A 125,847-nucleotide genomic window follows, 5' to 3' on the forward strand; every position below is an offset into this window, starting at 1 on the left:
TCAGTAAGTCAGGCTGGCAAAGTCTGAAGGGTCCAATAGCAGTTGTCAGTGTGGAAACAGGTGCTTTTGTATCATGCTTATGAGACTATAAAGTGTGGCCAGCAGTTTGACAATATTAACCAAATTTGAAATAGACATGCTGGATTGGAGGCATGGCTCAGTGGTGGAAGCACTTGCCTGAAGCACAAGGCCCTGGGTTCAAAGCCCCGCACTGAAGAAAGATTAGATGTGTCTGAACAAGAGAAGGTGGTACAAGCCCGTGAGTCGCAGGGGAAACACTTGAGCCCCAAAGCTGAGGACAGACTGGGCAACCTAGTGAGACCCTGTCTCAACCAACAGAGGCAAAACAAAACCAAGAAACAAACAAACTGCCTTCAACCCGCTAATTCTGATCCTAGGAATTTATCCTATGATTTACTTAACACATATGCAAAGTAACACAAAGAAGCCTACATAGTACAGCATTATTATAATGTTGAATGATTAGAAATGACCTAAATACCCACTAATAGGGGTGAGTTTCAATAGTCCATATGAAGAAGTATTCTGTAGCTTTAAAAGGTGGAGTTCCCAACTACTCCAGAGGCTGAGGCAGGAGAACCGCAAATTCCAGACTAGCCTGGGCAACTCAGCCAGACCCTGTTTCAAAGATTTAAGCCGGGCATGGTGGTACATGCCTGTAATCTCAGGGACTCAGGAGGCTGAGGCAGGAGGATTACAAATTTGAGGTCAGCCTCAGTAATTTAGCCAGGCCCTAAGCAATTTAGTGTGACTCTGTCTCGAAATTAAAAATAAAAAGGGCTGGGGGTGTGGCTCAGTGGCTGAGTACCTTTGGGTTCAATCCTCAGTACCAAAAAGAAAAAGAAAAAGTGAGGTAGATGGGTGTGGGAGTGTGGGTAAACACAGAAGTGAAGACTTCAACGTGTGCTAGTAAGTGATAAAAGCGCCGTGCTGCACAGTGCATACGGTGTGTTCCCCTTTGTGTGAATAAGGAAAGTACACACTCGCACACAGGCAAGGCTCTGCAGTGGCACCAAGGTAGGACAGAGTTTGTAAGGAGTAATAGGAAGGGTGCTTCTTGTATATCTTCTTCATGCCTTTTGAATATTGTAGCTTTTGCACATGTTACCAAGTTTAAAAAAAATATCTGGGTAAAGTAACATCTGTTTAATTTTAAAAGAGGGCAAAAATGTAACCAGTATTCTTTTAAAAATTAATAGAAATCAGGTGGGCATGGAGGTGCACACCTGTAATCCCAGTTAGTTGGGAGGCTGAGGCAGGAGGATCACATGTTTGAGGCCAGTCAGGACAATTTAGTGAACACTGCCTCAAAAGTACAAAGGGCTGGGGATGTAGCTCAGTGGTAGAGCACCCCTGGGGTTCATCCCCAGTTGAAAGGAAAAAAGGAAATGACAAAAATTTGAAGAAATAAATATGTTTAACCTGATTTAAACATTACACCATGGACAAGGCCGTGGGTTTCATGCTAGCAATGCCAAAAAAGAAAAAAGAAAGAAAGAAAACAAAAAAGAAAACCACCCCAAAACATGACACCATGTGTACATACATCATAGCTTCTCATGGTGCCCTATGAACACAGGCAGTTTTTGTGTGCCAGTTAAAAATAAAATTTAAATTTAAAGAGAATTTTGAGCAAAAGCAGAGCCTATAGTTCTTGGAAAACTGAGGCAGGAGGATAAGAAACCCAGGAGTTAGAGAACAGCCTGGGCAACATAGGCCCCCCGACACCCCATTTAAAAAGCAGCTGTGATTCTAAAACCGCAGCGATCACCTCGCACCGTTCTTTCCGTCTTTGCAAGACACACATGCATGTTGGCAGTTGGGAGCTGCGGACAATCATGTTGTTTCCACACCTTCCCGAGTTTTTTGCCCTTATGATAATCAAGTGGCAAAACAATCATTAGTGCTGTCTTCCTTCCCTCGCCAGTTACGATACTAAAGGGAAAAGGTCACTGCAGACATTTCTAGGCAAAATCTCACAGGAGCAAAGTAAGCACATGGATAAACTGCCTGGAATCCACTCTCATCAGATAAGAGAAACACCAGCCTTCGGCATCCTGCAGCCAGCATACCCTGGGGGGTGCTTCCTATTCTTCCTGGCTCCAGTTTCCCTGGCCTCTGCCTGTGGCTAAGAGGACTGGTTGTGGCTGGCCTGCTGGCCAGCCTGGGCTCAGAGCGTGTGTTTTGAGCATTAGTGGAGTCTGTCGATTAGTAGCTTCCTGTTCACTCCGGTATTCGCAGCAAGGGCACAGGCAGAATGGTTGTGGGGAACCCTGAGCAGTGGGCTCGTGGTCTCCGCGACCCTGGGGTGTGTGAAAGACTGGTTTTATTTCAGACTCCGCCGGCCAGTTTCCAGCATTGCTTTTACACGTAGCCTCTCCTTGGACATCCACACCATCTGCTGTGTGGCGTCTACAGACCGAAGGTTATTGAAGGAAGTGTGCTCAGCAAGGATTCCAAGCCTGGTGTGAATGCAGCTGCGGAGCTTACCGGGTGGGGTTCTGAGCCCCTGCCTGCTCCCCCACCCCACCCCCACCAGGAGAAGCAGCATCGACCCATCGAGTGTCATCAGTGATTTATGGCCCTGCAGGGCCCAGCTGTTGGCCAGGACGCAGCAGCTGCTCAAGGTTAAGCAGCCCCAGTGTGAGGGGCTCATCAGGGAATGGCCCCAGTGCAGTTGTCCCCTCTCAGTGTCAAGGAAATGATCATGTGGCTCGTCTAGGAGGCGATGCAAGCTAAGGAGGAATTGTAGGGGACCCCTGCCTCCCAATACACACATTGCTCCCTTCCAGTGCGGCCCAACGCTCTGCTTGCAGCTGAATTCCCCCAGAGTGGCCCGCTAGTCCCAGGCTGGCTGAGCTGATGGGTTGTCTAGGAGTCCTGGCCAGCCTGTGGGATCACGTAGGTTGTCAAAGCTGCTCCCCCATGCCCTGTGGTGCCACCTGATTGTCACCCAACAAAGGACACACATTGGAGCAAGGGCTGAGAGAGGAAGAGAACATCTATCCTTTTTTTTTTTTTAATAGTATTTTAGTTGTCAATGGACCTTTATTTTTATTTATTTGTTTATATGTGGTGCTGAGAATCGAATACATGCTAGGCAAACGCTCTACCACTGAGCTACAGCCCCAGCCCAACATCCAGCTTTCTAACTGGCCCTTACTGGGCCCAGGCTCTGGCCAAATGCTTCACTTGCATTTTCTCATCTACCCTTGCAACAAGCCAGCGAGGTAGATTTTACGAATAGTCTCTTAAGCCTTTTGAAAATGGAAATTCACAGAGGTTAAGAAACTAACCAAGATCTCTGTCTCTGGAGTCAGAGCTTTAAACATTAAAGTGCCTGCTCTGCCAGTATTCCCTCTCCCCATCAGTCCTAAGAGGCCAGCAGGATGTCCCAGTTCGGAGCTGTGGATGCAGGTGTGGGGCCTTTCCTCAGGTCACTCAGGCAAGGAGCCTGTGAGCTGAGCTCCCTCCCCTCCTCAGCTTTCCTCCACTCCCTGCTGCCAGGGGAGACTTCAGCAGGGCCTGAGGCGCACTGTTGCCAAGCAGTAGGAAAGTCTGGGGTAACCCTGTGTCCTGCCTGTGTCCCCTGCTCACTCAGCTGTACTTGACCCCCACCCCCAAACATTATCTCCTCTCAACTTCAGCTGGTCTATAGTTTCCTGGGTTTCTCTTATGCTGCTGGCTGCTTCTCTTGGGGCTCCTTTCCTGAATCTCCCTTCTCTCCCTCCACTGGGGAAGGGCCCCAGAACGGGACCCTGAGTTTCACTCATTCCCACCTGTGGCCTGATAACTTCCAACTCATTTCTCCTGCTGTAGCCTCTCCTCTAAGAGAGACCACTCAACTGTTCCCTTGCCAACTTCACTGAGATTTAATTCACATACCATGCAGTTCACCTACTTACAACCTACAGTGCAGTGGGACTCCATGCCCAGTTCTTTTAAAAGGACTACATCCCAGGGCTGGGGTTGTGGCTGTGGCTCAGGGGTAGAGCACTTGCCTCACATGTGTGAAGCACTGGGTTCCATCCTCAGCACCACATAAAATAAATAAATAAAATGAAGGTATTGTGTCCACCTATAACTAAAAAAAAAAAAAAAAAATTAAAAGAACTACATCCCTGCTTCTTTTAAAACTTTTAATTTTGAGCCCACAGTGGTGGCACACACCTATAATCCCAGCGACCCGGGAGACTGAGACAGGAGGATCACAAATTCCAGACCAACCCCAGTAACTTAAAGAGGACCTAACGACTTGGTGAGATCCTGTCTCAAAATAAAACATTGAAAAAAGGGGCGGGGGAGTTCTGGAGATGTAGCTCTGTAGTTAAGTGACTCTGGGTTCAATCCCCAGTACAAAAAATATATAATATATATATATTATATATAATACATATTTTATATAATATATTTTCTATATAATACATATTTTATATTTATTTATTTACTGTATATATATTTTTATAAATATTATAAATTTATTATATATTATATATATTTTGTATTTATTTTTATTTTGAGACAGGGTTTTGGTAATTGCTGAGGCTGTCCTGGAACTTGCGATATTTCTGTCTCAGCCTTCCAGGTGGCTGGGATGACAGGTTTCATCCTAAAGTTTTCAAGGTTCATCCACCTTGAAATGAAGTACCAGTACTTCATTTCATTTCTCTTGTATATATATACCTACGAGTGTGTTTTAGTCACCTTTTTCACCACTATGACTAAAAGACCAGAACAACTGTAGAGGAGGAAAAGTTTTTAGGGGGTTCACTGTTTCAGGGGTCTCAGTCCATACATAGCCAGCTCCATTCCTCAGGGCTTGAGGTGAGGCCGAACATCATGGTGGAGGAGTGTGGTGGAGGGAAGCGGCTCCCATGATGGCCAGGAAGCCGAGAGGGACTCCCCTCCCCAGATAAAAACTCTATACCCCAAAGCCACGCCACCAATGGGCACCTCCTCCAGCCACAGCCTACTCGCCTGAGTTACCACTCAGTTAACCGGCCAGGGGATTAATTCACTGATTGGGTTAAGCTTCTCATAGCCCAATCATTTCTCCTCTGAACCCAACTGTTGTCTCACACCTGGGACACCTCACATCCAAACCCTAATAGAGTGGAATTATTGTAGCGGAGGTTAACCCCACGTTTAACTTTTGAGGAGCTGCCAAACTGTTTCCCTGGCAGTGTGCCACTGTGCATTCCTACCATTAAAGTTCGAGGGCTCCGCTCTCCTCCAATCTTCTCCAACACTTGCTGCCTGTCTTTGATTACAGCCATCCTAGTGGGTTGCAGTGGTATCTCACTGTGGTTTTGATTTAGAATTCCTTAATGGCCAAGGATGTTGAGAATGATTTCATGTGCTTCTTGTCCATTCATTCATATTCATCTGTCTATCCTGCCTGGCATGCTGCCTGCCTTCCTCCCTTTTCTCTCCTTTTTAAGAAGTTTGAGTTTTTCAGTTTTTTCTTTTATTTCAAGATTGATATGACTGTTCTGGGTAGCTTGCATTTTTATTTAAATATTAAGACCAGCTTGTCAATTTTATTCTAAAAGCCAACTAGGATTTTGATAGAGACCGCATTAAATCTATAAATCAACTGGGTAGATTGCATTTTTTTAATGATCAATGCTTTTTATTACATAATATTTAGTAGTCATGCTCAATCAACAAGGTTAAGAGAAACATGTAAATAGATTGCATTCTTAAAATATTAAGACTTCTATGAACATAGAATTATCTTTTCATTTATTTACATTTTCTTTAGTTTCAGCAATGCTTTATAGTTTGCAGGTAAATCTTACATACCTTAAGTTAAATTTATAGCTAAGTATTTTACTATTTTATTATGTTGTTCTTGGATTAGTTTCTTAATTTCATTTTTGGAATGTTCACTGCTAGCTTATAGAAATACAATTGAATTACATTGCTGGTGGGGTTGCAAATTGGTGCAGCCACTCTGGAAGGCGGTATGGAGATTCCTCAAAAAACTTGGAACGGACCCACCATTTGACCCAGCTATCCAATTCCTCGGTTTATACCCAAAGGGCTTAAAATCAGCATACTACAGCAATGCAGCCACATTAATATTCATAGCTGCTCAACTCACAATAGCTAGATTGTGGAACCAATCTAGATGCCCTTCAGTTGATGAATGGATAAAGAAACTGTGGTATATATATACAATGAAATACTACTCAGCCATAAAGAAGAAGAAAATTATGGCATTTGCTGGTAAATGGGTGAAGTTGGAGAATATCATGCTAAGTGAAATAAAGCCAACCCCAAAAAACCAAAGGTCAAATGTTTTCTCTGATAAGTGGATGATGACACATAAAGTGGGGGTGTGGTGGCGGGGAGAAGAATGGAGGAACTTTGGATGGTGTAGAGGGACATGGAGCAGGAGGTGTTAGGGGATAGGCAAGATACTGAGACAGACAGTATTACCCTATGCACATGTATGATTACACAAATGGTGTGAATCTACATTGTGTACAACCATAGAAATGAAAAGTTGTACCCTATTTGTGTACAATGAATCAAAATGCAGTCTGTAAAAATAAAAATTAAAAAAAAAAAAATACAATTGATTGCCGTGTCCTGAGCGGCCTTCTGTGTCACACCCTCCCCCCATGGTGCTCTGCCTCACCCGGGGCCCAGCATTGGAGTTAGCTGTCTATGGACTGATACCTCTAAAACTATGTGTCTCAAATAAATTTTTCCTCCTCTAAAACAAGAAAAGAAATACAATTGATTTCCTTTATTAATCTCGTATCCTTCCTACAACATGCTGTGAGTAGAGAAGTTTTCTTTTCTCCTCTCTCTTTTTTTTTTTTTTCAAGACAGGGCCTCTCTTAAGTTGCTTGGGCTCTTGCTCAGTTGCCCAGGCCGGCCTCAAACTTGTGATCCTTCTACTTCAGCCTCCCCAGTCACTGGGATTAGAGTCCTGCACCACTGGACCTAGCTGAGATGGTTCTGTTTCTCCCTTCTAACATGGATACCTTGTATTTCTTTTTCTTACCTGATTGCCTTAGCTAGAACAATGTTAAGTAGCAGTGATGATAGAGAACACCCTTGCCTTATTCATGATCTTAGGAAGCCATCATTTAGCTTCACCATTAAGAATGATGTTAATTGTGGGTTTGTCACAGATTCCTGTTATCAGGTTGTGGAGCTTCCCTCCTATTCATACTTTTTTGAATGTTTTATCATGAGTGTGCTGGATTTTGTCACATGCCCTTTTCTGGTACTATTGAGATGATCCTATGGCTTTTATCTTTTATTCTATAAATGTGATATATTACATTAATTGGTTTCCAAATGTGAGGCAACCCTCAGGATTGATGATTCACAAGGAGGACTCCAAGGACTCCGCAGGTAGTCACATTCCCAGCTGAGATTTATCATCATGGAACGATACAAAGAAGGATCAGCCTAGGGAAATGCCACGTGGAGCAAAGTCCGGAGGAAAGCAGGCACAAGCTTCCAAGTGGAGTCAATAGATGGCAAGCCCGATTCCTCCAGCAGCAAGTAGTGACAACACACGCGAAGTGTCGTCTGCCAGAGAGGCTCTCCTGTGACTTGGTGCTTGAGGTTTATTATGGAGCAGGTCGTAGAGGCAGCCTCTGCCTAGCACATACCAAAGTCCCAGACTCCGGAGGAAAGCAGGTATTTAGCATGAACCACATTCTTTGTGCGGTTTGGGTACAGCAAGCACTCTTACCAATCCGTAAATCCATGTTTCCAGATGCCAGCCAAGGATAAGGCTCAAAAGCAGGCATTTCAAAGGATAGCAGTTCCAGCGCTGCCATATTAACTTTCTTCTACAGAAGATGGTAAACCAATTTAGTGTGCCTGAGATAAATCCCACTTATCATGGTCCATAATCCTCCTGCTTTAGTCTCCCCAGTGGCTGGAATTATAGCCATGTGCCACCAGGCTGGACACAATCTTTTAAATATATTGTTGGATTCAGTTTCCAAGTATGTTGTTCAGGATTTTTGTATCTAAGCTAATAAGGCATATTGATCTGTAATTTTCTTTTCTCATGATGCCTTTATCTGATTTTGCTATCAGGTAGTATTGGCCTCATACACTATTTGGAAAGTATACCCTCCTATTTGTTAGAAGTGGGTAAAAGATTAGTATATTCATTTCCTATTGCTGCTGTACAAAAGTTACCACAACCTTAGTGGCTTAAAATAACATAAATTTGGAGGCTGGGGTTATAGATCAGTGGTAGAGCCCTTGCCTGGCATGTGTGAGGCACTGGATTGGATTCTCATCACCACATATAAGTAAATAAAATAAAGGTCTATTGACAACTGAAAAAAAAAAAATTTTTTTTTTAATTTTTTTAATTTTTTAATTTTTTATTTTTTGTGGTGCTGGGGATCAAACCCAGGGCCTTGTGCATGCAAGGCAAGCACTCTACCGACTGAGCTATCTACCCAGCCCCAAAATTTTTTTTAAAGTATCATAAATTTATTCTTTTGCACCTCTGGATATTGAAAGTTCAAAATGAGTCTCTCAGGGATAAAACAAGGTGTCAGCAGGCCTGTTCCCTCTGGAGGTTTCTAGAGGTTGCTCATGGTTCCTGCCTCTATACTCAAAGCAACCCTGAATCGTGACTTTTCTTTTATTTATTTATTTTTTTAATTTTTTTAAATTTTTTTTATTTTTTTTTTGTTTTGTTTTGTTTTGTTTTGTTTTGTGTTTGGTACTAGGGCCTGAACCCAGGGTGCTCAACTATGAGCCACATCTCCAGTCCTTTTTATATTTTATTTGGAGACAGAATCTCACTCTGAGGACCTTACTGAGTTGCTGAGACTGGCCTCAAACTTGCCATCCTCTTGCCTCCGCTTCCCAAGGCGCTGGGATGACAAGTGTGCACCACCACGCCCAACTGAATAGAAGCGTTTTTAGACTCATTCCTTCTGCTTCCTCCGCTTTCTTCTTACAGCCTAAATTCAAGTCTTCCTGCATATAAGGAGCCTTGTAGTTACATCAGGCCCAGCTCCTGTGATCCAGGATGATCTTTGCATTTTGAAATTCTGAATTTAACCCCATTTGCAAAATGCCCCTTTTTCCAGATAAATTAGCATTCATAGGTTCTGTGGATCAGGATGTGGGTATCTTTAGAGAGTTGTCATTCAAATACAAAAAAAAAAAAAAAAAGAAAGGAAGGAAGGAAGGAAGGAAGGAAGGAAGGAAGGAAGGAAGGAAGGAAGGAAAACAAAAAACAAAGAAAAAGAAAAAAGAAAAAAGCAGTCATTATTCAGTAGATCGCAGTTCGTGCTAATTCTTTGACCATTTGGTAGAATTGACCAATGAAGCTCTCTGACCTATGAGAAGTTTTTAATGACTAATTGGATGTCTTTACTTGTTATAGTTCTATTCAGATTTTCAATATCTTTTTGAGTTAGTTTTGGCAATTTGTTCTTTTCTAGAATTTGTCCATTTCTTCTAAATTATCTAATATTTAGTACAGTTATAGTATTCTCTTATAATTTTTTATATTTCCATAAGTTTATGTCTTAGCGCATTTTCTGTTGCTATAACAAACTACTCGAGACCAGATCCTTTATTGGTAGGGGGAATGGTACTCAGGATTGAACCCAGGGGGGTTCTGTATTACTGAGTTACACCACTGACCCCACCCCCCCCCACTTTTTTTTTTAATTTTGAGTAAGAATCTTGCTAAATTGCCCAGGTTGGCCTTGAACTTGTGATCCTCCCTCCTCAGCCTTTTGTGTCACTGGAATTAAAGGCATTCACCACTGCAAAAAATTATTTTTAACTCATACATAAAGTTGCACATATTAATGGAGTGCCATGTGATGTTTCCATACATGTTTTCATAGTGTAATGTTTAAATCAGTTTACCTCCTCAAACATTTAAAACTTCTTTATGGTGAAAATATTCGAAATTCTTTCTTCTAGCTTCTTTTTAAAAAATTTCCCCTTTCTTTTCATTTCTTTCTTTCTTTTTTTCTTTTTTTTTGAGGGGGTGGGATACTGAAGATTGAACCCAGGAACTTCACTGAGATACACACAAGTTCATTTTCTTTCTTTCTTTCTTTCTTTCTTTCTTTCTTTCTTTCTTTCTTTCTTTCTTTCTTTCTTTCTTTCTTTCTTTCTTTTCTTTTCTTTCTTTCTTCCTTTCTTCCTTTCTTTGTATCAGGGATTGAACCCAGAGGGCACTTAACCACGTAGCCACATCCCCAGCGCTTTTATGTTTTGTTAGGGACAGGGTCTCACTGAGTTGCTTAGGGCCTCACTAAATTGCTGAGGCTGGGTTTGAACTCATAATCCTCCTGCCTCAGCCTCCTGAGTCACTGGAATTACAGGCATGCAACACTGCAACAGGTCTTCAAGTCCTTTTTAAATTTTTATTTTGAGACAAGGTCTCTATAACCTGAGGCTGGCCTTGAACTTGCCGCTCTCCTGCCTAAGCCTTCCAAGTTGCTGTGATTACAGGAGTGCACCATCACATCTGGCTCCTTCTAGCCTCTTGAAATATATAGTAGAGGGGCTGGGGAGATAGCTCAGTTGGTAAAGTGCTTGCCTTACAAGGACAGGGCCTTGGGTTCCGATCCCCAGCACCAAAAAAAAAAAAAAAAAAAAAAAGAGAGAGAGAAAAGAAATATATAGTAAATTATTATTATCTATAGCCTAAGTAAGCCTGAAGTGGACAATCTGAAAATATTAGACCATGAAGAGACCAAGTAACTTATTTATTTTTTTAATTTTTTGGTACCAGGGATTGAACCCAGGGGTGCTTAACTACTGAGCCACATCCCTAGCTGTTTATTTATTTATTTTTTAAATTTAGAGACAGGGTCTCACTGAGGTGCTTAGGGTCTCACTAAGTTACTGAGTCTGACTTTGAACTTGTGATGCCTCGGCCTCAGGCTACCAAAGTCCTGGGATTACAGGCATGCACCACTGCACCCACAAGACCAGGAAATTTATAAAGAATACACAGTTGTTTGGCTGAAGGTTCCGGAGGCTTGGAAGTTTGAGCATGGCACCAGCGTCTGGCGAGGGCGTTCCTGCTGCATCTTAACATGGAGGGCATCACATGGTGAGAGCAACCCTGGTAGCTCAGGTCTCTCTCTGTTCTTATAAGCCACTGATGCTGTCATGGGAGCCCACCCTCAGGACCTCATGTAATCCAAACTACTTCCCGGAACTGGGATTGTGGTTTAGTGCAGCGCACTCGCCTAGTACGAATGAGGCCCTGGGTTTGATCCTCAGCACCACATAAAAATAAAATAAAGGTATTGTGTCCACCTCCAAGCAAAAAAAAAAAAAAAAAAAAAAAGTATATATATATATATATATATATATAATTACTTCCCAATATCTTCACTTCCAAGACTCGTTAACAAATGAGTTTGGGGATTAAGTTTCCAAAACATGAACTTTGTGGGGAACACAGTCAAACCATAGCAGATTGGTCATTATGTCTCATCTTTGATTTCTCTCTCTCTCTTTCTCTCTCTCTTTTTTTTTTTGGCCAGACTGAGGATTGAACCCAGAGACATTCTACCACTGAGCTACTTCCCCAGTTCTTTTAAATATTTTCTTTCGAGACAGTGTCTTACTGAATTGCTGAGGCTGGTCTTGAAGTTGGGATCCTTCTGCATCAGTGAGATTATAGGTGTGTTCCACTATACCTGACACCTTTTGACTTCTGATTTTAGCAATCTGCATCTTTTCTCCTCTTTTGTTAATGAATTTAACCAAAAATTTATCACTTGGTTTGTGTCAATTTTTCATAGAATCAACTGTTGCTTTTGTTGATTTTCTCTGTTCTTCTATTCTTAGTTCATTTATTTCTGATCTAGTCTCTACTGTCTTTTTTTTTTTTTCTTTCTGATATATTACTGGGAATTGAACCCAGGGTGCTTTACCACTGAGCTATATCCCCAACTCTTTTTATTTGCTGTAGGGTCTTACTAAATTTCTCAGACTGACCTTGAACTTGTCATCCTTCTGCCTCAGTCTTCTGAGTAGCTGGGATTACTGAAGTGTGTCACTGCACCCAGCTCTCCTTCCTTCTGTTTGCTTTGGATTTAGTTTGCTTTTGCTTTTTTCTTTCTTTCTTTCTCTCTCTTTCTTTCTTTCTTTCTTTCTTTCTTTTTTTTTTTTTTTTTTTTGGTACTGGGGATTGAGCCAAGGGATGCTTAACCACTGTGCCACATCCTCAGCCTTCTTAAAAAATATTTTATTTAGAGACAGGGTCTCCCTGAGTTGCTTAGGGCCTCACTAAGTTGCTGAAGCTGACTTTGAACTCACAATCCTCCTGCCTCAGCCTCCCAAACTGCTGGGATTACAGGCATGTGCCACTGTGCCCAGTTTAGTTTGCTCTTTTTCATTCTCATTTCTTTGTTTTATTTTGTTTTGCTTTTGTGATGCTTGTGATTAAACTCAGGATCTCATGCATGCTGGGCAAGTGCTCTACTACTGAGATACGCCCCCAGCCCCCTGTTTTCTAACTTCTTTTCTTTTTTTTTCTTCTCTCTCGTTTTAAACTTCAAATGTATTTTAATTGTTATGGACAAGTATTTATAATGGCAAAATAAGAAACAGCTTAAATATTTGAGAATAAGAATGGTTAAAGTGGGGCTGGGTTGTGGCTCAGTGGTAGAGCACTTGCCTAGCATGTGTGAGACCCTGGGTTTGATTCTCAGCACCACATATAAATAAATAAAAGAAAGGTCCATCAACAACTAAAAGGGAAAAAAAAAATGGCTAAAAGTGTGATGGATTGTTATAGCTATTAAAATTTTAGTTCTGAATAATTAGAAAAATGCTCACAACATAATTGAATTACGATATAAAATTATGTGAAAGATAAGTTCAACTAAATTTAAAAATAAATTCACCTATAAGAAATATGCAAAATATTAATAGAGTTCATTTTTAATTTGTTCTTTTTAGTTATACATGACAGTAGAATCCATTTTGATATAATTACAGAAGCAAGGAATATGTATTCTAATTAGGACCCCATTCTTATGGATGTGCAAGATGGAGAGATTCACTGTAGTGTGTTCATATGTGTAATAGAAAAATTATGTCGGATTCATTCACTGTCTTTTTTTTTTTTTTTTTTTTTTTGGTACCTGGGATTGAACTCAGGGGCACTCGACCACTGAGCCACATCCCCAGCCATATTTTGTATTTTATTTAGAGACAGGGTCTCACTGAGCTGCTGAGCACCTCGCTTTTGCTGAGGCTGGCTTTGAACTTGTGATCCTCCTGCCTCAGCCTCCTGAGCCACTGGGATTACAGGCCTGCACCACTGTGCCTGGCTAGTCTTTCATCTTTTTTGATGTAGGCATTTTCAGAAACAAATGCCCCTCTGAGTACTGCTTTAGCTACATTCTATGTGTTTTGGTCCATGACATTGCAGAGGCATGCTTCTGCAGGGATTAAGGCCACAGTTCCTGGAATTCTTGCTCTCTGGGTTGAAATTGAGTTCAGCTATGTATTAGCTTGGCTTCAAGCAAGTGAAACTATGCCTCCTCTGTAAAATGGATATGATAATGACAGCAGACAGTTCACAGAATTCTTGTAAGGGATCTATCTATATTTCACATATATATTCTATTTCATATATGTGTGTGTATATATATATATATATTATATATATTCATTATATATTCATTCTCACTGTGGACATACTCCTGAAGAGAGTGCCAAGTCAGGCACCATGGTGCATTCCTATAATCCCAGTGACTCAGGAGGCTGAAGCAGGAGAATGGCAAGTTCCGGGCCAGCCTCAGCAATTTAGCAAGGCCCTAAGCAACTTAGTGAGACCCTGTCTCAAAATAAAAAATAAAAAGGGCTGGGGACATTTCTCAGTGGTTAAGTGCCCCTGGGTTCAATCCCTGGTACTAAAAAAGAAAGAATGAAAGAGAATTTTTTTTTAAGAAAAACCTTTTTGTGTGAGTTTAGTGTGGCCTGTGTTCAGCATGGGTAATCACAGTGCACAGCAAGCCTAGACTTTCACACTCACCTTTCCCTTGCCGCTCACTCAGAGCAACTTCCAGTCCTGTAAACTCCTTTCTTTTCTTTCTTTTTAGCAATGCTGGAAAGCAGGGTAACCATGTAGCTGTACCACTGAGCTATGTCCCCAGCAGTGGTAACTCCTTTCGCGGTAAGTGTCCTATATAAGTATACCATTTCTTTGCTTTTTTTGTTTGATTTGGTACTGGGGATTGCCAGGGGTGCTTAACCACTGAGCCACATCCCCAGTCCTTTTTATTTTGAGACAGTGTCTCACTAATTTGCTTACAGCCTTGCTAAATTGAGGTGGCTGGCTTTGATCTTGTGATCCTCCTGCCTCAGCCTCATGAGCCACTGGGATTACAGGCGTGGGCCATGGTGCCTGGCTATTTCTTCGCTTTTATACTTTAATTTTTACTATATCTTTTCTATCTTAGATAAGCTTAGATACACAGATGTGACTGTGCTGCAGTTGCCTGCAGTGTTCAGTGGAGTATCGTGCAACACAGGTGTGTAGCCTAGGAGCACAGGCCTTCCCACCTAGCCTTGGTGTGTAGCAGTGTAGCAGGCTGCACCGCCTTGGTCTGGGCAGGTGTGCTCCACGATGATCACACGCGGAGGCATCACCTAACAGCGCAGCCCTAGAAGCAGCCTCAGCACTTTAGCAAGGACTTCTAATCGACATCCTCTCTCCATTTCTGCCCCCACCCCCGCCGCCAACTTGTTGCATAACTTTGAAATGGACACGCATTAACCCACAACAAAAGTAACATCTCCCATCCTCTCCTGCACTAGATATGACTGTGGTCTATGCTTTTGCTGGTGGGATACAAAGAGATGTGTTTTGTCACAGCTGTCTGGAACAAGAAATAAGAGACTGTCATGCACCTTGTGCCTGCTTCTTCTTCATCTCTTTGCCTGAATTTCTTCAGGTATCATCCTGGAGCTGGAGGATAAAGGCTATCCACTGGCACAAGGAGGGCGGACCAGGGAGCTAGAATCTGAGCAGATGGAACTGAGTGGAACAGTTTTTATTCCTGCCCTGGCCTGCGTACCTCTGGTATTTTCTATTCTATTCTACCTCGTTCAAAATAATATTGTTTGTGACACTTCTGATTTCACAACACACTAATAGGTCACAATTGCAGCTTGAAAACTACCCCCGAGCTGCATCTCCAGCAGTGGTAACTCCTTTCATGGTAAGTGTACTGTTTCTATGTTTTTTCTACTGTAATTTTAAAAAAATTTTTTTAGTTGTAGATGGACACAATACCTCTGTTTTGTTTACTTATTTTTATGCAGATGGAACCCAGTGCCTCACACATGCTAGGCAAGGGCTCTGCCACTGCTACAACCCCAGTCCCTTTTTCTGTTTAGATATGTTTAGAAGTACAAATACTTAAAATTGTTCCAATTGCCTATGATATTTGGGCTCCCAAGGCAGATGTGGTGGCTCCTTCCTGTAATCCCAGCAACCCAGGAGGTGGAGGCAAGAGAATCACCTTGATCAGCCTCAGCAATGTAGCGAAGCCCTAAGCAACATAGCAAGACCATCTCAAAATAAAAAATAAAAGGGCTGGGGACCTAGTGGTTAAGCACCCCTGGGTTCAGTCCTTGTGTTGCTGAAAGTTCAATCCATGTCCCTAATGTCAATCCAAGAACGAGAAGATGGTTTTGAGAAAAAGGAAAAAGATCTATTGCTTTGCTAGCAAAGGAGAAATACAGGGGACTCCTGACCCAAAGGCTATGATTTTGCCCATCACAGGGAACAGGGGGTTTTAAAAGAGGTGATTCAGAGAAAGCGAGATTAGGGAGGGGAGATCAGGAAGGAGATCAGGGAGAAGAAGTTTAGGGAAAAGAAGATCAGGGAGGAGAAGTTTAGGGAAAAGAAGATCAGGAAGAAGGTCAGGGAAAAGGTTGGGAAAAAGAAAAAAAGAACATGTAAGTTTCAAAGTGACAAGGAATATAGTCAAACCATTAAGTGAATCCCTGTTACACTTGGTTCCAGGAAGAAAACAAAGTCTTGTAAGAGAAAGACTCAGGTCAAAGTGGCAAAGATAGAAAGGTCACAGTGGCAACTGGTTCCCAATGTAAGTTGCCCAAGAATGTAGAACATGGAGATTTTCAGGGCTGAAAACAAACATCTCTTTGGGTATTGCAAATTTGAGCAATGGACTGGGGGTATAGCTCAGTGGCAGAGGGCATGGTTGATACGTGGGAGGCTGTGGGTTAGATCCCCAGCACAGCAAAAACAACAATAAAAATTTAAGTGGGGAGCGGGGAGTGTAGCTCAGCAGTAGAGTGCTTGCCTAGCATGCGCAAGGCCCTGTGTCATCCTCAGCACAATAAATAAATAAATGTAAACAACTATAAGGAGTGGCTCAGGAGTAAAGTCTTGGCAGAAGAAGAGACTAACTTCTCCCAGAGGCTATGAGCCTGGAGCAAAGATGGCGGGATTAAGGGTGTCACCTTCCCATCCCTGACTCAGAAGCACTGAAGGAGGCTGTCTGCAGGCTCAGCACAGAGTCTCATTTGCAGAAGAATAAAAGCATTTAGTCTTAGAAAGTATGTCTGGGGGTGGGGCAGGGGGTGTACCTCAGTGGTATAGCATGTGGGACCCTGAGTTCCATCCCCAGTACCAGAGACCAAAAAAAAAAAAAGTGTATCTCCAGCTCTTTCCTTGTGGTCATTTGTGCATGAAGCAAATAGTCTGGAAACCTCCTGAATGTTGGAAGGAATTATATTACCGAAGAAACGACTAGCTGGCCTGCGGAAATCTGACTGCTCGATTCCTGAAGCCATTCATCTTCAAAACCTGTACCATCTCTGAAAACTGGGCAGCCCTCCAGTGGCTCTCTCCACTGCCCACCTCTCCCGTCCCTCCAGGAGAATGATGGGAAGGGAGGAACCTCCCAGAGTGCAGAGTGAGAGGCTGGCAGACTGACATAGCCTAGAACTAATTCTACTGCCATAGAGAGGACTCTCCCTGTCTCTGTCCAGAGAACGTCACATTTATTTAGTCATGCTGGAGACAGAAACCAGGGCCTCACGCCTTAGGCAAGTTCTTTACCACTGGGCTACACCCCCAACTCTGATAGTGTGTGTGTGTGTGGACAAAAAGGCTGTCTTTTCTCTTACGTAAATCCTTCAAACCTTTTTTCAGTTAAACACACATAACAAAATTTACCATTTTAACCTTTTACTTTTCAAGGCAGGGTCTTACGTTGACCAGTCTGGCCTCAAATTTGCCATCCTCCTGCTTCAGTGGCTGGAATTACAGCCAGGCACCACCAGGCCAGGCTCCATTTCAATTCCTTTGAGTGGCACCAAGTATCTTCACATTTTTGTGATACCACTCTCACTATCTGTTTCCCAAATCTTTCCATCTCAAATAGAAATTCTGTATTATAAAATAGCAACTCCCCATTCATCTCTCCTCTACATCTGGTCACCATTACTCTACTTTTTGTCTTTCTGAATCTGCATATTCCAGGTCTCTTATATAAGTGAAATCATATATTTGTCTTTTTGTGTCTGGTTCTTTTACTTATCATGTTTTCAGGTGTGTCCATGTTGTAGCCTGTGTTGACAGCTGACTAATATTTCATTGCATGCATAGTCCACATTTCATTAATCTAATCATCTATCACTTAAGACATGGATATTTCCGCCATTCGGCTACTTGAGCAACGCTGCTGTGAACATGGTTGAGCAAGTATTCATTTGAGTACCTACTTTCGGTTTTTATATACTATCGAGGAGTGGAATTGCTGGATCATATGATAAATCTGTATTTAACTTTTTGGAGGAATTGCCAAACTATTTTCTTCTTTTTTCCCTTTTCAACAAATGGAATATAATTGATAATTATTTGAGATAACAGTGTAAACCAGGACTGTCCCAGGCAGATTGGGATGTGTGGTCATTTTCCCTTATATAGATGATATGGGTGGAATGTGCAGAGAACATTGTTTACCAGTGTTAAGTATTCTATTTGTGTTGTAAAATGTTGGTATGCACATGGCCACTCAGAATGAAGTTCCTATATCCTAGGCTGCCTTACAGCAAGGTGTAGCCATGAAACCCAATTCTGACCAATGGGATGAGCAATGGCGGGTAGCTCTGGGGGTCATTCCAAGGAGGGGCTTGCCTCCTCCCTCTCCCTCCTTTCTCTTGGCTGGAAAAGAGAGGTGATGGCCCCTAGATCTTGAAGCTCAAGATACCTTGGGAAGGGAAGATGTACAACACAGAATAAGGGGATAAAAGGAGCCCATGTCCCTGACAGCCAGTTGGGATCCCCGATCCCTGCCCTGGACCACCTACCTCAGGATTTTACTTGAGAAAGAAATTATTGTTTTTGTTTTTCCTGATCTAATTCTTTCATGTATTTCTAGTAGCTAGTTATGGATTTTTTTTCTTTTTCTTTGAGGAAGGGTCTGCTGAGTTGCCTAGCTGGCCTCATACTCCCAAGCAGCTGATATTACAGGCAAGCACCACCATGCCTGGCTTACGCTGATCACTGTGGGTGCTCTAAAGGGGACAGTTTTATGTTACTGTTCTTAGAGTAGGTTCGTGGAAACCCAATGAAGTCTCTGGCCTTCTTTGCTTTGTTGGACCTCAGGCTAGTTTGAGTTCCTTCAGCCTCCACACCTCCTCCTTCCATTTTCCCCTTGGTCGTTTGTTCCCCCATTCCGATGCAAAGCTTCTCAGCCTCAACACTTACTATTTCCTCCACCAATTCTCTCCTCTCTCTCTCACTCACACATATATATACTTTTTTTTCTTTGCTTTTGTAGTGCTGGGGCTCTGACAGGACCCCTTCCTGCTAGGCAAGTTCTCTACCACTGAGTTACATCCCCAGCCCATCCGCCCACTTACTCTCACTGGAACCTGGCTCAACCTGACTGCCCCATAGGAGCCAAGGCTCCTGGCCGCCTCCTTCCCCCTGCCTGGCTCACTCTGCAGCCCGCCTCTTGCTCTTTCCCGTTCCCCTTCAGTCTCCTCTTCTGAGGCTGTGCGCATGTGACATATTGTCCCTGCCATTCCAGCATATGCACCAAGAACCCTAGCAGTGCACCCTCCCACCGGGTAAGTGGTAGAAGGAAAAGGGACCAGGGAGCATGGATTCCAATCTGAACTTTCACTAGTGTCAGGAGGACCTGAGCATCCCCTCAGTTTTAATCTCTACTGTCCTCTCTAGTTTTCACACTTCTCTCAGTCTTTGCATGTCTCTCTGTCTCCCCTGGGTAGTGCTGTTTTCCCTGGGAGGTGCGGTTCCACCCTCACTCTTTTGAACTCTTTATTGTCTCACCAGCCTGGCTGGCACCCCTGGCTCCATCTGTACTCCCAGGCCTTCACCTCCTGCCTCCTCTAGGTCAGGAGTCTGCAAGCTTTTTCTGTAAAGGGCAAGATAGTAAGTCTAGGATGAGGAAACAGATCAGTTTGGGGCTGAACCTAAAGGAGAGGCCAGGAGCCTGTAGAATTTGTTTTTGTTTTTGTTTTTGTTTTGTTTTGTTACTGGGAATTGAACTCAGGGGCACTTAACCACTGAGCAACAACCCCAGCCCCTTTTTTTTTTTTTTTTTTTGGTGCTGGGGATTGAGCCCAGGGTCTTGTGCAAGGCAAGCACTGTACCCACTGAGCTATATCTCCAGTACCCCTTCTTTTTATTTTTCCATTTTGAGACAGGGTTTCATAAGTTGCTTAGGGCCTCACTAAGTTGCTGAGTCTGGTCTCAAACTTGCGATCCTTCAGACAGGAGTTCTTTCTTTGAATAGTTCATGGAGGGTATAACTCTCCACAATATCAGGAACCCTGGACTGTTGGATCCTTTTTCTTTATCTTCATACCCTCCATTTCCAAGATTGCCTCATTGTACAAGATGGCTGCTTGAATTCCAGCCACCGTTTACTACTCAGCTATGGAAGGAAAAGAGGTAGCTATGTTTTTCCTGTGGTAAACAGCTCTATAATGACACCCAGTGATCTCTGCCTCTTGGTATTCACATCTTTGTCTAACTCCCTCTCCCTCAGGATGGCTGGATGTATTGGTTCACTTCCAAGGAACAGAATGCAGAAGTGAGAGTTTGTCAGCCGTCAAGCACCCCTGGGTTTAGTGTTCCCAGTATAGAAAAACAAGAAGTAACAGCTTGTTACCTCCAAGACTAATTCATAAAAAGATGGTGGTTTTTGTCTTGGAGACTTCTCTCACTTTCTCTTGGATTTCACACTTGGGGAATGAGGCCATCCTGGGCTGAGACCTGTGTGAATGAACTGGAAATTAATCTTTCTTTTTTTTTTTTTTTTCGTACAGGGTATTGAACCCGGAGGCACTTAACCACTGAGCCACATTCCTAGCCCTTTTTTATATTTTCTTTTTTTCTTTCTTTCTTTTTTTTTTTTTTCTGGGGAGGGGGAGGGGGAGCTGGATTGAACCCAGGACCTTGTGCATGCTAGCAACTGAGCTATATCCCCAGACCTTAATATTTTCTTTAGAGATGGTCTCCATAAGTTGCTTAGGGCCAGCTGAAGCTGGCTTTGAACTTGCCATTCTCCTGCCTCAGCCTCCTGAGCTACTGGGATTGCATGCGTGTGCCACTGTGCCCAGCAGAGGCCAGACAAGAGTCAAATGAGGGGGCCAGACAAGAGTCAAATGAGGGGGCCCAGAAGCAAATCCTCCCTCTGGTGATGACTGCAGCTTCACAAAAAAGAACCACCCAGCTAAGTCACTCTAGGATCCCAACCTACAGAAAGGATCAAAACCATGTTCATTATTTCCTGCCTCACAGCTTTGGGTAATTTTTATGCAGACAATTGAAACTCCCCTTATAGCTTTTGTCTGCTTGTTTTTGTTTGAGAAGGAATCTTGCTTTGTTGCCTAGGCTGGTCTCCAACTCTTGGGTTCGAGTTATCCTCCCACCTCAGCCCCCAGGGAACTATAGGCATGCATGGACCCATCACCCCTCCCCCAGTGGTGCTGTACACAGAGGGAGGCAAATGCCTAGCTAAAGGTTGAGAGTGGTAAGGAGGAGTGGGTGTTCGGGGTGATGGACAGCCCCTGCCAAGCCTAGACCGATGATGGTGACCTGAGGAGCAATTTGCTGATGAGCTTAAGCCTCAATTCTGGAACCCATTGCTGGTAAGAGGAATGTGTTTCCCATGTTCCCTCAAACTGAACAGGATCAAATACTGGAATCGGGAACAGAGTCAGAGTCCCCGGATTCTTATGGGCCACATGGGGAATCTGTTTTGGTTAGGGGATACACCTGCATAGAACCAGTAAGAAGGAGGAGGGGCAGAAACACCGGGAGGTCCACCCACAGTGGCCTCTGCAGACTGCATATGGGGCAGGGGAGATGATAGACTGGTTTTTTTCCTTTTGGTACTAGGGGTTGAACACAAGGGCACTTTACCACTTTTTAAATTTTGAGACATGGTCTCAGTAGGATGCTAAGGCTGGCCTCAAACTTGCAGTCCTGCCTCAACCTCTGAGGTGCTGGAGTTATAGGTGTATGTCACTGTGCCCGGCTGATGATTGGTTCCCTTACTTTCCACTGTCCCCGTAGGATACAGGCTCTGATGTCACACTTTACCTGACAACTCCCAGATCTTTTTATCCAATCTAGACCCCACCTTGAGGTTGAGACACTTATCCCCCACTGCCATCAAGTGCATGGTCCTCATAGGCCCATCTGTTCTAAGGATGGTATCACATCTGTGTTAACTTGCTCAGGCTGCCATAACAAAATACTGTGGGCTGGGAGGCTTAAACACATCTTTATTTTCTCACGAGGTCCGTGATCAAGCTGTCAGCAGGTTGGTTTCTCCTGTGGTGTCTCTCCTGCACTGGCTGTGGCTGCCCTCTCTGTATCCCCATGTGACCTTTTCTCTGTTCATGTGCTCCTGGTTTCTCCTTCTCTTCCTACTAGAACACCAATCATATGGGATTAGGGCCCCACCCTCAGGCCTTATTTTAGTTTGATCAACTCTTTGAATACCTTACCTCGAATATGGTTGCCTTCTGAGGTACTGGGGGTTAGGAATTCAATAAATGACTTTGAGGGAAACACAGTTCAGCTCATAACATCATCTTTTCCCAGAAACCTTTGCCTTCATTTATTCATTGAGTCATTCAACAAACATTTACTGAGCATATATAGAAATGGCACTTAATGCCAAGCTTGGGGAAGGGCTTGCACACCAAGAGATTGTGGTAACAGAGGTTTAAAAGCACAGCCTTGGGGAACCCAAGATTTTTTTAAATTTTTGAGGTACTGGGGGATCAAACCCAGGGGCACTTAATCACTGAACTATATGCTTCATTACTTTTTTATTTTTTGATTTTTGTTTTTGGTGCTGGGGTTTGAAGCCAGCAGTGCTTTACCACTGAGCTACATCCCAAGCCCTTTTTATTTTTATTTTTTTTTTTATTTTGAGACCAGGTATCACTTAATTGTTTAAATTCTCACTAAGTTTCTGAGGCTGGTCTCAAATGAGATCTTCCTGCCTGAGTCTCCAAAGTTGCTGGGATAACATGTGTGCACCACTGTTCCTGGTTCCTTTTTTTTTTATTTTTTGAGACAGGAGTCTTGCTAAGTTGCCCAGGCTGACCTTGAACTTGGAGAATCCTTCTGCCTCAGCTTCCTGAGTCACTGGAATTATAGGCATGCACCACTGCTCCCTATGAACTACTCGTTTTTGTTTTTTTTTTAACTTTTATTTATTTATTTTGGGCACCAGGGATTAATCCCAGGGTGCTCAACCTCTGATTTTTTGTGTGTGTGGTGCTGGGGATTGAACCCACGACCTTATGCATGCTAACCAAACAAGTACTTTAGCACTGAGCTACTTCCTCAGCCCTGAACACAGCATTTTAAAGCAGAGGGTCCCTCTTGGCACGCGGATTCTCCCTCATTACCCTGTCACATCTTCTCTGGTTCTTTTGCTGACTTCCTCTCTAAGCCCCTCCAAACTCAAGTCCTGCCTCTGCCCCATCAGACTTTCTATCCCTCCTGATGTGAGAGAGGTTCCAGTCCACTTCCCTCCCAGTGTCAGATTCCAGCTGGAATGTCAGTGGAGTCATTGGTTCTTGGTTGTCCTCATGGATTCTGGTGAAGCTGGGGTTGGGAGCTGTCCTCCTCTGGGGCCATGCAATCTTACACGTTTCCTCTTCAGTTCAATCCCTTGCTATCAGCAGTAGCTGTGGCCATTTCCCTTCCCTTTGTTACCAAAGGGCAGGTTCACCTCACCACCACAAAACTAAATTTCTTCCAACTCTCCAGTCATAAAGCATAATTCCCTCCTATTGATAGAATTTTTCCCTGTTCCCTGAAAATGGTGAAGATTCCCTGACCTTCGGTTCCAACAAGGAGCTTGCTTTCCTCTGGAGCTTTTTTCCTTGTACTGGGAATTGAACCCAGTAGCACTTCACACTGAGCCACATCCCCAGCCCGGTTTTAAATATTTTACTTAGAGACAAGGTCTCACTGAGGTGCTTAGGGTCTTACTAAGCTGCTGAGGCTGACTTTGAACTTGCAATCCTCCTTTCTCAGTCTCCTGAGCTGCTGGGATTATAGGCATGCGCCACCATGCCCGGGTGACATTTTTTCCCCCATAAAAACAATGAAATGAAAGTGATTAAATGCCTGCATCTTGAGTGGGTAGGTTATAAACAGCAGAAGATTATCTGGCTCACTGTTCTGGAGCTTGGGAAGTCCCAGATCAAAGGGCTGCACTAGTGAGCATCTTCTTCCTGCTTCATAACATGGTGAAATGCATCACATGGCAAGAGAGAAAGAAAAAGAGGGTAAAAGAAGAGGGGGCTCAGATGCTGTTTTATAACTAAACTGCTCCCACAATAAGGACCTTAATCTATTTATGAGGATGGTGCCCATGACCTAATCCTGCCTCTTGATGGTCCCACCTCTCCTGTCATAATGGGGATTAACTTTCCAACACATTAATTTTTGTATTAATTAATTAGGTATTTATTTGTTTAGTTAGTTATTGAATTCAAGACCTGGCACATTCTAGGCAAATACTCTACCACTGAGCTACGTTCCCAGCCCCTTTTTTAAAATTCTTATTTTTTGAGACAAAATTTGCTCAGCCTGGCCTCAAACTTCTGATCCTCCTGCCTCAGCCTCCAAAGTTGCTGGGATTATAGGCATGTGCCATAATGCCCAGCACCAACATGTGAATTTTGAGGGACACATCCTAACCATAGTGATGATATATTCTGAGCTAGATCTTCTCTGATCCCTAAATTTTCCTCTAATCTGGGTAGAGTTTGGTCATTCTGCCAGACTACTGAAACTGAAAAAAGGAATAGGCATCTAGTCGGTGGGATGTGAATGGATTATTTTCTAATATCTTTGCTCTGTGAGAGAGGAAGCAGGGGAGTCTGGAGGTCAGCATAGAGAAGGCTTGAACTGGTCTTATGGCGAGCAGGAGACAGAGATGTCCACAGGAGACCCACTCACAGCCAAGTTCTCCGCGCTGTCGGGGGCCCTGAGAGATGGTTGACCATGAATTCTAAGCCACACCACCAGTGTTCCTGTAGTCGGGGCACAGCTGCTGGGCACACCCCTGTCTCCTCCTCTGTCTGCCCTGTCTACTGCAGGCACCACTGTCCCCCATGTTGGGAAGCTCAACCTCACATCCAGCCAGTTTCCCACCCCCTACTTTAAAGATTCAACTGCTAAATATTCCTCAAATCCATGCTCTTGCTTTCTTGCACTTTGTAACAAATTCCTCAGTGTCCTCTCTGCCCCTCTTCTCTCTACCCAGCTGTGGACTGGATGTGGGGTGTTAGGTAGAGGGAGGTGTTGAGAAAGAAGTTCTGCCCTTGGAGACTCCCTGATCCCTTGGTCTCCACAGCTCTTCTCTCTTCCCTCCTCCTTGACCATGCCTTCCCAATCTTTCCATGGCCCCACGTTTCACTGCCAGCTCCTTAAACAATGCAATTCTCCAAGGTCCCTGACCCTCTCCCATTCTGACATTATGGACTCTTGCTGGGAAAGCTTATTTATCCTTTAATTTCAAGTCTTAACTATATGTTGACATTATTTTTCGGGACTTCATCTTACATTTTTTAAAACTATTTATTGTGTTCCATATCATTACCTATTGGATTTTTTGTGTTTTGCATTTTTGCCTATTGGATATATTGATCTACATCTCTAAAAGGTAGGTACCTCAAAGGGTGGAGGATGAGAGACATCTTGGTCAAAGGGTAAAAAATTTCAATTAGACAGGAGAAAGAAGTTAAGATCTACTTTACAGTATGGTAACTTGTGGTTAATAACAATGTACTTTATACCTGAAAATTGCTGAAAGTAGATTTTAAATGTTCTCACCATACACAAAAACATAAGTGTGAGTTAATGGATATGTTAATTAGTTTGATTTAACCATTCTGCATGTATACATATGTCAAAACATCATGATGTAGACCTCAGATATTTATATATAAATATGTGTGTGTGTGTGCGTATGTGTATATAATTTCATTTGTCAATTTTTATTTGCATTTATTTATTTATCTACTTATTTGTGGTGCTGGGGATTGAACCCAGGGCCTTATGCATGCTAGGCAACTGCTCTACCACTGAGCTATACTACTAGCCTTCTTTTGTCAAGTCTTTAAAAATATATATACATATGTACATATGTATATGTATTTTTTTTTAGTATTGGAGATTGAAACTTGCATATTGCTAGGCAATTGCTCTGCCACTGAGCTACATCCCCAGTCCCTTTTTTAAGTTTGTGAGGCTGGCCTTGAATTTATGATCCTCCTGCTTTAGCCTCCCAAGTCACTGGGATTATAGGCCTGTACCGCAACACCCAGTTAATTAATTCAAATAATTTTTAAAGTCCCTAAGCTCCTTAAATTTAACATGTCCAAAATGGGATCCATTCTTTGACCCTCAACTATGCCCATTTTCTGTGTGCTTGTTCTCCATGTTTTCATCATCTACCCACATGTTCCTCATTCCACCTTCCTTTCCATTATCCCACCTTTGCTGTGAACCAGCACATTCTATGGTCTTCAACCATGTTTCTTATTCAGCATTCCTGTTCATTTGTATGGCTCCTGATTTATTCTACTCCCTCATTTTCTTTTGCGTGGATTTTAATCACCTGCATGAACCACTCTTCTCTTGCTTTCCCCTGGGGTTCCTGATGTTTAGAATCTGTGTTTACTGAGTCTGCTCTGCACAGGACTGGATGCGAGCTCAGGTGATGTCTCAGGTTCACTCCTTCCTGCCAGGCCTCTGTGTTCTCTCTGCTGCCTCCACTCCTGAGTCCTAGATTCTGTTCTCTTGTGCTGCCATAACCCTAGTATTTCTCATTCAAATCAACAAATTAAAGATGCACAATTGAACCTCAGTGGCTCTGATTGGTCAGATTTGTGTCACGAATCCTATCTTGGATCAAAACTGTGTTCAAGAGCGCAGGGTATTCTTGTTGGCTCAAGTCTAGGTCACAGGCTCCACCCTGGTGTAGGACAGGGAAGAAGTGTCATCACTGAGAATAGAGTAGGGAGGAGTGGCTCCCCAAAACCAAAATCGGGACACCATTATCACATGATGACAGATTTAGTGCTGGGCATCAGTGAGGTGCCTCTTCCTCTACTCTTTTTTTTTTTTTTTCCTTTTTTGGTAGTGCCGGGGATTGAACCCAGGGCCTTGTTCATGCTAGGCAAGCACTCTACCAACTGAACTATATCCCCTGTCCCCTCTATTCTGTGTTGTGCGTGGGTGGCAGGGGTATGGGTATTGAACTCAGAGGCACTTTGACACTGAGCTACATCCCCTTCCCTTTTTATTCATCTGTACTTTTTTAGACAGGATATTGCTAAATTGCCCAGACTGGCTTTGAACTTGGGATCCTCCTACCTCCTTCCTAGTTGCTGGGATTACAGGTGTGGGCCACTATGGCTGGCTTCCCTATATCCTTTTTTTTTTTTTTTTTGTCCAATAGTATTATCTTCAATTTAATCACTTGAAATTATCTTTGTCACACCTCACACATCCAATCAGCTAGCAAATCCCAAGATTTCAACCCATTTTTTCCCGTCCCCAACGACAAGCTGTTCTTGACTACCTGGTGTGTTCATTGGAATCATTCATTCCCTCCAAACTTTAACATTGCTTCCTCCTTCTATGAACCTTGGACTTGGCCATGTGATGTGCTTTGGAGAACTGGATGTGGGTGATTGTGTTCTTTATCACATTCGAGCAGAGTTTGAGATGCTACGGTGTGACTGGATTGGGGCATTTTTGCCTGAACCCTCCATTATGAGGATATGTCCTTGATAGTGGCTGTTGCTTCAGTTTAGATTCCAGAATGGAAAGTGAGGTGCAGCTGAACCAATCTGAGTCTAACAGAATCATGGCGAACATGCAAACCTTGTGTAGCATGAACAAAAAAAAGTATTTGTTGTCATGTGCCATGGGATTTTAAAGTTGTTTGTTATGCTGTACAACTTAAAGCTGATTAGTGCACACACCTCAGTTCAGGTCCTTATCATCTCTGCCTGCACTGTGGCAATCTCCTCCGAGTTATCCTCCTTGACATCTGGCCTTTTCCTGCCCATCCTCCATGTTACAGCTGCGGGGACCTCTTTGAAGGGTACATCTGACCAGAGTTCCTTTCTATCTTTCTTTCTTCCTGCCTTTCTTTCCTTTTTTCCTTCCAGTACTGGGGATGGAACCCAGGGACCCTCTACCACTGAGCTATATACCCAACATTTTTTCATTTATTTTGAGACAGGCTCTCAGTCCAGGCTGGTCTTGAACTTGAGATTCTCTTACCTCAGCCTCCTGAGGTTTTGGGTTTACAGTGAGCCCAGCTAGGGTTTCTACTACCTATTTTTCCAAATCAATCTTTCATGTTGCTGACAGAGTTAACTTCCTATTAACAAGATTTCATCATGTGACTCATCTGCTTAAAAAGCTGTCTTGAGGGGCTGGGGTTATGGCTCAGTAGTAGAGAGCTTGTGTCGAATGTGTGAGGAATTGGATTTAATTCTCAGCACTACATATAAAGAAATGAATAAAAATTTAAGGGCTATCAACATCTAAATTTTTTTTTAATTGTCTTGATTCTCTTTCCTCTTATTTATTACAGTTTAGCTTCATCCATTCCTTTGACTTTAGGTACTTTTCTTTCTTTTGTACTGGGGATTGATTCAAGGAGTGCTTTCCCATTGAGCTACATCCCCAGTCCTTTTTATTTTTCAGTTTTGGTACAGGGTCTTGGTAAGTCTCTGAGTCTCATTAAGTTGCTAAGGCTGGCCCAGAACTTTCAATCCTCTTGCTTCAGCCTCCTGAGTTCCTGGGATTACAGGCATGTACACTGAACCCAGTGGTACTACTTATAATTTGACAATGCCCACATCACTGTTTTCAACTCAGAATTCTCTCTCTGCCCCCCATGTATGTGTGTGTGTGTATACATATATATACAGACATACTTACACAATTAGGTAACAATATATGTTTTATGTATATATATAATTTTTATATGATTCTATAATTTCATAATATGTGTAATTATTTTATAACAATGTTGTATTGATATATACATTAAACAATAAGCATTGTAACTGACTCATATGTCTTCAAGAAACATTAAACTCAAAATTCAAATGCTCATTTTTCCCTTCAAACTTTTTGCCTCTCCTGTGCTTTCTCTTAATGAATAACATCATAAACAACATTATCAATCACTGGGTTTCTCAAACTTCACACCTGGATGTTGCCCTTAGGAGATGGGTTAAGAGCATGAACTTGGTAGCCAGACAAATGGTTTTAATTTCTTCTGTGTCATATGCTAGCTATGTGACCTCAAGCAAGTTCCTTAACCTCCTTAGCCTCCCATCTGCAGACTCTCATTATGGCAGTATCTACCTGCCCGGCTTGCTGAGAGGATTGAGTGACAGAATCATGCCAAGTACTAGACGGGTGCTGCCACCTGATCGTTATTATTGTAGCCATTTTCTCTCCCTCACCCCATCATCTTCTCACTGAGTCTGTAGATTCTACATTCTCAGAACCCCTTAAGTCCATCCCAGCCCTTCTGTTCCCACCGCCACACTCTGAATTCAGGCTCCCATCCCCTCTTGTCTGATGACTGCAGACACTTCCGGTCTTGCTCCTTTCAATTCTTTCTCCACAGTTCTAGCATAACTGTTTCTGAAAACCAAACTTGACTCATGTCAGCTTCCGGCTGAGGGGAGATCTTCCAGTTCCTCAAATGGACAGAGCTCTGCTCTCCTTCACAGATGTCATTTCCTCAGCTGGGGCCTCTCAGCCCTTGAGTCACCTCCGTGGCTCCCTCTTCTTTCTGCTCCCCAGGTAAACTTCCAGCTGTCTGTCCACCTCTTAGATGTCACTGCTGTGCACCAGCTCCCTCCAGAGTGCTTCTGTGTGCCCTGTCACAGTGCCGATCACAGGTCAGGTCTGCACAGTGCTGAACTCTGTGTCTCCTGCCACTAGATGAGGAGCCTCTGAAGGCAAGGTCTCTGTTTTGTTCAGCACTGTACCTCTACAACTTAGCACAGGCTGGGTCCATAATAGGAGCTGAATACCCCCCCCCCCCTTTTTGTGGTAGTGGGAATTAAACCCAGAGCACTCTGCCACTAAGCTACATTTGCAGCCATATTTATCTTTTATTTTGACACAGGGTCTCACTAAGTTGCCCAGGCTGGTCTTGAACACCTTGGGATCCTCCTGCCTCAGCCTTCTAAGTCACTGGGATTGTAAGCATGTGCCATGACACATGAAGCTCATACTTTAAAATTTTAATTTTAATTTACTTTTAATGGGTAATACAGGCTCATACTAAAAAAAAATCCAGAAGATGCAAAGGGACACAGAGTAAAAAGAAAAAAAAAAATAGTCTTTCTGTGCCCTTTTCCTCAACCACACCTGTCTGTGTACCTATCTTCTTGAGGATCCTTCCAAGATATTCTATGCAAATACAAGTATATATGCACATACACTGTGGATATGGTAGCATTTCTACACAGTATTCTGCACGTGGTTATTTTCTTACTGAACCATATATCTTGGAAAGATAATCCTTTTCAGCTTATGTAAAACTGAATTTTTAAAAAAAATTCTGCATGGTGTCCCTTTGTAAAGATGTGTCATAAATTGTTTAATCGGTCCTCAATTGTTGGGCACTCAAGTTCTTTTCAATTGTTAACTGTTATAAGCATGTCATTCCACACAAAAGTGATTGTATCAATAGGATAAGTCCCAAGAAATGAAACGAATGAGTAAAACTGTATGTGCATCTAACAGTGTGTTAGATACTCCAAGCTGATCTCTGTAGGAATTCACTCATTTACTCTCCCATCTGTAATGAACTACTTTACATTCTTCACAAGATTGCCAACACGGTATTTTCCCATCCTTGGTCTTTGGCCAATCTGATCACGACAAAAAGACTACCGTTGTAGAGCTGGGTTTGTGGCTCAGTGGTAGAGTGCTTGCCTAGCACGAGTGAGGCACTGGGTTTAATCCTCAGCACAACATAAAAATAAATAAATAAAGGTATCATGTCCATCTACAACAACAACAACAAAAGGATGCCATGGTAGTTTTGTCCCGTCTCTTTTATAATTGAAGGTAAGCATCTTATCGTATATGTTGCAAATGACAAAGTGGAAACTTACAAACCAGATCAAGACAAACCACAAAACTGGCATTTCACAAAAGAAGAAATCCAAATGGGTAAAGGGAACTACAAATTAAAACTTAAAATCATGAAAAGGTACCACTTCACATCCATCAAAGTGGTTAAAATTACAAAATCTGGCTTCAGAAATAGCCCCTGGCTGGGCACAGGGGCACACACCTGTAATCCCAGTGGCTTGGAAGGCGGAGGCAGGAGGATTACAAGTTCAAAGCCAGCCTCAGCCACTTAGTAAGGCCCTAAGCAACTCAATGAGACCCTGCCTCTAAATAAAATATAAAAAAGGGCTGGGTGTGGCTCAGTGATTAAGCAGACCTGGGTTAAACCCCCAGTACAAAAAAAAAAAAGAAATCTCACAATCCAAATATTGTCAGTGTTGTCAATGAAGTGGAACAACAGTAACTCTCATACGCTGCTGAGTGGGATACAAATTGGTAAACTGCAAAGAAAAACAGTTTGGTGTTATCTAGAAAAACTAAAGATGTTCACATCATGTATACAAGTAATTCCACTCCTAATGTCTGATCTCCTTGAAGAAGTCTTGTCCATGTATACCAGGAGTTGTGTAAATTAGTGCACAGAGTAAAATTGCTTTTTAAAACAATAAAAATAGAAAAGTTTTTTTGGGGGTACTGGAATTTGAACTCAGAGCCTTGTGCTGCTAAGCATGTGCTCTACCACTGGGCTACACCCCCAGACCCTAAAATGGAAAACCTCAGGTGCTAATCCATAGTAATACACACAAATAAATTGCATTTTATTAATTCAGTGGAAACCATACAACAATAAAATGCACAGCTTCATCCATCAACATGGTTGGATTGCATCAGAACTATCTTGAGCTAAGTCAGTAAGATTTTTTAAATTTTTTAAAAATATTTTAAAAATTGTTAATGGACCTTTATTTTATTTTATTTATTTATATATGGTGCTGAGAATTGAACCCAGTAAGTAAGTCAGTAAGTTATCAAAGAAAAGTATATAGATGGGCGTGGTGGCACACGTCTGTAATTCTAGTGACTCGGGATGCTGAGACTAGGGATTTGCAAGTTCAAGTTCAGCCTCAACAACTTAGCGAGACCCTGTCTAAAAGTCAAAAATAAGAAGTACTGGGGATGTAACTCAATGGTCCAGCTCTGTGGGTTCAATCTCCAGTACCAAGATTTAAAAAAAAATTTTGTTATGGTTTGACTGTATATGTTCCCCAACAGTTCATGTATTGAAACCTAACCACCAAAAGGATGGTATTTTTTTTTTTTTTTTTGGTGGTAGTGTTACTGGAGATTGAACTTGGGGGTACACTACCACTGAGCTACATCCCCACCATTTTTAATTTTTTATTTTGAGACAGGGTCTTACCAAATTGCTGAGGCTGGCCTCAAGCCTGGGATTTCCCTGCCTCAGCCTCCCAAGTTCTTGGAATTACAGGCGTGGCATCATGCCTGCCCCCTCCCTTACCTTGGGTAGTACAGCTTCTCCTCCTTAGCATGAGTCCTCCGACAGACACTGCAGCAGTTTAGCTTCACCCCTTTGACCTTTATATAAAGAAAATTATACTCCTTTATGACCTACCGATTTAGCTCAAGATGACATTTATGCAGTCCAGTCGTGTCGGTGCATGAAGCTCTGATTTGTTTGTTTCATTGCTGTGTGATTTCCACTGTATTAAAAAAACCACGATTTATTTTTCCACTTTACTATGGATGGATATTAAGGTTTTCCATTTTTCTTGTATTAGAAGCAGCTCTGCCCTGAACACTAATTTACATAATTCTTGCAACACAAAGGATCAATGACCTTATCAAGGAGGCAGTGTTCATTCCTTTTTGCCTTTTTGCCATATGAGCACACAGCAAGAAAGTCCTCTCCAGGGACTGAATGTCAACACCAGAACTGTAATTGTAAATTATAAACAATTTCTATTGTTTGTAATTTACCAGTCTAAGGTATTTTGTCATAGCAGCATCAGGGAAAGACAAAGACAATGATGCATTCCACAAAAAATAACAAAAAGGTCAGAACAGCACATATAATATACAATACCATTTAAATAAGAAGGAAAAAGTTAACATATAAAGAAACATAACTTTGGTTGTTTACATACAAGGATTAGCTCTGAAGCATATATAAAAAATTGGCTGGTAAGGGACTAGATGGCTGGGGAACAAGAAGGGGAGAACAATATTCCTTTGAAAATGTGAAACCATGACCTAATTTATATAAACAAATATATATTTTTAAAATACTCATTTTTATTTCCTTTTCTGAAATGTTGCATTTATTTTCTATTACTGCACAAGTTACCACAACATCAGTGGCTTAAAACAACACAGATATTTATTATTTCATGTGTGATGAATCAGATAGTCCTGGTACAACTTGAGGTCTGCTCAGCTCAGGGTCTCCCAGGGCCACAACTGGGTTGCATTTTCATCTGAAGGCTCAAATGAGGAAGAACAAGCTTCCAAGAGCCTTCAGATTGTTGGCAGACTCTTTTCCTTGTGGCTGTGTGATTGAGAAGCCTGACTTTGAACTGTTTTTGGTTGGAATCCTCTAATGGCAGATCTAGAGACCACCCCAATGCTCCTAGCCATATGGATTTCCTCAGTATGCTGGTTACTTACTTCATTGGTTCATTAAGCCAGCAAGGAGAATCTCTTGATACCGTCTGCTAAAATGGGGTCTTACCTACCCAGCATAACCTGGAAGTGACAGCCAATCACCTTTGCCAGTCTATTGGTTAGAAATGAGTCACAGGTTCTATCTTTATTGAAGGGGTGAATGTTACACTAAGTCGTAGACTCAAGGAGAAGAGAATTATTGGGCTCACTGCAGAGTTTGTTGGCCACAACTTCCTATTATTTTTGGGGGGTACCCATTTTTTGCTTATGCTTTTCTAAGAGCTCAGTAGATCAAATAAATTGATCCTTTCTTTGCCACACAAGGTGCCAATTCAATACATTTTTTTGTGGGACGGGGGAGTATTGGGAGTTGAATACAGGGTACCTTTACCACTGAGCTATATCCCAAGTTATTTTTATTTTTTATTTCAAGACAGTCTTGTTAAGTTGCTGAGTCTTGCCTTAAACTTGCAGTTCTTTTGCCTTAGCCTCTCAAGTCATTTGGATTACAAGCATGTGCCATGGCACCCGACTTCAATACCTTTATGATTAAACAAGCAAATGACTTCATGAATCTCCCACCAGTTCTTCTATACTCTTAGCTCAAACAACAGTAACTTCATCAGGTCTTTCTAGAATCTGTTTCCCTTACCTGGGAAGCTGAACTAGGTCAAAGTTCAGAATTAAACTGAGGTTCAAGGATGGGTAGGAATATAGGGATGAACCCAGCTACTATGTCACTATGTATGATCATAAAGCTAAAAATAAAAAAGAAAGGGTAGGAATAGGCTGGGCATGGTGGAGCACATCTGTAATCCCTGAGACTCAGGAGACTGAGGCAGGAGGATTGAAAGTTTGACACCAGTCTCAGCAATTCTGTGAGGTGAGGCCCTCAGCAACTTTGTGAGACCCTATCTCAAAATAAAAAATAAAGGGTTGGAGTTGTGACTCAGTGGTAGAGCACTTGCCTAACAAGTGTGAGGCACTGGGTTCAATTCTCAGTACCACCTATAAATAAATGAATAAAATGAACATCTGTCAACATCTAAAAAAACACAAAACAACAACAAAAAAACCCTTAAAAATAAAAAAAAATTAAAAATAAAAAGGACTGGGGATGTAGCTCAGTGGTAAAACACCCCCCTAGGTTCAATGCCTAATTCCACCCCCGCCCTAAAAAAAAAGGTAGTAGGAATAGCCAGGTTCTGTATTCTTGTCTGTGAGACTCTTGTCTCAAAATAAAAATACAAAGGACTTGGGATAAAACTTAATGGTAGAAAGTCCCTGGAGTCAATCCCCAGTAATACACACACACACACACACACACACACACACACACACACACACGAGAATATTGATTTGGACTTGATTTGAAATTGCTCTCATCATGATTTATACCAAGATGAATCAAAGTAGTTTAAAGGGTCAACCTTCAATGAGGCTGCAGTTAGGAGGACAGGTCAGGTCCGCCTCCTATTTTATGGAGATATACTTGAAGTCCTGTGGTCTTGGAAGCCCACATAGAATGGGCTGTCTACAGTTTGGAGGAGCATGGAGCAGTGCAGCCGTGCCACCCTGGATGCTGCTAGTGACCTCAACTCTCCAAAACTTCTCATGTTGCCATCTTATGCCATATCTTCAGTTCTGCACTAAGTCAGTCCCCAGTGCCCACTGTCCAGGTTCTGGGCTTTGTGGTGTTGGCTGTGGCAGCTTTGGTCATTCTCCCATTACCTGCGTCTGGACTCGGCGCCAAGGAGTTGTCTGTTATTTTGCTTAGGCTTCTCTGCCCCCCACCCTTTTTTTTTCTAAACAAAGAAAACCACTCTTAATCATTCAGGATTCAAATCTTTTGCTGTACCCTAGAGGAATGTCAAAAGTTCCAGGCCATGGGAGTTGTCACATCATCTTGTGTGAATCTCTAAGTGTTCACTACAGAGCACTGTGTAACTGACCTATTGTATTTAGACTTCCATCTTTCACAGACAGCAAGTCCTCCCTCCAGGATTTCCCCACAGACCTATATGTCCAGCTGCCCATAGGGGACCTCCCTACAGGTGTCCCACAAGCACATCACCATGTCCAAAGCTGCACCCACCTGAAGCACCCCCTCGAAGCACCCCCTGAATGTCCACATTGCACCCAAGCCTCTATTATTGTATTGACTACCTTACGTTGTAGTTTTCCATTCCTGAGTCTGCCTCCCTCTCTAAATAGTGAACCATCTAGGAAGAAGTCATTTGAATTTTCTTATCTTTTATCCCTGAACCCAGCACAGTGCCCCCACATAGGCATTAATGAATGTTCATTGAACTGAATTGGATATTTGTATCTTCAGGGCAAGGAACTGGAGGGGCACGTAAGACGTGCTCAGGACATGCTTGTTACATTAGATTCTAGGAAAGATGCTTCTCCCACAGCCCTCTGCCCACCCTCCTTCTCTGGCAGGCTTGGATTAAGACTGGGAGCCAATAGTTTGTCACATAGCAACAATAGTAAAGAATGAGCTACTGCCGAATACAGCAGAGTTTGCCTGCTGCAGAGCAGAGCAGAGCTATTTTGAGATCCTTTAGGTAGAGTCCCAGTCTGATAGGTCCACACATTGTGGCTATAGTTAGGGGCTACCGGCATGGAAAAACATCTTATTTGCATATCTGTCTCTTTTATCATCCTTTGCAGCAGCCTTTTTGAATATAAAGGAGGGATTTTAGGTCACAGTTCTTCCTATTTTGAAGTTGATCAGATTTGTATTTGCAATACTGTTAGCATATTCAATATTCCACGAGTTTCCTTGGGGGTGTGTTAATTTATAGGTATGGTATTCCAAGCAAAAAGAAGGACAAACTTCAGCCCAAACTTCCCAGCATGATACCAGTGATCCCTGGTGATCTGGCTGGACTCATTGTGTCCTCTCCTGCCTAGGCACGAGGTGCCAGGAGTCAAGCACTTCTGCTTACAAACCAGACATCTTTGTTTGGCTTGAGGGAGGCTCACTCTGTTTTTATGTGCGCTCTGTCCAGTCATTATTCATCTCTGAGTTTCTCTCCAAATAGATGGTGTGTCGAGGACAGGACCAGTGCCTCCTCCATCTTTTTTTTTTTTTTTTTTTTTTTTTTTTGTGCTCCCACATGCCAGGCAAGAACACTGCCACTGAGTCGTATCCCTAGCCCACCTCCTCCTCCTTGAATCCACACCACCCAGCACATTGTTGGGCACAAAGGATGGTTCAGGGAATAAAGGGTACAAGTTCCTTGGTTACCTTTGGTTTTCTTGGTCCACTTCAGTCCTGATGGTGGAACATCATGCTTAACAACATAGAAGGTAACAAGCTCTGTGACTGCTTTTATAGGGTTTGGCACTCTGTGTTCTAATTTTACAGAAAAGAGAGAGAGAGAGAGAGAGAGAGAGAGAGAGAGAGAGAGAGAGAGAATATGTGTGTGTTGGAGTTTTGGAGGAGCTTGAGACTTGCCTCCCCACTAAGGAAGTAACAAGGGTTCAATAAAAAGAGGCCTGGATATGATTTGGGAGACCTGAGTTAAATCCTTTCCTCTGCCTCAGTTTGGAGTCTCATGAAGGACGTTGTGCTTGCTTTATGGCTCCAGTTTCCAGATCACTAATGAGCACGAACACTTACTTGATACAATTGGAAAGAATTCGGGTCAAAATATTGGAGATTTCAGGAAAAAAAAGAGGACAGGTAAGATAGATCACGTCTTTTCCAAGACCAAAAAAGTCTTTGTTGCTGGAGTAGAATAGGTGACGTTGGAGTGGAGGGACCAGACCCACTGTCCCAGAGGAGATTCACAACTCAGTGGTATCCATTCCTTTGTTCAAGAAGTTTGAGTTGAGTCCCTGGTACGCACGCATCAGGTCTTGAATTAAGACCTGGGGAGAGAGAGCTGGACAACACAGTCACCTTTGCCATCACAAGGAAAGGGCCAGCAAGAACCCAAGCACCTAGAATGCAGTGTGCAATGTGGGGTGATTCAGAAGCACAAGTGCTGGCTGCGGGGGCAACACAGGAATTTGTTCCAGTATTGCAGAAGATCTGGGAGGGCATTATAGAAAAAAGAATGTGTAAATTGGGACCTGAAGGGTGACTGGGAATTAGGTGGGAAAAGGGGCGGGTGGGGTAAGTGTTTCAGACAGAGGAATGTATGTGTGACTGCCCCTCAGGCAGAGAAAGCATGGCACAGATGGCATACAAATGATTCTACTTGGCTGCAAAGAGGGAAGTGGAGAGAAACGAGGTAGGTGGGTAGGCGCCATTTCTTCCACATGAAACTTTATCCTAACAGCAAAGAGATTTGAAGATTTTAAAAACAATTCTTTTTGGTCCCAATTTTAAACATCACAAACATTTATTATGTACAATGACAGTTCCTCATGACATTTCTCTTGCCCCCAAACTGTTAACAGTTTGGTGCATATTCCCCTGGCTTCTAATCCATTTTTATTAATAATTACATTTATAAAAATAGTCATTCAATAATTGCTATTCTCTTCTGTTTGTACTTAGCAATATATAGATATCTTTCTATGGTAGCATAATTTTTTTTTTCAGTGTCCTGGAGATCAAACTCAGGGCCTCACACACACAAGGAAAGCATTCTACCATTTAGCTACATCTCCAGTCCTCAAAAATTTCAATAAGTTTTGCTAAAATACAAATATCATAAAATTTTCCATCTTAGCCATTTTTAAGGACACGGTTCGTGTTATTAAGGATATTCACACCATCGCCACCATGCATCTTCAGAACTTTTTCATTTTCTCAAACTGAAACTCTGTTCCCCTTAAATAATAACACCCCACTTTCCTTCCCTTCCCCTCCAGCATTCTGCTTTATATATCTAGAAATATGATTAAACTAAGTATTTCATATATGCAGAATCATATCCACTTCTTTTTTTTTTTTTTTCGTACTGAGAATTGACCCCAGGGATGTTTAACCACTGAGTTACAGCCCCAGCCTTTTATATTTTTTATTTTGAGACAGGGCCTTGCTAAGTTGCTGAGGGCCTTGCTGAATTGCTGAGGCTGCCCTTGAATCTTATGATCTTCCTATCTCAGCCTCCAGAGTCACTGGGATTACAGATGTGTACCACCATGTCAGGCTCCAACTTTTTTTTTGTTGTTGTTGTTTTTTAATGTATTTTTTTAGTTGTAGGTGGGCACAATACCTTTATTTTATTTATTTATTTATTCATATGTGATACTGAGAATTAAACTCAGTGCCTTATACATGCTAGACAAGTGCTTTACCTCTGAGCCACAACTCCAGCCCCCGTTGTTTGTTTTTGAAATCTAAAAGTGTATTTTATTTTGAAGTTGTGTTTTGAATTTTCCCTAATCCAACATCTGTTGAGCAACAGTCTTAGGTTCACAGAAAGCGTCTCCAAGCATACATACAATATTCCAGTGTATACCATTTTGCACAAATGTGGCATGGAAGTCAGACACAACACTGCAATGCCCTGGAAGATCTAACTTCTCTTCTGAAAGTGAAGTTCAGGGACACCAGCCCTTCCAGGGATCTATTCGTTGTTGTCTATGTATTGTTTTTTAGTTGTTGATGGACCTTTATTTTCTTTATTTATTTATAATCAGTGCTGAGAATTGAACCCAGTGCCTCACACATACAAGGCAAGTGCTCTACCACTGAGCCACAACCCCAGCCCCTGTTTGTTTTTAACCATTCATCTATGCATGGGTTGTTAGTTTGTTTCCTCTGTTGCAGGGGCGTGGGGGAGGAAATATTCTCATACCCATCTCTGTGGACTTGTGGGTTATGCCCTATAAGTTATGTGATTTTCAAAGGCAATAAACATTTAGTTTGCGCCGATGCTCTGTTCCCACCAACAGTGTATGCAAGCCCCAGTTCTCCATATCCTTGCTTATGCTGGCACTTAATTTTTTTTTCAAGAGCACGTTTTATTAAATATGATACAAATAAAAATGCATCCTTGCAAACATTGACTTCATTTTGGGTGAGTATGTAAGTCAATTCCTTGTCAACACTGTCCACATTCCCATTTGCAAGAACAACCCAAATGCACAAACCATTCTTCCCTTGATGGCAAGTGTTTTGGCAAAAACATTGTTGAGGCCTCACGGATAGAAGCCCTTTTTAATTTGATTTTTGCAAATGAATAATACTTCCATGTGACTCAAAATCCATTTGAATTGGAAGATCATTTTGGAAGTAGAATCTGACAGGAAAGACTGATGATTTGTTATGAGGGAAGAGGAATAGGGAGGACCATGTGTTTTCACCGATGGTCCCAGGTGTCCAGCTGGTCAAGTAGGTGGACAGAGGAATTAGTCATAAGGATAGGGAAGACAAAAAAAAAAAAAATTGCATAGATGTGAGGGCAAAGGGAAGGGACTCAACTAAGGCCACAGTGCCTGTGGACAATATAGGCAGCAAAATGGCCAGATGTAAACTGATGGACACACACTGGGGTAATGCATTTCTCTGCCTGTTCTTGTACCCATTCTCTAAGCTCTTCTCTCTGGCAATCAGCACCTGGTAAGGCAGATTCGTTATCAGAAGGTTGTCTTGGAGGGAGCTGGATGATCATCTGGGATGTTTATTTCTGACTATGGAGAAGCCCAAACACCTTATTTGCATTCATCTCATTTTTATTCTCCAAGTAATCCTTCTGAGTTACCTACAATCCTTTTCATTTTAGAAAAAACTATTTGATGCAGCTATGGTGTATCGAGTGCTTACTATGTGCCAGGCCCTTTGAAAAGTCTTGTTCATAAATTATCATGTTTAATCCTTACTACAAAGCAGGGATGGTTTTGCTGTAGTGGTGTTGATAGGGTGGTGCTGGGGATGGGACCCAGGGTATCCTGCAAACTGAGGGCACACTCTACCACCTAGCTATATGGAAGCCCTGTAATAAGGTAGGTCTAATCATGAAAGCTACTTTACAGATAAGTCTGCCCAAGTCACAGTTACTAAATCACAGAGCCAGAATTTAAATCCCATCTCTTTTCACGTTAGCATTCCTATTCTTACCTGACAGTCTGCTGTCTCTTGGGCTCCCCAGCTACGGACCTACAACTTCTTCCTTTTTTTTTTTTTTTTTTTTTTCTTTTGAGGTACTTGGCATTGAACCCAGAGGCATTCTACCATTGTGCTACATCCCCAAACCTTTTTATTTTTTATTTTGAGACAAGGTCTTGCTAAATTACTGAGGCTAGCCTTGAACCTGCGATTCTCCTGCTTCAGCTTCCAAAGTAGCTGGGATTCCAAGCGTGTGCCACCATGCCCAGCCTCAATGACTTGTTCATGAATGAGTTCTTTTCTCTTTTTATTTGGTAGTGCGTATCGAAGACAGGGGAAATTTAGTACTAAGTTACATCCCCAACCCTTTTTATTTTGTTTTTAAATTTTCCATACGGGTCTTGCTAAATTGCCGAGGGCCTCCCTGAGTTGCTGAGACTGGTGTTGAACTCGCAATCCTCCTTTCTTAGCCTCCTGAGTTGCTGGGATTACAGACTTGTGCCAAAGTGCCTAGCATAAATGCATTCTTGTGATATTTCTTTTTTTCTTTAGTATTGGGTATTGAACCCAGGACCTGCCTCATGCCAGGCAAGCACTCTACCACTAAGCTATGTCCCCAGTCCACTTCCAAGAATACATTCTTGATCTGCATGTAATGCCATGTGACTGATTAATTTTCATTTAAAGTTTTCATTTGATTAAGACTGATGATTGAAAAAAAAAAAAGTGAATGATCTTAAGTCCCACCTTGTTTGCCTTTGGGTGCTCCTTATGTCTCCCGCACCCTTCACTTCTAACATGGCTGACTTCAGGCCCTCATCCTGGGTAAAGAGCCAGCGTTCAAATTCCAGGAAGACACACCAAGCATCAGGGTTCCCCATTGACAGAGAACCTTTTCTCCTGGCTAGGTCTGTGGCCTCTCATTCTCTTTCTCTCTCTCTGTCTTTGGGGGTGGTACTGAACTCAGTGTGCTTTACCACTGAAGTAGAGTTTCAGCGGTCCCCCGGCCCTCTCCCCACTCCTTTTTTAAATGTTGAGATGAGATCTCACTAAATCACTGAGGCTGGCCTCAAATTTGCAATCCTCTTGCCTCAGCCTCCTGAGTCCCTGGGATTAAGGGCATGTGCCATCGCACCTGGTTTAGGCCTCTCATTTTCCTTGTGGAATCTTCTCAGTGTGTTTCTCAGGTCTCTCTTGGTCTACTTTATTTTTATTTATTTTTTGATACCAGGGATTGAACTCAGGGGTGCTTAGCCACTAAGCCACATTTCCCAGCCCACTTTCCTTTTTATTTTTTATTTTGAGACAGGGTCTCACTAAGTTGCTTAGAGCCTCACTAAATTGCTGAGGCTGGTTTTGTACTTGTGATCCTTCTGCCTCAGTCTCCATCTCCCAAGCTACTGGGATTATGAGAGTGCCACTGTGCCTTACTACTTTGATCTACTTCTTAAACTGAGTCTCACAGTATTTTTGCCAGGTGGGCAGGTTATGTCTGAATAGTGAAGACTCAAGCTGGATCCTCTGAAAACTAGGCAAATATTTTTCCTAAAGTCAGAGACTCTTCAAAAATTGGACAAGCAACCCTCTCACAAGGAAAGCACAAGCCATGGTTCCAGGAGTCATCCACATTTCCTTCCTTCATCCTTACTGTGAAGGAGGTATACACTGTTAGAAATAACTGATTCCTAAAGTTCCACCTTGTTCTTCCCCCTACACATGAATCCATCCTGTAACAGTTTTAAGATAAAGAGGTACTGTCCTTTTCAATCTGCCTGCTTTTTTACTGCAGATTGGGTAACTAGGCGAACGATTGTGAAACAGAACTCATCTTCCTTGAGTTGCTTTATAGGATCTTCACTCCTAGGTTCTTCTGGTACTGGAGATTGAACCCTGGGCCTCACATATGCTAGGCAAGCATTCTACCCTGAGCTATATCCTCACCCCTACTCCTAGGTTCTTATCCTCTTCATCATTTAGGAAAAAAAAAAAAAAAGTAGGCCCAACAATATATGGACACCAACTAAGGAGCATGAGATATGAAATATGAGAAAAAGCTTTTAAGCATCTTGAGAGATAGTGGTTTGGGGGTTTCCTTAGGGGCCACTTAAAACCTTGCTATCTTCTCCAGTTCCAATTTACCCAAGGCAGAAACACAAGGGAATCCTGTAATGTGTAGGAATGTTAAAGCATGCTTTCTTCTTTCTACTACAAACCTGTTGTCCCACACACCAGACTTCAAACACCTTCCAGTCATTACAATTTTGTTTTCATAGTTACATTACCTTTAGCACCTTACATTTTTGCTTTTTTCAATAGTTACACTCTATTTAAGGCGCTACCCAACGTGGTCTTTTATTAAGCTGGTCTATTGGGAATTGGGCAAAAAGAAATACCATAAAAGTCTTCAGTTCTCCGGGGTATTTGGAGTAATATTTCAAAGATCCTTTGGTGAGAATGCTCTGGTCGGGGCGTGTGTACATGTAATGGGCAAGAAACGAATTTGGGTTTGGTTCTAAAACATCCTCCCACTGCTGTGATTTTCTAATTAATTATCAAAGTAATAAATAGTCTCGTCCAAAAAAATTAGAAAATTCAGAGAAAATGGGAACAATTCGTAACCAGTGTGGTTTGGGGATGTGAACCATTCTCTTTGGGAAGACGATGGTGGAGAGTGAGGATGCACTGGGTCTCTGTCCTCAAAACGCCGGAGCGACGGGTAGCCTCTGCCTGCTGGATTCAACCCCGGGTCGAAAGACCGGCCGCTCAAGGGCCCGGGACTCAGGGCCGTCCCCACGAGTGCTCCTATTAGTCCACCTGCGCCGTGACTTTGCGCCTTCCGAGGCGCAGCTCCTGGGCTCCCTCAACCCGGTACCCACCGGTGCTCCACGAAAAGACCCAGCCCTAGCACCTTCCCCAGTAACAGTCCACCGACGGAAAATAGGTTCCGAGTCCGCCCCTGGCCCCCCCCCACCGCCTAAAGCCCTCCCCTTTAAAGGGAGCCACCGGGTGACGCCGGGGGAGTTTGCGGAAGCGCCCAGCGCGCTGGGGCCTTGGGCGGATCCCGTGATTGGAACCGGCCCCGCCCCCAGCTCCTCTTCCCCCATTGTGTGAGCGGCTCGGGCGAGGCCCCGCCCCCGCCCCCCCCTCCGGAGTCCCAGCCCCTCCCCTTTTTTTCACCCCCCCTTGGCTCATTTCCGGCCGCCGCCGCTACCGCTAGCCTGTAAGGAGGGTTCGGCAGAGGGAAGAAACAACAGCCGCCATCTTGTTTGTGTGCTAGGCTGGGGGGGAGAGAGGGCGAGAGGGAGCGGGCGAGAGTGGGCAGGCGGGACGCCGGGCTGAGTGCGAACTGCGGGAGCGAGGGAGTGCGGAGGGGAGCCGGGCCGGAGAGCGGCGGCCGGGGTCGAGACAGTGGCAGGGGGCCCGGGGCGCACGGGCTGAGGCGACCCCCAGCCCCGTCTCGCCCGCACACACCCCCACCGCGGCCCGGGAGCCGGGCCGGCGTCGACGCCTAGGGGGGACCATTACATAACCCCGCGCCCCGCGGCGCCTTCGCCCGCCGCCGAGGGCGGCCCGAGCCGAGCCGGGGGGCGGGCGCTCCCGGCACCTGGCCGCCGGGGGTGGGGGCCGTAGCGGCGGCCGTATTTATTTATTTTCCGCGGGAGAGGAGGGCGAAGCCGGAGAGCGCGGCGCGAGGGGAGGCTGCCTGCGCCGCCGCCCGAGCGGGGCCTCCTCGGTGGGCTTGGCGTCGGCGCGGGCGGGCGGCGCTGCCTGGCCCGGCCCCCTCGGTCCTTTGGGCCGGCGAGCCCCGCGCCCGGCGTCTTCGCCGCGCCTCCGCCGGCCGCCGCGCGATGTGAGGCGGCGGCGCCAGCCTGGCTCTCGGCTCGGGTGAGCTCTCTGCGGCCATTAGGGGCCGGTGCGGCAGCGGCGCGGAGCGCGGCGGCAGGAGGAGGGCTCGGAGGGTGGGGGCGCAGGCCCGGGAGGGGGCACCGGGAGGAGGTGAGTGTCTCTCGTCGCCTCCTCCTCTCCCCCCTTTTCGCCCCCGCCTCCTTGTGGCGATGAGAAGGAGGAGGACAGCGCCGAGGAGGAAGAGGCTGATGGCGGCGGCGGAGCTCCGAGAGACCTCGGCTGGGCAGCGGCCGGCCGTGGCGGGCCGGGGACTGCGCCTCTAGAGCCGCGAGTTCTTGGGAATTCGCCGCAGCGGACGCGCTCGGCGGATTTGTTCCTGTGCCCTCCTCCGGGCCTGGCCGAGGCCCGGCCCCTCGCACTTGCCCCTACCTTTCCTATCGAGTCCGCATCCCTCTCCAGCCACCGCGACCCGGCGGACAGAAAAAGGAACTTCCCCACCCCCCTCGGGTGTCGGCGGAGCCCCCCAGCTCACCCCTGGGAGCGGGGCGGGGACCCCAGGCCGAAGAAGAGATTTCCTGAGGATTCTCGCTGCTTCTGTATCTCCGAAAGAATTAAAAATGGCCGAGAATGTGGTGGAACCGGGGCCGCCTTCAGCCAAGCGGCCTAAACTCTCTTCTCCGGCCCTCTCGGCGTCGGCCAGCGATGGCACAGGTTAGTATCGGGAGCCCGGGCCTTCCACGTCCCCCTCCGTCTTTTCTGCTCAGTCTACCTTTATTCTTCTGTGTTTTTTCTTGCCTTCTCTCCTCCTAGTTTCCTGCCCCGTAATTAATTTTAAATGTGTTTGAATGAGCTGGTCGAAGACGTCCAGTGGCCCGACCATTTTCTCTGCCTGCTGATACATTCGTTGCAACACTATGTCATATCGATGTGTGTTCTGGAATTAGAGCTCATAAGTGAGTGCTGTATAGAAATGGCCTTTATTGTTGCTCCCATGCAGTTTAATTTGAGAAATGCCAGTGCATTTGTGTGTAAAGATTTTTTTGCGATTTTAGTTTTGATTTTGGTTGTGGGTAATTGAGGAATTTTGAAACCTTTCTCCTTCGTTAAACTTATTCTGTTTCCTCTACTTTCCCACTTTTCCTTTTCAAGATTTTCGCTCTTTTCACAAGATTTTCTGTTGAGAAATAGGATGTAAAAAAAATCTTTTTTTTGTGTGTAAGATACTAGATTTCAAGTTTGATGTAAAGTTTTAACAATTATTTGCTCTTACCTATCATTTTTAGTTTTTTTTCCTTATTTGCTCTAAGAATCAATATGGAGCGCAGTTCATTTTACATCTCCCAGTTCATTTTCTCTGAGACCAAAATGTCTGAAACTCTTGTGTTTCAAGTTAGGAAAGCACAGGTATTTTCTTAGTTTGTTACTTACTTTCTTATGGGGGTGGGGTAGGGGGGAGAAAAGATTTTCTGGAATTATGTATTTCAAGATTCAAAACTGAAAATGTCCCAGTCATGAACTTCAAACATGAATTGATTGTACAAAAGTCTAAAATGTGCATTAGGTTTTGTGTTTGTGTGTTTTTGTCCTTTAACTCTTGCAGTATATTTGGAGGTCGAGGTTTCAGTTTAAAAGCTCTCTGATTCTTTTCTTCCCTCAGTTGTAGACAGCCCTTTGTTAGGGGAAATTCAGGGAAATCCCTTCCATCATCCTCTTCTTTTCTTACTTACTGTTTAATGGTGTTATCCTGATGGCCAGCGACCTTCTTTTTTGCTGTTGTAGTTGTTTGAGATGCCAGGATAATGAAGAGAAAGAATGGCTGGCCATCTGACAGTCCCCAAGATGTTCCCCCTTACTATGAGCATCTCTTTAACTCCCTGAGAACAGGGGCAACGTCATCCCTCCATCTGCCAGTGAGAGTGCATAATGGAGTTAAATGTACCCTTTAAGTTTGTAGAAAACTTTGAGCATGTTTCTAAGTCGTGTTCATTTCAAAGAATGAAAGCAGGAGGATATAGCAGATGCTTTGAATTTTTTGCTTTTATAGGGTAGGTGTATCATGAGTCACAAGTTTAAGTTAACCTGCAAAAATTGAGAAGTAGGAGTCTTAACAGTGTTGTTCTACCTGAAGAGCCAACATTGGACATGTGTGAACTTTGATCTGTGCCTGTGCCTTGAAGTTTCTGTAGTTTTAAGGGATTTTTTTTTTTTAGCTATGTTTCTCTTCAAAATTCATACATCTTGTGTACGTGTTGTGTTTCTTTGCACTTATTACTGTGTCATTTAAATTTTAAAATACCTTAAGACGTGAGTTCTGTAGATTTTTGTGTTATTTCTTTAGTTTTTGTATAAGATGGTACAGTTTTTGCTCTTGTTTTTGTGTAAGACGGTAATGGGTTTTACATTTGCATTAGCTAGTAACTTGTAGGGAAAACTTCATATGCTTTTTTTTTTTTTTTTTTTTTTTTGTGGGCTGGGGATTGAACTCAGGGCCTTGTGCATGCAAAGCAAGCACTCTACCAACTAAGCTATGTCCCCAGCCCTATATGCTTTATTTTGGTGAGCCTTAATTTGAGCAGTTTAAACTTGGAAGCTCTGTTCACTTGTCTGTTCAGGTGTTCTCCATATCTGTGTACTACTTGACTAACTTGTATCAACTTTGGCTAACTTATTTTGGTAGTGTCATACCTGATTATTAAGCAAAAATTTTTGCTTTTTGAAATATCTTGGAATATTATAAGTCCTAAATGTAAAAAAACAAACAAACCTTAAATATTGGGTTTAGTTAATTCACTCTTAGTACCAAGAGTTTAATCTTCTCTACAATTTGTAGTGAGGGTTAATTTTTTCCCCTCTTATCAATTCTCTACTTCTGGAATTCTTTGGTGTACAATTTAAATTTTAACCAGTCTGGATTTTGATGTGTTGAGGGGGAGAAGTGAGCATTAAAAAAAACAAAACACAATACTTTCTCTCTGAACTTCACTTCATGCTGGGTACCATTACATTTTGATATTTTTTTCTGTAATGTAAGTTTGCAAGCAGTTTTTAATGGAGGCACTTCACTTTTAAAACTTATCTCAAATTTTGACTTGTCACATTACTGTTTTATAAATGTAAAAGGAAGTAGTTCTTTGATATTTGATTATGATTAGAACGGATCAAAATGAACCAGGAATTCTAGATCTAGAAACTTTTTTTTTTTTTTTTTTTTGCTACCGGGGATTGAATCCAAGGTGCTTAACCACTGAGCAACATCTCCAGCCCTTATTAAATATTTTATTAGAGACAGGGCCTTGCTGAGTTGCTGAGACTAGCTTTGAACTCACTGTTCTCCTGCCTCAGCCTCCTGAGCTGCAACTGGGATTACAGGTCTGTGCCACCGAGCCCAGCTAGATCCCAGAAACTTTAAAAAAAAAAGTGATTTAGGCTCGCAGATTTTGTAGTGTTAAGTACATACCTACTAAGGATGTTTGAGTCTGTTACCCTTACAGGAACGAAAACTGGAATTCAGTGGGTTGACATGCTAAAGTATTACTAAACAAATTAATGTTTAAATCCCAACTTCTGAACTTCTAAGGTTAGATTCTGATGTAGAATGAAAATGACTTATTTAATGCTCAAATATAGTGGAAAATTTCCAGGTTGATTCACGTTTTAAGTTTTCTATGTCAGAATAGGGGAGGAAAAGAAACAAAAAAAAATCTTTGATCTTTATGATTGTTTTAATATTTGCATTTTATTCATGAAAAATTCTATTTAGTTTGGGCTGGGTATAGTGGCTTTGGAAGGCTGGAGCAGGGGGATCACAAGTTTGAGGCCAGCCTAAGCAACTTATTGAGATTCTATTTCAAAATAAAAGGACTGGGGGGTGTAGCTCAGTGGTAAAGCCTTTCTGAGTTAAATTCCCGGTACCAAGAAAAAGGAAAATTTAGCTTAGTTTGGTACAGTTAGGGCAAAATCAATCATTTTAATAATGTAATGCCTTTTTATCCTACCCCTTTTCTCCGGAAAAGACCATAGAAACTATTCGTAAAAATACTTCAGTAAATTTGATTAGAAAAGTTAGTAACTGATAAGTTCTAGAAAAATTTCTTGAACCTATTTTTGATTATCTGAGTGATGGAAATGATGAGGATGACCTGTTGCCCTCATTGCTCAGTGAACATGTTCTGTCCTTGCTTTGTAAGCATTTAACTGCTGTATACACTAAAAACAGACTCTGGGAAGATGGGTGGACCCTACTGTATGTGTCAAGATTGGCTTAGGTTTATGCCTTCCCCACCTCCCCATTTCAAAGGGCTGTGTATAAAGTATACCAGCATTTCAACCACTAGATTAATGTATACATTAAAGAGGTGGTAAGGATTTTTGAAGTGTCATTTTACTTTCTCAAAATAACATTGTGCAACGGTGGCTTACCATCCTTAGCAGAACATATAGATGGAGGTTGTTCTTTTCATTTTTTTAGGCATGAATGTTTAGAGTTCTGCTTCTGGTGTCTTTCAGATGAAATCCTTTGGTTTAGTGAGGTATTATTGATTGGTACAGTTTAGCAGAACATTTTACCAACTGCCTTAAGTTTCTTTGGCGTGGTAAGATTTATTCTTCTCAATGCCTAATAAGTTCATTGATAGGACTTGAAGAAGATTGTGTGTGGTCAATAGTGAGATAAAGTGACTGTTAAATTGTAAGCCTTAGTGTGTTACAGTATGGGCACCCTTTTCCAGCAGGAGTTTTATGTTCTATTGCATGGATGGGAAGTATATTGGCATGTTCAGTAAATAGATGAAAGGGAGGCTTTGAGGAAAAGCTTTCTGCCTTGGTTACCTTTTGGCATTATTTTGTAACTTTGATTTTCTAGCTTCTCTAATCTAGTACATAAAAAGGAAAAATAGAAACAGTTGAAAATTAGAGCATGGTGGTGTTTGTAGGAACATTAAGTGGTTAAATAGGAAAGAGGAAAAGAGTAGGAAGAATGTTGCACATACAAGTGGGAGTGTAAAATCTTCCTGGTGTATTTACAAAAACAATTCAGGAGTTATTCTGCCAATTCATACAACCAAAGATTGATGAAAAAATAAGACATGCTTCTTTTGTTTGTTTTAAATTTTTGGTTTTAACTGGAATTTTTTTATTTTTTTTTAAATTTTTTAAAAAATTTTTCGTAAGTACCAGAGATTGAACCTAGGGCCTCTGCCTCTTGTATGCTGGGCAAGCACTCTGCACTGAGCTACACACCCAGGTTTTTGTTTTTGCAACATGGTATTGTAATGTTACCAGGCTGGCCTTGCCCCTCACCCCCCCCACCCCGTGAACCCAGGGGTGCTTAACCACTGAGCAGCATCCCAGTTCTTTTTATATTTAACTTAAATATTTGTATTTTATTTAGAGACGGGTCTAGGTAAGTGCCTCTCTGAGTTGCTGAGACTGACTTTGAACTCTCCATCCTCCTGTCTCAGCCTCCTGAGGTGCTAGGATTACGGGTGTGCACCACTGCATCCAGCTGACCTCAAACTTAGGATCCTCCTTCCTCAGTCTCCTAAGTATCTGGGATTATAGGCTGTATGCCACTGTGCCTCCACCTGAAGTTGAATTTTTTGAGTGTAGCAAACAGTGAAATTAATGGCCAAGTGAAACACTAAAGCAAATACAGGTTTTTTAAAATATTGAATTTTTCAGGTTTTTTTTTTCCACATGATAGTTTGTGGTTTCCTTCTGAAATTTTATTGGGAAATTCTTTATTATTTCTTAATAATAAAGGTCACAAAAAGGAGTTAAGAGAATAAATATTAATTGAGGTATTAAGCCTCTTTTGAGCAATTTGGATATAATTTGTTTTTAGATGTAGATTCTTTTTATAAATGCCCAAAAGGGCAATTAGGAGTAATTTTGTAAAGTGAGAGAGATAGTAAAATTAAAACTACTGGGGGAAAAATATGAGTGGTTAAGAGAATGGGATTTGGAGTCAAGACTACCAGAGTTCTGATCCCATACCTCATTTACTGATTGTGAACCTTGGGCCAATTACCTAATCTGTATCTCAGTTTCCTTACCTAAAGTACCCACCTTATACTGTACGGTTGTGGTGAGGAGTGAAAGAGAATTCCCCCTCCCACCCCAGTACTGGGGATTGAACCCCCCACAGGTGTCTACCACTGACTTGCTGAGGCTGGCTTTGTATTTGGGATCCTCCTGCCTCAGACTTCTGAGCTGCTGGGATTAGAGGTGTGTGCCACCCCTCCTGATTCCTTTTTATCTTGAGACATCAATAAGTTGTTGAAGTTGACCTTGAATTTGTGAGCCTCCCAGGTAGTTGAGATTATAGGCATGCACACCAGTATGCTGGCTTGAGATTTCTTTTTATAAAATGCTTAAAACAGTTTGTTGCTACATAAGATGTGCTCCCTAACTTTTAACTGCTTTTAACTTCATTGCTAAATATATCACGAGAAAAGTAGTGATATGTTTGTTTTTTAAATGGTTATATATTTAGAATGGATAAAGAGGAGGGCAAACATGAAGTTTGGATAGTAGTGTTAGTGTGATTTATGGTGCAGGTTTACATCATTCACCCAAAGATTGTGTTTTAGGAATTTAAGGATATGGAACAAAGATTAAACCAGGACTAAAAGTACTACGTATGACATTGCATAGAATGTTTTGTATGTATAAGTAATTGAGGATGAACAGATATTTAAAGCATAACAAGAAACTGGAAAGCAATTTATTCTCACTGGCATTGCTTAAGATAATTTTTTTTTCTAAAAAATTGTGATTGAATACTATTTTTTCTTTCATTTGCTTGTATGGGTGTTAAGAGTTTCTTATGGAAGAAGAAAAGTAGGAACACTCAGTGCTTTTCAAAAGTTTGACCACACCCCATTAGAACTACATTTTATATGTAGAACCAGAGACACTGTCTCAACAAAGGAACAAACAATAATTTTTACTACTTGTACTTTGATATTTTCTATTGCATTTTTTAAAGCACTGATTTGCAATCTAGTAGGTTGATTTCATGACCCACTATTGGTGTATGAACCACAGTTTGAAGAATATTTGTTTAGAAGAGTTGACAAGATGGCAGTTGTCATGTTTGGGGCAACATTTTCTGTATGGTAGGCCCTTATCCTCAATACAGGGAACACTGACAGCTAGACAAGCATAGTCCCTTCTTTTCCTTCCTGAAGTTTATAGATAAGGGGAGAAGATTGGGGGAAGTGTAGAGGGACCCTTAATCCAGTAGTTACAAGCTCTGGGGTCTGTCTTTGAGGAATTGGTGTCAGATCTTGGAATTTCATGGATAGAGATAGGGTTAATAAGAGTGAACCCAGGCTGGAACAGGAGAATATAAGAAGCCAGAGCGAATGGCCTGCTCAGGGGACCTGACTGGATGAATAGCAAGAAATACACCCTGGAGTGAGCAAGAGACTCACTTCATATAGGGCTGATGATGTATATAGGAGTTTAGACTTTGCTTTTTAGCTCTTTTAAATTGATGGAACAGAATTGTACCTTAGAGTGTTAAGTGAGAAGTTGTTTGGAAAGAAGCAGGGAAAAATAGCATGAGCAGTGAAAGAAGTGTTTTAGTGTTGTAAGGATGGGCCTATTGCAGAAAGTGTACAAAGGTGGAAAGATTTGAGGGAAGATGGGTGGTCATACAGACTGATTTGATGTTAGGTAGCTGATGGAAGAGCCAGAGATAATTCGCAAGTTTCAAGTTGGGGTAGCTGGATAGGTGATGATTTATTATGTTAGAGAACATAGGAAGAGATTGTTTGATGTGTGGTGTTATGTATATGGCAGGGAGGCTAGTGATGGGTTCAGTTTTGGATATTTTGAAGTAGTGTGGGTCTCCTCAATTAAGTCAGTTTTCATTTGCTCTGGCTGTATCTCCTTTCAGCCAACAGAACATTGAATACCTACCACGTTTAGGCATTTGAGATGTAAAGAATGGTGCTTTCTGCTCTCAAAGCTTTAGGGATCTGGGTGGTATACATCTATATAGTTTTCTCCCAAGTTCTCCTTTGGTAAGTTCCAAAGGCAGATGATAGGGATCATTTCTGTCAGGGTGGGTTTTGGTGTGGTTGGAAAATCACAGAAAAAGGTGGATTTGCTGGAACTAAAGATAACTTTACCTTTTCTTAGAAATAGGAAAGTTGGAAGGGTATTTCAAGTGGAACAAATAAAAATGATTCTGATGTGACTGTAATATAGGCTGTGTGGTTGGGATGTTTTCACACCAGACAGGTGGAAGAGAAAGTTGGGGGTTCTGTTGTGGAACGATAAAGTATGATAAGAAATGGGCCATTTGTCGTACCATCAGGTTTAAAATTGGAGCAGAAGAGTGGAATAGTTGGTGAAAACGGATTCTGGTGATACTGTGTAGAATCAATAGCAGGGAGAGAACCTAATTGCAAGAAAATTAGGAGTGTGTTTTTTACTTCTTGAAATGAGCTTATCATTTGCTTATGATAATTTATAATTACCAAGGTGAATTGTTTAAGATCCATATTTTTTAACCAGTTGCCCTAAATGTAGAAAATACAGCAGATAACCAACTTAGAAACCATTCTGTTTTTCTTTACAGATGTGCAATTTTAGAAGTTTTTATTTTAAAGTGATGGTATGAGACCTCCATCTAGGAGCCCTATGGGCATTTGCTTGGAGCAAACCCCACGGTGTACTCAAAATCAAGAAATGTTCAGTAATAGTTAAGTACACAGTTTTTTTGTTTTTTGGTTTTTTTTAAGTTGTAGGACACAATTACTTATTTATTTTTATGTGGTGCTGAGGATCGAACCCAGTGCATCACATGTGCCAGGTGAGTGCTCTAACACTGAGCCCTAATTTGTTTTTTATTGTTGTGTTAGTTATACATAAGTGGACACGGTGTAGATTTAATGTAAACATATCATGAGTTGTTTTTAAGGTGGATTTTAATAAATAGTAGTATTCTGTTGTGGTTATTTCCACACTGCTGTATTAGTAAATTGATAAAGAACAAGGCAGATAGTCAACGTAGAGCTTCTAAAAGTGGGCCCTGGTCATATTCCTGATCAGTTACAGCACTCTTAACTCTTGTCTAAATTTTGATGCTTAAGTACTAATGTTTAAGAATGAACTTCAGGTTGATCTCTTCCCAAAGTATAGCATCTCTTCTCCCAGCCTACTAGTGGGGATTGAACCCAGGGGTGCTTTACAACTGAGCTATATCCTCAGCCGCCCATCCCTTTCAATATTTATAGTTGTAGATGGGTATAATATCTTTTATTTCTTTTTTGTGTGGTGCTAAGGGTTGAACCCAGTGTCTTACACTTGCCAGGCAAGCACTCTACCACTGAACTACAACCCCAGCCCTTAATTTTATTTTTTGAAACAGGGCCTCGCTAAGTTGCTGAGGCTAACTTTGAACTTTTGATCCTTCTGCCTCAGTCTACCAAGTGGCTGGAATTATAAACCTGTGGCACTATACGTATAGATACATTGTTTAATGTCGTGGTGGAGGAACAAGGTTTTGAGCAGTGTGGTTACCTTTTAGTCATAGGTATTTGTGATTTTCCTCTTGGATTTCAAAAGTAAGCAGTTGCCAGAATGAAGAGCTATGTGATACTCTATAATGGATTATCATCTTCAGTCTAAATGTAGATAGATTTTTCAATTGTTTTGAAAGTATTAGAAGTCTTATCTGTCTTCCAATGTGGGTATTTCATTTTAATTAGTGTTCCTTCAAATTTTGTGGTTTGAAGTATTTGTGCATCTTTTCTTCTTTGAGTATGTTTTTTTTTTTTGGTTATGCTGGGGATGAACCAGTCTCTCTCACTGAGCTACATCCCCAGTACATTTTTATTTTGAGGATTTGTTAAATGGCTCAAGCTGACCTTGAACCTTGGGATCCTTTGACTTCAACCTTCCAAAGAGCTGGGATTACAGGTATATAATCACCTGACTGCATGCTGTTTTTTTTTTTGTTTTGTTTTGTTTTGTTTTTTCATTCTTTTTCATCTATAAAGTATTAAAGTATTAAAATACTACTTTTTAAATAAAGTGCAAAGTAAAGGAAAAGTTGTTTCAGCCTCATATATTCGTGAAGATTGAATTGCCTCATATTAAAGGCTATAGTCTGTGACATATACCTTTACTCCCAGCTGCTTGAGAGACTGAGGCAGGAGGATGATGAGATCAAGCCGAGCTTGGGTAACATAGCTAGATTCCATCCCTTTGTGCTTCCTCAAAAGTCTAGTATTTAAAACGTTACATGCTTTTAATGTATACAGTGTAAGAGTACCCCAAACCAGTCAGAACAAGGAATCTTTGTGACTAGTACTATATTTCACCACATAATTGCCACAGATTTTATGCCAATTTTTTTTTTTTTTTTTTTTTTTTTTTTTGGTAAAAGAGTGGGATGCGACCATTATGTGAAACTTAAGAAAAATGCCAGTATTACTTAAAAATGATTTATTACTAAGATGTCTTTGGCGCAAGAGTAGGATGTGTGGAGTACTCTTGAATGTGTTAATACAGTGGTAACAATTATGCTGTGAAATAGGGTACTTTTAGCGTTTAGTCAAACCATTATCAGAATGATTTTAGGTAGATTTGACTATTTTTTTCATGTGCGAATTCCAAATCCCTCCATGGATTGGAGACTGTTTTGATCTCTGCCCTCCTCTACACTTTGCCCTTGCTTTCCTTTGCTGAATTGGATGAGTCTCCCCTCCCCTCCCTCCTTTAGGTTGTTCTCTTTGTCCACTCTTCATGTATCTAGCTCCTGCTTATCTCTGACCTCACCATCAGGGTAGATGAAGGAAGTAAAGGTTTCCAAATCTGGAATGTCTGTCCTGTTTTTTTATTTTTTAATTTTTTTTGTAGTTGTAGATGGACAGAATGCCTTTATTTTGTTTATTTTTATGTGGTGCTAAGGATTGAACCCAGTGTCTCACACATGCTAGGCAAGTGTTTTACTACTGAGCTACATCTCCAGCACTCTTCTTAAAATCATTTTTATTGTGAAGAAAGGAGAAGCAGTGAATGGATTCTGTTCTCTAAGTGGGTACTTTAGAATTTACTAGTTTGGAGATTATTAGTAAGAATTTTTGCTTAATAAATACAGCTTAAGAACAAAACTGAATTGATTTGACTTTAGGTTGCATAAATCACAAAAATAAACCTGTTTGTTCAACAAATAAATTGTGACCCTGTAATTGAGAAAAGGTATAACTGGAAAAGGTATAATTGTCTAATATGACAATTAGATTTTGAGCCCCCCCCTCCTTGGTGCTGGAGATTGAATCCAGGGCCTTGTGAGGCACACACTCTACCAACTGAACTATATTCCCAGCCCAAAGAATTCTTTTTAAGTTTTGTTAAGATTTTCTTACTGATTATGCTTATAGAACAGTGTAGTGTTTGGGATTCTGTTGTTAATTGTGCTAATTTTGAAGGTTATGCTTCTTGTATATATTTCATGGTGGATTTTATGGTGGATGACATTTAAGTTTCTCCTATATCATGAAATTGTCTTGATCTTTTCATTTTTGGAAGGACAAAATGAGTTGAATTTATTTTACAAGGAATTATGTGATTAAGTCTGCTGTGAAGACTACAAGCAATATAGAAGGCACCAGGGGTGATCTATAGAATCAGTATGTAATAATGAAAGGGTGATTTGACTCAACACTAGTTTTCCACATATTTAATCCAAACTAATTTTTGTTTAAATTGTCTTCCGCCACCCCTCTTGGAACTGGAGATTGAATCCAGGACCATTCTGTGTTTTCAGCACCTTTTATTTTATTTTTTGAGATAAAAGGTCACTAAATTGCTTAATCTGACCTTGAACTTGTGATTCTCCTGCCTCAGACTCCTTAGTTGCTGGGATTATAGGACTGTGCCAGGCAGATCATCACATTTCTTAACACATGGTCCATTGGATAAACCATGTGTTATGATAAATTTCAAAAATCTGTCCTTTTGGTCATACTTCACTATCTGTGGACTGAACATACACTTCGATGACAAAATCATTTTGTATTTGCACATCATTAAAGGGTTTTTTGTTTATTTTTGGTGGTACAGGGGATTGAACCCAGGGCTTGGCACATGCTAGACCAAGTGCTGTACCATTGAGCTACATCCCTGGCTAAGCATCATTAAAGGTTTAAGGGTACTTGTCAGCAAACCATTTCGTAGAAGTACCTGCTGATTATGTTGATTGGTTGACAACTGTAGTAAGCAGGAAACGTCTTAATGAAGATGGTGGAGGTAATTCATTCATCATTCTTAAAATACTTTATAGTATTTTTCTATAAGTTGTCCAAAGGTGATGGAATAAATTTATGAATTTCTAATCAAATAAAAAAGGGACAAAAGTAAATTATTATTTAGAAGAAATATTTTCTTTATTACTTTCTTGCTTCCTACTTCTCAATCCTCTGTAGTCTGGGTTTTGCTCTCATAACTCCACCAAAACTTTTCTTACCTAGATAACTGATTATCTCTTATGATCTATGTTCAGGAGTTTTTGGAGCATGGGATGCCAGTTACTACAATTTTCTTCTTGGAACCTAATATTCCTGGTAGAATGGACTTGAAAATGTTTGATTTTAGTATCTTTTGTTAATTAACATCTTCATAGATCATTGATCTGGCATTTCTTCTGATGGCCCCTTGGTTGGCCTTTTCTATTAATTAGCTGCCTAGTGGTCAGTTCTAATGTAAGTTTTCCAATAGTGACATAAACTTCACATTTCTCTGTACATCATTTTGGTGTGTGTGTATTTTCTGGTGGTTTTTGTTTTGTTTTTTGTTTTGTTTTGTGCCAGGAATTGAATTTAGAGCCCTGTACATACTTAGACTTGAGCTTTACCACTGAACTCTGTGCCTGGCCCACACCCTGTGTTCCTTTGATTACTTGTCTGTATAATTGTACCAGTATACTTTCCCCCTTGTCCATTCCAGAAATTTTAGGGGTCACCTTTCTCTTTCTTTTTTTATTTTTTTGGTAACCCCTTACGTACAGTTTTTGATAACTCTCTCTCTTTAGTACTTGTGCTTCAGGTAAAATGCTAACTTTCATTATTTCTCCAAGAGCAGCTTCCTGACCATTCTCCCTGACACTAGACTTCTCTGTCCATTTCATTCTTTATCCTGTTCCCTTGAATTATCTCTAATAAATGGAAATTTTTTCATATAATTCTGCTTAAAATTCTTCAGTGAATGAATTTTTTCCCTCTGGAACAAAAATCTCAAACTGTAAGTTGTAGGGCCCTCTGGGTTGCTGCTCCTGCTTATTGTTATTATTTATGTGGTGCTTGGATTGAACCTAGGACCTTGTGCATACTAGACAAGCTACATCCTCAGCCTAGACTGGGTCTCACTGTGGTGGTCAGGCTGGCTCATGAGCTCAAGTGATCTTCCTACCTCAGCATCCCAAGTAGCTGATACTGTTTGCACTTACCACCACGCCCAGCTGTGTTGCTTCTAATGTATTGAACATAATATTTCATTCAGCTAATTCGAACTATTCCCCATGCAGTGCAAGTTGAAGTGGGGACCTGAGAAGATTATTTGGACCTTTATTTTTTTCTCTTTACTTGAAGGAAAAGGAAGAACCTGAGGTTAGAGGTGTAATATTGAGGCTGGTCAGTACTGAAACCCACAGGATTTCATTTACTATTTATGACTAATTTTGGTTTAAAGTCATAATCTCATTTTGGTGTCCTTTATACACTGTGTTGCTCAATTCACTGCTCATGAGCTTTCTACTAGGTTTTATTCTGGGAAGCCCTTGAAGATAGATCTAATGGGGAAAGATTTGAATTTGGTAGCAAAAATAAAATCCATATAATAGCAGTTTTTTGTGGTTGGTGTTTTGTTTTTGGATGGTGGTGGGCATTGAAGCCAGGTCCTTATTGCTTGGTTGGCAAGTACACTGTTGCTTAGCCACACCTCCAGCCCTTTTATGTATGCATGTATGTATATATTGGTACTAGGTATTGAACTCAAGAGTGCTTAACCACTGAGCGACATCCCCAGCCCTTTTTATTTTTGTTTTTTTTATTTTGAGACAGGGTCTCACTAGATTGTTTGCAGCCTCTCATACTTGCTGGGCTGGCTTTAAACCTATGATGTCCTGCCTTAGCCTCCTAAGCTCCTGCAATTACAGGCATGCACCACCATGCTCAGCCCTTTTTATTTTTTGAGACAGGATCTTGCTGAGTTATACAGGCTGGCCTTGAATTTATGATCCTCCTGCCTCAGCCTCCGAAGTAGCTGAGATTATAGGTGTGTACCACTGCTCCCAGCCGTGGCTTTTTTTTTTTTTCTTTTGTACTGAGGATTGAACCTAGGGGCACTTAGCCACTGAAATACATCTGCAGCCAGACCTTTTTATTTTTTGAAAGTGTTTGGCTAAGTTGCTGAAACTGACTGAACTTGTGATCCTTCTACCTCAGCCTCCCCAGCTGCTGGGATTATAGGCTTGTGCCACTGGGCCCAGCATCCTAACATATTTTTAAGCTTTAGTTCTCTTAACTTTGCCAACCTCTTAATCACTGATTAGTGCCTGGTTAATTTTTTTAGTCTGAAAATACTTAAATTTTGCGAAATTGTTTTCTCAGTTTAAAATTTTTCAGAAAAGTAGATTCTCATGATCAGTGATTAAAAAAAAAAAAAACTAAAAATGAAGTCTATTTTCATGCATAGGAAGAACATCAGATTGATATGCAAGGAATTTGAACATGTTCTGCACTCAAAACAAATTAGGAGTCTCTTAGGGGGAGCCAGAGTTAGCATCAGTAAAATTGAAACAATGTCCTCCCAAGGAGGAATAGGGTTGTAAGAGGCTTGAAGAGAACAGATCCTCATCCTCCCAGTTCCTCTTCAGTCACATCTGTACTGCTTTATATTTTAAGTAAACATGGAAAAAAACTGTATTAAATGATCTTAAGACTTCTTCGTTCTGCCCCAGATGCACCTTAGTACCAGCACTCTAGAGACTGAGGCAGGAGGATCCCTTGAGCCCAGAACTTGGAGATCAAACTGGGCACAAACAAAAGATTAATAATTTAGGACATCTGTGTAGTACTTGAGAATCTTTTAAGCATCACATTCTTAGAACAACTCAATGAAGGAAGTAAACCGAGATTTATTACCCTGAGAGCTAACTCTTCACAATTGGAAATTAACATTTACAATTAGGTCAAAGTGGCTTGTAGTAGTAGGTTTACATTCAGATACTTTATGCGTATATGACTGATGGTGGTGGCTGATGGTTTTTGGGGATCATAAATGCCAGAACTTTGAGGCTCTCAAAATAGTAATTATTAAAGTAGGACTTTTTTTTTTTTTTTTTTTTTTTAGGGGAAGGTACCAGAGATTGAACTCAGGGGCACGGAGCCACATCCCCAGCCCTGTTTTGTATTTTATTTTGAGCCAGGGTGTCACCTGGCTCAAAATAAAATATTTTTTTTTTTTTTTTTTTTTTTTTTTGGGTGGTGGTGCTGGGGATTGAACCCAGGTCCTAGTGTATGCATGACAAGCACTCTACCAACTGAGCTGTATCTCCAACCCCTAAAGCAGGGCTTTTTACAGTCAATAATAGACAAAATAATAGCATTTGTTCCCAACACTGGAAAAAAGTGTCTGATTAGGGGTCAAGGTGTATATTACTTTCTTGGGGTGGGGAATATTGGGGACTGAACCCAGGGTGGTTTAATCATTGAGCCACACCTTTTTTAAATTTTAAGACAGGGTCTCACTAAGTTGCTTAGGGCTTTGCTGAACAGCTGAGGTTGGCTTTGAACTTGTGTTCCTCTTGCCTCAGCCTCCCAAGCTGCTGGAGTCATAGGCTTGCACCATGGCTCCAGGCATGCATTATTTTTTCACATAGTTTTCCAAACATAATCTTTATGACTGAAAATAAAAGGTTTTTAAATACAAGTAAGATAACTTTTATTTACTTTTATAATGTTAAAACCCCAATTAGGTATATCATATGCAATTATAGAATATGTGGAAACACTCCACATTTATTATTAAATATTAGATATTCTTACCTCGTCTGAGCATGTGCAATGCATATGGGAAACACATGTATTTATTAAATGAAGCCAGGCCCATTGGCACATGCCTGTATTCCTAGCTACTACGGAAGCTGAGGAAGGAGAATCAAGTCAAGGCCAGTTCCTGTCTCAAAGTAAAGTTTAAGGCGGGGGTTGCTAGGGATATAGTTCAGTGGGTGGACTGTTTGCCTAGCATGCAGGAGGTCTTAGGCTCAATTCCTAGTGCAAAAAATGGTATCTGTTAAATAATACCTTTTATCCATTGTGTGCTTTCAATTTAGTAAAGAAAGATGCCCACAAATATCTTTTGTTTATAACAAAAGATAGGAGATGGGCTGGAGTTGTGGCTCAGTGGTAGAGTGCTTGCCCTGGGTTTAATACGCAACACCACATAAATAAACTAAAAAGATCCACTGACAACTAAAAAAAAAAGTTTAGGAAAAAACATATAGGAGATAAGACATGCATAGTTGAGGTTTTAATAAAGTGAGCCACTTTGGAAAACAGGAGTATTAGGATCCATCTTTGAGTTAAAACCAGAGTATAGATCTTTCAGTAGTAACTACAGTTAGAACTACTGAAATTAAGTTCAAGATTACCATTTAAAAAAAAGATCAACCCTCAAACCTCTATTTTCAGTGTCTGCTACTGTTGTAAACTCTCCTCTGCTTCACAGGCGAGCCTAATTTGTGATGTTAAATATTTGCATTAACATGAGACAGCAACCAAGCAAGCTCAGTAGATTTAGGTGTAGTGCAGATCAAATCCTCACTCTAGTGCCTGTACTAATACTTCCTTATTACTGACACCTGTCACTCCCCAGTGAGCTCTGTACGTGCGGTTATTATTTACTCCTGAGATTGTTGAGAAGATTATGAGAACCATATGTGAGGTGCCAAGTGCAGTGCCGGACATATTGAACATGGCTGATAAATGCTTGTTCTCATTATTAGAAGCCAGCCTGTCTCCTCATAGAGTAATTGGTTCATTGAATAATAACAGGTAACATTTATAGTGTGAAATATGTGCCAAGCACTATTCTGTAAGCACTTTATGTATTAACTTAATCCTTATAAATAACATACTTTTCCTATTATACAGAAGTGGAAACTAGGTTGGTTATACTGTATATACATTAGAATTATCTTGTCTGATTTCCCTGAAAAAATTAGAATCTTCTAGTTGGTAATAATATCTATGAAGTACAAAGTAAGGTTTTGATATATTTACTTTGGATTTCCTATGTCAATAGTTCTATCATCTGCAGATAAGTTTTGTTTCTTTCAAACTTGTGATATTTTCTTATTGCTCTGCCTTAATACTCTAGTATAATGTTGAATAGAAATGGTCGTCTTTGTCTTGTTCTGATATTAAAGAAGCTATTTTAATGTTGGTATATTATGTATATTTGCTACCAATTTTTAGATTTTACAAACAGTTCTTTTAGTATAAATAAATTCCCTTCAGCTTCCAGAGTGCTATAGTGTTTTGTTTTTATACTGTGGTTGGACATTAAATTTTATCCAGTTCTTTTCTTGCAGTCATTGAGATGAATCTTTCGTTTTTTTTTTAATCGTACATTATTATGGTAAGTGACATATGCTGGTATATGCTTACCATTATTCTAATGTTCTCTGGATTTCTGGCATTATTCTAGCTTGATAACTTTAAAGACATTCATGAATTTGGTTTGCTCTTTAAAGTATTCTTGCTTCTGTGTTTATGAAGATTTTTTTTAATTGTACTAGCCATGTGTAGTGTTAAGAATATTTTTATATTAATTAATTAATTAGTACTGAGAATTGAACTCTGGAGCGCTTTACCACTGAGCTATATTCCCAGCCCCCCTCCCCCCTTTTTTATTAGACAGGGCCTTGCTAAATTGCTAAGATAGACCTCAAACTTGGGATCCTACTGTCTTAGCCTCCTGAGTCCCTGATATTACAGGTGTGTATGGTGTTTGGGCATATGGTGTTTTCCTTGAAAATTTGATGTTAGGACATACCTGTAAAACAATTTAAATATGTTGCTTTTTTTCCCCCATTAATATTGTGCTTTCTTTATGGAAAGATTAGCCATGGATTCATTTTTCTCTAAATAGTAATAGAATTATTCAGAATTCCCACGTGCCCATTAATGAGCTTCAAGTATTTTCTCATTCTCCACCCCCCCCCCCCCCCCACTGGAGTATCTTAGTTTGTGTGTGTGTGTTATTAAGATAGGATCTCAGTTTGTTGTCCAGGCTGGCCTCAAACTTATGATCCTCCTGTCTTAGTCTCTAGAGTAGGTAGAATAACAGGTGCAAGCCATCATGTCCAGCTTTTACTGATTTTTAAGGTAAATCCCAGTCAGAGCTGTTTGACAGAAACTTCAGTGTGTCTCAGTAAAAAGGATTTATTTTAACATTGTTGCTATGTCATTTCATACTCAGTGATTAATACATTCCTTATATTACCCACTACTCAGTGTGTAGTTTATTGATTGTGATTTCAGAAGGTGTTTTTACAGTTGATTTGTTCACATCAGAATCCAAATAGCTCTTATGGTATATCCAGTGTAGAATCTCTCTTTTATTCTTGTAGTTCTGGGGATTATTCCCAGAAGGCTCCAAAACAAAAAAGGGCACCCCTCCCCCCGAAGCTGTATCCCCAGCCCTGATCTTTTTTTGGGGGGGGCGGTGCTGGGGATCGAACCCAGGGCCTTGTGCACTGGCAAGTACTCTACCGACTGAGCTATCTCCCCAGCCCCCCTTACCATTTTTTGAGGTAGGATCTCACCAGGTTGCTAGACTGTCCTCAAACTTGGAATCCTTATGTCTCTGCCTCCCCAAGTCTCAGAGGATGACAGGTGTCTGTCACTTTTTGTAGTAAGTCGTCTTTTTCCTTTTTCACCCTTTTATGGAATAATTTGTCGTAGAAATTGAGACATATAATTTCTTCTTGATTATGCTTGCAGTATTTTATTGGGTATTTATCCATTTTTGTCTTTTTTTCACATTTTACCTAAAATTTGCATTGCTTTTTTTTTTTTTGTTTTCATTAACCTTTCCAGAGTTTTTTATTACTTGCTTGAAAGAACAATTGTTTAGTTTTGTTTATACCCTATCATTTGTATGTTTTATGTTCTCTTTCATTTTTAACTGTTTTTATCTTTGATCATTTTTTCTGTTCTTTTTCTAATACAATAACTTGGATGCTTGAATTTTTTAATCCTTATTTTCTAGCATAAGTTTTGAAAGGTAGTGGGTGGAGATTAATTTTTTCCCTTCTGTGTTCAGTATGTCGATGATAACATACTTCCTTGGATAATCCAGGGGAAATGTAAATATAGTGCTTAAAATATCTCGATTTTGTAAATTATATAATCAGGAAAAACGAAGGATATACAGCAGTTTATGAAGCAGTTTTTTGTTTTGTTTTGTTTTTGAGGGGGGCGTTTCCTGGAATTGAACCAGGGCTTTGAGCTTTCTAAGAAAGTGCTTTAACACTCTACTACACCCCCAGCCTGTAGTTGTCTTTGAATAAGGCGTTAGGTGAGCTTTATTTAAACTTTGTTTTCAAACTTCCATGGTTTATTATATGCTTGTTTGCTTGCTTGCTTGTTTGTTTGTTTTGGTGCTTGGGATTGAACCCAGGGACACTTAACCACTGAGCCACATCCCCAGCCCATTTTTGTATATTTGAGACAGGATCTTGCTGCGTTGCTGAAGCTAGGCTCTCTTTGAACTTCCAATCCTCTCGCCTCGGCCTCCAGAGCTGCTGGGATTCCAGGTGTGCTCCGCTGTGCCTAGCCTGTTTTGTTTTTATAAAGGAGGAGCCCAGAGAATTTTTCAAACAGATAGAGAAAAATCCTTAAAAGTTTGGGCTCTAAATCATGTCCTGAGATCCTAGGGTATAAATCAGTTCAGTTCCTTTATGACCAGATGCATTCTGTGATGGTTACTAGGCAAGGAGTTGGTATATAATGGTAGGACTTATGCTTGCAAAGATCTGCTATCTGGGTACGTGGGTGAGGTGAGGGGTGGTAAGGTGGCAGGGGAGAAAAACAGACATAATCATAAGTTCATTGACAAGGTAGAATGCTCCAAGAACATGAAGGGTACACAGAAGAGTGCTACTTAGGAACCAAGACTAATTGGATCAAGTGGATCATGAAAGCAGTAGTTTGTCTTTAAAGGATAGACTAATTTTTTTACAACATTTTTTAGTTGTAGGTGAACACCTTTATTTATTTTTATGTGATGCTGAGGACTGAACCTAGCCCCTCACACATGTGAGGTGAGTGCTCTGCCTCTGAACCATAACCCCAGCCCCCATAAACACTTAATGCTTCTTTTCATGTGAACTCTATTTGGAGAATTAAAAGGAAAGAAAACTCAGTGCCTCAAATGATATACTGTCCGCAGTCTTGCCCCACCAGGGTATGTGTGGCGATGTCTATAAATGTTTTTGTCACAATTGGAGTACAGGTGCTACTGGCATCAAGTGGCAAGAAAGGATCCACTTATTATGCTTGTTGTGTGTGTGTGTACCCTGTGTACCCAGGGTTGCTCTATTCTATACTGAGCTATATCTCTAGTCTCCTGTCTTTCTTTCTTTTCTTTTCTTTTTTTTTTTTTTTGTTGGTGGGGGGAGACAGTGTCTCACTGGACTTGAATTTGTAATCCTTCTGTCTCAGCCTCCAGAGTAGCTGTGGGTATAAGTGTGTGCCACCACACCTAGGTATTCTGCCGAGGATTCTATAATGATGAGACGATCTCCTATCCCCATAACAAAGAATTAACTAGCCTAAAATGTTAAGAGTGTCAATGTCGAGGAGTTCTGTGTCAGTCTATAATTTTTATCACATTGGGTGATGATGGCAATAAGGGACTGAAGGCTTTGTTGTATATTGTTCTGACTAGATTTTGATTAAAGAAATTCTGTAGGCTATAGGTCATGTAAATGTAAGTTTACTCAGCTAGTTTAGGCCCTACTTTGTATTAGGCTCTGTGGTAGGAGGTTGGTAAAATATAGTGGGCAACTCTTGTCTTCTTGGAGCTCTACACTGAATTTATAGATTTCATTTTATAAATTTTTAGTGTGTGTGTTGATTGTGTTCATATATTATCATATTTGTTTTCTTTTTTTTAGTTCGTTTTAACTTCGAAGAAAGAGAATAATAATTGCATATCTTTTTTCATGATTACCAATACAAACTTTTAGCAACTTACATGTTGGGTATTATAACAGCATTCAATCCTTTTTCCCCTTGGTCTTATTTTAGGCACAGTTCTTAGGTATTTAAACCTGTTTGTATAAACAAAAATTCCCCTAATTTTTTAATATATTACAAAAATTTTTTATATATATATATATATATATAAAACATAGAAAACCGAAATATAAATTATAGGTCATAATCCATGAAGTGAGGTTTGAAAATTATATTTAATGCTTCCCAAGAACCAAAATACAGAGCAGTTTATGATTTTGGTTGTGTGGACTTTAACCTTTATCTTTCTTCTTTGTTTCTAGATTTTGGATCTTTGTTTGACCTGGAGCACGACTTACCAGATGAATTAATCAACTCTACAGAATTGGGATTAACCAATGGTGGTGATATTAGTCAGATTCAGACAAGTCTTGGCATAGTACAAGATGCAGCCTCTAAACATAAACAGTTGTCAGAATTGCTACGGTCTGGTAGTTCCCCTAACCTCAACATGGGAGTTGGTGGCCCAGGCCAAGTCATGGCCAGCCAGGCCCAACAGAACAGTCCTGGATTAGGTTTGATAAATAGCATGGTCAAAAGCCCAATGGCACAGGCAGGCTTGACTTCTCCCAACATGGGGATGGGCACTAGTGGACCAAATCAGGGTCCCACACAGTCCACAACAGGTATGATGAACAGTCCAGTAAATCCGCCTGCCATGGGAATGAACACAGGGATGAATGCTGGCATGAATCCTGGAATGTTGGCTGCAGGCAATGGACAGGGGATAATGCCCAATCAAGTCATGAACGGTTCAATTGGAGCAGGCCGGGGACGACCGAATATGCAGTACCCAAATCCAGGCATGGGAAATGCTGGCAACTTACTGACTGAGCCACTGCAGCAGGGCACTCCTCAGATGGGAGGACAAACGGGATTGAGAGGCCCCCAGCCTCTTAAGGTAAGTTTCCTTTTTGTGAACACAATCCGTACTTGTGGGAGTATTCCAGTTACTGGTTTATTCTTTACTGCTCATATTCAGTCTTAACTTTGTATAGCATTTCCCATATATTATATGACAGTGATCTACTGTGGTGTCACAAGTTTTAAAGGAGCTCTTGTATTAAATTTAAGTGAAAACATATATTTTACAACTGATTGGTGATAGTTGGCATTAAACATCTTTAAGAAGAAACTTCATTTATTTCCATAACTTGGAGTGGTTCTGGTTTTTTTAGTAATTTATTGGATTTTTTTTTTAAACAGTGAAAGCCCACTTAACATTCCAGATGTTTCAATTAGCCAGATTCTGGGCATTGTTCGAAAGACTTTTCTTTTCTAGACAGCCCACTTTCTTACTGAACACGAAGTACATTTTATAGACTTTTAAATGTGTTCTGTCTACATAATTAAGATTATAAGCATACCATTCCTCCTTTATTTTTCTTACAATATTTTATCCTTTTTTCTTAAAATGGGATCATGCTCTTAGTAGCCAGTGCCTGTCATATGGTTGTTGCCTGTTGATGGCTGCACTTGGAAGATATTGAAAATGGTTAAGATTTTCATGGGAGTCAGAGCAAACTTTCTAAGAGGGAAGAGTACTTGGAGCAGCATTAAGTTTTTTGTTCATGAGCACTTTGTTGGGAAGAGAGAATGAATGCAAGTATAAATTTAAGAGAAAGGGGCAAACATGGGCTGGGAAACTGAGGTCACGTGTAGGTAGACACACTTCTTTCTTTTCTCTCTATAAAAAATAACAACTTAGGAAAATAACAACTTAGGAAAAGATTCTGGTTATCATACCTGCTTGGTAGATTCTTCTTTTCTGACACTTACTATTGCTGTGTCAGTGTAACTTACTTGGAATATTTGGAGTAAGAGAGAAGCAAGAAGGTAGCCAGGCACAATGGGATATGCCTGTAATCCCCAAGACTCAGGAGGTTGAGGCAGGAGGAACACAAGTTTGAGGCTAACATGAGCAACTTAGCAAGACCGTGACTCAGAATTTATTAGGGATGTGGCCCAGTGTGGCCCAGTGGTGGTAGAGCATCCCTGGGTTTAATACCTAGTACTACCAACAACAAAACAAAATGAGAAGGTAAAATACTTCCTGCAGGTACCTGCCCTCCTCATGTTTGTTTATAGATCTAATTTTTTCCACCCCCCCCCCCCCCCCACTTTTTTTCTTGCTGTACTAGGGATTGAACCCAGGGGCACTCTACCTCTGAGCTATATCCCCAGCTCTGTGTATATGTATTTTTATTTTAATTTTGAGACAGGATTTCATAAATTGCCTGGGCTGGCCTCAAATGTTGAATCCTTCTGCCTCAGCCTCCTGAGTAACTGGAATGACAGGCTACCATGCCAACTCAATGTTTATATTCTTTTGGGGAGAGGAGTTGGATGACAGATATTAAATCTTGACTGATTAATAAAATATTTACTTTGAGTTTTGGCTTTTGTACTGGAGATAGAGCCGTGAATGAACTTAACTTCATGGAACTTACTTTCTACAGGGCACACAAGGCAAAAATGTTTAGTATGCCAGGCGAGTGCTATGGGGGTTTCGGGGGAGGCTCACTATGAGACTGAGAATATTTAGATAGGAATGGGTTGTTATTCTCGTTTTCATCTAAATCACAAATTTCTTGCATCAGCATTATTTCAGGACCTGAATTTATGGCAGTGAACACATCCTTATCCTTAAGGAGTGTATATTTGATGGAAAGGGACTAAATTATGGAGGTTTAGGATGAGGCACACATTTAAAAGATACAAGTATTTTTTAAAACTATTTTTTTCTTTATTGTAGGAAGAAAAGTCTACTAAATTTTCCTGTTAGATTAAAATAAATTCAAGTCAGAGTGTTCAGATTACTAGCCAGCACTTGCCCTTTGACTTTACCAAGTCCTAAAATTATCTTACAGCGGCTATGAACAGCAGTTGGGTGGAAGATATGATTATGCTGCTAATAAAGACTTCGGTTGGATTAATACTGTATAAATTAATGCAGGGTTTCATCTACTTTGGAACTAAGTTTGAATTTATTCAAAACATTAATATTCTGGATACTTATTTTTTCAGTATCTTTTTTTTTTTTTTTTAAGAAAATCCGTTCAATGAGAGCCTATTTTGATCTGGAACACAGAGTTTAAAATCAGTGTTATTAAGTAATATCAGACAGGCTGGTTGTGGTGGTACACACCTGTATGCAGCCTTAGCAACTTAGAGGACTAAAGCAACTTACGAGACCCTGCCTCAAAAATTAAAAAGGGTTGGACTGGTGCACTGGCCAGGCCTATAATCCCATTGACACAGGAGGATACCAAGTTTGAAGCTAGCCTCAGAAACTTGGCAAGACCCTGTCTCACAGTAAAAATTTAAAAGGTCTAGTGATGTGGCTCAGTGATTAAGCACCCCTGAGTTCACTCCCCAGTACCAAAAATAAAATAATAATAAGAAATATATCAGACAATATAAATATATTTAAATTAGTGTTAGAGTCTTAATAGGTATTTAATGTGTGCCAGGGCTGTTTGTAACAATAGTCCTAAAAAGAAATAAGTTTAATTCCCATTATATTTGTAAGGAAACAAAGTCTCAGGGTTATAGAGAACTCTTGGGTTTGTGAATTAAAAGCTCAAGTTAATTCCTGTAGTTAATGCCATTCAGTTATTATGATTCATATATTGATCCAAAGCCTACACAGCTAAAAAAACAAAGTGGTAATGTTTGCTGCAGCATTTGTCTTCTGACTTACTATAATCTTATATACAGTGATCATCGCTAGAGTTAAACTAACAGTAATAGTCAAGACTATTTTCTGTAACCCTTTCCACAGTCCTTCTTTAATAATCCCTGGACCCTTTACAAACAGAATTCTGGAGCATCTTTATTACTTTTCAGTTCATTTTACTCTGTAGTCTTAGGTCTGGGGAAAAAGAAAGCCTAACCCATATTTCCTCTGACATACTTGTGTTACCTGGATCCACTTAGTTTCATCTCCATATTTTTTATACCTTATGACTGATGAAAATTGGTGTTTAAAATAACAAAAATCACAAGTGTGGGGTGTAGCTCAGTGGTAGAGTACATGCTTAGCAAACTGAGGCCCTGAGTTTGATCTCCAGCACCAAAAACCCAAACAAAAAATCTCTTGAGCATCATTCATTCACTTGAGTGTTGGCTTTAGGAGTAATCTCCTTCTGGGCAAAACAGGAGTTTTAATGTCAGTTTTGGAGCTCTTTTAAAATTAGCATCAGTTTGTGATGTTGAAGAGTCCTGAACCTATAAAATTTTAAACTAAGAGCTATGATTATTGCATCTCTGTTTTAGAACTTAAATGACTTGGGTTGAGAAAGTAGTACAGCAAGTAGGAAGTAGGAAGGACTGGTTAAGGGCTTATTAGGTGGAAGGCAGGAAGGAAGAATCCATATGGAGAGAGAAACTGAAAAAGTGTTTAGAATTTGGTGTAGGTTGAGGGCTCTGGTCTATATTTGCTGTTGATTGCCCAGTGCTTTAACATATATGACTTGCATATAGATAATAACATAGTATTAACTTGCATTACTGTGGTGAATGCAGATCTGACATAGGGATTTTTGACCCTGTTGTAAATGTTTCTAAAGTGTTAGCATTCTTTACATTTTGTGCTCTGCTCTTCACTTATTTGTCAATGTCCGTCGCCCCCCCCCCCCCCGTTCTCGTTGATTCCTGTGTTGCCCAGCTTTCTAGTGTTAATATTATTGGAAACATAGAGGTAACTTGTGGAATCAGAGTTTTTTGAGGATGGGTATTTGAGAATGAACCCAGGGTTGCTTACACATTGAGCCGCATCCCCAGCCCCACCCTTTTGTGTGTGTGTGTGTGTAATTTTGAGATAGGGTCTGTGTTGCATAGGGCCTTGCTAATTTGCTGAAGCTAACTTTGAATTTGGAATCCTCCTGCCTCAGCCTCCCAAGTCACTGGGATTACAGGCATGCGCCACTAGGCCGAGCCAGATTTATTTATTTATTTCCCTCCCTTCCCTTCTTTCCCTTTACTCTCGTTCCTTTTTTTTTTTTTTTTCTTTCCCTTTAGAAAAGAAAAAATAGTGCCCTGCAGTTTTTTCTTAACTTCTTCAAACTGTGACTTCCTTATTCTCTGCTTTTTCAGTTTAGGTGGATGTCTGGTATGGTGATGGGTAGTTGAACAGCTGGAGCACATTAGTTATAGAGAAGGAAACAAGATCAAGTCGCTACAAGGTAGCATAAATTAAGTATAGTATATTTTCCTCCTGTTTTTTTGTGGTAGAGACTAGGAAAGGGGTTCAGGAGACAGGATAGTGATAGGAAGATTGCTTATATCTTATTTTCTAATTCTAAGGAGAACTCTGAGGGAGATGAACGAGGGCAGAAAAACCAGGGAGTCTTTGACATAGTGACCAAAAACATCAAGAATAAAACACTGGGGGCTGGGGAGATAGCTCAGTCGGTAGAGTGCTTGCCTTGTAAGCACAAGGCCCTGGGTTCGATCCCTAGCACCCAAAAAAAAAAGAATAAAACACTGCCACTTGACTCAATCAGTACAGTTTATATATTTGGGACTCTAGTCTATAGTTCTATAGAGAGCTTGGAGTTTGTAGGTAATGCATCATGACAGAGGGAACCAGAATGTCAGGAACTTGTTTAAATGGTTGCTCTAGGCAGGCAAGTAGTATCCCTGCAGACAGTCATGAAACACCAGATTGTATTGGTATGTACTTGAGTAAAGATGTTACACTTATTAACAGACACCAAGACAGCTTACAAATTCCAGAATTTTGTTTACTCAAAGGTTGTAGCTCAGTCGTAGAGCACTTGGCTAGGACGTGTGAGGCACTGGGTTTGATCCTCAGCACCACATAAAAATAAATAAAAGTATTGTGTTCACCTACAACTAAAATATTATTTTTCAAAAACAGACTTATAGACTGATTTGTTATCTCTTAATGTGTTACTCTCATGCATATGTGATAAATGGTTTTCATACTATCTCATGAATATCCATGCCAATTAAAGAAATAATTAAATGAAACCCAACTCCCAACTGTTAGAGTGTAAATATTAGTACTTTAAAAAGCATACTTGGCAACAATACTTATTTGAAGCTACCAAACATCCTGAATTCTTATTTCTGTATTTGCCCCTACAATCTTCCTGACCATTTAGAATATTCCAATTATGGAGAGGAGATTGAATCAGTAAGTTTTTTTTTATTTTGACTGATTTCTGTTCAGGTCACCCTATTCTTCTCTCTATCTTCCAAACAGTGCCACTCATTCTCCCATCATCATTAGAGCATTAGCCAAATTACTTATCTCTTAGTCTCTGATTGCATTTAAAAATGGAACTGATGTGATGTCATATTATGTAGATTTGCAGAAATATAAAGTAAATTTTATTTATAAATTCATTTATTTTTATGGCTTTTATCGTGTCTTTCTTTGAATCACTAAGGTGTGATGTTGAAAGTTTTAGGGTGTCTAGATGATAGAGCTACAAAGATAAACGAACTAAGGTTCTTTCTCTTGTTTTGGTCCTGGGATTAAACCCAGGGGTGCTTAACCACTGTGCCACATGCTTAGCCCTTATTTATTTTTTTATTTTGAGACAGGGTCTTACTAAATTGCTGAGGCTGGCCTTGAACCTTGTGGTCCTCCTCCTTCAGCCTCCTGAGTTGCTGGGATTACAGGCATGTGCCACTGCACCTGTCTAGGTTCTTTCCTTTTTGTGCATGGTCTGCCTATAGAAGAGGCACATGTTTTGACAAATGATCAACTATGTCACATTTGATTGAAGGCCTGAAAACATGGCAGTGTAGAAAAGGAGCTCTAACTGTGACAATAGAGGAGTCACAGTAGTAGCATTCAAAATTAAGAGGATGAGCAGAATCTGCAGGTGCTTGTTAGTTATGGTTGTACCACCTAAGTAAGCAAAAAATGAAAAATGAAAATTTCATCTTTGTGATCTTAGTATTTATTTCCTTTACAGGCAGGCTAGTATCACAGTCAAATAGTAAAAGAAATGTGCCACTATTCAGTTGTAGGAAAAGAAAAGCTTAAGGCAAATGTTAGAGACTGAAGAAGCATTATGGTTTCAGATTTATAAGGTATGGGTACAGAAAGTAGTAAGATGCCATGAAGAGACAGACTTCATGAAGGTCCTGGTTATACCATCAATGGTATGTCGTCCATTAATGCCGACAGAAGGCAAGGTCTTTTGAAATTAGTTTATATTAGCAGTGATGAGTTTGAATTAAGATGGTGACATTGAGCAGGTCTACATGGAAAGGGTGTGTGTATGTTTAGAATTGAAGGTTCTTTGGTAGGATTGAATCTGGCAGAGAGAGATGGAAGTCTGGTGTGGCACCTTTTAAATTGGGCAATAGCTTATAGTATTCTGAGTTACTATACTGAGTGCCTACTATTAGTCTCTAGTAGGAGTTGACGTACATTTGGGATCCTACAATTAGGTGGAGGGGAGCGTGGCTTCTAACTTTGTGTTTAAGGGAGAGAGTTGACAATTGCTTGAATCGTTTAAAATAAATTTTAGGACTAGGATTGTGGCTTCGTGGTAGAACACTTGTCTAGCATGTGTGAGGCACTGGGTTCTATTCTCAGCACTGCATACAAATAGATAGATACATACATATGTACATAAATATTCTTTGACAACCAAAAAATTTTTTTTAAATTTTAAGTAATTAGATGAATGAAAATGCATTTTTTCTAACTAAGTTTCATCATTATATAAGACATTCAACTTTTGAATATTTTTGTTTTGGTTTTGGTAATTGGGATCTCAGAAGTGTTTACCACTGAGCCACACCTGTATCCCTTTTTATTTTTTATTTTGAGATAGGGTCTTGCTAAGTTGCTGAGTCTGGCCTGGAATTTGTAATCCTGCCTCATCCTTCTGTGTAACTGGGAATACAAATGTACGACATCAAACCCACCTGGCTCTCGAACTATTAATACTCTTCTCAGTTAATCATCGTACATATGGCATGATGGTTTCAGGTGTACTAAACATAAATACAGAAAATCTACTTCAAAGTATATAGGAGTTGCAAAGTCAACTTACTTAAAGGGTTAAACAGATAATTTAATGAATAGAGTAGCTTTGTTTAGAGGGCAGCAAGGATTAGTGTACAGTCAACAGATTTGCATGTTCTTTCCAAAGGATTCAGAATCAAAAGGGGTGTAGAAAACATTGTTTCATTGTCCCTAAGTTAAAAAAAAAAAAGGATATATCTCACAAATGACCAGTTTTTTATCTTTTACAAAAATTAAATCATGGAGTACACAAACATTTCGTTCGACCTGTCAGACGCTGCCATGTTATATTTAGGCACAGGAGTTAGATGGCACAGGAATTTGAGTAGAATTGACCATAGTTTATACAATAAGTGAAAGTACATCAATGTAGTATCGTGTGACTTAATGGAAATGAAAGGCAAACCTTCTTTAATAGATAGTTATATGAAGATAATCAGAAGTGTTTCTAAAAGACCTTTATCTTAAGTATTTACATTAAATAACTTTGTAAATTTACTGTACTTCAGGCCCCTTGATCTTGATCTTAATCTTAAAAATGTACTTTCAAGGGCATGCTTTTATTTAATGTGTTTTGTGTGGTACTGGGGGTTGAACCCAGAGGTACTTTGCCACTGAGTTACACCCCCAGGACTTTTCTTTCTTTTTTTGGTACCAGGGATTGAACCCAGGGCTGCTTGACCACTGACCCACATCCCCAGCTTCTTTTTTTTTTGTATTTTATTTAGAGACAGGATCTCACTGAGTTGCTTATGGCCACACTAAATTTCTGAAGCTGGCTTCGAATTCATAATCCCCCTGCCTCAGCCTCCCAAGCCACTGGGATTACAGGCGTGGGCCACCAAGTCCGGCAAGGACTTTTATTTTGATACAGGGTATCACTAAGCTGCCAGAGTTGACCTTAAACTTGTGATCTTCCCATCTCAGCCTCTCAAATTGCTGGGATTACAGGCATATGTCATCACATTTGGCTAGTTATTCAATATGTTTTCTAATATGAATAGAGGATTTTCTTTAAACTTGTTTCATATATGGAAAATGAAATGGGAAAGGGCATAAGTAATATCTTAGTAACAGGTGAAAGGAAATTAATTTCTCTTCTGTTTCTTACTGTTAGATGGGAATGATGAGCAACCCCAATCCTTATGGGTCACCATATACTCAGAATTCTGGACAGCAGATTGGAGCCAGTGGCCTTGGGCTCCAGATTCAGGCAAAAACTGTACTACCAAATAGCTTATCTCCATTTGCAATGGACAAAAAGGCAGTTCCTGGAGGTGGAATGCCCAATATGGTGAGTACTTATCAGTAACTAGTGTGTCTAAACTGGCAATTTAACAACAAAATAAAAACATAAAGCTTTGATACCTTCTGTATGTGCTAGGATTTGTACATTAGGAGCCTGAATTACACTAAGTATGTAATGGGTGAACCCTCCGAGGGAAGAGGAGGAGACTTGGTGTGTTTTTTTCCTGTTTCCTATGGTTATTAACCAGTGAGAGGGCTCATCCAAACAGGAGCAAGAAAGCTGCATAATGAAGTTTCAGGGGCTAGCCTGAATTTGGCTGGTAAGCAAATCTGAGGAATAGGAAAGTGAAACCTCTCTGCTCTTGTGGGAAGGATTCTCTGTCAAAGGATCTCAATTCTCATTGACTGCATCTACTGATTTTTTTTTTTTTTTTTTTTTTTTTTTTTGCTACTACCATACCAAAGCTTGAACCCACCGCCTCAAGCATGCTGGGCAAGTACTCTGCCAAGAGCTACACCCCCAACTCTTTTAATTTTATTTTGAAACAGTCATCTTCAGTTGCCCAGGCTGGCATCTTAAAATTCTTTTTTAAGTGCAGAGTCCTATAGTAACTTTATTTCTATTTGAAATGTTTTAGTTTTTTGTTTTTCGTCATGGAAACTGACCGCCTATATTTTGGATAGTCCACTAGGTACTAGAAAAATAAAAATTAAGAAAACATGGCGGAACTGGAGTTGTGGCTCAGTGGTAGAGCACTTGACTGGCATGTGTGATGCCCTGGGTTCAATATTCAGCACCACATATAAATAAATAAAATTTTAAAAGATCCATTGAAACTAAAACAATACTTGAAAAGATGGCATCTCTGTCCTCAGAAAGACTTATTACTTTTTTTTATTTGGAGAAACTTACTTTCCAGAGTTTGTAAATTTTTTTTTTTTTTTTAACCCTCTTGACCTCTAGTGAGTCAACCAAGAAGTTCCTCATTCTTTTTTCTTTTTTATGGTACTGAGGATTGAGAGCCCAGGTTTGCTTTACCAGTGAGTTATATCTTTAACATATTTTTTAAAATATTTTTTTTAGTTGTCCATGGAATTTTATTTATTTATATGTGATGCTGAGAATCAAATCCAGTACTTCACACGTTAGGCAAGCACTCTTCCACTGAGCCACAATCCCAGCCCCTCCCTTTTTTGAGAGAGGATCTCACTAAGTTGCCAAGGCCGAGCTCAAATTGGTAATCCTCTTGGCCTCAGCCTCCTGAATAGCGGGGATTACCATACCTGGCAGGTACCTTGTTCTTTAAAACCTAAAGGAGTCTTACGCCTTAGTACTACTCACTTTCCCCTCTCCCAGTGGAGTTTACATTGTTCTTCTCTTTAATTTAGTTCTCTGTATATCATAAATTAATTACATCATTTGTTAATGCCATAATTTTTTCTTACTAAATTGAGCTTCTTGGTGGAGTCATCATTTATTTATGTATTTGGAACCCCCATCAAAAAAAAGAAGTCTTGCATATAGTAGACCAACCATAAAGATCTTAATAGAAACTATCTAGATCCCTATTTAATAAGAGATGACACACTATGACATTTACTGTTAAATGTATCTTTATTGTTATATCCCACAGGGCCAACAATCTGCCCCCCAGGTCCAGCAACCAGGCCTGGTGACCCCAGTTGCCCAGGGGATGGGTTCTGGAGCACATACAGCTGACCCAGAGAAGCGAAAGCTTATCCAGCAGCAACTGGTTCTCCTTCTCCATGCTCACAAGTGCCAGCGCCGGGAACAGGCTAACGGGGAAGTGAGGCAGTGCAACCTTCCCCACTGTCGCACAATGAAGAACGTCCTGAACCATATGACACACTGCCAGTCAGGCAAGTCCTGCCAAGGTGAGTGGACCCACATAAGAAGTTGTTGGTTATGTTTTTTACGTTGATTATTCTGATGGTATTATGGGTATATACATATGTCCAAATACATTAAAAATGTGTGTGTGTGTGTAGGTTTTTTAATATCTCAGTAAAGCTTTAAAAAATATTCCATTGTCTGGGTGTGCTACAGTTAATCCAGCTGGTAAAGGACCACTTGGCTATCCAGCAATTATGAATAATGTTGCTATCAACAAAGATCGTTTCGAGACTCCTCTACTCATAGTCCTCCAGTACATCAGGAAATGATAAAAATTAAGTTCATTTAATGAGCAGATGTCTAGAGAGATAGTATGAGAGTTAAGATTCAAAGATCTTCCACTTTGTGGCCAGGCGCCTTAGTGCATGCCTGTAATCCTAGCAGCTTGGGAGCCTGAGGCAGGAAGATCACTAGTTCGAAGCCAACCTCAGCAACAGTGAGGTGTTAAGCAACTCAGACCTCTTTAAATAAAATACAAAGTAGGGCTGGGAATGTGGCTGAGTGGCCAAGTTGTCCCTGAGTTCAATATCTGGCACCCACCCTCAACCCCCCCCAACCCCAAAAAAGGTCTTCCATTTTGAGATGGTCCTTGCTGGCTTTGATTTGCCCCATTATATTATCCTTTTCTTATCATTGAAGATATACTAACAGTCTTGTACCCAAATACTGTTTAATAGTCTCACCCAGCTAGTTTTATCCAATTTAGTAGTAGTTTGTGTATAAAGTAATTAAAAATTTGTTTGTAGGCATGTGTCAGCATATTGACTTAGAATATCTTTAAGTATGTCATATTGCATAGTGGTAGAAAATGGGGGCTTTGAAACAGAGTTTGAATCTAGCTGTGAATACTGTGGCCATGTGCAAAAAACTTTTTTCTTGTTGTTGGCCTGTTTTTGTACTCTTAAACTCTTGAGTAGTAATAGGTGCTATACAGTAGCACAGTTAAGAAGGTAAAATGTGTTGATACAGTGGTAGCACTTAGTAAGTGATCAAGAAGTTAGCTCTGGTTTATGTAAAAAGAAAATCCTGCTCTTGAAAATGTTTTCTCCATTTTAGTGGCACACTGCGCATCTTCTAGACAAATCATTTCACACTGGAAGAATTGTACAAGGCACGATTGTCCTGTGTGTCTCCCTCTCAAAAATGCTGGGGATAAAAGAAATCAACAGTGTAAGTGATGAAGTCTTTTGAAGTTTATACCACAGCTATTCTGAGACTCTCACCATGCTATTTGATAGAATCTAGAGTACTTTTTTTTTTTTTCCTTTTCTCTTCTTGTGGTACTGGATTTAAACTCAGAGCCTCACACATACTAGGCAAGTGCTGTACTACTGAGCTATATTCCCAGCCCAGGGTACTTCTTGATTATGTGATGTTCCTGTAATTGCCTGGTACTGTCATACTATGTTGAAAAAATGGTTTTTTCCTTTTGATTTTTCTGCTTCCATTTAACCACATTAATGTGTGGAATTGAACTGTTTAATAGCTAAAATAAGATCCAGGAACTCTCAATATTCATTCTTCTATTTAAACAGCAGTAGGTGAATTTGTGCTCCATTTTAAATGCATGGAAATTTAAATATAATTGCTTTGGCAGTGAGCAAGTTACTTTCTTATACCTGAAATCTAAATAGTCAGATAATTTGAAATTATTTTAACAGAAGTAAAAACAGATTTTTTCAAATCTCTTGATGAAAAAGTACTTTTCAAAGACAAGTATAAGTAAAAATGCATTTTAAAAGTACATCTATCACATTTCTGTCACCATAAACTTTAAGCATTTAGGGTTGTAAAGGATGTGACAATGGAAGTTCATTAAATCATGAATTCCCCAGAAGAAAATTCAGAATAGGAAATAATTCACCAGAGGGAAGAAACACACAAAGTTCACTGTGTAATTTGTAATGGAATAGATAGCATTTTTTTTTTTTTTTTTTTTTTTTTTTTTTTTAAATCTCATTGACAGAAAAGATGCTTCGTGATTTGGTTATTTGTGTGGTTCTGAGGCATTCATATACTATTGGTGGGGACTTTGATACAGCCTGTTTGGTATTTTGGACAAAAAACTTTCATACCTATGATCCCTTTCAATCCCATTCAGTTTTGCATCTAGAAAGTTTTTTCACAGATAATGGGAGACAAGATACATGAGATTTCATAATCACCTAACAATAATTTTGTGGTTTTTGAAATTTAAACGTGTCAGTCTTTTTTTTTTTTTTCTCCCCCCCACCATCTTTAATATTGTAATGCCATGTCTTTCATCTTCTATAGCAATTTTGACTGGAGCACCAGTTGGACTCGGAAACCCTAGCTCTCTAGGGGTGGGTCAACAGTCTACCCCTAGCCTAAGCACTGTTAGTCAGATTGATCCCAGCTCTATAGAAAGAGCCTATGCAGCTCTTGGACTACCCTATCAAGTAAATCAGATGCCACCACAACCCCAGGTACAGGCGAAGAACCAGCAAAATCAGCCGTCTGGGCAGTCTCCCCAAGGCATGCGGCCCATGAGCAACTTGAGTAAGTTTGTGTCTTCCTAGTAGCAGAGATGATATCGGTTGGGTGTATAAATGACATCTGTACTTGCAGTATTAACTACTTATTCTTTTCTCTCTTATTTTCTTAATTTTGGATATAAATTTTTCTTAAAAATCACACCATAGAAGAATCCTTTATGATCCATATACTAGAGGTAACACTTTTGAATTACATCATTTTTTATCTTTTTTTTTTTTTTTTTTTTTTTCATTTTGCATATAGGAGTTTAAATTTCTAGAAATGAAAGTTAGACAAGATCCCTGTGTTATTCCGTATCTTCTAACTACTGTGTGTATATCTTTCATAATCTGTATCTAGTACATCTTTTTTAGTAGTTGTGTAGTATTTCATTGTATATAATGATCTATTACAAATGGACTTTGAGGTTTCCAATTATTTTGCAGTTTTAAAACTCAGCAGAAATTGTATTTGGCTTAAGGTATTATTTAGGTTTGAAATGTAGAGAAATGATTGTAGTTATTGTTGCTGTAGATTTCATGTAACTGGCATCAGGAATAGTGTGCCTTTGGAAATAGATTTTTGAATAAACTGGTTTGCCAGTGTTCTGATATCCTAATTTGGTGTTTATTTCTTGCTCTGTTTGCATGTGATAAAAAGTGCTTTGCCCTCTGACTTTCCTTTTGCTCTCAGGCAGTTAAACATCTAAGTCATTTTGTTTAAAAAGTTAGATTCACAGGAGGCCTTAAGTTTTCAAGTGCTGTTTTACCTCCCACCCCTTCTTCCAGTGCTGGAATAGAACCCAGTGAGCCAGGCATGTGCTTTCCCACTGTACCACTCTCCTAGTCCTGTTCTCCCCCCCCCCCCCCCTTTTTTTTTTTTTTTTTAATTAAAGCTTTTTTCCACTGGGATGTTCTATTACCATTTTTATTTTTTGGTACTGGGGGCTGCACCCAGGGACTTTTTACCACTGAGCTACTAGCATCCCCAGTTATTTTATTTTTTAATTTTTAAATTTTTCTGTTTTGCATCAGAATCTCACTAAGTTGTTGAGGCTGGCCTCAAATTTGGTGATTCTCCTGCCACAATCACCCAAGTCACTGGGATTCCACGTGTGACCCACCGTGCCCTGCTCTATTTTTATTTTTTTTTTAATATTCAGTCAAGGCATTTTCTCCTTGTCTGTTTGTGTTTACTAATAAAAAGTTTAGTCATGCCTTGGAATTCACAGGGTCTGGTTCCAGGATTCCCCACAGATACTGAAATCATAGGATGTTCAAGTCCCATATATAAAGTGACACTATGTTTTCATATAACCTCTAAACAACAACTTATATAAATTCAGTCATCTCTTCATTGCTATGTAGTTATCTTACTATATCTTTTAGGGGCTAATAAGAATAAAAGTCTAAATATGTTCAGTACAGGAAAAATTCTTTCCACTTAAATACTTCCTTTTTCGCAGTACTGGGGATTGAACCCAGGACCCCACAGATGCTAGGCAAGCAGTACACCATTAAGCTATCCCCCACCATGCCTCCTTGAGTATATTTCTGTTATTTGAACAAACGAAAATGTTTTGATGCTTTACCAAATAGACATAAAATGCCTCATCCACCTCATTTTAACCCTAAGACATTCTTAGGGACTGTGTCAATAAGATGGATTAGATATGTAATTAGAAATTTAGAAAAATTCTGTCCCGAAATTGGGGCTACAAAAAATGTCTGTGTCCACAACAGTAGTAATTTAAAATCTACGTTCTTCCCTTGGTCATTAATGCAAATTTGAGGTAAAGATAACATTTTGGTGAATTCTTCATCCCTGTTTCCAATATATGAATAAAAATTTTGCCTTAAATTCTAAATTGGAGTTTTTTTAACCTACCTAGAGTCAGATAAAGACTGTCTATACATATCTTTTACCTAGATTTGCTATTTTTCCACATTTTTACCATATTTGCTTTTTTTCTGTATGGATTTGAGGCATCTCAACTTTTTATTTTATTTTTTGGCATCTCAGTTTTTTATAACTAATTACATTATAGCATATATCCTAATAAGGGCACTGTATAATTATATCATTATCAAGCCTACAAAATTTTTCTGTGGTGCTGAGGATCGAACCCAGTACCTCGCATGTGCTAGGCAAGCACTCTACCACTGAGCTACAACCCCAGCCCTACAAAATTTAATATTTATTCAATAATGTCATCTGACATATATACAACATTCATTTAAATTTCCCCACTTTACCCCAAACTCTGTGTACACATTTTTTGGTCATGCCTCTTCTGTCTCTCTTAATCTAAAAGTCATCTGACTAAATTGTCCCACTGTATGGATTTGTCTGATTATTTCCTTGTTAAACTTTTCAGACTAACATTTCTTAGCAGTGGTATGTGTGTGAACATTTTTTAAAATATCAGTTATCAATGTATCTTCATATTCCTGTTTGCCTTTAATGCCTTTTTGTGGGGGAGTTGGGGTACTGGGGATTGAACTCAAAGATATTTTATCACTGAACCACATTCCCAGCCCTTTTCGGGTTTTTTGTTTGTTTGTTTGTTTGTTTGAGACAGGCTTTCTAAGTTACTTAGGGTCTCCCAAGTCACTGGGATTACCGGTGTGCACCCCAAGCCTAGATTAATGCCTATTCTTTATAGTATTCCTGTTCTCTTGTTTTATTGCTGCCCTTCAAATTTTTTATCATCTTTCAGGTATTTTATAAAAATTCTGTTATTATGAGACACTTACTTTCTCAGTTTGCTTTTGTATTCTTTTTACAAAGACTTTACATCTCACTTATTTGGTAGCTCTTATCTCTAGTTTATGTCCCCAGTATTTGAGATCATTCAAATATAGTATTTATTATGGAGGTATGTCACACCATCTTAACCTAACGTAGTACTGGTGAGAATGAAAAACTGAAGCAAACATAATGATGCCATGTGGAAAATACGTTCACAATTCCAACTTGGGTAGCAGGTATGTCTCATTGTGGCACAATTGGCTGTAGTACTGGAATATATCAGGGTGTGAATTTTAGGTAACAGATGGACAAGGTAGTAGTAGAAAAATGATATGCAGCTTTCAGATGTTCCATGCTGGAGTGTGGAATAGACATACTAAGGGGGCTTGGGAGCTTGGTCTCAAGTATAGCTTACCATCAATTAGAGCCCTATGTGATTATGTTGTAACACTTTCTCAATCTTCTGGTTACTAGTGCATTCAGTTAGTCTGAAAATTTTATTGGGATGAGATCCCTTCTAAGATTTAGAAAACAAGTATATTCTCTTGCTGGTTCTTGGGTGCTATGGATTTTCTTTCTTTTAATTTCTTGGTAATGCTGGTAAAGTCTGATTCCCTGCTTTCTTGTATTCTAAAGTGAATGTGCACTGTTAGGGTCTTAAGTAATTAATCAATGTAGCTGGGTATTTCTTCTCAAGCTATGATATAGCTATTACTGGGAACCAATGTTAAATGAATCTGGAGAATTTGGAAAGAATGTTTTTCTATTTCCTGTGCCATCAGAAAGAAGTAAGATATGCAAGTTCATATATTGTGTAGCTAGTTTTCTCCTTCATTGTACTATTGTTTTTGCCATCAGTAAAACAAATCTGTTACACATACACAATTTTTATATAAAGGTATTATTTACATATGAAGTGTCTATGGTGACAAATACAGAATTGTAAACAACACAGTTTAATTTTAGAAAGACCATTCTAGCAACTACTTTTCAGAGAGCCAGGCTGTTGATATCAGAAGAAAAATATTTAGGAACCACAATGAAAGAACAGTACTTGTCTTCATTAAATATTGTTTATAGATCTAGCTAATTTATTTGCATTTCAATGGGAAGTTTTGTTATTTTTGAAATAACTTTAGGTGTATATTAATAAAGTTCTGACATGAAAATCTGGTTTAGTGTGAATTTACTGTTGGATATTTTTAAATAAATTATTCATTATAATTGTTCATTGGAGAAGAAATACATACACATAGAGCTTATTCAAACCATTTTACAGGAATATTCAATTAAATGTGTTTTTCTTTAACCCTAACACTACATCTCATCCCAGTGTCGAGCAGTCAACATACGCCTATGTCCTTACGTAAATTTTCTGTGCTTATGAAAGTACATGTGTATAGTTCAGTTCTATGAATGATTTTGTAGTTTTAAATTTTTTGCTTCTTCTAATATTATTGAATCTATGCTACTGTAGAGTCTGGATCTATACATAGATAACAATAAAACAAATTATCAGAAGTGGAAATTCTATGTCAAAGAAAATTTGCATATGTTAATAGTCACCAAATACCTGTTCCTAGAGTTTCTTAGTTTATTCATCCTGCATTTGGGTTGAAAGTGGTTTTTTCCCCATAGTCCTTTGAACACAGTTTCAGTTTTTTATTTATATCTATTTACTTATTTATTTGTTATTGGGGATTTAAGCCAGGGTTGCTTTACCACTGAGCTATATCCCCAGCCCTTTTCGTTTTTCATTTTGAGACAGGGTCTCACTAAGTTGCTGAGACTGGCCTTGAACTTGAGATCCTCCCATCTCAGCCTCCTGAGCCTTGGGATTACAGACATATGCTGCTGCACCCAGCTCAACACATAGTTTTAAAATATCAACTTTTAAAAAGTTTTGACAGTTTCTTACATTTAAAAATATATTGTTTCAAATTCTTTAAGTGCAGTTCAGCATATTTCCTTTTTTTCAAAGCTGTTATATTTCTTTTTCTGGGAATTGCCCATTTCTTTCCTCTTGGATTATCTTTTATTGGTTTCATAAGGGTACTTTCGTGTATTAGCTTTTACGTGTATTAGCTTTTACGTGTTGCTAAATATAATGTTGGTAATTATTGCATGTGCAGCAGAATTTTTCTGATTTGTCATTTGTCTCAATTTATGTTGTTTATTGAATGGTGGCTATTTTATTTATTTCTGTCTTCTGTTATTTACTTTGTTTTGAAATAGGTGCTACTCCTATGGGAGTAAATGGAGGTGTAGGGGTTCAAACGCCGAATCTTCTTTCTGACTCAATGTTGCATTCAGCCATAAATTCTCAAAAGTAAGTTTTGTTTTGCTTTGACCCTTAGTCACATTTCAGATGAATTCCTGAGTGTTTTAGCTAGCTTTCTTGATATTTTCTTTATGAAATAAGAGAAATATGTTGTACTTTCTACTCTTACTTTAAATCATATCAGTAATCTGGGGTAACCTATAGAACTCCAAACACAGTAGGAAGTTTTAGGATCACATCAGCATGAAAATAGAGTTCTACATATCCTGTAGTTAAGAGCCCCATTATCCAAGGAGTTCCTGAGACAAGCTATGTTCAAGTGACAGCTTCGTCATTTGACATGATCTTGTTTTTCCGAACACAATTCTTTATTTTCTCCTTTATGGAAGGAAGTATAATTCTTTTTTCCCCTCTCACCAGTGCAAACACATAAACAAATGTAGTTATGCATATATTCCCCCTTGTGTACATATACTTGCCATAGGGAATTAGTCCCCCCTTTATGCATATAGGCTTGCCCTTGGTTATTGGACCCATGGCAGTAATCACTGTCAGCACTAATTAAATGAGGTCTTCTCTCTCCTCCCTGTCACTAAAAATATTTTATGACTACTTTAAAGCCCAATGATAAATGAAAATGCCAGTGTGGCCTCCCTGGGTCCCATGCCAACAGCTGCTCAACCATCCAGTACTGGAATTCGGAAACAATGGCATGAAGATATTACTCAGGATCTTCGAAATCATCTTGTTCATAAACTGTAAGTAATATTGTGGGTATGTCTTATTTATAAGAGCTGTTACATCAGCATTCTTCCAATCTGCTAGACTTTTAACCACCAAAGAAGTATTACTGGTAATGATACTATCGATGTTGATAATTATGTTCTTGTGTCATTCTTGCTTCTCAGCCTTTCTTCTCTCTCCCGTTTATAGATTTTCAACTTTAACATTGTGTGAACTATTCTCCCTAGTGTCAACAAAGAATAAATTAATTTACAGTTGTTCATTTTAGTGTCATTGCCTTGCAGGATTTATATTTCATATGAAAACTTAGTTCTCAGTTTTTTAAAATATTGTAGAGGTAAGATCCTTTTCTGTTAATCCTGGTATAGCTTTTATTATGTTGACAAGTTCAATGTAGTTAGGTGGTTGCTCCGGTCTTCTGGTCTTCCAAATGTACATGATAGTTCATAAAATACTTTCTGCACTATGTGACTTTGATGTATGCCAGGTACTCCTCTTCACAGACTCCATCTTGAAGCAGTTTTTGTCAGATGAAAACATAGGGAGTGGTAAAATTTAGTGTACCCAAGATCAGAAAAGCAGAGTTTAGATTTTATGGATTAGACTTCACCCTTGAAAAAGCAAGAAGCATTTTTTCTTGGAGAAAGTAGTCTTTCCATTTCAACTCCACTCATAGCAGGATCTACTTTGTTTTACTCCTCCTACCGCATCCCCGCTCTTTTTTGGTGGGATTAGGAGATGATACTAGAGATTAAACCTAGGGTTGCAATACCACTGAGCTACAAACCCTAACCTTTTTTTTTTTTTTTTTTTTTTTTTTCTCCTTCAATTTTGAGACAGGGTCTCACTGAGTTCCTAATCTTGAACCTGAGATCCTCCTGCCTCTTTCTGCCTTTCAAGTAGTGTGTACTACTAGCCACATTTTTTTTTAATTGACTTGATTGAATCATCAGACTTATGTTGGTTTAATTTACTTTGTTGTTACATTAGCCTATCAGTTATTCCTGAGTTTCACTTAGGACTTATAATATGGTAGCACCATAAATGGAATTTGACAAGGCATGAATACTGTGGTTTTAATTAATTAATAAGGAATAACCATGTTGTAATTTTGTAATTAAATTGTTTTGGGAACTTTTATTTATTGATGGAGGCAGTACATTATTTCAGATTGATCTGGCTTGATGTTAAAAGCTTTTTGTGCACTTTGACCTTTTGTACCAACTCAAGTTGTGCCTTCTAAACTTCCACCTCCATTGTCTTGATCTGGTTCCTTCTAGTACTGTATAATTGAACTATTATGACGAAGGTCAGGGTTTTTTTCTTTTGGTTTTGTGCTTTATAATTTTGGGGGGTATTCATATAGAGTAATAGGAACCAGAGAATATTTTTATGGAGTCATTTCTTATATTGTAATCAGACCATTTTTGTCTTAATACAAAAAAATTTCATTTTGGTAAGTATTGCTATATATATATATGAATACATCTTTTTTTTTCCCCCGTTAATTCTGTATGTTCAGTGTACAAATCAGGAAAAATATAATTGTACGTTATATTTTATATAATAGTATTGTACATTTCTGTGACATGAGTGAAAAGCTGACATGGCATTACAATGGTAGGATATTCTGTTCCAGTGTTCAAGCCATATTTCCTACTCCGGATCCTGCTGCTTTAAAAGACAGGCGGATGGAAAACCTAGTTGCATATGCTCGAAAAGTAGAAGGGGACATGTATGAATCTGCAAATAATCGCGTGAGCATCAAATTTTGCTTTTCTGTTGAGAATTACAAGTGGACCTGTTCTGATTATTTAATTTACACTTCAGTAACATAACAGGTGATACAGTGCTTCTAAGAGTACTCCCTTTTAAAAGCTGCCTCATTGTTCTATGTCAGCACAGTCGATATAAAGCAATTTTTGTGTATAGCATCAAAGTTCTTATATTTTTCCACTTAATACAGTACACTCACATGTACTTTAGATTGTCACCTTAAAATGACAGATTTGTACTATTTTCTCTAGAACAAGTTATATTAGCTGTTCGAAATTTTCGTCTCAAGTAGTATTGTAGTTTCTCTATATTAATTGAACTTTCTTTTTAAATTGACACTAACTTGAAATGTAGGATGTTCTTTCCCTGTCTTATAAGTTACCAGTGTATATTTTGGAAACCTTCTTTTAGAGGTCATACTTTATTGTATAAATTCATAATAAAACTTATTAGCCACGTGATCATTCCAAACATGAACTTATTGTTGCAATGACCAAAGAAGATAAATTAGATTTTAGTTTCTGTCTACTCTTTAAATGAATCCTACATTTGTTCTTTATTTTTTCAGTTAACCAATGATAGTTCTTTTTTCCCTCAACTCTCTTCTTTCACTTCAAAAAGGCTGAATACTATCACCTTCTAGCTGAGAAGATATATAAGATTCAAAAGGAACTAGAAGAAAAACGAAGGACTAGACTACAGAAACAGAACATGCTACCAAATGCTGCAGGCATGGTACCAGTGTCCATGAATCCAGGGCCTAACATGGGACAGCCACAACAAGGAATGACTTCTAGTAAGTGGATTTACTTATGTTGGGAAGCAATTGATTGTGTATGTTTGTTTGTGTGTTGTCAGTACTAGGAATTGAACTCAGGGCCTTACATGCTACCACTGTGGTATGTCTGTCACCCTTCTATTTTATTTTGAGACAGGGTCTTACAAAGTTAGCCATGCTGACCTCAGTTATGCTCTTCCTGCCTGAGCCTCCCAACTAGATGGGATTAAAGACCTGTGCCACCTCACCCAGTTTATAAAATGGTTTCCAAACAAAGCCATTAATTTATATAAGCTGTGTAGTTCTTCTAGGGTTATCAGACAGCCTTTTGTCAATGAAATGAAACTAGTTAATCCACTAAATAGTTCATCCATGAGTAAAAACAACAATCAAGGACTGGGGTTGTAAATCAGTGGTAGAGAGCTTGTGAAACACTGGCATCAATTCTCAGCATCACATATTAAAAAAAAAAAGGTCAATCGACTGCTAAAAAAAAGTATTTTAAAAAATGACAGTTGAACTGTATATTAAGATTTCTGGACATGATACTGAATTCAGTAATAATCTGACATTTTTAGAACCCAAGATAGCCTGCTCTAATAGTGGAACCTAGAAAGTGATGGCTTGAGTTTGACACGCAGCCAGTAGAGGTAGACCAGCTGCTAGGTTCAGTCCCCTCCCCCTTAAGTGCTTCCTGAAAGTGCAGGAGATCATGTTGCAATGTTATGCTTCCTCAACACAGTGTATTCTGTGGCTATTGACAAATTTTTAGAAGCATAGTAGCATTTCAAATCCTGTCTTGTTATTTCTGGTTGTAACCTCATTCTCTACTTAATGATTTAACATAACTGTGACTATTACACATTACCTGGTTCATTCATTGACTTGTTATTAGGTCTAAATACTGAAATATGGAGTGGGACACAGACATAAGAACACAGGCTGTTGAAATGATGTGACAGAGGATATTTATTCCTATTGAGTTAGGGAATACTGGCTATCTGTAGGAAGTATGAACTGAAAGACCAAATAGCAATTCTTATACCAACTGTGGACCATTGGGACTAAGGAATTCATCTTCCTCAATCCTTGGCCTTTTGCAGCCATATTTGATAACTGCATTGTGCCAGATGCACTGTTGTTGTTGTTGTTGTTGTTGTTCGAGACAATCTCATGAAGTTGCCCAGGCTTCTGGTGTAGAACTTGCAGTCTTTCTACTTTGGCTTCCTGAGTAGCTAAGATTTCAGGCATCTGTCACTATATGCGCTCTTTTCTAACTGGGCCTAGGTATATAAAGAATTAGAGGACTGGGGAGATAGCTCAGTTGGTAGAGTGTTTGCCTTGCAAGCACAAGGCCCTGGGTTTGATCCCCAGCACCGCAAAAAAAAAAAAAAAAAAAAAAAAAAAAAAAAAGAATTAGAGCAGGATTTCTGGCAGAAAGAGTAGTACATATGGAGGCCCAATGGCAAGGGAAGAGAAATGTACTTTTTGAGAAGTATAAGAAAAAATGTTCTGGAATAAGAAAATTAGGAATAGATTGGAGAGATGACCTCAACACAAAAACAATGACTCAGAAAATAAGAGATAATGATTCAGAAAAAAATTTTTTGAATTAGTATAGTAACTAAGGAAATTAAGACGTACACATGTTTGAAATAATCGGTTGGTTAGAATATGCTCAAGTAGTCTAATATCAGTAAAAATAACATGGTAAGTTTGCTTTTAGCTCATATTGAATCTGACATTTTATAAAATGAGATCTTCCCTTATCCACATTCATAGCGATTAATCATAGATGAATATAGTGGTTTTAAGCTTTAAGAGAATATTAATATTGAAATAGACTATTCAAGAAAATGTAAAAGATATTGAGAAATTTCTCTATAACTAGACACTACCTGAAAGCTTCAAAGAAAAAAAATTGTAGAACGTATCAGAAGCAATACTGGACTGAACAAACTGAGGAAAGTATTTTCAATATTAAGGATGATAATCATCGTAATATGACATGAGGGAGGAAAAAGATGAATCAAGAGGAATTATGGAAAATATATATGAAGGAACAATTAACAAAATCAATAGTGATTATTTGGAGGGGTCTCTAAAAGGTAAAATTCCCATATACGACAAGTTATGAGTCACATGAAGTGGTGGTATCTCCTGTGCCTGAGACTTGACTGTGACTAACTCAGGAGGAAGGAGGTGGTCACTGACATCTTGTTTTGTCCCAGGATGGAGAAAATTAATATTTTTCTCTGCACACTTTGTTGGATATACAGATGATCCAAGAAGATTAAAATTCATGTTTATATTTAAATCTCACTTTAGAATTTTTTTATTTTTGTATTTAGGAAACATGATACAGTTCAATATAACATGAAGAGATTTTCTTCAGGCTCATGTCTAGTTCAGAGTGTTATTCTTTTGAGAGGTTGAGTTTTTCAAGCTATTTTATGTATACACACACACACACACACACACACACACACATACATATATATATAGGTTTTTTTTTTTTTTTAAGATGCTGATAGACCTTTATTTTATCCATTTTATTTTTATGTGGTGCTGAGAATTGAACCCAGTGCTTCACTCATGCTAGGCAAGTGCTGTAACACTGAACCACAGCTCCAGCCCACAAATTATTAACAATATATTGTGGATCGTTGTTCGATGAAGGGCAGCTGGTACAAAAATACTTGTTCAACCATTTCTTTTTCCATTCCAGATGGTCCTCTACCTGACCCAAGTATGATCCGTGGCAGTGTGCCAAACCAGATGATGCCTCGGATTACTCCACAACCTGGTAAATTGTGAAAGAAAAATCCATTTTTAAAAGTCTCTGGTGTACTACAAAATTATATTGGCCATCTTCTTTCCTTCTTTAGACCAGTTTGAAGTATCATAATTATCTGCTTGGGAAATTAGAACACTTATTGGAGTTGAAGCCCACAGAGGAAGGGAGGGTAAAGAGCAGATTAGATGGCAGGTCAAAGGGCACATGACAGTAAATGATAAAGCATCCATTTCAAAACAGCTGGCTAAGTTGGAATTTACTGGAGATCATAAAATTTCGTGTAGAAACCATGTGTTAGTTGACCAGTTCTTAACTACTGGGAATGAAACATTCATTTGTAGTTATGAGATTGAAAGTAAGTTATTAGTCCTGAGAAAAATCACACAGAATCAGATATAAAAACTCTGGTCAATTCTCATTTCCTTGAAGGTATTCAGATAAAACATTTTGCATGAATTCACAGGTTTAAATCAGTTTGGTCAGATGAGTATGCCCCAGGCCCCTATTGGACCCCGGCAAACCTCTCCTCTTCAGCACCATGGACAGTTGGCACAGCCTGGAGCTCTCAACCCAGTAAGTTTGACTTTGGGTAATCAGTTTGACCTCTACCTGATATATTAAAATTTTCTTTCTTTGTTTCTACTACATAAACTACAAGACCTTGTTCTTATACTGCAATTCTGCTGTAGTTGGCTTTTTATAAACATGATAAAATGATATGTGTTTAAGGATAAGAACAAATAGTTTCAGTACTTTAGATAGAGTGGCAAAACCAGAATTATATGCCACAATTCAGAAAGAAATGTTTTTAATTTTTTGCTTACTTCATTTACTTAGAACGTACTCTTTAGAAATTTTTCCTGATTTCTTACCCTGAGATATTACACAGGTATAATTTGAAGAAAATTCAAGTTAAAGTAAGTGGTATTATGTATTGAGTTTTGCAGGTATGGATACTAGGGATCAAGGGTATTTTAATATTGAGCTATATTCCCAGCCTTATTTAATATAAAATAACATCTCAGTTAATTGCCAAGACTACTCTTAAATTTACTATCCCTCTGCCTTGACCTTCTTTGTTGCTGAGAGTACAGGCATGTGCCATTGTGCCCAGTTCTTGTGTACATTGGGGAATTAATTATGGCTAAATTGTAGTAAATTAAAACATTTTGTAGGCAAAAATTTTGAAGCTTAGATAATGGAACAAAAGTTGCTTGTAATTTTAAATGTAAAAAAACAAGTTGCTAAAATGTATCATCAAAAGCAAACAGTCTCCTGTCCCTGGAATCTCAATGTTTAACCTTCACACTTTGCAGTTGGCACTTCTCTATAGTTCCTGTCTTCCCCTCTCCAAGCAGGGAACTATGTTTTGCAGGGAACTAAGGGTGATGGAAGGGCAGTTGTCTGATTCTAAAGAAACTGGAGAGTAGAGACTGAGCATCATGTTGCTGCTTTTGTAAACTCTTAGCTAGCCATCCAGCTCATGCCTGTGTAACAAACGTTAGCCTGCCCTTTATATTTAGCATGTGCCACGATTTCTTGTGACTTTTTGAAGTTTTCTAGCATTTCTACTTCTTACGAATCTGTCATATTTAACCACGCATCCTGTTCTTTTTGATTTATAAGGCAGTTGCTTTTCTTTGTTTATGAAATTTTCCTCTTTTGGTACTCTAGTTTTCGTACCTGAATTTAGCTAGGTACCATGATGCACACCAGTAAGGCCAGTCTCAGCAGCTTAATGACACCCTGTCTCAAGAAATAAAAAATATGTCCCAATGCATAGAGCACCCCTAGGTTTAACCCCTAGCACTGCAGAAAAGTAAAATAAATAAAGTCTGTATTTATGGAGGGCAATTTTAGAAATGAGATTTAACAGTCCCTAGAGCTTTCACATCATCAATCTTGTCAGCAAGATCTTGAAATATTTTGTTTTTTCCTGTTACAGAGCCTTATTTGTTTATTACAACACCACTAACATGAGCAAAGAGCTCATGTGATTGTAATTCACTCTCCACACTTTAACACTGTGCACACAGTTGTCTCCATACTTTGTCAGAGTTCCAGGTATATTTGGGTACCGAGAGAGTGCTTTCTAAAGTATCCATCTTCTTGTTATTCCTTGAGTAAGCTTGGGTATACTCTGAGGCTATTCTGTTTTCTTGGTTGGCATGAGAGTTGATTATTCCACAATTGTATTTCACCCTTGGTACTCTTACTTCTGCACACATTCTCTTCATTTTGCCTGTCTCTGCTTTAAAAGCCTGGCAGCAGAGCCAGAGCAGTTGATAGTTCAGTTGTAGTAGAAGAACTATAATGAAGCAGTTTGTTGCTCTGATTTTTTGCAGCCTATGGGCTATGGGCCTCGCATGCAGCAGCCTTCCAGCCAGAGCCAGTTCCTCTCCCAAACTCAGTTCCCATCACAGGGAATGAATGTAACAAATATGCCTTTGGCTCCATCCAGCGGTCAAGCACCAGTGTCTCAAGTATGTTCACAAATGGATTTTTTACTTACCTTTATAATTCTCTTGATCTAGGTTTTTACAGTGAAAGGTGGCAGAAAACAATTAGGAAGAAACCAGGGTTGGTTGTTTGTTCAGTAACAATTTTGGATTTCAGAACGTGAAACAATTATTTTGTGATTTAAATTGGCACTTTTAACATTTTTTTGAGGCATAAAACACTTTCAGAACTGAAAGTTGAGTGAGACTGTAATGTAGGAGGAATTGTGACTGAAGAGGATAAAAAGGTCTCAGGAGCTCTATGTACTCAGTCTCCTGTGCCTCTGCGGTGCTAAAGCCATTCTGCTGAATGGTTTGAAGTCTCTTCAGTTAGGTACTAAATCGGTCATGTTATCCGAAGATAATGCCCCTAGAAGTAGGATTTTCGTAGGGTATTTTAAATAGAGAACTTGCTGCTTTCTGTTTAATCATTTTATGTCCTAAATGTATGTAACCTGCCTATATAAATACCTTTTTTTCCCCTTCATTTTAATATAGGCACAAATGTCCAGTTCTTCCTGTCCAGTGAACTCTCCTATAATGCCTCCAGGGTCTCAAGGGAACCACATTCATTGTCCCCCTCTCCCTCAGCAACCTCTGCATCAAAATTCTCCCTCTCCTGTACCTAGTCGTACCCCAACACCTCACCACACTCCCCCAAGCATAGGGGCTCAGCAGCCACCAGCAACAGCAATTCCAGCCCCTGTTCCTACTCCTCCTGCCATGCCACCTGGACAACAGCCCCAGGCCCTACATCCCCCATCTAGGCAAACACCTACACCACCAACAACCCAGCTTCCTCCCCAAGTGCAACCTTCACTTCCTGCTGCTCCTTCAGTTGACCAGTCCCAACAACAACCTCGCTCACAGCAAAGTACAGCAGCCTCCGTTCCCACACCAACAGCACCACTGCTGCCTCCGCAGCCTGCGACTCCAGTAAGTGGAGATTGGGTCTTACACAGAATCATTTGAACCAAATGTGCACTATTACTAGTTTCATTTATTTCTTTTGTTATTTCCATGCATAGAATGGAACCCTTTCCATTTTGTTGCCTAACATAAAAGGAGCTCAAATTAATGAATTTCTGGGTCTTTTTAGCCTGCTTGCGCACATGCGTACTCTCCCCCCCCCCCTATTTTTTTTTTTTTTTTTTTTTTGCAGGAATTGGGGGTGGTTTACTTGAGATTGAACTCAGAGGCATTTGACCACTGAGCCACATCCCCATTCCTATTTTGTATTTCATTTAGAGACAGGGTCTCACTGAGTTGCTTAGCACCTTGCTTTTGTAGAGGCTGGCTTTGAACTTGTGATTCTCCTGCCTCACCCTAACCCAACTGCTGGGATTACAGGCATGCGCCACCACACCAGGCTACTACTACTTTGTTTTTAAAACAGGTTCTCACTAAATTGCTGAGGCTGGCCTGGAATTTGCAGTCCTTCTGCCCTGATTCGGGATTATAGGCATGTACCACCACGCTAGCACTCTGTAGCTCTAAACAGAGTTAAAGAGTTATGATCAGGCTGGGAGTGTGGCTCAATGGTACAGTACTTGCTTAGCATTAACATGCACAAGGCCCTGGGTTCCATCCCCTCCACCAAAGAAGAAAAGACTCAGAAAATGAGAGAATTAGCTTCTTTGTGAGAGGTCAGTAATTTTTATGCTGAAAGATCCCAATATTCATATAGCATATGAATCTTTGTTGAAAGAACCCTGGGGACTGGGGTTGTGATTCAGTGGTTGAACACTGGATTGACGTGTGAGGCAATGGACAATCCTTAGTACCACATAAAAAATAAATAAAATAAATGTACTGTGTCCATCTATAACTGAAAATAAACTATTGTTAGGCTTAGAATTTCTGTCTTGATCATTGATGATAATAGTTTAGCTCTGAGTCATGTTTGTGAACTAAGGTCCCATAAGTGACTGTCTCTTCATAAAATACTGTTCATCATTGTATAATCATGACCAAGGAAGGGCAGAAAAAAGACTGAATTTGCTCTATATTTTTCTTTAATAGGGTATATTTAAAAAATTTGACTCATTGGGATTTTTTTGTTCCCTAATGCAATACTGGGAATCAAACCCAGGTCTTGCACACAGCACTTTATCACTGAGCTACTTCCCCTGACATTTCTTATTGGAGGTCTTCAGGGAACGATTTATGATTGCCAGAAACCATTAGAATGCATTGAATCAAAATAATCATTGTGTGTGGAAGTTCATTAATTTGTTCTCTCTGCTTTTCTGTATGTTTGAAACTTTCCCTAAAGAGGTTTAAAAGGAAAAAGCAGTTATTCTTTTGTTTGCTTATTTCTTGATAAATGTGGGCTTCTCTGAGAAAGTCATCTTAGGCATTCTACTGCTCACATAATGCCACACAATGGTAATTACCAAAAAAAAAATAAGCCTGCTAGTATTGGCAAGGCCTTAATCTCCTCTTAAAGTGGGCAACCATTTTAAGAGGACACACTGTAATTGGATATAATGGCACTTGCCAAAATAATAGGTGGTTAATTCTACGTGGCTTAAATTCTGATTGTATAATTTTCAAACTTTTGGTGTCTATTCTCCCTTCTTTCCCTCTAGCTTTCCCAACCAGCTGTAAGCATTGAAGGACAGGTATCAAACCCTCCATCTACTAGTAGCACAGAAGTGAATTCTCAGACCATTCCTGAGAAGCAGCCTTCACAGGAAGTAAAAATGGATGCCAAAATGGAAGTGGATCAACCAGAACCAGCAGACACTCAGCCAGAGGATATTCCAGAGGTAAGAGTAGAGCAGGTTACTGCTATGATTAGGACCTCAGTCTAAAAAACCAGTTTTTAAAAAATCTTGTAGGAAAATATTCTGATAATTAGGTCTCATTACATTGATTTTCGAGTGAGAAAGACTGTAGCTATGTCCGTGGGAGAGATTAAATAACGATGATAATCGAATTGCTTCCCAATTGAATGTTTTTGGAATACTGAAAATACCCGCCTTATCTTCTAGGCTAAAACCGAAGACTGTAAAGTGGAACCTACAGAAACAGAAGAGAGAGTCACAGAGTTGAAAACTGATACAAAAGAGGAGGAAGACCAGCCAAGTACTTCAGCTACCCAGTCTTCTCCAACTCCAGGACAGTCAAAGAAAAAGAGTAAGATTTTTAGGCTGTCTGATCCTAGAGGTAGACAGAAAAACCCAAAGACCTAGAATAGAACAGGATCAGGCCTCTTGGGCCTCAGAAATTAACGATAATGTGATTTCATTAAGTTTGGGACCCTAGGCCTGGTTTACTATCACTGGAAAAGAATTTTTCTGTAGGTATCTGCACTTAGTAGGACTGCTGGGTCAGTCATGCCGCTCATTTATTCAGGGTTTGTTCATTAGTACCACCCTTGAGAAATTATTTTTCAGAAAAGAGAAATTGCTAAATTATGCCCTTTACTAAAATGCAGGAAAGAATAGCACTAATAACAGTAAGCATTTATGGTTTGCCTTCTTTGTGACATGGACTAAGAGCTATCTCACTTAGTAACTTCACAACAACTCTGAAGTTTTTAACAAGCAGCAAAACTGAGACTTAGCAAATTTAGGTAACTGGCCTCAGGTCACTCATCCAGACAATACCTGAGCAAAGTGTTCAACTCAGATAACTTCTACAGAAACTAGGTGACTAACAGTTTTTGTGACTTTTGGTGATCCTGCAAGTAAGTAATCTACTTGTTTAAAAGTAAGACATGTATGTATTGATGGTATTTCAATGTAGGCTGTAACAAATGCAGTCTTACCATTAGGGATTTCTCTTTAAAACATCTAATCTCTTGGGCTGGGGTTGTAGCTCAGTGGCAAAGCATTTGCCTAGCATATATTAGGCACTGGGTTCAATTCTCAGCACCACATAAATAAATGAATAAAAGGTCTGTCTACAAAAAGTTTTAGATTTCTAATCTCACAAATTTACTCGTTTGAGAGTCACCTCTCTCCTCTAATTTTTTTTTCATGGCAATTCCTCACTGAAGTGAATAATATCTAAAGTACTAACAAATAACACCTTCCTGAAGGTAAAATTAATTTTCAGATCCACAACTCACAAGACCCTCCCTTTGTGTTTTTGTTTTGTTTATTCTAAATTGAACCCTTAATCCCTGGTTTCTTGACTCATATCTTAAAATAATTCCATTTGCTGGAAATGCCAGCAAATCTTTGAATTTTGGGAAAACAACACAAACAACCAAGTTTCATATTGTAGCAATAACATTTTAGTTCCCCCCTCCCCCATCCCATCCTTATTTTACACATAAAATCTAACATCCACCATTAAAATAATACACCACTTTTTCTCCTCAGCTCTAAAACATCAGGCATTTTAATGAGAGACTCTTTCGGTGTCTTTGATTCCTTTAGCGATAGGACAGAACCATGTCTAATTTCTGGCTTGTTAAGTAAACTCTGGTGTTGTGAAAGAACATTTTCTGTTCTATTGCCACCAGTATCTTTTGGACTATTTTGTGAAGACTCTTCATAGAAAAGTTTTAATAGCCTTTGGCTTCTGTTTCTACATAGACAAGTCTATGCTAACTGAATTTGTGACTGGAAAATTAACTGAGAGGGCTGGGGATATAGCTCAGTTGGTAGAGTACTTGCCTCGCAAGCATAAAGCCCTGAGTTCAACCCCCAGCACCTCAAAAAAAAAAAAAAGAAAAAAAGAAAATTAACTGAGCTTATAATTGTGGTAACAAGTCATGCTGTTTTGAATGTACAGTCTGAAAAGAACAGGAGTTAGAATCAGGAAGCATGCCCTTGTTATGTTTCCCAGAGGACAGTGTAGTCAACTTCCATGCTGGTGATTGAACCTAGGGCCCCTCTCATGCTAGGCAAACAGTCCACACTGACCTATATTTCCATTGTAATCACTTTGGTATTTTTGAGTCTTAGATACTTTAAAAAAAACTTCAGCTTGAACATTGTTAAAACTGGTTTGTTCAGTTGATAATTGATTTAAATGTACTTTTAAAGTTTTCAAACCAGAAGAACTACGACAGGCCCTGATGCCAACATTAGAGGCACTTTACCGTCAGGACCCAGAATCCCTTCCCTTTCGTCAACCTGTGGATCCTCAGCTTCTGGGAATTCCTGTAAGTATTCGTTTTCTTTTGTCTTAATTTAGTACTAGTTTTATTGAGGTATTTTACACATATAAGTCATCTTTTTAAAGTTTATAGTTCAGAGGGTTTTAGTATATATTTTCAGAGTTGGACAACAATCACCTCAGTTTTAATTCATTTTCATAATCTCCCCCAGAGAAACCGCATATCCAAGAAAATCACTAGCCATTTTCTTCCAAATTAGCATCCCCACCCACAGTGACCAGTCATACCTTCTGCCTCTGGATTCTGCACATTTGATTAAGTGGCAATATATAATATGTGCTTCTTTGTGACTCCTTTGTCTTAGTATATTTTGGGGTTTTTGTTTTTTTGCGGCAGGAGGGATTATTCAGCCATTTAATAACATTAGTCATTACTTCCAAATCAGGCATGGTGGTGTGAGCCTCTAATCTAGCTCTTCAGGAGATGGAAGCAAGAGAATTAGGAGGTTTGAGGCCAGCCTGGGCAACAGCACAATCCCCATCTCTAAAAAGAAAAAATCATTACTTCATCCCTTTTTATGGTCTAATAATATTCCATAATATGGATAATATAACATTTGATTTATACATTTTTTAGTTGGTAAACATTTTGGTTATCTCCACTTTTGGACTCTTGAGAGTATCAGTGCAAATAATGCTGTTTGGTGTCATTTGTCCTTACAGGATTACTTTGATATTGTGAAGAGCCCCATGGATCTTTCTACTATCAAGAGGAAGTTAGACACTGGACAATATCAAGAGCCTTGGCAATATGTGGATGATATTTGGCTGATGTTCAATAACGCCTGGTTATATAACCGGAAAACATCGCGGGTATACAAATACTGCTCCAAGCTCTCTGAGGTCTTTGAACAAGAAATTGACCCAGTCATGCAAAGCCTTGGATATTGTTGTGGCAGAAAGGTAAGAAATGACTTTCAAATCTGCCTTTAAATTCTAAGTTCTCGCTCCCTTTTGCCCTCTCCCTCACCTCCCCAACCTTGCTGGTTCTGGAGATTGAAACCAGGGCCTCATGCACAATAGGCCTGCACTTTGCCAGTGAGCTACATCCTCAGCTCCAACAGGACCTTTCTCTTAATGCATTTTAATGCATTTTCGTTACTTGCACACAGAGTAGTATGTGTTCATGTAGAATGGGCTTTCTCTGAAGACATTTTATACACAGATGTGAATTGTATGGCAAACTAGACCAAGCTCATCTGGAATAGGGGCTTTGTCATGTTCCACTGTATGTGCACATTGATGAATATGTTCTAGCTTGCCTTTGGATATCTGTGTAGTATTGAGCTGAATTTGTCTAGAATGGTGGTCTGTGGAATAGTGACAAAAAATGAGACTGCTTCGTCTATCTGAGATGGTGAACTTCTGTAGTAGTCAACTTAGAATGTTCTTTGGAAATGAAGTATCCTATTATGATTAACATAAATGAGAACTAAGATCACTCACTCTTTAGATTTGCCATTGTAACTATTCTAACTTGTGTTTCATCCTTGTGCTCTTTAACAAATTATTTCTTTTGCAGTTGGAGTTTTCTCCACAGACACTGTGTTGCTATGGCAAACAGTTATGCACAATCCCTCGTGATGCCACATACTACAGCTACCAGAACAGGTAAGCTTGACCATGTGTAGACTACAGTCCATGTGTCCTCATGTCTAGGGAGTGCATGCAGATGGACGAGCACACGTACATCATGGTTCTTATGTAACTTGCTTGAAAACACCTGTACACCGCAAGTTTTATTGTTGTTTTCTGCCTTTGTTTGCAGAATTCTAAAATTTCCTAGCAAAAAGTAGCCTTGCTTAAGTTGTCTGGGCCTCATTTTGCTTTTGTTTATTATTTTGCTATTCGGGAATAGAAATTAGGACCTCAACATGTTGTAGTCGAGCACTCTACCACTGGAGCTACACCCCAACCCTGGGTTTTTATTGTATAAGGGAGGAACCCAAGGCTATGTGGGGCCTATCCCTAGGTAGTTGTTCTTAGAAGAGATGAAAACAGTATTCTAGAGAATTTGCTTTGCCTCCCAAGTAAATTAAAAGAAAACCCTTCAAATAGCTCTATACCTGACTTTTCCTGCAAAAACTGTGTATGACAGAGGTTGATAGTCTTGTCATGAACTAAGCATTTCTTATTATCTCCTTCCTAGTCAGTAGCCATAATCACAAAAGTTGCATTAACGAATCTGTCTTAACCATGATTAATCTCCTGTTTTCACTAATGAACCTCCAGTGTAGCTTGCATTGGGTATTTATTTGGAGCCCCTGACAGTAATAGCAAGGCTGGGTGGTTAGGTACCTTTTAGTTCTTTAAAAACACCAAACTCTTGATGTTGTAATTTTGTTGAACTTGTGTGCTACAGATGTATTTCTAGCCTTGAAAATTTACCCAAATTTGTTTTACTTATTAGAGTTCATTGAACTCCTAATATTTTGTAGGAATCCAGATAAATTCATGTAACAACCAGCATGAAACTTTTCTCATATTACATTCTTGGTTTACACCATTTTTGGATTTCTGACAACAATGTACAGTACTTTTTCATCTTTTACCAAGGCACATTTAATCATGTACCTGTAAACACCACTGCCTCTTTTATTTTGCCTTTTGAAGTATATCATTTGATGGCTATAATCTGTATTTAACTGCTTTGTACAAGCTTTTCAGTGAAGAATCATCTTTTTTTACTATGGCTTCCTTAGGATTGTATTTTATGTTTTTTAATCATTTGTTTTTTTGGAGGAATTATTTCCTTCTACTGTATCCCTAGCGTGTCCTTTTTTTGTTTATGAAAGTGTGGAAGAAGTGTATGATTGCCATCTTTAGGTAATGGTGAGAGTGACAGTTATCCTCTCCCTGGCATATTTACCAATCTTCCTCCTCCTGATTATTTACATCAAATATCATTAATTAGTGACATGAAAGGGTATGGGTCTGTGTAAATGAAACATCTGTTTTATTTGCTGTAATCATTTGCTACTTGTGATCCCATTGAGATATTTAATGCTAATCTGTGCTTTGCCTTGGCTTTCTGCTTTGTGTTGTCCTGTCTTGCTTTTATGTTTTTTGTTGTCCTGCAATCCCTCATTTCTTCGTTTGTTTTGTGTTTTTTTTTTTTCTCCCTCATGCTTGTCGTTGTCTGCACTTGGCTTTGATTGCAAAAAACAAAAAACCAAAACAAAACCAAAAAACCCAAACTGTGGGGCCCATAAATCTGCATCATTGAATGTCCTTGTCGCCGTTGATGACCTGCTCTCTGCTCCCGTCCCCCTCCTTGGCCTGCTGTGATTGGTGGCTTCGTTGCTTGGCTTGGGCTGTGTTGTGTGAACGGAACAGTTCACCCCAGTATGGCCTTCTTGCCGACAGGTATCATTTCTGTGAGAAGTGTTTCAATGAAATCCAAGGGGAGAGCGTTTCTTTGGGGGATGACCCTTCCCAGCCCCAGACGTAAGTAATTGCATTATTTTAAGAAGTGTTTTGTTTTTGTCTTTGTTTTTTCCCTTTCTCCTCTCAGTTTGTTTTCAGATGATGATGCTTGGGCTTCTAAGAGGTATTACAGTGGTGCTGTCATTAGTCTCAGGTGGTTAGTAAATGTAGTTAAAAATAAAACCAGAAATAGCTTCTCAGTTGTACTCACATTTCGTGTGCCCAGTAGCCATTTGTGACTAGTTGTCAGCACATGTCCAACATGGTAGAAAGTTCTAGACAGGGCTGATCTAGGGAATAATGTCTACTTGGACAGTCGGCTTAGATGTAATAAAAGTTTTCTATAAGGAATCACCCTTTCTTCTAAAAAATGAAAGGTTAGTGCAAGAAGTCTTCACTATTAATTGAATTAAGTCTGAAGGAGGTTAAAATAACAACAGCCTTAACAACATGTGGGGCTTTAACAGACCTGGTTGGTTTTTGCAGTCTCATAAGCTAGTTTAATAAATGCCAAGAAAAATTTTCAAACATGTAGCCTTAACTGTAGTTTTAATCTCTAAGATTTAGAAATACTAAAGTATTTCAGATTTGGATGATTTAATTAAGAAAGAATAGCTGTTTAGTGTAATTTTAAGTATGCTTACAGATTCATATTTAACAAGCTGTTCAGTGCAGTCCACAAAAGTAGTAAAATAATAGAAACAAGATTCGGAGAAAACCTGATATTTCCATACTGGATTGTAAAGTTGCACTTTCCCTTTCAGTCACTATTGAAATATTGAAATATGGGTTCTACTCTATGACATGACAGTATATTCTGTGAACCCTTGTTTCCTAAGGAGGCATACTGACTCTTAGCTAAAGCAGGGAGGTCTACTCCAGGGCAGGTTTCACTGATACATAAAGGAAAGTTACCTTATCATTGGAACCCTAGAAGTGACTTACCAAGTGTTCCAAACTTTAAGACACTATGTCTCTGATTTTGAAAAGTATTTAATTCCTTCCTGGTCTACAGTGGGCTAGAGAGTCTGCATTTTCACCAATCCTCTGGTGCTTTGTCTTCAGATCACAGTTAAGAGTAGCATGATCCACCATTCAGAAGATAAATGAATCTCTAGATTATAACTTGTGTAGGAAATGCTTTTAAATTTGGAAATGTCCCCATTTTTGTAAGGAAAAAATCACAATATCAAAGTGAGTCCATAAAGTTGATCCTAGGTAGAATTGTGAGAACTTTTAGCTTCTGTATGGAACCAGGCCTAAGTGGTGTGGTGTACTGGACTTTAGAATGGGCCACCATAGGAAATTGTTTTAAGTATATATATGTATATATTTTGATATGGAATTTTTGTCCTTCAAAATTAGCCTTTTTGGCTAACCATAAGAACCTGAATTATGTACAGTAGTTAGCCCCCTTCTAACACCAGTAAAAAATAAAAGACTTGAACATCTGTGGTTGTTTAGTATCTGCAGTAGTCCTGGCCCCCTCTGATACCAAGGAGTGAATGTATTCTTATGTTGAAATTTTGTCTGGATAGAAAATGTTGAGTGACAAGACTTTACTGATAAAAGAATTTTCTTAAGTAGTGGTTTACTTCCCACTGTGTACACCATCTTTTATAACTTAGTCTAGGAACATCAAGCTATAAAAAAGTATAGAAGAGTGAGCCAGATTTTAAAAGAAAAAGAATGTTTATAATTAAACCTGGGTTATTTATTTCATCTTAGGTCAAATTTGTGTACTATAAAGTCCTATTGAAAATTCCTTTTCACAAATGTGCTTTTGTGGCCCAAGAACGCACGTGTGTGTGTGTGTGTGTGTATCACACACAGACAAATTCCTAAAAGAATCTAAATTATCCATCTACTGTGAAGGTTTGATCCCGTTAGTCTGAACAATGGTCAGATTACTCATCTTTCTCTATTGCTTTTTCTCATAGTGTCTGTTTTCTCTCCTTAGTACAATAAATAAAGAACAATTTTCCAAGAGAAAAAACGACACACTGGATCCTGAATTGTAAGTAGTTTCTCTTGACAAATCCATATGCTTTGACTTTTTTTCCTTCCTTTCTTTTGTGCTAAATCTACAGAATGTACATGTAAATTGCTAGTACAAATTTGCAAAGCATTTAGGAACTAAGCGCATTGGTAGTCTATAAATTCCAGTTAGTATGCATATATATTTTACTAAATGACACTGTTTTAGTGTGGTGGTTCTCATTTTTTGGGGTACTGGTTACGGAACCCACGGTCCTCACCTAAAATGGGTAAGCACTCTTAGCATTGAGCTATATCCCCAGCCTGACTGTTCATAGTGTTTTTATGGGCCCATGTGAAACATGGGTTACAGTGCTGTGTTCCATTATGTCCTGCATTTACAGTGTATGCTCATATCCCTTCATTTGTAAGGAGGCCTTGCAGCGCCTGGAGCACTGACATATACCAGTTTTCTAGTTATTCCTGCAATGAATGGGATGATTTTGGACTCAGAAGTCAAAAACAGCAGTGATTTCTGAATTATGTACAGAAATTGCTACTGTCTTTCCACAGTCAAATTTGAAATTGTCACATTTAATGACTGAACTTTATCACTTTTAAAACACTGGTTTATTGTCTGAAACACTAAACATAATTTTTAAAATAAAACAAACTATTTTTTCATTTCTTTGGGCTTGACCTTGGCTAGCTTTCAGATTGTTAGAAATCCACAGGAAATAGTGAAAATTAATTTAGTTGACGTTTCTATATTAACCTTAGCATTGGCTTGCAATTTCAGGTTTGTCGAATGTACAGAGTGTGGAAGGAAGATGCATCAGATCTGTGTCCTTCATCATGAGATCATCTGGCCAGCTGGGTGAGGCTTATATCAATGTTTTCTCTGGAATTTTTCTTCATGAATATTAAGTTTTCTTCTTTGCCATAACTATTTTATACCTTCAGAGTTACTGTCTTTAAAATGTTCTCTTTGGATTGGGAAAATATCAGTATGATTTAATGTTTGAAACATTAAATAACCTAAAATCCAAAAATAAAAAATAGATTCCTCTCTTATTTGCATGCATTCTTTTCATTCATATATGTATATTTTATTCCGGTGGGTTTTATTTTAAAATTGTTGTTGAATCAAAAGTAAATCTTTTTGATAGAGCAGGTGTTAGATGTCAATTCCATAGCAGATTTTAACTTATTTATACAGCAGTAGAAAAAAATTAGAAGATAACAAATTGATGGGGGTCAGGGGAACACCTGTTGCTACTTTAGAAAACATGCTGTGAATGGTATGATAAATGATGATTTCGCTAAGTGTTTGACTTCAACAGTTTTTGGTGGGGATGGGGACAAGTTACATAGCTGTAGTGGTAGAATAGGCTCCTAGTGTCATTGAGAGAGGGACAAGACCACCTGCACTCTGCAATAATGAGGTTGATCCCAGCTCTGTCCCCAGAGAAAGAGGGGAAATCTGAGGCTTCATGGGTTTCATTAAAATGGAATCGCCAAATGTGATACATTGGACAAATTATTAATGTGGTTTGGTGGTCAGTCACATAGGAAAAGAGAGACTAGTTAAAATTTTTGCAGAAAATACGGAGCTTGACCCCCAGCAGAACCAAAAAAAAATTATGTATTTTTTTCTTTGCAAAAAATAACTCTGAGCAAAATTATGTGATTTTAGTTGCTACTTAATTTTGTTTGCATTGTCTTGAAGTGTGCCTTCTTTAAAGCTTTATTTATTCATAAACTTGATAAGAATGATTAAAGAGGTTTTTTTTTGTGGTTACTACAACTTAAAATTTACAAAGCTAGAGATAATCTTTACATTATTAAGCTTGCTTTTCCTAAATCAGAAGTCATTTGTTTATTATCAAATTTGAATAGTATGGAAATTTATAAAGTAAAAAATGAGATTTTTACTTCTCCCATCCCACCCAAATTCCTCACCACCAGACTAACCATGACCAACAGTTCCCACATTATTTCTGTTTACCAGCCAGTATATGTTTTACTGATGTAAACACTTAGTTCTATTTTTTTAAGTTTTGCATCTGATACATCAGGGACATTGATTTATGTGTGCTGCATTTTTAGGGTTTAGGGGGAGTAGTTTTAATCTTTATATTTTGGGTAGTACTGGAGATCAAACGCAGCACCTTACACATTCTAGGCAAGTGCTCCACCACTGAGCTATGTCTCCAGCCCTTTTTATTTCTTTTAAGGTTGCTGAGGCTGTCCTTGAACTAGTGATCTTCCTGCCTCAGTCTCCCTAATAGCTGGGTTTACAAGCATGTGACACTGTGGCCAGCTCTTAAACTTTGAGACAGGGTCTGACTACATTTTCTGGCTGGCCTTCAACTTGCTCTTCTCCTGCTTAAGTCTCCCAAGTAGATGGGATTACAGGGATGTATCACCATGCCCAGCTCTGCTGTATCTAACAATGGATACATAATTTCTGTAATGTACTATAACCCATTTAGTTAATTATTGAGGTTTATGTGGTCCCAGGTTTTTATAAGAAACTACATAAACACAAGTATTAGAGGAACAAAGAAAATGTATGTAGCATTTAGGAAATATCAACACTTGTACCAGTGTGATTGACCAAGAGACAGTTCCTGTCTTATTTGTAATCTTTGATCATCTTTTCTATATAAACCAGTTTATTTGCCCTTCACATTTCTTCACATTTCTTCTTAATGATTTCTGAAAGTTCTGTGTGTGTTCATTATATTAACCTTTTGTTATATATGCAGAAATAGTTGCGCCAGGTTGTCTTTTGAATATTAACATTATGCGGATGACAGATTTTTTTTTTAATAATCTATGCTAACTTAAATGCCTCTCTATGTTGTGTAAGCAAAGTCTTGGTTTACATTTTAGATTTGTCTGTGATGGCTGTTTAAAGAAAACTGCACGAACTAGAAAAGAGAATAAGTTTTCTGCTAAAAGTAAGTTTTCTTCTTACAGGTAAATCTTGGCAAAATATCTCTGAAGCCTAGTTAAAAGAAAACCATCCAGAATGAATTACTAAATTTTAACCTTATTTAAAATTATTTAACCAGTAATCCTGTAATCTACTGAAAGTTGAATTGTAATTTGCATTTCAGTGTGAAATTAATTAGACCTAAGAAAAAGAATTTGTAAAATGCATAACATGTTTTCCTTTTTCCTGTTTCTCCTTATTTGGAGCATTTCATAATGAAGGCCACATGCGGAAATAATTGACCAGAATTGCCATCCCCTGCACAATTTCCCCAGTGCAGACTATGTTATCTATAGGGACTACATTTAGGCCTCACGTTATGTTTTCCCTTGACGGAAAGGGTGTCAAATTTTTATTATAGCTGGGCAAGGTGGTGCATACTTGTAATCCCAGCTACTCAGGAGACTAGGGCAGGAGGATCACAAATTTGAGGCCATTCATGGCAACTTGGCGAGACCCTGTCTCAAAAAATTAAAAGGGCTAGGGATGTAGCTCAGTGGTAGTGTGCCTCTGAGTTCAATCCACTGTACTGCAGAAAAGAAAGAGAACATTTTATCATAAAAGTACTTGACACTAGTAATCTCGTCGTAGTATTTAATTTTACAGATGCTCTTGAAGTATATTGGTGACCTCTGAATTGCTTTGACTCATACTCTTTCTCAAAATGTTTAACCATTATTAAACCATCCTATCTTACAAAATACATAGATGTTTTATGACTTTAACTTTTCTGAAATTCAAAAACTTTCCAAATAGTTGAAAAATAAATTTAGAACTTCTTGTGTACTGTGTATGCTTCCTTTAAACAGCACTTACTTAAATTGCAGTGATACAGAGATTGTACATGGCCTCAACTAGTATGACATACAAAGAACAAATTTTTTTCCCCTATACTTACTACCTAGATAACTTTTTAAAAAATTCAGTTATTTTGTTTACATTGGGGATGGGGAGCAAAAGAGATTTTTAAATTGAACCTCAAGACTGATAGTAAAAATTTCAATAATCTTGGTGGAGTTTTTGTTTTGTTTGGGGGTGTTTTTGTTTTTGTAGTGGGGATTGAACCCAGGGGCACACTTTTTTAACTTTAATGTGTGTTCTTAGGGTTGCCATCTACCAGGCTTGGCACCTTTCTGGAGAATCGAGTGAATGACTTTCTGAGGCGACAGAATCATCCTGAATCAGGAGAGGTCACTGTTAGGGTTGTTCATGCTTCTGACAAAACTGTGGAAGTCAAGCCAGGCATGAAAGCAAGGTATCTAATTAATTTCCCTTTTCTTCTTTTATGGATCCCTGGTTGTTCACACCTAGGTTCTGTTGGTAATTCCAACATGAATGATACATGTTGTGGTCTTTTTTTTTTTCCCCTTAATCTGTACTGTGTAGATTTGTAGATAGTGGAGAAATGGCAGAATCTTTTCCATACCGAACCAAAGCCCTCTTTGCCTTTGAAGAGATTGATGGTGTTGACTTGTGCTTCTTTGGCATGCATGTTCAAGAGTACGGCTCCGACTGCCCTCCACCCAATCAGAGGTATGACTGCCTTGCTATTGCTAATTTCTGATTTGTGTGGGGCTTGAAACTTAAAACTGATGAAAAGGAAATACAGAGTAGGAAAATGTTCAGTGTGCTTGATTTAGAAATGCAAAATCTTGAGTATCCAGTAGGTATTAAAGTTGAACAGATTGACAAAATAGCCCCAATACAAGAAGTAAGCAAAGGATATGAGTAGCAGCCTGGAATTGGAAAGTGTGAGTTATATCAAAGAATATCTGGAATAAGATATGATTTAGAAATTGTGTCTCACAAAACAGTATAAGAATAAGAATTCTGTCAGAATATGTTCATATCAACCAATATTGATTGGTATAGTTTGTGCCATGCAAGGTATGAAGCTAAAGGCTCATGAACTTCCCTAAAGGGTCCACAATCTATTCATTTACCTATTGGTAACAAGCATTACACATGACAGGTTGAACAAAGAACACAGGAGAAAGGGAAGGTGTTTTTAGCCACATAAAATAATTCATAATGTGATATGTCTTAATTTTTTCTCCCTGTTTGATATAGGAGAGTATATATATCTTACCTCGATAGTGTTCATTTCTTCCGTCCTAAATGCTTGAGGACTGCAGTCTATCATGAAATTCTAATTGGATATTTAGAATATGTCAAGAAATTAGGGTAAGCATTTTGATGAATTTTTGTTTTTCAATAGTGATACTGTGATGAGAATATAGGCTGAAATGTTTAAATACATAACTTTTTACCTTTTCCTGACTTTGGTTCTTTTTTTTTTTTTTTTTGCGGTGCTGGGGATCGAACCCAGGGCCTTGTGCTTGCGAGAGTGAGCACTCTACCAACTGAGCTATCTCCCCAGCCCCTGACTTTGGTTCTCATCTAGCACAACTATAAACTGAACTGTGTTGGAGGCACTGCAAAGTTAGTCTTACTAACACAAAGAATTATTTTCCTAGTTCCACCCATCCAGCTTTAGCTTCAATCAAACCTTGAAATTGAATGTTGGTTTGCTGTTTTTTGAGGGCCCAGTCCATGCCCCACACCACCCCAAGTACTAGGGTCTGAACCCAGGGGCACTTGCTACCACTGAACTACATCCCTATCCCTTTCTCATTTTTAATCTTGAGATGGGATCTCACTGAGTTGCCCCATCTGGCCTTGAACTTGTGATCCTCCTCTACCTCAGCCACCCAAGTAGCTTAGATTTTAGGGCGTGCCACTGTCCCCAGCTAAGGGCCAAAACTTGAACTGTATTTGATCTGTGACACCTGGGTATCAAGACCAAAAAGAAGTTTTAAAGGCATCCCTCATCTTTCAAATATATTTTATATATATATATATGGCCTCCTAAAAATAGTAGGCATTGTGAGATCTGTTATTATTGCTGTGCATTTAGGCCTAGTTGTAGCCTGAGAATTTTGATCTAATGCTGGAATGTGCACTTTTATTTAGAGAAAAATCATTGATTTCTCTCTTGGCTCTACTATGCGGTTTAAAGTTTAATATTCTACCCAGGTGTGGTGGTGCACATGTAATCCCAGCTACTCCAGAGTTAGGCGAGAAGATCATGTTGAGCCTGGGAGTTCAAGGGCAGCCTGGGGAACATAGTGAGATCCTGTCTCTTAAAGAGTGAGTCACGTGCAATGATGCATGCCTGTAATCAGGAGGCTAAGTGAGCAGGGAAATCCCAAGTTCAAGGCCAAACTGGGCAACTTAGCATGATCCTGTCTCAAAAGAAAAAGGGGTAGGGGCATATCCCAATAGTAGAACACTGTTGGGTTCAGTTCCCAGCACCACAATAAATAAAATATAGCATTCTGTCTCGAGTGAATGATCTCTTGATGTTCTTTCTCTTTGTCTTATTAGATATACAACAGGGCATATTTGGGCATGTCCACCAAGTGAGGGGGATGACTACATCTTCCATTGCCATCCTCCTGACCAGAAGATACCCAAGCCCAAGCGACTGCAGGAGTGGTACAAAAAGATGCTTGACAAGGCTGTGTCAGAGCGTATTGTCCATGACTACAAGGTCAGTTGGAGCATGGAAATGTACTGTTCTTGCTACTCTGTTTTCTGTCATTTCATAAGTCTTCTGTTTGCTCTGCTTCTTCCACATAATTGGTACAGTTATGCTAATTTGGTAAAGTGTCTTTATTTTGTACATGTGAAATTTTTCAAAATAAAAAACACTAGGTATTAGAGAGAAATGTGTTATGGCCAATTAAAATAATAACCATGTCATTTTAAACATTTACAAATTTAGACCATCTTATGTGCACTAAGTTGAGGAAAACACCAATTGATTATTTTCCAAGCAGCCCAGCAAACCATTCTATAGCAACAACAGTAGTAGTAGTAGTAGTAGTAGTAGTAGTAGTTATAGTAGTTTTGATCATTTTGAACATAGTTCTCAGTTAAAGCTCCTGAAATACTAATAACAGATAGAAGGAGGGCTGCACTGCATATAACACGGAGTGGAAAAGCTGGAGTGCTAGTGCCACCTCCTAGGCCTAGCAGGAAAATTCATCATGTGGTTATGTTAAGGCAGGTAATATCCTTGTTGTCATGCATATAGGAAAGAGAAAAATGGAGATATTGACATCCGACCAGTCCCTTTCACTGTTTGTGACACTAAATATCTTCCTGACACATGGGTTAGGGATAAAATCTCAGCCAGCTGTTAGAAGACATTTTAATACTTCATCCTGTGTCATATAATCAATGCTTTGAAACAAAAAGCATAGAAATTGCTATTTGTATTTCAATATTTTTACAGGATATTTTTAAACAAGCTACTGAAGACCGATTGACAAGTGCAAAGGAATTGCCATACTTTGAGGGGGATTTTTGGCCCAATGTTTTGGAAGAGAGTATTAAAGAACTGGAACAGGAGGAAGAAGAGAGAAAGCGGGAAGAGAACACCAGCAATGAAAGCACTGATGTAAGGCATTGCTTACTTTTCACTGTCTGCCTTGAATTTTACAGATAATCCAGATGGGAGCTTCACCTTTCATCTTGGTGTGAAAAAGCTCTTTAAATTGAGCAAACAGGGCTGAGGCAGAGCACTTGCCTATCATGTGAGGTCCTGGGTTCCATCCCCTGCACCATGAAAAAATTTGACAAAAAAATGATGCCTTAGAAAGGTTACTATATGGTTCTGTTTCTGTGGTTCTCGACCTTTTTACCATCAGGCTCCCCTTTCACAACTCAGACGTTGAGTAATAACTGATAATAGAAACAAGGATTAATTCTGAAAAACTGACAGAGTGTGTGTGTGTGTGTGTGTGTGTGTGTGTGTGTGTGTTTTGTGGGTTTTTTTCCATTCTGGAAATTAAAACCCAGAGCCTTCAGTATGCTGGGCAAGCACTGTACCACTGAGCTGCATCCTGGAGAATTATCTATCCAAACAGCTTAGTTATGGATATTTTAGACATTGAAGACCATAATACCACTTCTGGCATTTATTTTCCATCTTTTTCCTACAGTTCCAGGGATCAGAACACAAGGCCTCATGCACACGAGACTAGAAATTTACCACAAAACTGCATCCCCAGCCGCTGCTGCCAAACCACCCCCTTTTTATTTTTTTATCTAACAGCCCTTTTGTATTGCATTTATAGCTATACAGAAATAGGCCTGGGACAGAGTTTGCTTCTCCCCTGTATAGAATTTGGCTTAGTAACCCAGTCATTCACTTCCCCAGAGCATATCTAGAATTCACTGGATTTACTTTTTTTTTTTTTTTTTTTTTTAATTGGGGGCTTTCTGACTTAATAATGTACTAAGAAACTCCTGGGGTTGGGGATGTTGGCTCAGTAGTAGAGCCCTTGCCTAGCATGCACACACATACTCTTTTAAATTACTTGGTTTTCAGGATGGGTTATGGCCTTTTTGTTGTTTTGTTTTATAGACTGGAAGGATACAAAATCGGGGTCTGATGGATCACCACTTCCACACACTCTTACTATCCCATACAGCCACTCCTTGTTTCTTAGCCCAAATCTGGGCTATGTTCCTTCCGCAGGGTCAGTGCATTCTGAGGCTCTTCTAGGCAAAAAGTTAAGGCTGCATCAATCACCTTAATGAAGGGTCAGGTCTGCACTGGAGAAAATCAGGACAAATGTATTAGTAAACATTAGTTTGTTGTAAATAGCAACCTAAAAAGGAGAGAATAACTGAAGAGCTAGTGAAATAAAATATAGCATAAGTTTAATCCCTTGCTTCAAAGAAAGAGGGAGGAGGAGTCAATTTATCTCCAGTATTGTTTACAAGTCACTTAATAAAACTGTAACATTTTCTTGTCTTCCGTGCTGTCCTATAGGTGACAAAGGGAGATAGCAAAAATGCGAAAAAGAAAAATAATAAGAAAACCAGCAAAAACAAGAGCAGCTTAAGCAGGGGCAACAAAAAGAAGCCTGGTATGCCTAATGTATCTAATGACCTCTCCCAGAAACTGTATGCCACCATGGAGAAACATAAAGAGGTAAGAGGCAGGGTGGGGTGAAAGAACTACCCACCCCAGTTGGAAATTCAGCAGGGAGAACTCATTTGAGGGTAATTGGGAAGAAAAAGGAGCTTAGTGGGTTTTGTAAGAGGCAATGTTTAGCTTTAGCTGTGCAGTTATAAATTCAGATGGTAGTAAGTGGTGTCTTACTTCAAAAGTATACACATAGTTTGTCTAACTTTATTGTCTGTTTTTTCAGATGGACTTTTTAAAAAAATTTTTAATACCTTCATTTTGTTTGTTTCTTAATTATGTGTTGCCGAGGATCAAACCCAGTGCCTCAGACACCCGAGGCAAGCACTCTACCAGTGAGCCAAAACCACAGCCCTTGAATATTTTTGGTGTTTTGCAAAAGTTGTTTTACTAGGCTCCTTAGAACTTAAAACTCCATTGGTCATTCCAGTTTGTTTGTAATGGTGCTTTGGAAAAAGAAACGAGGAAAAAAATATATGTTGACAATAGCTTTTCAGAAAATGAATTAGGAACTGGGCATGGTGGTGCATGCCTGTAATCTCAGGAACTCGGTGAGACCCTGTTTCAATAAAAAAGGGCTGGGGATGTGACCTAGTGGTGGGTTCAGTCCCCAGTTCCACAAAAAAAAATAGGAAGAAGAATTGGAGAAAAACATTTACATATGCACTTAATAACCCTTTCTTCTGTATAAATTTGTTGGGTAATTGAGACTATAACTGAATTTTCCCCTTCAACCTCATAATTAATAAGAAAAACCAAGACACTTCAGGAATAGGTCATGTTTTTTGTTTTGTTTTGTTTTTTAATATCACAATTCAGTTCTTTGTTCTCAGACACCAAGTTGTTATTAGAGGTGGCAATTTTGTGGAGAGGGAAAGGAAGGTTTGATTTTAAATATGGAATTACAGCTATTGGTTAAGCAGCCTCTTTGGAAAAAAATAGTCAGGACCCTCTTCTGCAAAGGTATTTATGCATCTTTTCCTATAGTTCACTACTATGCCCCTCCCCCCCTTTTGTTTAGGCCTAGCAAACTGACATGGTCATCATGGTCCAATCGATGGGTTTGACTTAAATTGTGGACACATACATTCCATAGCTGTTTAACCTTAGGGCCAGAATTCTGAGGGTCTGGAGTAGAAGCAGCAAACATGCGTGGCCCAGTGCATGTCTACACATTTTCACTCTGCTAGAAACTGGCCAAAAATAGCATAGGCTACATGGCAAATTAGTGTAATTTTCTGGTATCTTGAGGTAATGTTTCACATTTTATTAGTTGAATAAAAGTTTATGTTATAGCTAGGCACAGTGTTGCATACCTGTAATTCTATTGACATGGGAGTCTGAGGCAGGAGGATCACAAGTTCAAGGCCAGCCTCAGCAACTTAGCAAGACCCTGTCTCAGAAAAATAAAAAGCGGATGTAGCTCAGTCACAGAACATCCCTGGGTTCCATCCCAAGTACCAATAAAAAGATCAGTTTTTAAAACACAGTGCTAACTGCCATGGTTTTTTCACTCAGGAAACTTACCCTAGTGTCACCATCTAATGTCTGGTCCTTGTGTTCTATTCCAGGATATTGAGTTGAGTCATGTTGAGTTGACTTTCATTTTGAATATTTACCAGCCTTTCTTTCTTTTAATGACATGAGCATTTTCTTGATGAGTCCAGGCCAGTGGGTATGCACACTTTCTCTTTTTGAGTTGTGTGTGTATTGGCTTTCTGGCTAGTAGATTCAGGTTAAACCATCAATTCTATCCTAGACTGTCTTGAGGCAAAATGCTCACTGTACATGTGCTGGGCCTGAACTAGACCATTCTTATTTTTGAAGGAGTTATTGAATCAAGTGGGATAGATAGATAACAGGTTGTGAATTTTAGGCCCATTATACTTAATCTCAAAGTGAGCAGAGATCGGTGAATGAAGCAGGAGGAGAGGTAGGCAAAGTTAGTTGTAAGCTAACCCTACATCTGCTGCTCCCACTGGGCACCGCCCAACTTCTTTTTGCTTTTGCACTCTAGACTCAGAATTAGAATGAGCTTGTCTGTTTGGCAGGTCTTCTTTGTGATCCGCCTTATCGCTGGCCCTGCTGCCAACTCCCTGCCTCCCATCGTTGATCCTGACCCTCTCATCCCCTGTGACCTGATGGATGGTCGGGATGCATTCCTTACCCTGGCAAGGGACAAGCACCTGGAGTTCTCTTCACTCCGACGAGCCCAGTGGTCCACCATGTGCATGCTGGTGGAACTGCACACACAGAGCCAGGACCGCTTTGTGTACACCTGCAATGAGTGCAAGCACCACGTGGAGACGCGCTGGCATTGCACCGTCTGTGAGGTCGGTACCAGGTTGTTGGAAGAAGGGGCGTTCTGGGTCTTCATTATCTTAAAGGGTGTTGCAGACACATGTTATATAGGTCTATAAGTAAGGGCCCAGCCTCGTGTGTTTTATTGTTGAAGTTGTAGACAGACACAATACCTTTATTTATTTATTTATGTGGTGCTGAGGATCAAACCCAGTGCTTCACATGTGCAAGACAAGCACTCCACCACTGAGTTACAACCCCACCCCGCATCTCAAGTTTGAGTGGCAGAGCTAAAGGGGCTAGTTTTGTCCTGTTAAAAAGAAGCTTTTCTAGCCTAAGCAGAGCGAATGACTTAAAATATCAGAGAGTTGACCTGCACCTCCTAATTTTTTTCCCCAGGATTATGACTTGTGTATCACCTGCTATAACACTAAAAACCATGACCACAAAATGGAGAAATTAGGTCTCGGCTTAGATGATGAGAGCAACAACCAGCAGGCTACAGCCACCCAGAGCCCAGGAGATTCTCGCCGCCTGAGCATCCAACGCTGCATTCAGTCTCTGGTCCACGCCTGCCAGTGCCGCAATGCCAACTGCTCTCTGCCCTCCTGCCAGAAGATGAAGCGGGTCGTACAGCACACCAAGGGCTGCAAACGGAAAACCAATGGCGGGTGCCCCATCTGCAAGCAGCTCATTGCCCTCTGCTGCTACCATGCCAAGCACTGCCAGGAGAACAAGTGCCCTGTGCCGTTCTGCCTCAATATCAAGCAAAAGCTCCGGCAACAGCAGCTGCAGCACCGGCTCCAGCAGGCCCAGATGCTCCGCAGGAGGATGGCCAGCATGCAGCGAACTGGGGTGGTGGGGCAACAACAGGGCCTGCCCTCCCCAACTCCTGCCACTCCAACCACACCAACTGGCCAGCAGCCAACCACACCACAGACGCCCCAGCCCCAGCCCACTTCTCAGCCCCAGCCCACCCCTCCCAACAGTATGCCCCCCTACCTGCCCAGGACTCAGGCTGCTGGCCCTGTGTCCCAGGGTAAGGCAGCAGGTCAGGTGACCCCTCCAACCCCCCCTCAGACTGCTCAGCCACCCCTTCCAGGGCCCCCACCTGCAGCAGTAGAAATGGCAATGCAGATTCAGAGGGCAGCTGAGACGCAGCGCCAGATGGCCCATGTGCAAATTTTCCAGAGGCCGATCCAACACCAGATGCCCCAGATGACTCCCATGGCACCCATGGGAATGAACCCACCTCCTATGGCCAGAGGTCCCACTGGGCATCTAGAGCCAGGAATGGGGCCCACGGGAATGCAGCAACAGCCACCCTGGGCCCAAGGAGGACTTCCTCAGCCCCAGCAACTCCAGTCCGGGATGCCAAGGCCAGCCATGATGTCAGTGGCCCAGCATGGTCAGCCCTTGAACATGGCTCCACAACCAGGATTGGGCCAGGTAGGTGTGAGCCCACTCAAACCAGGCACTGTGTCTCAACAAGCCTTACAAAACCTCTTGCGGACTCTCAGGTCTCCCAGCTCTCCCCTACAGCAGCAACAGGTGCTTAGTATCCTTCACGCCAACCCCCAGCTATTGGCTGCGTTTATCAAGCAGCGGGCTGCCAAGTATGCCAACTCTAATCCACAACCTCTTCCTGGGCAGCCAGGCATGCCCCAGGGGCAACCAGGGTTGCAACCACCTACCATGCCAGGTCAGCAGAGCGTCCACTCCAGTCCAGCCATGCAGAACATGAATCCCATGCAAGCAGGAGTCCAGAGGGCTGGCCTGCCCCAGCAGCAGCCCCAACAGCAACTCCAGCCACCCATGGGAGGGATGAGCCCCCAAGCGCAACAGATGAACATGAATCACAACACCATGCCTTCACAATTCCGAGACATCTTGAGACGACAGCAGATGATACAACAGCAGCAGCAGCAACAGGGAGCAGGGCCAGGAATTGGCCCAGGAATGGCCAACCATAACCAATTCCAACAACCCCAAGGAGTTGGGTACCCCCCACAGCAGCAGCAGCAACAACAGCAGCAACGGATGCAACATCACATGCAGCAGATGCAGCAAGGGAATATGGGACAGATGGGCCAGCTCCCCCAGGCCTTGGGAGCAGAGGCAGGAGCCAGTCTGCAGGCCTATCAGCAACGGCTCCTTCAGCAACAGATGGGGTCCCCTGCTCAACCCAATCCTATGAGTCCCCAACAGCATATACTTCCAAATCAGGCCCAGTCCCCTCACCTACAAGGCCAGCAGATCCCCAATTCTCTCTCCAATCAAGTGCGCTCTCCCCAACCTGTCCCTTCTCCACGGCCGCAGTCTCAGCCCCCCCACTCCAGCCCGTCCCCGAGGATGCAGCCTCAGCCTTCTCCACACCACGTCTCCCCACAGACCAGTTCCCCACATCCTGGACTGGTTGCTGCCCAGGCCACCAACCCCATGGAACAAGGGCATTTTGCCAGCCCGGACCAGAATTCGATGCTTTCTCAGCTCGCTAGCAATCCAGGCATGGCAAACCTCCATGGTGCAAGCGCCACGGACCTGGGACTCAGCACCGATAACTCAGACTTGAATTCAAACCTCTCACAGAGTACACTAGACATACACTAGAGACACCTTGTAGTATTTTGGGAGCAAAAAGATTATTTTCTCTTAAGACTTTTTGTACTGAAAACAATTTTTTTGAATCTTTCTTAGCCTAAAAGACAATTTTCCTTGGAACACATAAGAACTGTGCAGTAGCCATTTGTGGTTTAAGCAAACATGCAAGATGAACCTGAGGGATGATAGAATACAAAGAATATATTTTTGTTATGGCTGGTTACACCCAGTCTTTTTTTTCCCCCCTTGTGTGTGTGGTTTAAGTGTGCACTGGGAGGAGGCTGAGGTCTGAAGCCAACCGTATGCTCCTGCCTTGCACCTCCAATAGGTTTTATTATTTTTTTTAAATTAATGAAAATATGTAATATTAATAGTTATTATTTACTGGTGCAGATGGTTGACATTTTTCCCTATTTTCCTCACTTTATGGAAGAGTTAAAAAAAAAAAAAAAAAAAGAACATTTCTAAAACCAGAGGACAAAAGGGGTTAATGTTACTTTAAAATTACATTCTATATATATATATATATAAATATATATAAATATATATTAAAATACCAATTTTTTTTCTCTGGGTGCAAAGATGTTCATTCTTTTAAAAATGTTTAAAAAAAAAATTCCCCCTTTCCTCCCCTGAAGTCAACTTTTGTGCTCCAGAAAATTTTCTATTCCGTAAGTCTGAGCGTAAAACTTCAAGTATTAAAATAATTTGTACATGTAGAGAGAAAAATGACTTTTTCAAAATATACAGGGGCAGCTGCCAAATCGATGTATTATATATTGTGGTTTCTGTTTCTTGAAAGAATTTTTTTCGTTATTTTTACATCTAACAAAGGAAAAAAATTAAAAAGAGGGTAAGAAACGATTCCAGTGGGATGATTTTAACATGCAAAATGTCCCTGGGGTTTCTTCTTTGCTTGCTTTCTTCCTCTTTACCCTGCCCCCACACACACACTTTCTGTAAAACTTGAAAATAGAAAGCAAAAACCCTCAACTGTTGTAAATCATGCAATTAAAGTTGATTACTTATAAATATGAACTTTGGATCACTGTATAGACTGTTAAATTTGATTTCTTATTACCTATTGTTAAATAAACTGTGTGAGACAGACACCCCAGCTTTGTTTCACTTCTTGGGTGTATATCTTTGTCTTAGAAAACATTAGCTTAAAGTGCCTGATTGGTTAAGATTCAGAGGGAAAAGGAACACATTAGCTTACAGCCTCCTTAACATAAATGAATTCCCATATATTAGAGAATTTGTCCAACGCTCAGGGCGGAAAACGTACAGTAGTCCAAATACCAGTCAGATGTCAAGGTTGAACTGACAGGATCATTTTCTTTGATCCTCCAAGTATGACCTCAGAGTCTTCTAATCACCCTCTTAGCAGAGATGAGTAAGAACCTACAAGGGATCACACCTAAGTCAAAAGAAAAACCAAGACTAGGGACAATACATTCCTGTTTTGCTACCATTGCTAACTACCCAACAAGAATTGAGTTGGGGAACCAGTCTGAAGGAAAACGTGTGGAAATAAATGGACATCTGAGCTTACAGTGAAGTCCAACAGTGTGCTAGGTGTTGACAGGTTACTGGTCCTCCAACTGAAAATTAAATTGCTGTGAACAAGTTTTCAAAATTAGAATGCTATTACTGAGCTGCTTTGGCATCAACTGGCAGCTCTTGTTTTTGTTGTCAAGCTTCTGTACTGACCACATAACAGGAATCTTAAACTCCCATTTCATGGTCTCAAAACCAGGTAAGCATTTTCTGATGGGAACTTGTACACTAAAGCATTCATCAAAGACAACTCTGGGAAGGTTATCAAGCTTCCACCTGCCTCAGGTCGTCAACCCAGCAGATACAGGGAGGACCTAGATCTGTGCCAGGCCAGACTGCACTTGATCAGGATGCAGTCCTGCACTGGAGCTAGCCATCCTTACCCTCCAGTTAGCCAGGTCTTGAGGAGGAGGAGGAGGTTTACTAAGATAACAGCTTGGTGCAGTGGCACACATCTGTAAGGGAGGATCACGAGCTCAAGGCCAGCCTGGGCAACTCAGTGAAACTCAAAAAATACAAAGGGGGAGTGTGGGGGCTGCGGATGTAGCTCAGTGGTAGGAGTACCCCTGGGTGCAATCCCAGCATTATCAAAAAGAAAAGGAATCAAGTGCTAAGTGACAAGGATGCAAGAGGGGTTATCTAAAAGGTATTGCGGAAGTTCTTGGGAAGGATGGTATGGAAGCTAGATCTTGGAGGCAAGATCAACTGGGTAGTGAAGAGGTGAGAATGAACTTGGCCCTGAAGAGTGAAGAACCAGATCCTGCTGGGGAGCAGCTCCAGGCCCACTGGCAGAAACCCGATTGTGAAAAGTGGGGAGTGCCACTCAGTCCCCTAGGACTAGGGGCCCAGAATTAACCTGAAGCCCCAAAAGGGAGATCCATGAATTCTATTACATTTCCAAGCAGTAAATTCCCAGTTTTCATACCTCTACCTCTGACTAAAAATGACTGGGTCAAAGTACTAAACCTGTACATTCTCACTACAGTGTTGCAAGGAGAAAGTAGGGGAGAAGATGCTTAAATGGAGATGAAAAAAATAACTGCCCCAGACCAGACCGGAAGTAGTGCTAAGGAGGGGGAAGATAATAGATCAGTCCAGAGTCAAGAAGTGCAAGTCACATGCCTGTAATCTCAGCAGCTCAGGAGGCTGAGGCAGGAGGATCAAGAGTTCAAAGCCAGCCTCAGCAAAAGCGTGGTGCTAAGCAACTCAGACCCTGTCTCTAAATAAAATACAAAATAGGGCTGGGGATGTGGCTCAGTGGTTAAGTGCCCCTGAGTTCAATTCCTGGTCTCCACCCCCGCAAGAAATGAGTGAAATTCTTTAAAAAGTTAAAATGAGTCACATTGTAAATATAAGAGCTAAAATAGAGAAAAATAGATATAAATTTTGATGACCTTGCACAAGGCAATGATTTCTTAGCTAAGACATCTGAAGTGCAAACAACAAAGAAAAAGCAAATTAGACTGCATCAAAGGACATGAACAAGAAAGTAAAAGACAATACCCAGTATAGGATATGCTTGCAGATCATGTGTTTGGGTATCCAGCCTATATAAAGAAATCTTACATCCAACAATCAAAAGATGTATGGGGCTCAGTGGTGCACACCTGTAATACCAGTGACTCAGGTGGTTGAGGCGGGAGGATTGCAAGTTTGAGATCAGCTTCAAAAATTTATCAAGGCCCTGAGCAACTTAGTGAGAACCTGTCTCAAAAAAAAAAAGAAAAAATAAATAATAATTAAAAGGACTGGGAATGTGGCTTAAGCGCCCCTGGGTTCAAGCCCCAAAACCAAAAAATAGAATAAACAAATTAAGATATAATAAAAAGATAGATGGGCAATTTTTTTTAATGGCAAAGAAGGGGTTGGGGAGGTGACTCAGTGGTAAAGCACTTGCCTAGCATGGCTGAGGTCATGGGTTCCATCCCCAACACTGAAAAAACAAAAACAAAAACAAAACCGGCAAAGGACAGACATTTCTCCAACAAAGAAATAAAAGTGGTCGACGAAATCATGAAAAGATGTTCATCATCAGGAAAATGTAAGCCACAACTGAGGAACCACTTCGCATCCATGAGAATGGCTCCAGAGTGCTGGTGCCGGGGAAAAGGGAAAACGACATGGCAGGTCCTCTAAAAAGTCAATCACAAGGCTCCTATTCCACCCGGGGTATACCCAGGAGAACCGAAAGCATGTCCTTGTGAAAACTTGCACGCAACGTTCAGGAGCATTACTGATCCCAGTCAGAGGACAGACAACTCAAGTGCCCATCAACTGATGGTGGATAATGACCTTTTCTTTATATGAAATGAAAAGTATCTGAGAGGGGCCAAGGGCGATTTGAGAGGGCGAGGGGGCTAGCTAGCTGCTTATGGGCATAGGTTTCTTTCTGGGGTGATAAAAATGATCTGGAATTCTGGTGACTGGTGGCACAGCCCAGTGAATATAAAAACCTCTGACCTGCATGCTTTAAAATGGTGATTCACTTTTGGCATTCCCGGGTAGTGAAAAGGTATGTTCTATGGTATATGAATTATATTTCAATTTAAAAATAAAGACCAGACCAACATCTGGCTAATAATGCTGGGTTGGAGTTTGTCTCACCAGAGCCTGAACTTTCAGGAATGTTTAACCTGCAGATGGGAAGCCTAGAAAGTCAAAGAGGAGGTTCTGAAGGACCAACAAGAAAAGGAAGACTGGCTAGGTACAGTGGTGCACAGCTATAAACCCAGGGACTCGGGAGGCTGAGGCAAGAGGATTACAAGTTGGAGCAACTTGGTGAGACCCTGCCTCAAAATGAAAAAAATAAAAAAGGCTGGGGATGTGGTTCAGTAGTAAACTGCCCCTGAGTTCGATCCCCAATACCAAAAAAAAAAAAAAAAAAAAAGGAGGGAGGAAGACTTAGGGATGGGGTGCAGCTCAGTGAGAGAGTGCTTGCTAGCATGTGGAAGGCCCTGGGTTCCAGCACCAGCACAGGAAAAAAAAAATCTGTTCATAATGTAGACTTGAGCAAAATTTATCCCAGAACAAGTAAGGTTGCCTTGGGGTGTACTGAGTTTTTCCTGAGAGTGAATGAAACTGAGACCCCCTTCGATATAAAGACAGAAATATGTAGACATTAAAAAAAAAACTAGATGATTCATTTTATCAGATAAAGACCAGTAGTAGGGCTGAGAAGATAGCTCAGTCGGTAGAGTGCTTGCGTTGCAAGCATAAGTCCCTGAGTTTGATCCCCAGCACGGCAAAAAAAAAAAAAAAAAAGACCAATAGTGACACAGTGATCTCACCTGACCCTGATACTTCATCATTCTTCTCACTCAGGATCCAGAAACCAACCCAAAAGTGAGCATAAACTGCAGATGACATCTCCCAACTCATAACCCTCACATGACAACAAAGTCACCTCCCATTTGTGAGACCTGGAAGGCCTACTGTGTGCAATGCACTCTGAGAACAAAGGGGAGAACTAGGAGGGACAAGCCAAGTGATAAGAGTCGCCTACAATGAGCAGGTTTGGACAAATGTCTCAGAAGAGAGTTCAGCAGTGCTTAGGCAAGTAACTTGGCAATAATGACCTCGTCATGTCATCGGCGCAATGGAGATCAGAGTCCACCTGACCCCCCGCCCCATGGTCCTAACGAGGAGCAAGCATCGGCTAGGGGAAGAGCTCTGTGCGTGGCCGGCAGTAATGTGAAACAGTGAGATGGTGCAGCCTCGAAGGAAAGTCTGGCAGGTCCTCAAATAATGCAGTCAGCAACTCCACCACTGGGCACGTATGCGAAAGAATTAAATGCAGGGACCGGGACAAATCATTTGCAGATCAATATTCACAGCAGCATTATTCATCGTACACAGAGGTGGCAACAGCCCAGATGTCCCCTGACAGATGACTGGATAAACAAAATGTGTTCTAGACACACTATGCAATATTATCTAGCCTTAAAAAGGAGGAAATTCTGAAGCACCTAAATGCTACAACAGGAGGGAACTTGGAATGTGTACGCTGAGCGAAATGAGCCAGACACAGGGGGAACCAGCCTGCGGACTCTGCGCTGCGGACTCTGGAGCTTTCAAATTCACCTTGGAGAAAGAGTCGAAGGTGGTCACAGGACTGGGAGACGATAGATACAAGGAGCTGTTACCTAATGGGCAGACATCAGCCTTGGCTGCCGGACAGTGTCGTCATACTGTCCCTGAAGTGTATAATTAAAAAGGTGAATTTTGTGTCATGCATATTTTACCACAGTAAGAAAAGATCAGGTGAAGCCACATCACGAAAGTGTGTTGTAAAGTGTGGAGTGCGGTCCACACATCCCTCCTGGATGTTGCAATCGGCAAAAGGACTGAGCTCTGTATAAGGCCCAGAAGGAGGATGCAGTCTAGCTGCAAACTCCCACGTCACACCCGCGGAGCTTGATAGAGCAGCCCTGGGAAAGGACAAGGAGACACTGCCGTGTTCTCGCAGCAAGCAGCAAGCGGTTCTGGTGAAAAGACGCACTGAAGCAGCAGCCATGAGGCCTGGTCTGTTACACGGAGCAGAGGCCTGGGAATCTCAGGCCTTCAGGTGGTCACAGGTGGAGAAGCAAAAGGAAAGACAGAGAAAACCTGCATGTCCACAGAGGGTGTATGGCCCGTTCCTATTCCTTTGCTGAGACAGCGCTGGCGGCAAGGCACACGCCTGGCCCGATGCTGCAGGCACAGGTCAGTGGGGACACACCGAAGGGGCCTCTGGAAGTGAAGAATACAGGCTCAAACTATACAAGGCCCTGAACACCAGCCGAAGGGGAAAAGATGGCCATGCGAAACGACACAAAGCCAGGCAGGAAAAAAGTATTTTTTGAAGAAATAAATGATGGAAAACTTCCAAATTGGATGAAAACCAGAAGAAGATCACAGACCCAAGAAGCTCAATGAATCCTAAACAGGAGAAATACACAGAAAATAATATCGAGACGTGTTATAATAGAAGTGCTGATTGCAGTAATGAAAACAATCTTTAAAGCAGCCAGAAGATAAAAAAGACACATTATGGAACAAAGATGTCAGCAGAAACTATGCAAGCCAGGGACAATGAAAAAACCCGCCAACCTAGACTCTATAACCAGAGGAAAGCACCCCCGGCAGCCACCTGCCAACTGTAAGGCTGGGGCAGCATCCCCAGGGCCGCGCACACGAAAGAAAGGTAGTGCACAGACTCTGAAAAGCAGAATTCGGGGGGGGGGGGGAGGTAACTAGGGGTCCTTTTAACCCTTGAGCTACATTCAGAGCCCCTCTTTTTTTTTATTCTGAGACAGGGCTTCACTAAGTTGCTGAGGCTGACATTGAATTTGGGATCCTCCTGCTTCAACCCAGTAGCTGGGATTACAGGCATGTGCCACTGTGCCCAGCAAAAAGTGAACTTTTTAAAATTACCAAATTAATGTAAAGGAAAACAAGCAAAGGGGAAAAGCACTAACAAAGAGCAGAAAAACAAATAGCAAGATGCTATAACTTAAATGCAAATATGACTGATTAGAGCACTCCAATGAAACGGTGGATCGCAGCCAGGTGTGGAGGAGCACACCTGTAATCGCTAGGACTCCGGAGGCTGAGGCAGGAGCACAAAGGCAAGGCCAGCTGGGCAATTTAACAAGACCCTGCATCAAAATAAAGCATCTTAAAAGGCTGGAGATGTAGGTCAGGGTTAGAGCACTTGGCTGGTTTGTGAGGGGCCCTGGGTTGAACCCCCAGGGTTGCAAAAGCAAAACAAAGCAAAAAGTAAAAGCCCACAGCCAGCACACTATGCAGCCACGGGGAGCAAAGGCCTCCCCAGCCTTCCATCTCCGCCGCTCTCAATCTTCCACAGGACGTCGCAGCCTGATAGATGACAGCAAGACAGAGGCAAATTCCAGAACACTTGGAAAGGAAGAGGTAACCCTAGTTTGATGGGCTTTCTTTTTTCATTTGTTTGCTTGTTTGTTTGTTTGTTTTGGTGCTGAAAAATGAACCCAGGACCTCACACATTCCAGGTATGTGCTGTACCCCTGAGCCATACCCCAAGCCCAAAACTGTTTATATTCTCAGTGTCATGAAAGTAGACCAGCAAACAACAGTTGAAAAATGCAGTTGATGAATCCTAGACACAAGTCTCTTGCAGGTATGAGGTTTGCAAATATTTTCTGCCAGTTCGTGACTTCCTTTTCATACTGGATTTTGTTTGTCTTACAGTACCGGGGATTGAACCCAGGGGTGCTCTATCACAGAGCCACACCCCCAGCCCTTTTTATTCTGAGACAGGGCCTCACTAAGTTGCTGAGGCTAGCATCAAACCTTCCATCCTCCTGCCTCAGTCTCCCAAGTAGCTGGGTTCACAGGCATACACCATGGTGGCCCAGCTCACTTGGTGTTAATTCTTTAAACATTTGGGCTGTAGGAAGCATCTGTACAAAGGAAGCACTCTCCAGAAAACTCTGCAGTGAGACCATTGGGCCTGGACATTTTTCTCCCACATTTTTTTATTGGTGCATTATAGCTGGAGATTTTTTTATCAGGACATTTTGTTTGTTTATGGTACTGGTGCCGAACCCAGAGGCATTTACCACAGAGCAACATCTCCAGTTCTTTAAGACAGGGTCTGGCTAAGTTGCCTAAGTTGGCCTCAAAGTTGTGATCCTCCTTCCTGAGTCACTGGGATAGCAGGTATGCAGCAGTACCAGTGTCCGGAGATTTTCCATTATGAACTACATTTCCTTCAGAGCCACAGAGCTGTTCAATTCATCTACTTCCTAGCTGGTGAGGTAGTTTGCTCTTCGGGATGTGCAGTGCTCCCTAATTACCCTCTGATCAGTCTGTAGGGTCTGTAATGATGGTCCCTAGTCCATTCCTAAAGTTAGTAATTCATGCATTATTTTTCAAATCAGTAGTTTTAGAGGTTTGGCAATTTTGTTTTCAGATCAGACAAATGGCTTTTTGTTTTATCCTTTTTCTTATTTTTTTAACTTCATTGAATTGTATTC

At 40.3% G+C, this 125,847-nt stretch overlaps 1 protein-coding gene and 3 long non-coding RNA genes across 5 annotated transcripts; 2 read left to right on the forward strand and 2 right to left on the reverse strand.

The window, feature by feature from the left end:
- The first annotated feature begins 44,559 nt into the window (after window positions 1-44,559).
- Window positions 44,560-118,404, forward strand: EP300 (EP300 lysine acetyltransferase). Of its 2 annotated transcripts, XM_079140782.1 has the most exons (31): window positions 44,560-44,939; window positions 65,812-66,449; window positions 74,683-74,859; window positions 76,448-76,709; window positions 77,785-77,898; window positions 79,003-79,248; window positions 84,211-84,304; window positions 84,877-85,014; window positions 86,640-86,757; window positions 87,398-87,572; window positions 90,283-90,360; window positions 90,815-90,924; window positions 92,697-92,834; window positions 93,348-93,785; window positions 95,441-95,620; window positions 95,846-95,990; window positions 97,853-97,971; window positions 98,649-98,888; window positions 99,508-99,596; window positions 101,352-101,432; window positions 103,372-103,428; window positions 104,188-104,265; window positions 106,287-106,354; window positions 107,494-107,644; window positions 107,776-107,922; window positions 108,460-108,573; window positions 109,777-109,942; window positions 110,690-110,854; window positions 112,235-112,396; window positions 114,442-114,723; window positions 115,091-118,404. In XM_079140782.1, the coding sequence occupies exons 1-31, from the start codon at window positions 44,846-44,848 to the stop codon at window positions 117,299-117,301; spliced, it is 7,275 nt and encodes a 2,424-aa protein (XP_078996908.1). In that variant the 5' UTR covers window positions 44,560-44,845; the 3' UTR covers window positions 117,302-118,404. The 2 variants fall into 2 exon arrangements, with proteins under 2 accessions (XP_078996908.1, XP_078996907.1); XM_079140781.1 differs by lacking the exon at window positions 79,003-79,248 and having other exon boundaries at window positions 44,714-44,939.
- Window positions 53,785-54,614, forward strand: LOC306661703. Its single transcript, XR_013763943.1, has 2 exons — window positions 53,785-54,203; window positions 54,242-54,614. It is a non-coding gene; the product is annotated as an uncharacterized lncRNA (long non-coding RNA).
- LOC306661705 lies at window positions 79,378-82,371 on the reverse strand. Its single transcript, XR_013763945.1, has 2 exons — window positions 80,348-82,371; window positions 79,378-80,279 (listed from the first exon to the last, which is right to left on the reverse strand). It is a non-coding gene; the product is annotated as an uncharacterized lncRNA (long non-coding RNA).
- LOC306661701 lies at window positions 111,644-114,435 on the reverse strand. Its single transcript, XR_013763941.1, has 2 exons — window positions 113,707-114,435; window positions 111,644-112,014 (listed from the first exon to the last, which is right to left on the reverse strand). It is a non-coding gene; the product is annotated as an uncharacterized lncRNA (long non-coding RNA).
- Window positions 118,405-125,847: the final 7,443 nt, after the last annotated feature.

Source organism: Sciurus vulgaris (assembly GCF_902686455.1).
Source record: "Sciurus vulgaris genome assembly, chromosome: 5".
NCBI lineage: Eukaryota > Metazoa > Chordata > Mammalia > Rodentia > Sciuridae > Sciurus > Sciurus vulgaris.

Coding starts and splice junctions, on each gene's coding strand:
- EP300 (XM_079140782.1), top strand. CDS start 44,846: ATGGCCGAGAATGTGGTGGAACCGGGGCCGCCTTCAGCCAAGCGGCCT. Junction 95,621..95,845: donor AGCCAGAGGATATTCCAGAG/GTAAGAGTAGAG, acceptor CTTATCTTCTAG/GCTAAAACCGAAGACTGTAA. Junction 107,645..107,775: donor AAGCCAGGCATGAAAGCAAG/GTATCTAATTAA, acceptor TGTACTGTGTAG/ATTTGTAGATAGTGGAGAAA.